Genomic DNA, 121101 nt, shown 5'->3' with positions numbered 1-121101 from the left:
TAACAGTTAAACAGTACATTGCATCTCACGAGATAACAAATATAAAGTCAATGTCTTCTAAAACCTTATCAGTACAGGGACAAAAACCCATAAAAACAGGATGTTGTTACTTGGAAATAAAGCAAGTCATAGAAGAAGCCTGTAAAAAACATGTGTGGTCAAATATGTTGTTGTTGTCCTTTTATTCAACTCAGGACTCAGGTAACCAGGGTGCAGACTTTTTGAATTACCTAATTGTATGTCTTCAATTAGAACAGAGAGACAATGACATTAGGTAAAGAATTTATTATAAAATGTATTACACTATAAAGTGTCAGAAGTACTAACAACATGGCATTCCAATACATGCTAAAAGAACATAACATAAATAGCGACAAAAAGACAATGTGTGCAATGTGGCGATTAGACCGCAGTCTCTGAAGGTGGGAGAATAAGCATCAAACAAAAACATACAGAAAAATACTTTTGAATCCACTCATTTATGTCTGAACCATATGGAAATAGACACCGAGCGGAGACAAAGTTGATAATAATATAGTGATTCCCAGCTTTTACAAAAACATAATATTCACTTCCCTTTCTGAAACATCACTTCTTCGCTTGTATACTGTACAAAGTTATAATAAGAGGAATGAACAAGTGTGTTTTAGGCACACAGCATTGGCAAACTTTTTAAAGAAAAATAAAGTAAGTACAAATAATATGTGTCTGACCACTTTGGGACATTTAATCACATTTGTACATTTTGCACATTTGTAGCATATCTTTGATTCGTTTTTATATTCTTAGGAGCGATGTACAGTACATTCAGTTTGCCTTGTTGAAATTGGAATCAACTAATTGAGGCCAAGAGGGTGAAAAGGGAAGTGAAGAACCAGGCCGGGAGTATTTACATCACAGCTGGAAATATTGCTGTGTGGATTGGCAAGTTCAGGCCCAGACAAATAAAGTTAGAGAAGTACTACATTTGAAAAAGTATTCAAAGCATTATCTCTGCAAAACAGACAGTAACACTGGGAAAGTAAAGCGGACAGGAAATACTGCAATCTGGCACGTCAGCGCAACTGTTTACTACAAACTTGTGACAGTGTCCTGAAAAAGGGCCACACAGTATTGACATCTTTTTAAGAATGAAAGACTCTTTTCCAAAACATCAACACATGAAAATGTTTTCTGATCACAAACATTATAAAACGCCAAGCTTACAACGATACGACATTTCTGTCACCAGCAGCCTTTGATCCTTTCTACAGCTAACAATACCAACTTTATTCCATCTTTTACTTTGCTTTTGCTGACCAAGCCGGACCGCAGATTCATGTTATAAAAAGTGAAAGGAGATGTGAAGCCACGCGCGGCCGAGTGACGCTCAAATGTACCTCGACGGAGTTTACTAATCTGACACTGGAAGGTTACTTCACGTTGACGAGGAAGCATCACAAAGGTGCCGTGTCAGGTTTGTTTACTGGGTTTAATAAATTACTTTTTAGTAGAAAACATGAAATTCTATTTATTTTTTTCCATCATTGTGGTCGCATTCTCTATTTAAAGTAAAGGAAGATGAGCAGTGTCTGCTCCACCCTGTCCGCCATTAGGATATAAAATGTCACTTTAAAGCAAATACATTTAGGTGGTAGAAGGCCCAATTCCCTTCAATAAGACAATGCACTTAGAGGGGAAATCTTCCCTGTTCAAAATGGCTAAAGGTCCCTTTCTGTGCACTGAACATGAGCAGACTTGTAAGTGAAAACTAACTAATTTGGTAATAATTATAGGAAAATGTGTAGTAACGGCGATCCCTCAAAAATAAATACAAACTTATCTAAAGCCTGTTTTGGATGGAAAGTAACAAACATTAAGTTTACCAAACAAAAATCAGTAAGCAGAATAGGACACGTTTCGATAACCTAAACAAAATGTTAAAACTAATTTCCCAAAAGTCACGGGTTCTGGCTACAGAAACATATTTGCTGGTGTTCTTCGTCTTGTACGGTATAAATCTTTGGGTTTTTAATCAATTGAAAAAACAGATTAGTGAAGATTGAAGTCTTACCTGCTGGTGGAGAAACTAAAGATAATAACTGAACATTAGTTCAAAAGGGCAATTTGATTTCTCTTACAGTTTGAACAGAATAGCAAGTATTTCAAGGGAAATTCCAACAACTAAACACAAGTTTGTCACACTATAGTTAATACCACATGAAATTGTTCTTTTAAGGACGTTTCTTAGGGCGATTATGCGACCGTTACAATAAATTGTCAGCACAAAGCTAATCTGTAGGAACCCACCAAAGCATCCATTAAACAGGAATGACCCCACATCGTCTCCTCACTGACTCTTATAAAAGGTTAGATCTCTACAGTGACTCCCAAACACTAAAGAGAAAACAGCAAGATATCTGATTTCAGCTTTTTTAATGCCGGCAAAATCTAATTGTAAAATGAGCCTAGCTTTCTTTTTTCTTTATTAAATAACCATTTTACAAGTCTGAAATGTAGGATGGTTTCATTTAAAAACTTGATTGAAATGTTCCTATTGGTGTCAACAAGGCACAGTTCTTTAAATGTTGGGCTATTTTATAATAACAAGACTATTTGTGCTCTTTAGGGAGGTAGAAGGCCACAAAGGCACACTCTGACAAAATGCTTTTCATTTATTAAACACTAAGCTGAACGGCCCAAATGTCACAAAACAACAGTAGAAAGGAAAGAATAATATTATTTGTTGTAACTATGATGGATGGAGTGAGTACAAACGGCATGTCCTCAGTAGGATATGAATAGGTCCGAACTTGAGGCGGCCATCTTTTAAAATCATCCCTTCACATAGTTGGTAGCTTATAAATGTAGCCGAGTGAGTCTTAAGTTTGCAGTACAGCAGAAGGGATTTTAAAAAGCAGCACGACAAGATTAAGAAACAGAATAAAAGCACAGGGTTCCTCTTTGGAGCTCAGGACAATCAGCTCTTTCACAACATTCATAGTGGAAGGTCAGCTATACAGGTGTGGAGAGCACAAACACGACATCTGGTTCCCACGGCAACTTAATATAGTGATTAAGCAGCGAGCAGCTGAACGATTGCACTTCATGTTCATTCACACACGAGTCCTGTTTCAGGGGGAAAACGTCAAGTTAAACACAATCCGCAGTTTGGGTGAGGACGGAGAGCCGGCCCCGCTCAGTTCAGCGGGAGATGACGGAGCTGATGGAGTTGTACGACGTGCCGCCGTTGCAGATGGGGGGGTAGCCGTTGGCCAGCGCTTCCATGTTGACCCTGAAAACAGGAGAAGCTTTGAGCAGGAAGTCGGCGACATCCCTGCGGCCGAGCTCCCTCAGTTTGGCCATCAGCACGCCCACGGTGCTGTCCGCTCGCCCGCTCCACTCCTGCAGCAGCGCCGCCGTCGGGCTGGGCTGCAGCAAGGCCTGCTGGGAGTCCTGCTCCGAGTCTAGCTCAGAGGCGCCATTAGGAGTCCCGTTGCTGTGTTTGGCCACCAACTCTGTGAGGCCGAGGTTCATGGCCAGCAGGCACCAGTCTTTCCCCAGAGCGTCAGGAGGGTCCAGCATGCGGCAGAGCTTCCTGCGGGCCAGCAGGGGGACATCTGATATGTGAATGTCTGTTCCCAGAGTCCCCTGCTGGTAGACCTCAGCGCAGCCGAAAGACAGGATGCTGCTGAAGCTCTCTCGGTAGCCACCCATAGTGTTGGTGAGCGAGGACTCCCGCTGGACTTGTGCCCGGAGGAAATCTTTGGGTTGGTAGATCATCATGGGGGCGTGGTGCTCCCGCAGCTGCTGAGGACTCAGGTAGTATTTGGCTGTGAGCAGTCCGGGGAGCGTGGAGGCCAGCAGGTTCTCCGTTATACTACAGGCGGTGTCCAACAGGGTGTAGCACTTGGCCCGCTCAGACTCGTGCCCACGCACCTGAATCTCCAACCCCTGGCCGTGGTTGACCAGCAGGATCATGGCCTCCACTCCTCCCTGGCTCACCTTGGCTCCGTTGGTCCACAGGTGGATATCGCCGTCTAAATCCTCCCCCCCCTCCTCCTCTGGCTTCTGCTGGTGGCTCCAGCGACACAGGTTCACTTGCAATTTGTGAAACAGGCCACAGGGGAAGGGGGTGAGGTGCTCCGCAGGGACGAGACGCACGCCGCCGTAAATCAGCGACTCCTCCTCCTCTTCTTCGGTCCAGGAACGGTGGAGGCCGTTGGTCTTGATGAGAGCGGGAACGTCCACCATGGCGGGGTTGGTGGCGTCGCGGGCGCACACGTCCATTGCGTCCAGGATCTGCAGCAGCTCGTCCACGTCGCTCTCAGGAGCCAGAGCCTGCACCTCCTCCAGCCTGTAGCGCCCCCTGTAGTGGTGGATGGCCTTGGGCGTCTCGATGGAGAGAAGCTTGCCGATGACATGGCTGCAGAGCCAACGAGGCTCCAGCAGGACCACATCCTGCACCGTCTCACTCTGCATGATGTTGATCTGTGGGAGGAGGCCATGAAGGGGAGAGGAAATGTATTAGAAAGTCAGGTAATATAAGAAAGGGGTAGGTAATATAAGATTATTTTCTTCTCCCTGCTCCTTTTCGGGTATGGTGTGTTTATAGAGACATGTTTTGTAAATAATTGTTATACATTAAGTTGTGCATACCATGAATGGAATAAATACAAATGAAATGTTAGTGAAACAAATCGATAAAGATACAACAAATTAAAAAACTAATACCTAGTATATGTAGAAACATTGTTTGAGCCTCAGTACATGGCTTCCTGAGCTGAATCATCAGGTAAATAAACATGTGGCCCCTGCAGAGTAATTGTTTACACATGAAAACAAAGCATTGGGACTTATTTATTCATAAAAAATAGCGCACCCTGATGGTGGTCTGGTGAAAGGACAGTCAGCTGCTGGAGATGAGATGTATTGTACAAGAACCTTTGATTTAATCTCACAACTACTATCAAACACAGCATTTTTAAACTACATTAATAAGATGACTGGATAAAACATTTCCTTTATCATGGTCATTGCAAAACATTTTGAAAGTTTCATTTCTGTTTTGAATCAGATGAAATGTGATTTGTCAACTCACAAGTGGATAAATCATTGTTATTTGTAGTTATTTATATCAATAACAACAATAGATATTTGTTTCATCCTTACCAAAAAGAGATTCCAATAAAAAAAGGTTTTTGTTTTCTAATGTCATTTTAACAAGTGTTATTGTTGTTTCATTTGTTAGCTCTGAACATGAAAACGTTGTTGACTTTTTAGAGCCCTAACACTTGACACTGATAAACTCCACGCACCTCCCCCATGCTGTGAAGCTGCATGGCCAGCGTGCGGAGGTGATCCTGGCTGACCAGAGGGTTGATGTGCTCCTGCACGTCGCTGACAAACTGTTGCCATGATGTCAGCTGGTTGGGACCACTCAGCTTCCTCCAGGTCGGTAGGGTGGCGAGCAGCCGCTCCGACAGCAGCGTCATGGGACTACAGCTCTGTAGAGACGGAGAAGGGAGGTGAATAAAGCTTTGATGTATTTAATTTAAGGCTGGACTTGATGCTTTATAAATAATAATTGAATCTCTTTCCAATAAAGATTTGAATGCTGAGTCATATTTAATTGAAAAATAATGATAAGATTGTCTTGTGAATTAATTGAAGTGGGAGAGCACATGTTTTTTTTAGCGCAGTGAAGATTGCGTTCTCAAAAGGCTTAACATGGTTACAAGGTATGGAAATTGAAGATTTGCAAAAACACACTAGGATATGATGAAACTATGAAGTGCATGGTACTTTATCTGGGTCATTTTACAGAAGGAATTGTCAAAAATAAGAAGAGATATTGTTAGTAGCTGGCAGAAACGCGATCACTAAAGAAATGGTACAAGGTGGAACCTCCTACTCAGGAACAATGGAAATGGAAAATCAATATAATGGAAAGACTGAAAGACTGAGACTGCAAGAATCATTTGAAGGAAAATGGAAGGAATTGACAATAATTAGGAATCAAACAAGCGACAAGGATTACTAACTGACTTTCTAAGAGGGACAGTCTAACTAACTGATGAATGAGAATTTGTCTTCCAAATGCATTTGGGTTTTTTGTAAGAATGATTGTATTTGTATAAATGGCTGCAGTGTCTTTCCTTTTGTTGGCATGTACATGTACAATGCTGTTTTGACTTGTTAGTGTTTCTCACAGAGATGATGCTGGCGCGGAGCTCCTGCAGGTGAATCCTCAGCAGCTTCACGTCTTTGGAGTTTGAGGCCCCAGCGTCCATCACAAACAGTTGGTCACTGATCTCCATGTCCACCCCAAATCTAAAAAAAACAAAACACAACCACCATTTCAAATCTTTTTACAGCAGTACTGAGATAAAGGTGGGGAACAGTCAAGTAATACACCTGACATTATTACATAATGTTTTGAACTAGAGAATGCAATTCCTGAAGAAATTGCTAGTGGGAATGCTTTATGCTGAAAAGCTGACGCTGAATTGCTATGATGAAATATAATGTGTAAGAAGAAAGTGAAGAATTTAGATTGAAATGATACATGAACACTGGGGGCTTGAATGTGTGATGAGAAGAAAATAAAGTAAAATGGCCTGGAAAAGCAGCAGAATATTTGAACTGCAAACTATTGAACCAACTTGATGGCGAATGATCTGTCGCCATGGCAACGGTATTTGATGACAACCCATAATACGCTTAGATATGTTGATGGCTGCATCGTTACCAAACCTGTGAAGTTTTGGGCTGTTTGGAGCATTTCCCCTGAGGTTATGAGAAAACCGTGGCGAGCATTGTATTGCCATGGCAACGGCATTTGAAGAAATCTCAAAACTGTCCCATGGACTGTTAACACACATGTGAAGTTTTAGCACTTTTTGACAATTTTCATAGGAGTTATAGCAATATCGTGTTTTATTGCAAGGGATGCGTTTCCATGGCAACAGCTTTTGAGGAAAACTCACTAATGGCACATAGAGATGTTGAGGGCTGGACCATTAAGCGCTTTGAGCACCCAGAAAAGCGCTTTATAAATGTAATGTATTATTATTATTATTATTATTATTATTATTATCATCATCATCATCTGAAGTCTGGTGGTGTTTTGACCATTTTCTTATCAGTTACGACAACATCGTGTTTTTTGGCGAGGGATGCGTTTCATGGAAACAGCCTAGGGTGAGATCTCAGATTTGGCGTAGAACTGTTGAGGCATGGACCGGTGATATACAAGCGAAGTTTGGGGGACGATCGGACGGTGTCCATTGGAGTTACAGCGACATCTTGTTTTATGGCGAGGGATGCGTTTCCATGGAAACGGCATATGATGACACCCCATAATTGACGTAGAGCTGTGTTACCCATTATCTGAAGTCTGCTGCTCTGAGCATGTCAGTTGGAGTTATGACATCATCGTGTTCCATGACACAGGTGTTTATATTTGAGCTAACGACGTGTCCAGAGATCAAAGTTTTCCATGGTGATGTCTCATTCATTGTTCTGAATGAGAGATAAACCTCTTACATGTGAACGTTTTGTTGAAGAACCGTGACAGATATCGGTGAAATTTCAAAGCGTGAAGCATGTCAAGGAACTTGAGCATCTGAAGTGTACTTTTTGTGTACTTTCGGGTTAATAATGTGGCCTTTTTGGCAGATTAACTAAAGGTGTGCGGCTGCTGTGGTGGGGAAAGGTGAGGCTGAACTTACAATGGAGTTTAATGGAGACATGTTGAACGTTTTTTGTATCTTTCAAGCTACAAGATGTTTTCCTACGTTTGTCATTACAAATTATGTCTCAGGAATGTAGGGTTTGGGAATTATGGCAGTTTTAAAAGAAAATATGAAGGCAAAATTAAATCTGTAATCCACTCTAGCTGTGACATCACGCACTCTAAAATCTGAAGAAGGCCTCTTTACCAAGGTCTGAACAATGTTTAATATCTCTAAAAGTAAGAATCAGATGTAAAAGTTGTGTTACACAAATAATGTCTGAAAGATGTTTAACATTTTAAAGTTCGAATGAGGTTTCTGAGTGAAAGTATGAAGGAGCAATTAGCAGTTGAAGAAGGAGCAGTTAGCAGTTGAAATTGCATGAAGGTTGTTGGAGTCTGAAGAGTTCTCCATTGACTTCCATGTTAAAAATGTGATGAATTATGGGATGTATCTCTGGAATTATGAAAGTTATGAATGATAAAAGTAATAGCCATCGATTCCCAAACCGAGCTGAAAGTTTTGATGTTCGAACGGAGTTTCTGTGATGTTCAATGTGGGAGAAGAAGTAGCGCAAAATAACCCGGCGGAATAATAAAGAATTTTGTGCGTAGCATAATAGATAGTTGGAATGCTGTGTCAGCATTCCCACTAAAGATAGCGGCATTCAAGTTATTTATGGAGGTAGATTTGTCTGAATATTAGGGATGCTCCGATTGCCAATTTTGGTGCCGATCGCCGGAATCAGTATCGGCCGATACCGATCGCCGATCCGATCGAGTGGGCGGGGCCTAAATGGAAGATTTAAATATCACTTTAAATCTTCCATTTAAACCGATTGATCGGAGCATCCCTACTGAATATTATTTGTGAACAGATTGAGAATCTGTGTGTAAATGTTAGCTGTAAATGTAAAACACATAGACTGTATATATAAATGGACGTAGTGTCCGTGACGTCACCCAAAGGATTCTGCAGAGTTGCAGAGAAGCCCTTAGTAGGCGGAGTCGGCCACTAACGCTTGACAGCGACGTCAGAGTCTAATCCCGCCTGCTCGAAATAAGGGCAAAGAGGAGGAGCCGAGGCGGGACCTGCTGCCTCCGAACTGGAAGTAAACAGAGCTAGCTCAGGCTAAGAAGCTAAGCTAACATGAAATACATGCATACCAACAGGGGCGGATCTAGACAAATATTCATGGGGTGGCAAGAGGGTGGCAGGAGAATTTCAGGGGTGGCATCCCCTGGCAGAAGTATATGCTGATTTAATCGCAGTCATATCAATCAATGTTAACTTGGAAAGCCACAATATTGATATTTTAACTCAATAACATTAGGTGACATTATTGTGGCACATCAGTAAAGCCTTAAATATAAATATATTAAGGTGGCACACGTAATTTAATGCAGACTGCTGCAATAAGTACATTAATTAACTGTCTCATCGATGTGTGTCTGTATGAATATGATAATATTAACATATCATATTATTCCTATCAGCTGTCAATCACTGTTATGATTCACATATTCAGTGTTATTATTAAATAAACTATATTTTTTGGAGGAGTTAATGATGAACATTCCTCAAGATGCTTGCTCACCCTCCTTCAAATTTGAAAGACCAGTAATTACTATCATAATTCAAAAGAATCAAAGGAACAGTTCAGCGCCCCACAACTTCATTGCAAACAGTTACAACCTTGACTTTACATCAGAAAGAACAAACATTAAAGAAATGACTTACTGCATCAGTTAGGGTTAAAAAACGTGTATTCAGCTAAAACATATACATCGCTGAAGTTATTATCCAGTGGAAAGCCCATACTGGCCTAGTTAAATCAAAGTAGTTACTTTTTTCTGGCTGGGCAGTGAAGTTTTACACACAGTCTTATTTGACTTTCTCAGGACTTGAAATACTAACATCAAATACACATTCTGGTGCTCTGAGAAGAAAAATAAATAAATATATATTACTACACGACGTATTTAAAAAAATGAATGCCATTTTAGTTTTTTGTTACTTTGTTCTGAAAGCTGAACCTGCTGCTCCTCACAGAGAGGAGAGGGAAGAGGCGGTGTGAATGACTTTACATTGTGGATAAGGGTGGATAGCCCCCATTGTTCTGTGTATCAAAATGAAAGACAGCTCACACACCTATCAATCATCAAACCGTGGGGTCTTATAGTTGTACCGACGTATATCGAGATGTACTACAGCAAAAGTATTCTCCGTCGGGACTTCCTGCAACAACACCACGCCGTTATCGTGATTCTGATTGGCCAGAAGACATTATCAAAGATGTTCTATTGTGAAGACGATCACTACGTGACAAAAGTTTTCAAAACCGTTTCTAGTCTTCGCTATTTCCAGACAAGTGGCTACTGAAATCAATCTTACTATGCTGTCTGTGCAATTTACTCCGCGCGAGTTGGCAGACTTTGTTTTGCTTACTTTAACATCATTCTTCATGGTGGGGATAAGCCATTTATTGGTATGGCTGTAGCCTACCCCAGTCATACCCTGACCGCAAATACCTCAATTCCTTCTGTCCAGTGGTGTTGTGGGGATTTCTTTACTGGGTGGACGGGGTGGTGGGTGGACGGGAGACACTCGCGCTCGTGAACTGTCAACGTGGGGGGACTTACATGATGCTGTCAGCGAACCGATCCGGCCTTTCTGAGCGATATCACTCAAATGCGGGACATAGTCTCAATGTGTGGGACGCGGGACAAATAATAAAAATGCTGTGTGTGCAGTCCCGAACAGTGCGGGACACCTGGTCACCCTACACACACGGTTCTGCCCCTCACACACACACGCTTCAAATCAAGTTGCATAAATGCTTGAGCTACGTTTTTATTATAATTACTGTGAAATCTGTCTATTATGTTTTCGTCATTAATACAACAAACACACACTTGCAACTGATAACACTGGCAATGATTTTAGATGTATTAGTCAATAAAAAAAAGAAATCATGCTTCAAATAAGTGGGGGTACGGCGTACCTCCGCGTCCAACGCCCACTACACCACTGCTTCTGTCTACTTGTATCCGAAATGCTTCTCGTTTTGCGCTGTCCTCCCGTTCAAATGAAATCGCCGCCAATCATATTTCCAAGCTCGCGCCAGGGGGGGGGAGGGGTTACAAGGCTCGCGTCTTGTGCTGCATTCACTTGCACTCGGACATTAGAGATTTTCTCTCATAAATGTCCGATGAGCCACAACTTTTCTTTCAAAACAAAGCTGCCAAATGGGGTGGCAGCTGGGGTGGCAAGGCATTTTTCCTGAGGTGGCAGCTGCTACCCCGTGCCACCCCGTAGAACCGCCACTGCGATACCAAGTTACTGCTAACAGTTTAGTCCCCCTATATAAACGTTACATTCATAATCAAATGAGACAATCTGCAATTAGCTATATTTTGTTATTCTTAATGCTTGTCACTCACACGTTAAGAAAAGAAGTACCGATACATAGCAGAACAATTGTGGCGATCTTCAGCTTAATAATCCTTGTTCAACATAATTTATTTAGCTAATACTACAGCAGGCGAACCAAGTCTGCGTTTCGCTGCATTCCTTGATCTCGCCCGTACCTAACGGAGCCGCAGTGGGCTAGCTCCGGGACGCCGGCCACCACTGTGATAATTGGGTCCCCTATTAACATTTGCTCCCGTTTAGCATTATGGGCGTCATAGCCATAGACCAGAGGTGCTCAGCACGTCGACCGCGGGGGCAATGCTGGTAGATCGCGAGTCATTCATACAAAAAAAAAATCCAGCTCCGTTAAAATAGACGAAACTGGTTTTGATCCCTCCTCCCTTGGCCTCCCTGCCACTTAATTCAGGATTTTACTTGATTGACAGAAAAAGCTACCTATCGCTTTCCAGTCTGTTAACCCAGAATGCAAAGCGATACAAAATCAGTCAAGTGCCGGGAAAACTCAAATTAAGTTAAAGAGAGAAACAAGAGACAAACAACAAAATGAGTGCGGGACCGAGCAAAAAGCTAAAGACATACCACTTCCACCCAGAATGGGAGGAAGAATATTTTGTTGTGATGTCACATTCAAAGGTTATTTGCCTTATTTGTAAAGCAAGCGTCGCTCTGCCAAAGAATGGTAACATGGAGAGGCATTTATCGGAGTGTTCACAACAAGGCATATGACAGCGACTTCCCTCCGAGTAGCGAGTTGATAAAGGTCATGTATTATTGCTACAAAAACATTATCTCGCATTCTTAGTGTCGCCAACTAGTTTCTAACATGCAAAAAGACAAACAAATGCGTCTATGGTTGGTGTATTTTCGATCTTTCCGATCCAGACCGATCTCTCTCCCCCGTGTGCGAGGGGTGCGGAGCAGTTTTATACACACTGCTACATGCAGCAACACACGGCGGGGATTGCGGAGAGAAGCGCTCCAAAGTGTGGTTAAATGTTACCCGTCTTGAGGTGGACAATGCTCGTTGCCAAGAGTGTTTAGCATGTAAGGGCGGTAACACGAGCAATTTGTCTAAACATTTAGCAAAAGTGCACCACATTCAGACGAAGGAATGCACCGGGTTCGACTGTCTTTCTAGTAGCTCTGTAGCCCCATCCACGAGCAGAGATGGGGTCGTAACTAAAAAAATGTAATATATTACACGACTTTGTTACTCTCTACATAAAGTAACTCGTTACTTTACTCGCCGAGCACGTACAAACTGCGCATGCGTGAGTGGCAATAACTCTCCTTACCAGTAGGCGGCGGTAGTGTGTATTCGTCATTCAAAACAGGCAACAACCGGAAGACAGAGAAGAAGAACAGACTACGTGATATAAACAAACAACAAATAGCGTGTGCGTTAGCTTCACCTTAGCATGTGTTCTTTGCAGGTGTTTGTTGAGGTTCGACATGGTGTTTACAGTAATGAATACCAGCTTCTGGCCTGGACACAGTTTGCACCTCACCGTCACATTCCTGTCTATTCTTCGGCAGTGTTGGGTGTAACGCGTTACAAAAGTAACGGAGTTACAGTAATATATTACTTTTTGCTGTAACGAAGTAATGTAACGCATTACTAATGAAATTTGGGTAATATATTACCCGTTACAATTATCAGTAACGCAGTTACACAACACATTTTAACCCAAAATTAAATGGTGTTTTGTTTTTTAAGAATTTACAAATATCGCGAGACATTCCGACACCAGAGAAAAAATTTGCGGGTAGATTAATAAACCTGATGCATTGTTTACTATTGGGTTAAGATGGCGGGAGGAACTTTTGAGCGATGGGTGTTCTCACATTATTATCAGTTCATTAGAGAAAAAGAGAAAAACATAATAGTCAAGTGCAATCTATGTTCGTCGGCAGCAAAGGAATTGTCTACATCAAGAAATAGCACTAGCAACTTAAAGAAACACCTGGACCGGTGCCACGCTAACACTAAGTTAGTCGAGAGATCTGCCGGCCCGGAGAAAAGAAAATATACAGAAGACGTGAGTGCAGGCACGCCGAAGCAACACAAGTTAACATTCTCTCGGTCTTCTATGATTCTGGAACCCCGAGAAGTTAAGAGACTCGTGGCAGAGTATGTTGTGGAAGACATGCAATCTCTGTCAACTGTGGAGTCGCCGGCATTTAGAAAACTTGTCAGCAAAATCCCTGTCAACACCACCAATGACAAGGTAAGCTAACGTTGCGATAGAGACTTTTTAATACAGTAGATTACTGGGCCATACCGAGGCTGTACTACCATGTTAGCGACCAGCGACGTAATTGTGATGTTGTTATTTTGTGTGTGTGTGTGTGTGTGTGTGTGTGTGTGTGTGTGTGTGTGTGTGTGTGTGTGTGTGTGTGTGTGTGTGTGTGTGTGTGTGTGTGTGTGTGTGTGTGTGTGTGTGTGTGTGTGTGTGTGTGTGTGTGTGTGTGTGTGTGTGTGTGTGTGTGTGTGTGTGTGTGTGTGTGTGTGTGTGTGTTGGGACTCGCATCTTATTCCACTCGCTTTGTACATGGTTAGCTTAAATGTTATACTGCTGCCTGGTGGTAAAAAGATGCATTGCCTATACATAAGCACCTATCATTACAGTAATATTACCGGTATTTAAATATTATTTAGCCCAGTTATAAAAGGAGCATTAGTTTATTATGTAGCATTACTTTAATATCTCTATCTTCTTAATTTTCAGCAAGTGTTGCCAGATAGAAAGACATTTGCCAAAGAGTTGGATAAAGAATATGCTATCATGGAAAAGGAGCTGCGGAAAACTATCGATGCCCAGGATTATGTGTCAACAACGGCAGACATATGGAGTGCTAACAACAAAAGTTTCTTGGGGGTGACTGTGCATTGGATCGATGCAGATACCTTGAAACGAAAGAAGGCTGCGATCGCTTGTAGAAGATTTAGGGGTCGACACACGTACGACGCAATAGCAACAGAGCTGGAGGACATTTTCTCTCAATATGGACTTACCAACGATAAAGTGACTGCATGTGTGACGGACAACGGGAGTAACTTTGTGAAGGCGTTCAAGGAGCATCAGCAGCGGCAAGTGGAGTCCGATGAGGAGGAAGATGAGGTGGATGGCGATGGTGAGGCAGACTTTACAGACCTTCACAGTGTGCTTGCCGCCGCCAAAGATGATAATGCCCAGGACGGGCTATGTGTACTGCCTCCCCATCATAGATGCGCAGCCCATACACTTAATCTAATTGCGAACAATGAGGTTGATAAATGGCTGTCATCTAACGTAGAATCTAGAGCTGTGTATCGTAGTGCTACAGCCAAATGTTCAGCGTTGTGGACGAAGGCCAGCCGCTCCACAGTCGCATCAGAGTTCCTGGAAGAAGTCAGTGGTAGAAAATTGATTGTTCCCACAGTAACAAGGTGGAACTCATACTTTGACGCCTATTCTCGGATCACAGAAATTCCCCTCACTGACATCAATAATATCTGCACACAATTTCAGATGAAATGTATGAACGACAGGGAATACCAATTTCTCAAGGAATACTGTTCCATTATGAAGCCTTTCACAGTTGCACTGGATATCTTACAGGGTGAGGACACTTGTTTTTATGGAACGCTTCAACCAACACTAGAAGTTCTCATGGGAAAAATCTTAGCAATGAAAACTGGCCTATCAGCAATGACCACTGGGCTGCCTGAAGTTATTGTGGGAGCAATCAAAACTCGATTTGCCGCAATAATTGACTCCAAGGAAGCACTGCTTGCCGCTGTCTCACTGCCTAAGTTTAAGCTGCGTTGGGTAAAAGAAGAAGCCAGAAGAGACCATATCAAGATACTCCTCATGTCAGAGTGTCGTTCCCTAACAACACAAGAGCCTGCAGCCCTCATGCCCGATGTCCCTCAACCTGCTGCTGTTGCCTCCAGCGAGGAGGATTTTTTTGCCTTTGACTTACAGCCCGTTACCACAGCTGATGCGCCCATGTCTGTGGAAACAGAGGTAATGTCTTATTTTAATTCTGCCCCTACGATGGAAAGTCTGCACCAGTTTCCAAGTATTTTTTGTCCACTAAATACATTCAAACTTCTTGTGCTTGGAACTTGAATTAAATAAAAGAAAGTAACAAAAAGAAAAATATATTGCACACCTTGTCATTTCATAATGTTATAGATTTCATTATAGTGAGCTCTAGCTCTATTGTATTTAATATATATATAGGCCTAGACTTATAAATATTTACAGTATCTTTACTATAATTGACCAGACTTTGATCCTTTGTCTGCTTTAAATACGTTTATAAGTTGTTAGTAGCCTTAAGGGCCTACACAGTTGTTATGCTATACCACATTGCCCTTCACTGGATGTATAATGAGCTGCACTAAACTACATTTTAGCATTTAAAATAACTAGCCATTCTTTTGCGGTTATTTTGGTGAAAGTAACTAAAAAAGTAACTAAAGTAGTGTAACTCATTACATTTCAGAGACAGTAATATTGTAATGTAACTTATTACTTTCAAAAGAGAGTAATAAGTAATATGTAATATATTACATTTTGGAAGTAACTTGCCCAACACTGTTCTTCGGACGAACTCAAAATAATGGGCATACCTCCACCCCTCGAAAGTTATCGCTGACTCAGCCATGTTTATGCAGCACTGCACGTGGACATGTAGATGCGCAAGTCGCGCAGATTACGTACATATAAAGCTGCGGCGGAAACCCCTCTTGTCTGTCAGTGTGATTATGACTGATCTTAGTAAGTAACAAAGTAACGCGTTTCGGGGCAATGTTAGTCACTGTAGTGTGATTACTGAATTATAAAAGTAGCGCGTTACACTACTCCGTTACCGACACAAGTAATATTATTAAAGTAACGCGTTACTTTGTAACAACTCTGTCCACGAGTAATGTTTCCATGTCAGGTGTTATGTATGCTAGCAGCAACACACAGTTAACTCAATGATACAAACATGGGTTAATGATTAGAGGTAACTGAGTTACTCTTTATTTTGTTAAAGTTTCAGCTATTCTGTTTACAGTTCTGTCATCAGCTTATTTAATACGATTTTTTAAAATATTGTTTCTTTTGATGTGAAATATTATTTATTTAATTTAAATAAAAAGCAATGTTAATTTTGTAAACAATTTGTTAAGTTAATTTAATAATATATGTATTTTTGAATCAAGTATTCATCTTTATTGTCTTCATTGTTAGTTTCCACATGCCTAAAACAACCTCAAGCTAAATCTAAAAGTTGATGGCTAAATAAGAGCGTTTGAGAAATTGTGCAAGGCATACAGTAATAGTCCGAATAGTCGATTAATCGTTTCATTAATCGATAGATTAAGCCCTATTGTAGTTATCCCATGTATAAATAAAACGTGTTATTCAGCAACCCTTGCGATTTGGGATTTTATTTTTGGTTGGTAGACCTCGGTGAGCTGGTCATTTCAAAAGTAGCTCACCAGCCAAAAAAGTGTGGGCACCCCTGCCATAGACTATAAAAGTCTTACCCAAGGCTGAATCATAAACTAAAATGTATATGTATGTATAAAGGGTTACGTCCTTAGCTGGCTAATAAGTAACAAGCTAAGCTACCAAGCACACAAACACCTGCGAACGGGATTAACATGTATAATATTATCATTTTAGACTTCTTGTTAGTACATTCAAGCGCACAGCACGACATTTGAGATGTCTGGTATTTGTAACAATATTCCCTAAAAGGCACAATCACCATGAACACGGCTAAAGCTAAAGGGTCAAGTACAGTACTATGACTAACTAACGTTGTAGCCTCTATGGTTGTAGCCTCGCAGAGTGGACAAGTTGCTGTTAGCTGACAGTGAGGCACACATGTCCATCAAAGTGACCACGCCCTAATTTACGCAAAAACTTTAAGACCTAATATAAATAAAAGGGTCGTGTTAGAAAACAATTCACTCACAGATTCATAATCATGAAGGTGGAATCTAACTATATCGATAATAATATTTATTGCATCCATGGGTAGAAACATGTTTTTTTGTGCTGTAAAGTTGGGCATTTTAACATGGGGGTCTATGGAAATTGCTCCTTTCTGCAGTCAGTCCCTAGCAGTGTTGGGCAAGTTACTTCCGAAATGTAATATATTACATATTACTTATTACTCTCTTTTGAAAGTAATAAGTTACATTACAATATTACTGTCTCTGAAATGTAATGAGTTACACTACTTTAGTTACTTTTTAGTTACTTTCACCAAAATAACCGCAAAAGAATAGCTAGGTATTTTAAATGCTAAAATGTAGTTTAGTGCAGCTCATTATGCATCCAGTGAAGGGCAATGTGGTATAGCATAACAACTGTGTAGGCCCTTAAGGCTGCTAACAACTTGTATTACACGGCTTAGTTGAATACTCCATTCTGATTGTAAATTCTTAACATGTGAGACGTTGTTAATACAGCAGTACAGACCGCTGTCAAGGACTATAATGAAGGTTAACATATTGTAAATCAAGGCAAATATTATTTAAACCATGCTCATGGTTTGAAATGGCAAACATTGAAAGGCAAAAGTATTATTAAAACCATGTAGCCTACTACATCATCACCTTGGTCCCATCATATACGCTGGGAAAATAATATTTACTGTGCTTGAAAACTGGTATCACATCATCATGTGAGGTTGACTTTGTGACCTGGAGAACATTTCAGCTGCAACATCAGCTCGTTGATCATAAGCTTGGGATATGAGATATTCTTGTAGCCATTCGTTGTTAAGGCATCTGTGCTATTGTATGCATTATTTTTGACCCAACATTTCTCCAGGCATGTCAGAATATGGTACTATTTTCACATGAATATTCTAGCCATTGTCTATTTTTATACCACAAGCTGCAAAAATGACCGCCTTACCCCACTGTACAGGCGGGTAGTTGTTTAGATATACCTGGCACCTGCGGGCCGCAGAGGGGCGGCGTAGTTTCGGGCGACGAAGACTGCTGCTCCGGGCCCGGCGAGTCAGGCGGGAGTAAGCTAGTGTCCACAACGGAGGGTAACGTGATGTCCGCATCTGACCTGTTGCTACTGTCTGCAGTAGATGCAGTGTTGCTGGCGTTTAGTGATGGTTGCTTTAACCATTTTCATATTAATGATTATCCACAGATCAGATGTGTGTCACTGCTGTGGAAGCACTTTGGAAATGATGCACGCGCAGCGGAGCAGGTCACGCGCACCTGACACAATTTGTTGTTAGTATTTTTCGCTACGTTCTCTTTTTTGAATGGTTCCATAACGTTCAACTTCCCCGAAGATCTCGACGCGAAGCCTGAAGGGTAAACACCAGGTTTACTAATCTACCCGCACAATTTGTCCGGTGTCGGAATGTCTCGCTATGTTAGTACATTCTTAAAAAACAAAACACCATTTAATTTCGGGTTAAAATGTGTTGTAACTGCGTTACTGAGCATTGTAACGGGTAATATATTACCCACATTTCATTAGTAATGCGTTACATTACTTCGTTACAGCAAAAAGTAATATATTACTGTAACTCCGTTACTTTTGTAACGCGTTACACCCAACACTGGTCCCTAGCGGCCCATGTATGAACTGCAGTGTGTTGCACTTCCGTATTGGCGTCCCGGCTGTTCCCCAGTGTTTGCCGCTTGGTAAAACACCTTCCACAAATGCATACATTGTTTTTTAACTAAAAATGTTGTGCAAATGTACCCAGATCGAACAAAAATCTGTGAATTAATGAAGTTGATATACGTGTGAATATCTTTCTAACATTTACAACCTTCGATCCGGCCTTTGTGAATCCAGTTTCTGTTTGTAAAAGGGAAATGCATTTGTTGATCTCAATTCTAAGTTTGTAGAAAAACTTTCTGCAGGTCCGAATTAAATCTACATTTGTCTCTTGGCCATTTTCAAATAGCAGATAATGGCTTACAAGGTTACCCCGTTTCAACGTAAAAACGTAAGCATGCAGTGCGGTTACTGCTGTTTTTTGTATATACAGTACATTGGCATTGCGTGCTGTGGTCTGAGCCCCCACCTGTTCCTGACTTCCTTGACCAGGGCTTTCTCCTTGTCGTAGGTGAACTCTCCGGAGAACGCTCTGGGGACGTCTGCGAGGTCGGCGTGCGTCGCCACGAGAACGACCGCAAGAGGCTGCTGGGTCCGACCTCCGAAAGCTGCAGAAAGAACATTTCACATTTTATTCAATAACTGTATGAACCAAACACTAGACAATCTGACAGCTGCCAGCAGGTTCAGCAGCCAAACATTCATTCAAGTACTGCACTGAATCATTTTGTGATTGAACGTAAGCATTACTACATTTTAGAAGCAAACATTGTACTTTAAACCCCACTACATTTATGTGAGAACTTTGCAGATTAATAACACAAAATAGAATCAGCAAATACAATTTATTACGTTTTTTTTGGCTCACTTTGCACTACTTGCGTAACTTTTTTTAGCCTCTGCTTGAATCTGGTTTCAAATATTGCGTTTAAATTGTGGAGAGCAATTTGTGGATCTATGTTAGGATAAATATGATCTATTTTAAAATGTAGTTTTGATCCACAAAAAAGGTAATTCCCCCTGGACGAATAAAGGATTCCTGATATTCACCGATGTTGTCCTGCGGCAGGCTGAGGGCTTTGAGCAGGTTCAGCCAGTAGGTGATGTGTCCCAGCTGGGTCTCGTACGGCTCCTCCAGAGAGAACAGGACCAGGTGGATTGCCGTGGCGTCGTTGGCCGCAAAGTAGTCGTAGGAGCAGTAATAAACCGGGTTCCCCGAAAACTCCCACACACTGAACTCCCCCACACCTACAGAGAGGGAAATAAGAGACGTGAGCAGCATGTTTATAAAGTTCACTGTTCATCACAACTTTAGCAGGCCTCCTGCTTACCTCGGTCAATACAGCAAGCAAAGGTTATTTTATTTTGAAAATGTAAATTTGACACCACCTGTAAAAGTACTGTACACGTGTAAAAATGTTAAGAACTTCAGCCTATTTGCATATTTTTTACTTCACTACATGTCAGAGGTTAATATTGTATACCACTACATATATTTACACATTTTCAATGCAGGACTTCAACTTATTGTGGAATATTTGTAAATGTTTACTCCCTCCACTGCTGGTTCTCACCGTGGATGTTGCTGTACTGGATGTCGATGGCCTTTGTAGCTTGGTCGTCAGCTGTGGACAGAGCGTTGTGGACCGGGGAGAACACCTCCAGGACCCCTTTGGTCAGGCTGGGCTCGAACATCATGCTGCGACTCCGCACGCTCACATTCTCACAGCCCGGGTACAGGTTGGAAATGCTCACCGACACTGAACAGAGGAAGAGGGAAAGAACGTGTTAACGGTGTGCAGCGCGGTCAGATTTAGAGAACTTGGAAATCAAGATGTAATGGCCTTTAAAAAAGGACTTGATGCATTACACATTCAAAGAATACATTTGTTTCTGTTTGTCTGTGCCATTTTGTGAAGATTGGTAAAAAAAAACACATGACATTCAATACAGGTAAATACAAAACGATTTAAATATTTTAAAATGTCTTAAAGGGGCCCTATTATGCTTTTATGGTTTATTATAACCCTGGTCCTTAGCCTATTATGTACAATGTGTTGGAGGCGAGTGTTACATAGTAATGTCACTATGTTATTGAAGTAATCAAAGGGGGACGTTTAAGGCAGGAGAGCAGGGTGTGTGGGAGAAAAACTCTTTTATTTTCAGATATTTCAGATAATTATTATCTGTCGAAAAAATGTCTTCATGAATTTTACTCTCCACTATGATGAAAAGTGATCTGCATCCACTACTGTCAATTTGCAAACACACGGGGGTGCTGTTTACTTGCGAATAAATTCAAGATGCAGGGATTTCGATTTCCTTCACTCTCTGTAGGGCCACACCTACAGTTTGTTGTCTATGGCTTTAAACTACAAATCAAAAACGTATTTTTGGGTATACTCATACAGTTTTATAACCCGACACCATACAAAGTTAATCCTGTAGTCAAAAGATTTCCAGCCATGAGGAACTGGAACAGCTGGATTTCCACATCAGTGTGTGGTCTCTTGCTAAATCAGGTTGAGGGGGCAGTATGTGTTCATGTTAAGGTCTTGTGAAATTCATAGCACTATTGCATTGGTCACATGACAAAAACAAACAAAAGGAACGCCCAAAAATGGGAAAAATAAGAAGGCAACGGAAAAGGGTGACTTTTTTTGCAGTACATGAAAAATGGACAGGATCCTAAATTGGTTTTCTGGTTTAATGTCAGGCCGCAGTAATAAGAACATCTGACATCCAGTCGTAGGTTTGGACTTCAGGGATGCAAAGGTGCACATACTGTATGTCAACACCTCTTTTTATGACAGGACTGAATGTTTTACAAGAAAGGTTGATTAATAAGAACATCAAGCTGCATTCACAGTTCTTCTGTCCAGATAATGAATAAAAGTGCCTCTCAAATACCAAAGGCCAGTGATTGATGCAGAGTGCAGAATAGTTTCAGATGTCAAGTGCAGTTGTCTGTCCAGTGGCATCATAAAGTTACAGATATTGATACTAGATGAAGGTAAATATGCATTCATTGGTCACATCTAGACTTTCGACGGGCTGACAGCGACACAAAATGCAAGTTCTAAAAAGAAGCCTTCAATCAGACGAATGGACACCAATTCAGCCACTGGTTCACTCTCAGCTTCTCTGTGTTTCTCTGTGGACTCTCGTCACAGACCGCTGAAGAGTCAATAAAGACCGTCACGCAGTTCAGCTAGAAGTCAAAGAACGGGATAAAACGCGCTCATTCAACCCCAGATTTCCAGATAGTAAAGACGATGGGATGGGTAACACTACACTGGCTCACGTAGCTGAGCATTACCTCAGTGAGCACCAAGTGTGTGTGTGTGTCTGTCTGTGTCTGTGTCTGTGTCTGTGTCTGTGTGTGTGTGTGTGTGTGTGTGTGTGTGTGTGCGCGTGTGTGTGTGTGTGTGAGGGAGGGCAGATAGAGTGCAGATACAGAGGGATTGAAAAAAAGCAAGTGCAAGTGTGTGTGTGTGTGTGTTTTGTGGACGGCACTAAATATCTCAGGGAGGAAACACATCCATTGAAAAAACTTTTCTAAAGAGAAGGAGCAGTAAAGAAGTTTCTTCTTTAAGATTACAGTCCGTGTTATTCGAGTAAAGGGGATGATGGTGGGTTAGATTCCACTGTGTGCAGATGATTAGTGATTTCATTTTGATGTGTGAACGGTTTAAAGTGTGGAAAAGTTTTCAGCGATGAAAGTTTTTAAATGTGTCTTGTTTTGAAAATAAACTACAACCAGGTGCTTGCTTTGTTTCACTTTCAGACCATCCATCTTCACATTCCTGGGGCAGATCCTTGAAAGGGGGGAGGAGTGTTATTGACTTGTTTCCATTCACTCTTCTTTCTTTTTGATACTGTTACGTCACCAAAGTCAGACATATTAAACACAAATCCTACACATACAGCCAGGGGCGGACTGGCCATTGGGAATACCGGGAGTTTTTCCGGGGGGCCGCTGCTGTGCGTGGGCTGAAGGGCCAAAAAAAAAAAAAAAAAAAATGTTGTAAGTGTTCCGGCCACTCCCTGGAGGGGCCCGTAGCAGCTGTCACTGTGCAGTGAACGATCAGGAGTGATTGACTGAGAGACCTAGCTGGAAGTTGCTTACAGATGGATAAACAAGCTCCAAAGCTTGAGGAGTTTTTGTATAGTTTGTGTATACAGTATACAGTATTGTAGCGAGCCCTGGGTTCAGAGGGAGGGGCATGCATAGGGGAGGGGGGGTTGGCAGGGAAACAGGGTTCAGTGGCTGTACCCGTAGGATAGAAAAGGGGGAAGTGACGTCTGACTCAGAGGTCGCGCGGCTGTGGAGAAGAGCGTCTTGCCCACATTCTGTTACTGAGTTTAGGCTAGTTAGCTAGCAGGTTTATTTATTGTTTTCACTTTTGCTTTCACTTGCTGTTCAAATAAATGTTTGAAAGAAAAAGTAAATCTGTTCATATGGGTGTTGAGAGATGTATCCATAGATTTAGTCCCTAGTTTTGCTCTCAAATTGCACCAGATTGATGCATTTAACTTAGCATGCCCCCCGGACCCCCCTAGAGGAGGTGAGGTCCACCACCTGTCCGCACCCCCAACATAAAATGCATAGGATTTTTTGTTAAGTAACGCCGGCCGGCCGATACATGCCGCGCATTAAGTGGGCCTGTCAATTAATCCCTGGGCCACTTTTTCCCCCCAGTCCGCCCCTGCATACAGCTTATACACAGGCACAGACAGGCAGCAGATACATGATCAAAATACTGTGTAGCAGACAGATATTCTTGTGTTCTGATTTCTGCAAACGCTTTGCGATGCATGCATCATCGCATTCAGAAAATTTGAAGAATAATTGTAAATCACTCAAAATACAAATCTTCATCCGTATTCATCTGGAAAAGGCAAGACTTGATTGACCTGAATGTTGTTGATTGATGTGACAGCTGCAGAAACAGCACTGCAAACCTGGCTCATACCGTTTGGCCTTTTTTTTTTTTTTTTCACAATCAAAAGGAATTCTGGGCTTTTGTTTTTGGTACCCTTTCCTCTGTGACAAAAACAGTTGTCGTTTTTCAAGCTTCAAAATCACTTCAACATTTCGAAAAGGGAGAAAAAACATTAACCTGTTAAGCCCCGAGCCTGTTTTTCAGGTCTCAGGCTCGAAAATGACATTCCCAGAACAAATGACCATATCTTCCCTTCTAAAAGGGTTACATTAATAATCTTTTTTCTCAAAGCAAGGTTACACCTGTGAGTTGGATGTAGAAGTGTCAGAATCAATATAGATGTTTTTATTTTAAAGTAAATTCAGATTGAACACAGTAAAACAAATTAAATGATTGTGTCTGTCCAAAAACTAAAAATTACTTAGTGAAAACCACCCTTGAATGATGGGATGGTAGACTAAAAACTTTAGGAATCCAAACTACAACATATAATAAGTACCCTGTATCAACATTGATGCAAAACAAGTGAAATTTGACCTTTTTAGAGAGATTTAGCAAAAACAACCCACTTCTGGGGTCATTTGGGTGGATTTTACCTATCTCTGGCCCCCCTTGTTCGTTTTTGCTGATTGACATCTCTTTCTAACCGTGAGAGCCAATGGAATCGAGGGGAACTCCCTCATACTCCTTATTTGGTAATGTGTGTGTGTGAGACTGCCGCATAGACAAGACCGGAAGCTGCGATAACTCTGGTGGCTACCATTAGCAGCTAACTTTTACTCTCCGATTTTTACATAAAAATTGAATTATGGATTATAAATAAAGAATAATATTACCCAGAAACATTATCATCCTATGGATTAACCGATTCAGCCGCATTTTTTCTCGTTTTAATGCCATTGAATCAGATTGACAGCTACGGTGAGACGATCTCCTCTAAAAGCTACGTAAAGGTACGTGTTGTGATGTCTGAGTTTGCTTCCCCTGTCAAGAGTTCGGATCACTTAGTGATAATATATATACCTAAATAACCTGTGGAACCTCAGCTTTAATCGGATATCTTGTATGTGCAGCTACGATAAGTAATAAGGGTATCTTTTATCTTGAGTTCTGTGCTAAAGTGCGTTAGCAAAAAAAAGAGTACCCGCCGGCGGGGACCTTGGGGCTTAACAGGTTAAGTAAACACCGATTAGAATGAAGTATTCTGGAGTTTTTTTGTCAGATGCATCATCCCAGTCTCTGACAGGTGGAATCTTAGGTGCTGCTCACACGAGAACGTTTGCGTTTATGCACAGTATTCGTTTTCAAAAAAGTCTTCCGTTCAAATGTATTAGTTTCATTTGACGTGTCTGTTCACACGAGAACGCTGGAAACGCTGTAGTACATATGCCGGGACTCAAGGCCGGATTAGTACCTCCAGGGGCCCCAGGGCACTGAGCACTCATGGGCTCCCCCCCAACCCACGTACCAACAAGTAACACCACGCCTACCCAATCCTACCAACATGACCAATATTTAGAATTTTCAGTCAATCTGGCATGTCAAATCGCACACCTATTTGTCAAAAGCAGGGACGGAGCCACATAGTTCAACCAAAGTAGGTCTAGCCTTTTGCCCTTTCAGTCAAAAATCACAAGACAAAGATACAATGGATAAGATCTCAAGACAGTGTATGGCTCAAGAAGACCTAGGTAATATCGATCAAAACCTCAGAACAGCACCCCACTTAATGCCAAAATATGACTGGCTGGCTGTACAAGTACACGAGGAGTTCTATTTGTCACAAACCCCGAGAGTTACAAAAGTAAAATATGTAGTGAAATTGTGTGGTTGCTCAAGGGTGGGGCTGTGATTTGGCTATACACCTCCGCCGTGTAGTAATAAAGTTGAGCGCATACATAGTGAGACCTACAGTACAGAGACCTACATTAATTTGACCCTATGGAAAAGCTGTGTTATTTATGGCGAAGAGTGACTGTCATTTAAAACAATGTATGATGAGAGGTTTTGCCCGAAAAATAAATAATTAAAAGATCTTTTTTTTTTTTATCTCGTCACTGAGGGCCCTCGTTGCTCAAGGGCCCCTGGGCACTTGCCCAGGTTGCCCATATGGTTAATCCGGCCTTACCGGGACTGTAAGTGGCGCTGTACTTCCACAAGAGACAGCTGGACACGCTGTAGTACATATGCCGGGCCTGTAACTGGCGCTGTAACTTCCGCCACAAAATACACCAAAAGCAGCGAAGAAGACTCCGGAGCATGGTTGCCCTTCTGTTTATGCCCCGCAGTGGATTTAGCAAGATGTACTAGTTCATGTAATTCTCCATGTCCACTTGTTGCTGATGGTTGTGGCAGAGGAGCTGTAGATTTTGCACTAACATCTGTAGCATGCATGGTCGAGTTGTAGATTTTGCACTAACATCTGTAGCATGCATGGTCGAGCTGTAGATGTTGTACTAACATCTGGAGCATGGTCAGTAACAGTAGCACTAGCAGTAGTTACTGACCATGATACAGCAGTGAGCAGCAGAGGTGGGGAGAAGCGGGGCTATGGCTTCATCTATCGGGAAATTATCGTATAGAGGCGATTACACAGAGCCGTTTGACCCCCCAGAGCGTTTCATTTGCAAATCTATCCATCTTGGGACCCATTATCGTTTGTGGGGTCCGTTTCTATCGTTTTGTCACGGCCTCGTGTAAATGAAAGGGCTATACGCAAGAGAAACTATGCGGATCCAACCCGTTTTGTTCTCGTGTAAACGGGGTCTTAATCTTGTGAGGGATTATCCCAGCTTCAGCGGAGCGGGTGGTCACCTACCGGCAGGTTTGGAGTGGACCGGGGAGTTTGGGTGGCGGTTTGTATTGGTCATGCGTGTCCTCTTCCTCCTGAAGAAGCTGCGCAGGATGCCACATTTCAGAGACTCCAACAGAGTGCTCTTCCCGGCTCCGGAGTTTCCGAACAGCTTCAGCTTGATCCTGGGCTGCACGGTCTGAGTGGGCCGCAGCTGCTGGATGTAGCTTAGTTTGTGGTTGTCCTGACCCCCAAATAAGAAGAAAAGAAATCATTTAAAACCCACTGACATTTGAGGTCACATTAAGAAACACATTATCTACTGCAGGGGTTCCCAAAGTGGGGGTCGCGATGATTACAAAATAAAAATAAAAAAAAATTATTTAAAAAAAATTGATTAATCTTTTAAAAAAAAAAAAGTATGACGGGGGTCGCCAGTCTCTGGCACTGTTATTTTGGGGGTCGCGGGCTGAAAAGTTTGGGAACCCCTGATCTACTGTATGACATGGACTCCCACATGTTTTCATATCAAGCAACTCTACACATCTTCAATTTATCCCCTTTTGTTCCACATCGTACTGTGTTTTTGAGAAAAACAGACACACTGTAGCATGATCAAGCTTTTACTTGATACTACAGACTTTTAAAAATGTAATTTGGAGTCAATCCAATATACAACTGTCCACACTCCAATGTGTTCTTAAATCTCAATCTCTACATGTATGGCAGCCATTCCAGTGTCTGTTTGATTCCAACACAGAGAAATGTTGTCAGTAGTTTATAGAAGACACTTTTTTATTTATTTAACTCAAACACATACCTATAAACAGTAAAACCAGAGAAACTAATAATGGGCATAGAGGAACAACAACTGTGTGGAAGAGAAACTCCCTCTGGAGGGAACTTTGGGATTTTAGCCTTTGCAGACCATTTACATGCACAAAAACACATAACACACTACAAGAAAGAGAAACCCAAAAAAAAATAATAGGGCCCCTTTAAAATGTAATTGAGCATAACCCTGTACATGACATTAGAAAAATAAAACAGCACACATAGGGGGATCTGTCCGTTGTTTGTTATGCTTGTCACATAGCTGAAATGCAACAGTAACATAAGGTAAGTGCAAATCATCCACAGCGATTTATCTATTTTTCTACTTTGAATAACACTCCCTTTTGGAGTTGATCCTCTTAAATATCATTCGGATCAGAACACTAATCTAAGTTGATCCGTGTCAAAAAATAAAACACACTGTATATAAACAACGCAAACTATTTTCTGTAACTCTGCCAATTCAACAGATAATATTTGTTAACATCAAAGACACTTATTTTCACCCATGCAATAGATGAGTCATATATCAGAAGTGGCCTCGAACAGTGTGAGTGGTAGCGTGGGATATGAAAAGCACTGCCTACTCCCACCTGGGTCGTGTTAACACATTCAATAAATAAAGTTTGAATTTCATTGTGTGTTCAGTTCGATTCACTAATAGCAGAATACAACTTCGTATACGTTTTTTCTGTAAGTGTCACAGGAAGAGAACAGTCTTTTCTTTTTCATCCCTTGGTTCTTGGGAAGAGAAAATTCGCTCTAAAGCGCCAAAGTGTCTTAATTTAGCCGAGCATATGCACAGGCTGACTTTTTCACAGTTGCTGCTGTCACATTTTCACACAGCAAATCTTCACAGGTTTTCTGGGAAAATGGAAGGGAATTTTTGGCTTTAAGCACGCAAACAAATTGATTGAACTGGTGCAAACAGATAGGGCTTGAGTTCAGTTGCTGACTTTTATATATATGACTTTTTATCTTTAAAAAAATGATATTCCTCTGCGCTTCCCCAAGTGCTCTTCTGAAAGTCTCTAGCAGAATGTCAATCACACCTCGTGTCCAACTAGCCAGAACAGATCAAATATGAATCAACAATCACATATTGCATTGCCTATCTCTTGCCTCAAATGTTTGCTGTATAGCTGTAACATGAATATATAACCATAAATATAGCCATAGGAAATCTCACTTGAGTTTAACACTAGAATATTTCCAAAAACACAATTTCTATTGGGGTCTCAGGACTGACTACATTAGAATCAATCAACATCACTGGTATCTGATTATTTAAAATTAGAAACCAGTTTCATACTGTTTTATTTTATAATCTATTCAACCCGCTTGTGTTGGGAAAAGTGCTGTTACAAAATGTCTACAAATGGGACGATGCTAGAGTCTGGCACCCCTCTGTTGCAGATGTCGCTGCACTGGTACACAAAAAGAGTGACGAGTATTTGTGAAACTGGGTTTTGAATCATACAGAGTTCTCTCTCCCCCCCATATCATTTCAAGAATACATCTTATATTACCTTTTTAAGCTTTCCCAATAGAGAAACGATGAGTTCATGTTGGTCAGCATGAGCCAAATCCTCTGCTGTCTTTCCATCCTGAGAGAAAAAAGAAAACGGGATTAACATAGGCACTAGAAATGTTGTGCAACAGATAATGTGTTTTGATGACATTTCACTTAGGAAGCCTACAAAAGGCAGCACTTATATACAGCCACTAACAAATGATGTAACTAAAAATGATGGATACAAAATGTAATTCCATATATTCTTCAACGTGTCGTCACTTGGCGGCTGACTCCCCACAATGCATCTCAACAGCTTCGGTAATCGTTTCTGATGTGTTATGCTAGTAGCAGCTCATTTAGCCTCAACAGGAGTTTAAAAAAGGTTCCGGTCAATTAAAGTGACAGCCAGCTAAACTAGCCAACCAGCTTTAACAACACGGCTAACTAAACAACGTACTGCGAAGAGTTGCCTGGGATGTTTTCAATGGAAAGTTGATTTCATAATTACTATGACTCGGATTCAAGTTACGGTTTCTGTAGTCTAGAGATACAAAAAACTGATACATAATTTTAGCCATATAAACGGAATTGACTTTGCTCAGTTAAAGTTGAAACAATGTGGAGTTGATCTTTAAGCCTTGACAATTGATTGCAGTAGTGACACACACATACTCACAATCACAATATGTGCATACTTTCATTCTCTCCATCCAGCTCTACAACTGCCCTAACCTGTTACTCTCGCTCCATTTTCCCCTCCTCACACTGACAGAAACAGCACATTCTCTGTGGGTTTTACGTCTCTTTCAGTCACACGGCCATCTGTCACTGTCCAGCTCTGGCTGCGGCTCCACAGGGACAAACAGCACCGACAGCCTGAAACGCCCACAGAGCGCTGCAGACCGCTGACAATGTTCTACTGAGCTTCTTATGAAAATCATTACTGATTGTTTTATATAGAATTTTTTTTATAAAGAATACTTGCTGAAGACATTTTCTAGATTGACTTCTTCCAAGTCTTAGGATTTCTTATACATCAATGGTAACACTATCAAACGCACATAATAAAATGGACATAATATGTTAGTATGCACTATAATTGACCAACCAACTGCTAAATTAATATAAACACAAGCTACTATTTGAAGTTGCCATTTTAAATCACAATTTAAAGTACAGTGCGAGTCAAATATCTAGGGTTATCACATGAGAAAAACAGAGTGGAGTCCAGTTCAAAAATAAAAAGAAGCCTGGAGTTAGCCAGAGGTGAGGTGTTTTACACAATGATGGCTAATAGTATGAGAGCACTGACCTATACTTTGTTTGGGTCAGGTACATGTCAGCAATGGGAATGTAAATTAAGTGCAGCTTTAACCCATAGTTGATCACTTTGTGAGACAAACGTGAGAACATTCAAAAGACCCACTCTTACAGATGGCAGGGTGTTACGACTATAACTAGTGCTGCTTGGCGACGGGCAGATGATGTGACCGGCTGGTGTTATGCTGGCCACAATATGAATATCTAAATATGATATCATCTTTAATATCCCTGCTTTATAATATCTATCCTCTAAAAGTGTTGAGTTGATTTATAATAAGCCAGAGCAACAGAGGAAGAAGAGAGGAATGATGACATAAAAGAAGGCGTGCATAACATTCAACATTCCGAAAATATAAAGTAATATAAATAAATATTATATATTGAATTAGACTTCTTGAGTGGTTATTTCAAGGAAATTGCACTATAAATCAACAAGCACTTATAAACCTGAACAATTGTTTGAAAACGTTTCCGTTGAGCCTATAATTAATATCAATTCGTAATATTTTCAAGTAACATCTGAGGATATCATTGGGAAACCGTGACCATCAAACAGAGCTAGTCTTGTAATTTTTCATTGAACAATGACACACGTTAAAACAGAGGGATTGATACAAATGGAGCCTTGAGTGTACTCTATCCTCCCTCAGCCGCGCAACAACAAACGCTGCTGACCGCAGGGCCACTGGACCGTATGATGTCAGTATGTGCTTTTGCCAGATTTAACATGCATAGCACATCAGCTGTCATACAATATTAAGAACTAGAGAATGCAGAGAGAGAGAGAGAGAAAAAACCCTGAGCGTTACATCTGACAGTGGAGCCAGATACGCATATTTATTTGCCAGATCAGAGTGATATAAGACCGTCACCATAACCATAATAAAGCTGTTAAGAGACAAGGCAATCGTGTGCAGTTTCTGGTTTCGAAATTGTATTTCACAAAGAAATACAAAACGAAGATGTTATGGTGCGGCATTAAAACAGACACATTGGGTCATTTAATTTCTTTGGACCAATGATGAGGAAAGAAGTGTTTTGTCAACTTCTAGGGACATTTAAGGCGAAGCTCAGGATTCAATAGTTTAAAGCAATTCCAGAATCAAAAATACTTTTAAGCTTTAATCCCAAGGAGGTAGATATCTTAGAGAAGAAGAAAGTGCAGCTGAGAATCAGGACAGCGGTGCTAATAATGAATTCCTGCAGATTAAACCCAGTTGAAGTTAAAAAGCAGCTTTTTTACTTTATTAAGGGGGGGGAAGCAAAGTTGTGCTCTGCTGCTCAAGCAGGAAATGATATCTCCCCAACAAATAATCAATTATCTAAACAAATAGAGAGTAACATTCTCTGTTTGTAGACTGTCATGTATGTTGTTTTTTCCATTTTGGTCGACCATGAGAGAAGATCCCAGAGGAAACATTATCAAATTGATCATGGTGGTAAATGCTCTCTACATGCATAGTTATTGACTTGTGAATGGGAAATTCACACCACACACACACACACACACACACACACACACACACACACACACACACACACACACACACACACACACACACACACACACACACACACACACACACACACACACACACACACACACACACACACACACACACACACACACACACACACACACACACACAGCAATACTTTAAAGATTTCACGTGAGGTTTACAGTGTCAATCATTGATTCCAGACTCTGACTTTGAACATTGTCAGGACCTAACGTCACATCGCTACTCTCCTTAGATCACATTATAATAAACGGTTAAGATACTCATACTGTAAAGTGAAGGGAAAAGCCTTAAGATGTGGGGCGACTTACGTTGGTGACGGCGTCAATGTTAGCTCCAGCAAGGCAGAGATGACGGACAACCTCAAGGCTCCCGTTGTTCGCCGCCAGGTGGAGGGGAGTTCTGCCATACTGGATGAAAAGGGAGAAAAATATCACAGGAGAGATTCAAAGGGGTCCTATTCTTAGGGTTCGTACACTTTTTCACCAATGATTTTCAATGAATTTTCCATGACTTCTCCATGACCTTTACCTGATTTTCCATGAACACAAAAATTACTTTCTCAGTACCACTGAAAATTGTTTATTTTAACATGGAACAGGAAAATAAGGTCTGCATATGAAACATGTTGTGCCTATCTAAAAAAAATCTAATAGTAGGCTTACTAGCTTCTACACGCTAACGGCTCCTACACACGGCGGCGTGCGTTGTCGCTTGCCGGCGGGGGGGGCTGAAACTTGACCAACAACCAATCACATGAATCTTCCGCCCCAGACACCAAAGCCCGCGGTTTGATTGGCTAGAGCTTGTACTGGCATATGATTCGATTGGCTGACGCCTCCGTTGAGGCGGCAAAAGTAGAACATTGCTCTACTTTTGCAGCGAGCACCGCGAGAGAAGCTACGCTTTGCTCCCACAATGCAGTTCGGTGAATCGTGACGTCACCCCATTCAAAGTGAATGGGCAGAAGCGTTGAAGCGGCAACGCATGCCGCCGTGTGTAGGAGCCGTAAAGCAACTACAATCTCTCACCAGCAAAATACCCCGTCAGTTAAATGCCATTTTACGTTTCATTACTATACTATACAGTATGTATTATCATGATAGTATTACTATTTCGGCGATTAGATAAAATATAAATCATATTTGATGCAACTTTAGTTACATTTCCATGACTTTTCCAAAACTTTGGGAAAAGTATTGTTTTCCATAACTTTTCCAGGGCCTGGAATTAGGATTTTGAATTTCCATGACTTTTCCAGGTTTTTAATGACCATAAGAACCCTGTATTATGCTTTTTGGGGTTATTCCTTCCCCGTACTGTTTTATATGTTTTGGTGCATGTAAATGGTCTGCATAGGCTAAAATCCCAAAGTAACCTGAGTGAGTTTCCCACACTGCCCCCTAAAAAAACTATCAATTCCCACTAGAAAATAAGCTTGTTTGAACGCAGCGTTTCAATCAATACCCTCCTGTCACAACTTGACATTCAACAAGGCATTCATCCTGTTTTATTGGAAACAGAACAGGAGACATTTCCAATGCCACCCTTCTCATTTTTCTTCCCAGTGTCTGCAGCTGACAGTGAACACAAATCCAGGCACCAAGTCATCAATGTGTGATATGCTGCTTTAGACAAGCTTTAAAAAAAAAGCCTGAAAATGATGAATAAATCAGAACATCTCCTAGCAGTGCCGTCTGCTCTCGATGCACATCACTTCCCTGAACTATTCTGGGAAAGAAATGTTTCAGTATGCGGAAGGAGATGAGTGGGCTACCATTGTTGGAGAACAGCAATCCCATCGCAGAATACATTAAAATGGATGGCGCCAAAATAGAAAGTAAAAAAGGCAGACTTGTGTGGGAAGTCGTGTCTGGCAGAGATGGGAGCTAGATGGGATCTTCAGTCAAATATAGACTAGGTATGTACTGTAAGAGCTCCTTAAAAAACACTAGTTCACCTAAATAATGATAAATATCAGAATAAAAACCCTTTCCAGCTTAACATCCTGCTCACAGATGGTAAACCTGAGCTGAATTGCAACAACTACCACAATAAAAGGCAACCACAACAATAAAAGGCAAATTCAATCTAATTTAAAAGTAATATATTGAATGGCAAATGTATGAGCCAAGTCAAGATTATATTTCATCACAAAGAAATAATCCTTATAGATTATATTATTTATAGATTATAAATAAATAATTTAGGGACAAGGGGGTGAGATTAAATAAATGATACTTCTTCTCACTCCTTTTCGAACACTAGAGAAACTCCCTCTGGAGGAAACTTTGGGATTTTAGCCTTTGCAGACCATTTACATGCAACACCTATACAACACACTAAAGGAAAGGGAAAACCCCCAAAAGAATAAAAAGGCCCCTTTAAAATATTTGCTTGTTTTACATCAAAACTCTAAACCTAAGTTATTCCCACCAAGTACATTTCTTCTGCTAAAATTAATGTTATGTAATGTTGTTACTTTGACAAGTGGAAATCTCAAAACTTTGCTTGAAAACATTCCTCAAATTTAAGTGAAATGACCCTGTTGTAAATGATACGTAGATTATATTGGTGTGGTGGGCACTGGTTTGTCCTCACCTTATTGGGGAGGTCGAGGCCAGCTTTGGCGCTGCATATCGCCGTGACAACGGGCAGGTTCCCGTCCTTACATGCAATGTGCAGCGGCGTGTTGCCATGGCGATCCTGCTGGTCCAGGTGGCAGTGGTGTCTGAGGAGGCAGCGGACCACGTCAACCTGACACCTCCGTACGGCCAGGTGGAGCGCTGTGTGGCCGTCCTGGACACACACACACACACACACACACACACACACACACACACACACACACACACACACACACACACACACACACACACACACACACACACACACACACACACACACACACACACACACACACACACACACACACACACACACACACACACACACACACACACACACACACACACACACACACACACACACACACACACACACACACTATTAAATATGTTTGCATTCAGACTCGTTAAACAAGGTTTAAGGCCCTTCCTTCTCACACAGGAAAGAGATCAACAGTAAACAGGGTTACAGAGAACAAAGATTCCTAGCTAGAGTTGAACTGGGGATGTTGCAATGACATGGTCAGCGTGTCAGATCTGTGTGTCACCCAGATGTTCTGCCTTTTAACTCTAGGTTGGTAATGTTCTTGAGGCCGTATTGACTTAGTATCATGGTCAAAGTACTGTTGGTGTAGGTATCTACATTTAAGGTTTATGTGCTTTTATTTATGATGTGGTATTTGTTATGTATTATCGGTGGTGGGCGTGCAGTTTGTGGTGGAGTAATTGGTTGTTCAACCTGGCTGCACTACATGCTCACTGTGTCTTTTTATAGAAACAGAGGGGGTGAGTCCGGAGGCAAAACCTTCCTTTGACTGCAAATGTATACCCCAGTCCTGCAACCATTTTCCACTGCAATATCCTTAACCATCAATGGCATGCGTCATTACACTCAAAGTAGTTGGTAATCTGATATATTATATCTTTGCTTGTTTTTTGCTACAATAAACGGTCAAACGAAACAGAAGGAGTAAAGCACAGTTGGAGCAAGTCAAATTGTTTATCTTCCTGTACTTAACACCTTGTGACCTTTTTTTATTTTGGACTGCCTATAGCCGCAATAGTTTTTCTTTCATTGGTCCCAACCTGTCTTTTTCTTATTTGTTTTTCCCTTTGGAACACTATTTTTTCTTCTGGAACTTAATATGGTTATCTATTCATCTTTATTCGGTGTATAATTGAAAGAAGCAAATGGGAGGAGTCACTGAGATGGACTAATGCATCGAAAAACCTGGATTCCTGACATGAAAAAGGTTCGCATTGCTATTAAAGCACAATAAGTTGGAGTTCTGATCACCTTGTCTGTCGCCCCTAGATCGGCCTTGTGCTCCACCAGGCACTCCACTATGTCTGCAAAGCCTCGAGCAGAGGCTGTCAGCAGCGGACTCTCCCCCTCGCGGTTCTTTGCGTCCACGTGGCAGCCTGCCTGGCAGAGAGCACGAGCAACTGGGGAGTATCCGTGCCACGAGGCGCAATGCAGTGGGGTCTCCTGCTCCTGGAAACGTAGAATGCAAAAGAATAAATGGTGCTCTGGTTGAAGAAAAGTCATTGTGTCATTTTGCTGTATGTGGAGATGTGCTTACCCGGTCAGAAAGGTCGGGGTTGGCTCGGATGGTGCACAGATAGCTCACCACATCCACGTTGCCATAGCGCGCCGCCACATGAAGAGCAGTCTCCCCTGACTGGAGGACACAACAGAGAATTAACATCAGAAACACATCAGCAGTTATTGTGAATGTATGGCTCAGAGTAAGATGATCATGTTAACTATAACTGAGAATAAAAGAGAATACTTTCATGTGGAAAAATACTTCCGAGAGGTGACTTTCAAGGATATGATGATTTTTCTTGATAGTCAGCCACTTTTCCAAAATCTTCCACTCAAACAATGCATTTAGATTTTCCCTTCCTGAGTGCGCAGACATCAGACTTTGGAAATCGATCCATGAGCTTTAACATTATATGGCTGCCGGTCAGAGGGGAAGCTTGTTAGCAGAGAGGCTGCTTATGTGAAATGAAACCTAAGATGCCGAGTGGTAGATAGGAAAGTGAACAACTTCAAAAAGCATCTAACAGTGCTGCAGTGATGAACTCTTTTTGTAGGATGGATGCATGCTAACAAAAGCAATGGCTTTTTCTGCATTTTGGAATATTGCAGAAAATAAGATCTGTCGCAAAGACATGCTTATGATACTTAAGCGTAATGATACAGCTAATGTTTGACGTGATTACGTTTATTAATCTCATTAAGTTACTTTTTAGCAAACGGCGTTTTTTTTAAGACTCAAAAGCTTTTGACATACACTTGTGGGGTATTTACTGAAGTATCTTATGTTGTAGAACAAAACGTGAAACAACTACAGATCTTATTTTAGGACTCCAGCTAAAAAACACATTAAAAAAAACTGTTGACTTAGAAAAAAGGGAACCGAATGTGGGGAAAATGCTACAGCTAATTGGGGGATTTAATAAAAGTACAGAAGCTCCATTAGACAATTTCTTGGTCACACACATACACCTCAGCTTAAGGGGATAAAGTGTAATATGACACTTTAAAGACCCTCTTTGTCAGTGTTTGCAGAGAAAAGAAGACACCACCGGTGGGAACAAATAATTAAATAATTAGTGGGAAGATGCTTTTAGGATTCCATCTGCCCAAGCCATCTCTGTGATTGTGGCTACACCGGCATCAAAAGCAAACACACACACAAAACCCATCTTTCTCAGCAAGACCTGTTTCTATAGCAACAGCAAATAAGCTGATAAAATACCAGAGTAACTGGTTTTCTCCCCAGGTGCTTCTTGTGGTGAGTGTGTGTGTGTGTGTGTGTGTGTGTGTGTGTGTGTGTGTGTGTGTGTGTGTGTGTGTGTGTGTGTGTGTGTGTGTGTGTGTGTGTGTGTGTGGGCATTTCGGAGAATTAAAGTAATGCTTCTCAGGAGGTTTGATGGGTAGGAGTGTGTAAGCAATTGCTGATGGATAACAAGAGTGTGTTGAGTAGTAGTGAGAATGTGTGTGTGTGTGTGTGTGTGTGTGTGTGTGTGTGTGTGTGTGTGTTTTGAGAGGGAGGAAGAATGGCACTTGATTCACCTTATCTTGGACATCCAGAGGACATTTCTTTTCATGGAGGAATTTCAGGGTCTCCACGTGGCCGTGTCTCGCTGCGTAGTAGATAGCGTTGGCTCCACTCTGAAGGTGAGAAAGAGGGAAGAGAACATTTCAGGATTTATCCCTGACCTTTACAAGAAAATCACGCTCCCCGGGAATCTGTCTGCAGCCCGATGATATGAACACATCCTTCTAAAATACTGCAAAGCATGTTTTTCTGACAAAGAGCCATTTAAAGGATGTGTTAGCATCCTGCTTTCCCAGGAAAACTACCAGCCCTGCACTCTTCAACTTTTCTTATTTATTATTGACTGTTTGAAAAGAAACCTGTTAGAAATGTGGTGATAATGTGTCAGTCATTTGCACATACACACAACTTCTATCACATAAAAGCAGCATCATTTTTCAAAAGAAACATATTCATATACATTTTTGAGTTGTTGAATTTAGCGTTTTTATAAGAGAAAAATCTTTAGTTGCTGCCCCTCTGGTACTGTGACCAAAAACATTTCAATTACTAATGTTGTTCTTTCATAATAACTAATAACAAGTATTAATAGTGTAGATAGCCTCCGTCATAATCAAAATGACAGTCTGTCACATTGTGTCTGCCTTCATTACTGCAGCTCTTTCATGGATGTCTATTAACCGTCTCCCCATGGGGCTGTCATAGCCTCACTGATTGGTCCAAACAGATTTCAGTCTTTACCTTGTCATTGGCCTGGATCTCTGCACCTTTCCTCATCAGCACCTCAATGATCTGCACGTTTCCACAGCCGGCGGCAATGAGAAGGGGAGGCGTCCCATGCTGCAATGCACACCCACACACATGTACTTTTGACTTTTCAGCAACCAAGATATGTTTGTGTTTATTTAATGTGAGCTGCATACTTCAATCTGACAACATAATTACACTCAATAGAATATGGGGAAATAGGCTGATTTTCTTTTTGCAGGGTCCTTAATATTTAGAAAGTATTGATGTGTTTTTAAAAAGTTGGAAACACAAGCTTAGGAAAACAATAAGGAGAAAGAAAATAGCAAGATGTAGATGTTCTGGCCTTTAAGCTAGGACTGTAATGCTTCCATAATCAATAAGGCAAATGTCGATATATATGGAAAAAAGATGCGTGTGATCATTTCCAAATCTAGTTTTCTGCTTTAATCCATATTTGTACAACACTGTCACTGCTGACAGAAGACTTGCCCGAACAAAGGAAGGGAAGCACCTGCAGCTTTAAATAAAGTCTCTCCTTATCTTTGACCGGCTTACATGATCACAAGCTTCAAGAGCTTTCTAGCTTTTATGATCAGAAACATTCACATTCTCTCCTTAAAAAGAGGCCGTTACACTGGACTTCCTGACAAATAGAAAGATGTTCGCCCAATCAGCGACCTTAGTGATTACACTGAACTGAGTGTGTGGGAAAGTGTACTGTGCTGCATACTGTTATAGACATGGCTTTTCTTAAAAGACTAGTTCCAAAAATCCAGATTTTCGGGGAATTGGAGGAATAAAGGAAATATTTTGTCACAAATTATTAAGCATTATTAAAAAACAGGGTTCATAGAACATAATGTATTTTTATTTATAGTCACCTTGTTGGGCTGGTTGACGTCGTAACTGTTCAGGGAGCTGAGCAGATGCTGCAGGCCGGGCACGTTGTCGTCGTTTATGGCGTGGATTATGGCCTTCATCACAAAGGAGTCTTCCTCGTCCTAGAGTGGTGGGAAAGACAGTTACCGTTCTACTGTTCATAGGATGATGACCTAATCCTGCAAACATTAATCCTGTGAATTCTTACTATCACATGCTTCCCCCCTCCCTAAGTCTCTCTTTCATCTCCTTCTCATGCTTGAAGACACACAGAAACAAACTTTCATTTTGCATCTGCAGTTCAGGTTTGAAATATATCATGGTATTTCTTTATTCTGTTTGTGACATGTGACCCGATAACCTTCAGTTTAGTGGACACAGGAATCAGCTGTGACGCTCTGCTGCATAAAGAGACGAGGAGGAGAAAGGCAGCGAGGTGAGGTGGAGGGAGGAGAGGAGGAGGCGAGGCTGATGTGGGGTCTGTTCTACCAAGCATGACAGTCCCGCTACATTCCTCGACATAACCTCCCCGCTGGGGGAGCCATGACTAAACCACCAAGAGGGAAGCAGACATAACGCAGACACGTACGAGCAGCAAACTGCCTGCTGGGGATTAAATAGAACAGACTTGCTTTGTTGTCAATTCACCAGGAAATAAAAATAGCAATCCTGATGTTGCATTTACACGTATCAAACAAGAAAAACAAATGGAAATGATAAACACTGAATAAAATATTTTCAAAAGAGAGATTTTCCATTTCTTTGTTGAATCATTAAATAAATAAAAACAGGATTAACAATGTATAAAATTGTAATGCAGTTGGAGTGTGTCTGTATTTAGTTGCGTAAGGCTCGGGGGTAAAAGGTGTCCGTGATTTAAATTCCCTAAAACAGGGCAGAAGATCAAACCGATGATGTCCAGGATGGGTCTTACATTTTTTTGGGGTACTTTGTTGAGGCAGCTTAGGGTGAACAGTTCCTCCAGAGAGGGCAGTGAGCAGACGATGGTCTTCTGGCCTGTGTTGAGCACCCTCTTAAGAGCTTTCTTATCCATCTCTGAGTAACTGACATACCATGTAGTGACACAATATGCCAGCACACTCTTGATTGAGAAGTTTTAAAACGACATCTCCTGCACTTGGACTTTTCTGATGATCCTCAGGAGGTGGAGTCCCTGCTGTAGCTTCTTCACTACGGTGGTGGTGTTAGTAGACCAGAAGAGATCCTCAGTAATGTGAGAACCCAGGAACCTGAAAGCTGGCTCCATTTCCACACAGTCCCTGTATAGTGTATCAATGCAGTTGTTTGGGGTTTCCACTTTCTGATAATTGCAATTTGTGATGCAAGATGGAGGGTTTTATAAATAAGTGATGCGTTATATTAAGTAGGGAATGACCAAAGAAGCAAGATGTTCTTCTTCTAAGGAGAAGGGAAGGACATCCGGAAAATACAGATGTGGTCTCGGACAAATAAAGGAAAATAGGGCCGGCATTCGGAATGAGTCATGCTCTTATGTCCCTCAAAAAGTTATTTATAAGATGTTTTGTAAAAGGTCATTAAACCGTATAAGCTTGCTACCTTAGCAGGATAACATCACAAAACATTCTCATAGCACCCGGTCATTCAATTCTCTGTCAGTTTCTCTCGCTATTGTTTTGTCTTGCAAAGATAAATCGATTGAAATAAACATATTTTATAATTCAGCCAGAATAAATTGAGCCACAATAAAAAAAAGAGTCACTAATCACCGATTGTGTTTTGAAATCATATCAAATTTTTGCTCACCTACACTTTGACACTAATAGCCTAAACAATGAATAATAAATGGTGTTATTGTCTTATTCTAATTTAGCCTGTTTTCATTTTTTTGTAATTAACATGTCAATTCACAATATGTTTATTTTTCACTATTTCTTGATGGTTTTAAAGTTCTTTGGATTGCCTTGTTGAAATGTTTTTGAGTCGCTAACACAAACAAATTCTTAGTTGAAATCGTGCAGAGTGCTGCACTGCGCTGTTCTAAACCCACCTCTGAGTAGAGGCTTTAAGTAAAGCACTTAACCTGGGATCTGCTTAGCCAATACAGACAAAAGATCTTTTAGCAAGCTTGTACTGCTGCAGTTCTGTTAGAGGTCTACTGGGGCTGCTCACTTATACCTGTGAGTACTTGTGACATGAGGAAGTTGCTGCGTAATGCTTTGAGGAGGAGAGAGGCCTGGGCCTGCTTGTTAATGATTAAGCCTCTCTCAGTGTTTGAATCTCAAAGAGTCGGTATCAATGTAAAGATACACACAGAAAGCTCTCTATCACCAATTGTGTACAAAAACAAAACAAACCGCCTAGTACAGTCACACAAGTTTCCCTCTCACATTCCAATAAGCCCAATCAGGTTACGCACACAGAGAAATTCCAACAATTCTACAAGCACCTGACCTCTGGGAAACGAGGAACAGATCAATTACATGTCGGGGCTCAAGATTCTCAGAGAGATTGTCGAGTTAGAAACACCAGAGCTGTAACTGAGAGCTCCGGGTCCTAATAGTAAAATGCACTTTAATAAAAGCAATACGAAACTCATTTAGCTGGCCTGTTAATGATATAAATGAAATGACAGGACTGCAGAGATGAAAGTGTTTCTGATTTAAGAGTTTTACAACATTTGAAGCATTTATGGTGTTAATTGCTGCAAACCTGATAAACCTAATGATCAAGATCTTTGCTGCATGCCGCCTCCTGTAACGACTTGTTGTACAGTAAACGCACAAATCAGAAGCAGATCTCCAGGTCTTACCAACGTGTCTTCACTGCGCGCCACACTCATGTTGCTTCTGGACAGGAAGGAGCGTGACAGGCGGTTGCATAAGGAGATAAGTCGGACGGATTGCTGGAAAAGAAAAGAAGAAGAATAGAGTTCATGAATGAGCACAACTGGAGGATGTCAATGTCAAGTCACGTTCAGGGACCAGGAACAATGTTCTGCTCTATACAATCACCTTAATTACTTAGCTCTTTGTGATTAACACTCTTAGGTGACTTGACTCTTTATCAGGCCACACATTGTTAAATCGAATGTTGTGTTGTACAGAGTTGGTGCACTTTCTTTCTCAAGGACCAGGTGAGGCAGGCTATTGTACAAACACACCTGAAACATCCATTCGGACGGGTAAAACATGCTGAATATGATAAAGTTATCTGAAACAAACAAGGGCTACTTGCAGAGGTCAGTCTGTTAGTGGCCAACAACATCCAACAATTATGAATGCCCAAATCAAAAACTATTATCATTTAGTCAAAAACGTAAATGTTACTCTATATTGGTGTCTGAAAAATGTCCTTTGATTTTTTTTTATATTTAATGGCACTCTAAAATGCATCTCACTAATCCTGGTTGACTTATTGACTTAGATATTAAACTGAGCTAGGGATAATGTTTTAAATTATTTTAAAGCTACTAGAAATCAGTGTATGTTCTTTTGAGAAATGGATGTCTTGAATTAGAAAATCAATAAACCTTTTTAAATCTCACTCAAACAACAATGTTTATATCCATGCTTTGTCATGTTCTTGTTGTCAGTTTTACTTGTGGAGGGAAATAAACTCAAAGTTGAATAACGGGTTACAGAAAAAGCCAGTAGCTTCCAGTGTGGCGCTCTGGAGCATGAAGACGGAGACATGGCATGACAGCTTCGCCAAAACACCGCAGATAAACAATCCCTTGATTCCTTGCAGGCTAAGAGGCAAAGCTAGGTCAGCCGTGACGGACCGAAGCAGACAAGGAGACGACCGCTGAAGCGAAGCTAGCAGAAAATGTGTTTGCTATGGCGATGCCGCAGCAGATGTAGTGACAACGTCTGAGGAGGGGTTTTATGAGCTTTTAACGTGTAGTGCTTTAGGGATACTGGATCAATGTTCTTGTTTTTCCAGGAGTTTGAGAAATAAATAAAACACTTACTTTCCATTTTCTCCGAGCTGCAAACTTCTTGAACTTCTCCATGTTGACAGCCGACTCCTTCCTGCTCAGTGCTTGTTGGGTGTCTTTTGGCTGATTCCACAAACACAAGGAAATGTATAGAGAGAAACAAGTTTGTGAGAATATTCTTGGCAAGACACATTTGGTAAAGTCAATGGAGGCTTGGCAACATCTGGCTTATAAACCCAGACCATCTTAAATATGCCACCAAATGAAAAAGGATACATTTAACATTGAACAGAAAATAAAAAGGGTCCAACCTTGATCCAGGGGTGCAGGAGGCTGTCCTGAATCGTCATTCTCTTTCTGTGAAGAACAATGATACACATATTAGGAGACAGAGAATATTTGCTGGATCTCTTAAGATATTTTGCACTTTACAGTAATATAATATACAGTACATTTATTTTGCACACCTTTACAATCCCCGGACAACAAGCCCTACTTTCCCCGCTGTATTCATCACTTTTTAGTGTCACCTGGTTTCCGTTGTGTTTTGAGCTTCTTGCAACGTTTTGTGTTTGCAACATTTTTGTCAACTTGTTGAATGTTTTCTAAATGCTGCCCAAGTGTTGTCAAGTTGGTGAACATGTTCTTCATATGCATGTGTTTTGGCACATTTGTGTTTTAAATGTACATTACGTTTCAAAAGTGCAGCAGGTTTCCCAATCTAAGTGTTTTCGGACGTAATTAGTACTATTAGTGGTTTCTTTTGGACGATATGTTTTAGTTTTTTGTGGCAAAGGCGAAATGTTGTTATTGCCAAGCACACATCTGTATTTTGGGCCATTAAAGCATGTTCACACGAGTCGGTCATTTTAAATGAAGCCGCAGATACACAGAGGTCATCTAGTTATTTAGGCAGATAGAAATGCCTTAGTCACAGATGTCATTGTGAAACGACAATTCCAACAAATCAAGTGTTGCATCAGGATTTAAACTTAGTCTTAAAAAGAAATGTACTCGTGGATTAGGAAGTCTCCACACTTGCCTTCCTCAAGGTGTCCTGCCCATTTCTATCCATCAAAAGTAAATGAAACGGATGTTTTTTTTATGCAACATACCACACATGGATGAGAGTATATTTATTTATTTCAAAATAGTTCAAGAAAACCACTGGTTGTCAGGAACACCAGAAGCATTCCTGTTTTTAGTCTTCATCATGTCAATAAGATTGATAAATAACATGTATTTTATGCAACCATCTTCCTGTTCAAAATCAGAGAGATTAAAGGGATTACTAAACACAGACAGCAAACACAGCTGTGATCAGAGGGATTAAAATAAGCGTCACTCCCATGAAAGTAAAAAAAAAAAAAAAAAGTATGCAGTTCTGAGACAGCGATATCAGATCAGGACACTATATCATGGTCATAATCCCACTTACAATTTAGAGAATTAGTTGCAATTTTCAAAGTTATTTCTGTTTTTAGAGTATCTAAATCAAATATGTGTAACAAAAATGCAGCGCCCTAATTCATTGTAATGGGGCCAAATGGATGACGCAACAGAATCTGTCATCCGGGTACTTTAATACTATAAAATAACTTAAAGTGGATATTGTGTATTGTGTAACAACAATCGCTCACCAACACTGCCAACTGCATTAAAAAAAATTATCACAGTGTTATGCGTACATTTAGACAAAAACAGAGTTAAGTTGCCTTGAACTGGCTATTATCTCTAAACAAATAATTTAGCTAATTATGCCAGAAGAAAATACTTTTTTCTGCCTCTTGTATTGGTTTCATTTTTTACTGAATATATTTGAGTTTAAAACATTGAATGGGACAACATCTCTGCTGGGTAACACAAACAAAAAAGACTCCTGAAATTAAAACTTTAAGATGCCATATTATTATATTCAATGATAATTGAATTGGTACTTACTAGAAATTTTCGAAACGAAACGTAATGTGATGACCTCATGTTTTGTTCTATATTGCCCTTAGCTGATCTTAAACCTCTCATTTCCTATGTGAAACTCTTGGTTCTCTTTAACAGCATGCCAAATGAGGTACCGAGACAATCATCAAAAGTCACATGACAAACCGTTTCGGCGCGTTGGGAAAAATCTAAACAGATGCGAAACGTTCGAAAATATCTTTATTTAAGAGCCTAGACTTTGCTATTGGTGGTAATGAACCCTACACGGTAGGTTAATTTTAAACAAGATTTATTCTAAAGTTGTGACAAAATCAAACAAAATATTTAAGATTTTCAAATGAAATTACGAGATATTATATTCACACCACTAGCTTCTTCCCCTAAGTACTTCAATATTATCTTCTTTTAGGTTTCTATTTTTCTGATCGCCTTGCACTCTCGTGATGTGTGTATATAAATAGATAACAGCCAATCTAGTGTACCAGTCCTAGTGCTGCGGTTGAATGTGCATCACTGCAAACTGACTATAAAAAAACCAATGCATTCTTTTGTAAAAGTTTTTGTTTGTTTAATGAAAGCCAACACAACCTTTAAGGAAACTGGTGTGGTTCCAGTTCACACACCACTTCCTCCTGTGGACATCTGTTCAATCCAACATCCCTGTCTCTAACTGAGGCTGTTCTGTGTTTACGCACACACCTGAGCTGAAGTAAAAACCCACCAACCCCCTCCTCTGACTGAGGTAACAGGGCACTTGGTCATAGTGTCTTTCCTTATTTTACATGAGAAAATGTACCATATGTATTGCTCAATCACAGTGATTGTGCTTCTGCAGTCCACTGTCACAGTGAACATTATGAATGTGTGTGTTCTCAAGGGAGCCTTCATTAATCTTCCTGCCAGCCCAGTGGATCCTTGTCTGCTAACGGTGTAGATAAATTAAGAGCCTTTCCGCTTTGATAAACTCCACGTAGGATTTCTCAAAGTCAGTCCCCTCTTGTCGCCCACTGTCTGTTTAATGCAACCCGTGCTTTTTCTCACATTATCTAAATGAAATTATCTCCATAACTATAACGGTTCACCGCTGTTCCAACACCCTCGCTCTCGTTTCATTGTTCTGAAGGAACAGCAGAGAGGGTTGGAGGCACTCACGGTCTTTTAGTGTAGCTGCAGCCATTCAGTTGTTGCCAGAGCAACTCTGGGAGACGTTCACAGTTTTAGGTATCATATCATTGGAACATGTGCAATGGGTCTATATTTAATTTGTTAGCTTTTTAGAAAAAATAAAAATTGAATATTCAGAAATATTGTGGAAATGATAAAGAATAAGGGATTAGAGACAATGTGTCATTTATTGTGCTGCATTATCTTTGAATGCTAACTGGCAAAGAGCTACTGCCTTTCTCATTTCAAGTCCATATTGACACAAGGGGTCGACCGATATTCCGCATTTGACCGATTATCGGTATCGGCCTTTTTTTAAATCAAATTGCCGATAAAACTTTGGCTCTGATGCGGCCATTTCTCTGGCTGCAGTCACCACTCTGTGTACACGAGCAATGTCCCGCCCACAGCGCTATCTGATAGGCTATTACTGAAGTGTCAATCAACAATCAGTGTTTTGTAGCAGCTTATTGGGATTTTATGCTAGATAGACAGACATTATTTTGATATAATAAATTAAGCATTATTGTTAGTTAAGCATGTCAGCCTGCAGCCCCACTTTTAACTCTCTGTCTCTCTCTAACTCATTGCAGATGGCTGCACTAAAAAAACAGGCACAGAGTAAACCAGTTGTAAGATGTTTAAAAGTTCATGAAACATAATGTATGCTTAAATGCATTTCAAAGAAGTTCTGTTGGAGTTTATGTTATTCTACATTTTGACACCAAGATTTTCTGATTTTACTGCAAATGTATATCGGTTCCAAATATCGGGTATCGGTATCGGCCTTGAAAAAGCCATATCGGTCGATCCCTAATTGACACTCTTACAGTTGTATTCAGAAAGATAATTTTCTTTAAATAAAGTAAACATTTTGTAACTGGTAATTTTATTAATGGATCAAGCAAAACTTTCCGAAACGATCACACACTACCACAAACAAATACAACAGAAGCATGAGCAGAGCTCGGAAAAAGGCATTAGCTGTCAAAAAGGTGTTGTTTTTTTAGAGTAGGAAAAAAAATGAGAAAAAGTTGTAATGGTTTTTCTTTAAAGTCATCAAGCAGAAAAGCCAGCCAACCTGGACTGTGGGAAATTGTGAGAGCCTTTTTCACTATTTGTCATTGACTTAAAGGCGCCCTATTATGCTCATGTTCAGGTTCATATTTTTGTATTAGGAGAAAGTCCCTCTGCAGGGAACTTTGTGATTTTAGCCTTTGCAGACCATTTACATGCACATGTATTAGGTTGCCACAAAAACTTAATGTATTTAACACACTACAGGAAAGGGAAAACCCCCCCAAGAAGCATAATAGGGCCTCTAATGATTCATAGAAAAGAATGGAACTCATTAAATGTATAATGAGTTGAATCCCTAGTTCACCCTTTATGTCCCAATGAAATCATATCAATCAAGGTCATGCTGGGCTGTTACTACACCTTAGAGACAAAGTACCCGATAGCATCAAAATCTCAAACATAAGAAAGGGATTTGACATACTTGGGGTCTTTTACAAGGAGCCTTGTGATGAAGTCTTTGGCCAGGATGCTGGTGCTGCTGAAGAACTCCTCGTCGAACGTGTAGTCCACCGCCGACACGTTGGCCAGAGTCTCCTGCTTGTTGTCCCCCAGGAACGGAGACGCACCGCTCAGACTGCAGGGACAGGACAGAGGGTGACAGCAAGGTGAGAGGTGTGTTGTTGAGCAGGGAGAGACGATTAGGGTTGATATGTTTATTATACACTTATTGTGCTAATAATCCAGGGACAGATAAAGATAAAAGGCACAATGAACACGTTTGAAGATGAAAGGTTTTATATGTATTATAATCATATAGTTATTGCGATTGTGTGACAGCCTTATCAATAAAACAGTCAAACAGAGGGAAAAATATAACTGAGACATTATAAAGAAAATCTGAAATTGGTGAATTTATTTTTGTACTGCGTGTTTTAATCAACGCAACAACTTCAGATCCTTTAATTGTATTTACTCTAACAACACGCCGAGCGCTGTCGATTTGACTTCAAGAATAAACTCACACGCCTGTGATCAGCTTCGGCTCTCAAAACTGAAACCGTGAACCTACTACTCTTTGAGGTTGGGAATGTCATTACAGAGCTGTGCAGCAAATAACTCAACAGTCAAGCCTCAATATAAAATGTAAGTTTTTGGGGCGACTGTAGCTCAAGAGGCAGAGCTGTCCACCAATCAGAGGTCAGGGGTTTGAACTGCTCCCGATCGCATGAACAACAGAGTTTGGGTGATCTTTTTAAAAGGGTGCTTTAAAAAGGCAATCTATTTATTTTTCTTACACAATCACAGTCACTGGAAAGCTAGCTTGGAAGGCTCTTGTATACATTGATAACACGAGGAGTATAGTGTAAGGATGTTTATGGGACAATGTTGCCCACTATGACGAGTCCAAAAAGTGTGTTTCTAATGTACAAACACAGACAGTTTAAAACACACAGGGCCCCTGCATGTAGATGAGGTCCCTTGGGGCATTTAAAGCACATATTAGTATGTGACAAACACCGGCCTCAGAAAACCTCTCCAGCTGGTCAGCACCAGGCGCCGATAAACACGCCAGCTGGGACAGACATGTAGGTGGTGCGGGGGTCAAGCTCAAGTCGAGCGAAAATATATAAATGTAGGGCACAGCTGCTCACAACAAACAAGTAATTAAGGCTCTTAACTAAACAAGACAGCCAAAAAGGCAGTGAAACGTGAATACAGGATGCTGTGGCAACATAGCATAACTCTAGTATTTACAGTGGCTGACAGGGACAACTGCACTACAACGGCCAAAAACATTTCCATTAGGAAGCACGTGCTGCAGTTTAAAAAACAACATGCAAATTAAAAGACGCTGCAGGAAGCTCAAAACACAATGGAACGGGGAAAACACAATGCACACAGCTGGGACCGGAGCACTTGTTGACGTTTGGGGATTATAAATTGGCCAAATATTACTGTCACTGGAAACTTAAAAAGTATGTTTTATTGGCTAATTTGAACAATGTGATCGCATGATTCATTCTGATATTATTGCAGATCTGCTGTAAGCTAGCGAGCTAACCTCATCATTTCAAAGAATCACTCAAAGAGTTATGAAACAGACCAACTGACAGAGTGACATTTGGAAAACTTTATAATCCTGGAACGCCAACAAGTGCTCCGATCCCAGCTGTGTGCATCAGTTTTTAGTGACCTTGTTTCTGTTGTATTTTCAGTTCCCTGCAGCGTTATGTGTTTTGCAGCGTTTGGTTTATTCAGCCATTTTAGCAAACCATGCACACGTTTGTCAAGTTGTTGAATGTGTTCTAAATACTGCGTATGTGTTGTCTAGTTGGGGAAGATGATTCTTCATAGTTTTATATTTGGACCGTTTATGAAAATGCATTGCATTTCTCCTAATGGAAGTGTTTTGGGACGTAATTGGTATTATTAGTGTTTAGTTTAGTACGATATGTTTTTGTTTTTTGAACTGCCAAAAACACTGTTTTAATAAATATATATAATATACAGTAACAATTACAAATATATATGCATTATGCACAATTTTACTTATCAAGCTGATTCACAGCAGACTGAGACTGATCCACTACCTTCATTCAAAAGGTTTCAGGCTACATTATCTCAAAAGAAGTCTCTTTATAATCTTTAAAAAACGGAAACCATAACATATTTGGTGATTACTTTAGAGGTCCCTGATGGAGCTTTTGTGTGCAGCTCTGATTACAGCGCGGCAATTGGGTCATCACTCATGCAGACAAGGCCAATTACGAGGTTGTAGGTGCTCATGAAAATCACTGCAAATGGTTTATTGAATTATCCCAGGCCATTTTTTTCTGTTCCTTTTTTATTCTTTACAAAAGGAGAGGAGCAGTAAGTGCAGCTCAGTGTTGCTCGGCTGTGATAATAGGCAGGGAGCGATGTTTTTTCTACCTCTCCAGTCTGTGACAGCTGTGTGGGTGGACAGGGTGAACAAAGATTGTGTGTGTATATGCATTTGCTCATGTACTGTAGAGGCAAAATGATGCATGACTTTAACAGCAACTCCTATTCCTTTTTTGAAATGAAGTGTGTAATGTTTGCAGCTACTCATTATGTAACAATGAGATAACACCTATACTTTCAGCCTCCCTATCTTTACCTCACTGTATTTTGGTGAGGGCTCTCCACATGTTCGTGTGGGCACATTTTGTGTTGGTGCTTCGCGTAGGTGTCTCACTGATGGATAGAAGGCGTGTGGGAAGCTTAGAAAAACCTTGTAACCGGGTGAATAAAAAGGACAGCATGGTCGAGAGCCAACAGCAGTTGATCTGTCGGCCGCCAAGGGGCGTGAACTTTTCTCTCGCTCTTGAATTAAACTGTGCTGACATGTCTGCGAACGGCTGCATCACCAACAATCGCTAGTTCAATGAAAGGCCTTGGCTGTAGGAGATGAAGATGCTCTTTATGTGTTGGATGTTGTAAAGATCAATTGGTAGTACAAGCAAAGTAGCAATAAAGGAGAATCTGTTTAACAAATTATGACACGGCCGATATGTAACCAGTTCTTCTTCTCTGAGGTCACCAACAAGATCAACAAAAGAGTGACCAGACCTGTGGCATCAGTATTTATATATAAAAAAAGAGCCATTTGTAGATCAAATGCTTTATGATTCAACCACGTATGTTTTCAGGTGAGTGTGATGGACATTTACAATTCCCTATTTAAGTTTTCATTTTCAAATACAGGAAGCATTTTCGGATCATTTCATCATGTGCAGCAAGAAAAGTAACACATTTTAGATGCCTGTGTGTGCATAAAGTCCTCGTGATTTTTTTTAAATTAGTTAAAAACGTTTTTTAATTAAGTATAAATACCTTGCTGTATAAATCTTTTATTCCGAGTATTTTTGAAAATATATATGTTTGAACCCTTGGTAGCGGTGGACAAATATTTAAGCAGCACCACATTGAAGAAATATTTGATGTTCAAGTACTTCAAATTGTTCTTGCGCATACAATTCTGAAAACAGAAACCCAACTTCTCATTTCCCCATGAGGCAACAGTCGTGACCACAAATGCAGTTTTCACAGGTAGAAACCTTGAGGAGAACAAGGCTGACCAATCAAGGCACACACAAGACACAAATAATGTAAAGTAGCATAAAGGCATCTGAAAATAACACCTAAACTAGTTCAGTACACAATTAAATATGCTGTGGCACTGCCTGAGTGGAAAACAGCACCAGTGTTACATCACAGAGCATGTGGTAAATAATGACTCACTGTGTTATAAACCAGGGTCAACAAGAGGCAGCTTTTTGTTTGTCCTGAGATCTGCATGATGCTGTAGGCCTTTCCGCATGTTTGTTATTGTAATGAGAATTTAAAAAAATGTTGATTGTTCAAATATTTTGTTATCTTACCCCTGGTGTCACTTTACATTTTGAATACTTAGAAGCAGTTCAGTAAAAGTTCAGTAAAAGTGAGAAGTCCTTTTTGTTTATTGAAAACCGTTTTTTTACTCTTGTTTTGCAGCGTAGAAGATCAGGTTTGAGACTTGTGTTTTATTAGACTTTTGTTTTTTGATTAGGGAAGTTTAAGTTTTTAATCAAACACGTCCAAAAAAGACGCTGACTTTGACACACTTGAAATGGATGTGGTAAGATGATAACTCATTTAAGTATTTTAGGACTCATTCCTGCACCATTTAAAAGTAAATTCAGGAGGGCGCTAATATCAGCAAAATGATATCTCTATTGACAAAGCGGCTGAAACAATATCACGCTCGAGGGCACTGAAAATGTCGTTTGAACATGCTGCGGGCTGCTCCATTATTCACGAAAAACAGCGCATACTTCACAGCGACGGTGGCTGCTGAGCGGCCCGACGACTTCAAGGACAGTGAGGTCAAAGGTCATGTTTACAGAGTGATTACGCCCTGGGGTTTGTATGAAAATATGAACACAAAAAGGTGTTTACAATTGACATTTCACACACTTATCCATCATGGCTGGTAATATTTCAGATACTTACAGGATGTAGGTTATCACACCAACACTCCTGCAAGACAGAGAACAACGTTGTGTATTTAGACAGCCATGCATTGTGCAAAACATACATTTACTTAGCAGCAGATGTTCATCAGAAATATGATGTTACAACAGCATATGTGCATTACGCTCATTGTAGAGCAGATTGACTTTTTGTTTACTCACCACATGTCAGCCTCCAGGCCCAGAGGTTCATAGTTGACTACCTCTGGAGCTGTGGGGAAAAAAGAAGATCATTAATATTCAGCCCAACACACACACACACATTAACTTTATCTCTGATTTAATTTTCTACTTTCCCTTACTGATTCCTTTACTTGTTTTCTTCTAGCAATGCCTCCTTCGTGAGTACTACTTGAGCTTGTTAGCACATTTAGATTGTATTTGTTTCTTTAGGTGTGTGTGGTTTACCACCTACTAGTGCTGAGATTATTTATCCTCTTTTTTTCTCTTGTCACATGTCTTCAGATGTGTGAACACTGTAGTTAAAGTTGGATTATTGCATTTATTTCTAAAACAAAACAAGAATACTGGCAGAGAAAGAGGATGACTCCAGACAACTGCCCCTCCCTTCAAGCATGTTATTCTGGCTTCAGAAGCGAGTAGAACACACTAGGAGAAGCACAATTGGGTCCCTTTAAGAGTTGAAACTGCAGTTCCCTTGATTCAGGGGAAGTAAACAGGAAGTATAAGGTTGCCATGGAGACGTTTAGCTGTGGGCTGAAACTTGAGCCACATTTATTTAGCCTTGAAATGTTTATATTTCCTGTCCATGTTTATAATGGAACGAATGGATTCAAACACTATGACTATTATTAAACTACTTTGACTATGGAAAAGATGATGAAGATGATACCTAGGCAGGGGCCGGAGTTATAAGGAGTATCTTTTTATTTATTTAAATCACCTTAAAACACAACATTCAGGTCTTTTCATCATCCGACACGGCGTCATTTGAGACATGACATGTTAATTACTTTTACAACATTTACATTTTTGTAAAGAGAACTCTCTTCTCTTTTATCACAGCAAAACGAAATACTATGAGCTATGGCAAGTTAAACGATCTATATTTATTTATGTTATTTTTAGACACCTTCTGGGGCTTTATGTTTTTCCTCCCCAAAGTGTACAAAGGTTCAGGGTTTTCAAGGAAGGTATTTGTTTGTGGATTTATGGATAAGGTGTTCAAACCCAAAAGAAATGTACCAAACATTTTTAAGTATCTTAACAAGCTGTCAAATGGCTTTCAGAGAGGTTAGGTAGCTTAATAATTCAAGCTTTCTGACACTTGATCTTTATTTATAGCATTTGACCGCTGCCATCCTGCTACAGGCTCTGGTCTTGGCCTGGATGCTGGTAGTTGGCAGCAGCGCTGAGGAGGAGGAGACTGGGAGTATTGGCAACTGCCCGGAGGCAAAAAGGGGTAGGTGATGGGAGATGGGACGGAGCCACTGATGTGTCCATTAGTGTGTGTGTTCGTGTTGGCAAGAAGGATGAGTTCTGATAATCTCCAGTCTATTATCAGCTCTCTTTCACTTAGTCCCTATGGCACATTTGTCACATTCTCTCACAATACGCAACCCCTGGTATAAAGCCAAGAACACAGGGTGGTGCAGGGTGTGTGAGGTAGAGAAAGGATGGAGATGCACAAACTCACTGGAGCAGAAGCTTTTTATACAAAATACGGAGCAATAAAATAAGAAAGGACCATGATATATATGATATACAAACAAAGTGATACTGACCTACAAATTCTGGAGTCCCAAAGATGTTTTTAAAATCATTGCCAAAATCTATCTTGTGGGCCAGGCCGAAGTCGATGATCTTGATGCGCGGGTGAGGCACTGAGCGGTGCAGCAGCATGATGTTCTCCGGCTATAGAAGGTAGAGAAAGAGAGACAATGAATAAGGGGGGGACAGGGAGGACGGACAGCATTAAGGAGAGGTGTCATTTTGCCTATTTTTTAACTCACAGAGGATGAGTGTTGAAAACTGATCCGTTAACTTTTTCTTTACATTTTCTTTAGCTGACGGTTTTATCCAAAGAGCTTGACAAGTGCATTAAAACACGAAGATACAAATTCAGAACAGCAAAAAAACATGCAGGTGCATTAGCTTCAAATGAACTAAAACCCTTTGGTTAGTACAATAAACCCTCTGTCTGAAACCATAGCAAAGTCTGCTCTGGTTGGTTAGCTGGCCGGCTTTGTTGTGATCCGTCAACCGCTTATAGATGTCCCGCCCCTTAGCCTATCATGTACAATGTGTTGGAGTGCAAGCCAATAGAAGAGCAAGTGTTACATAGTGATGTCACCATGTTATGAGTCCAATGGAGGCGTTACAGGAAGGGGGGAGTGTGTGGGAAAGAAACTTCCTCTGGCGAGAACTGTAGGATTTGAACCTTTGCAGACCCTTTTCATCTACACAAACCTATATAACAGACTACAGGAAAGAGAAGCCCCCAGTAAGCATTTTTAACAATGTCCTGGATTACCAGTGTCCCCTAACTTTTCAGTGTAGGACACACACTAAGTGTAAGCAAGGGTGTGAGCAACAGAGTCAGACACAAAACCAGGAACTGGCTGGCAGGAAAGAGGCACCAGCCATGGAAATAAAATGCAAAACACGAGTAGAATCCTCTCGAGGAAGTGGGAGAAAGGAAAGAACGGCGAAGATCTGCTTTGAGCAAAGACACACAACAGAAGGAAGACATTCCTAAGGATAATGCCCCTTTCAAGACGAATCCATTTTCATTCCAATGCTCATCCTTTCAGCTGCACTATTAGCCAAACTTGAGGAGGACAAGAGGAGGCGCTTAGGATATACAATCAGACTCCAGAGCAGCTCGTTGGTTTTATTCTCTAAAAAATGTTATATAATAATGTTTTTGCTGAATATACAATTGTTTTAGTTTGCTGTTTACATCATTTGAACACCTCGCTTGATGTTCAAATTGTAGGTACTTTCTTTTGACTTTATACTTCTACTATTCAACATCCCTGGGGAAAATATTGTACTTTTTACTTTACATACAACATGTGAAGAGTTTATAAATCATGACGTTTTTTAATAATTCAAACAATTGTTAAAAAACAGTTTGTACAAATGCAACTGAAACAATTAAGCGATTATCAAAACAGTTGCCAATTGTTTTTTTCAAATGTGATCAATCGCCTATGTCAATTTTAATGTAAAAACATGTTATGTTTCCAGCGGCACACATGTTAGGATTTCATGCTTTTACTTTGAACCCTTAAACCAATTTACTTTTTGCTCTGGGTGATTGGCATGGTACAACATTTTGCAAACTAATACAACAACCTATTAATGAAAAAAAGAACAGATTCATCCATAATGAAAATAATTAATTCAAATCAGTTTAAATTAATTCCACCTCAACTAACTTCAACAATTAAATTAAATTATTTATTTCTCTGCATAAAATATTTATATCCAACACTTTAAGTGTATCAACCTGATTATATTTGCATACTTTAGCTAACAGAGTTTATCCTTCACTGCGGTGTTATCCCTTTTGTTTATGTGCTTTCTCCTCCATCATGAGAAAGTAGACATTTCAGTGAAGTAGTATGGTAACTTTCCTGTCAAGATTAGTAACCAAAAACACGTTTCCAAAATCAAAAATACTACAGGATTAATTGTAAATATTATATAGTAAATAGGGATAAAGTAAATCGTTAAAAGGTTTTTTTGCATGTAAATCGTCTGTGAAGGCTGAACTCCGTATTCCTGGAGTTTCTCTCCCGTAAACTCCCAACCTGTCTGAAACGCCTTCATAGGACTACTTTGCTTACTTCCGCAACATATTGACATCACTACATAACACTCGTGCTTCTATTGACTAGTGCTCCAACAAATTGTACGTGATTTGCTAAGAGGCGGGACATCTCTAAGTGGTTGACCAATCACAACAGAGCTCATCAATCAGAGCAGACTGGGCTCTGGTTTCAGACAGAGGGTGAAAAGAGGTGCTGCAGCAGAGGCAGTATGAGAGAAATGTAGAGCTTTTTGAACATTAAAGCATGGAAACGTGTCACAGTAGAGGCACAAAATACACAATTTGAAAATAAGCAGAATATATCCTTTTTTAAAGACATTTTTACAAACTGTTTTCGAATCATTGTAGTCCATCAGTTCAGAGAAGATGAATAAGACATCCTCATTCTGCCCTGCCCAACACATTAAGCTCTTGAGCATAATACATTGATTGGCAGTATCACTGTCTCTTAAAAATGGTTTGACGTTCCCTTTCTAACTGTGTAATGGCAGTTTGAAAGTGGTCGAATAGAAGATTTGTGATTTGTGGTGCTTTCTGACAATGACTACAGCTGTCATGGTATGGTAATGGATGCAAAACAGCCACATAAACCCACATTCAGAGAACTAAAATTGACAAAATGGTTTTTACATACAAGTCAAAATGTCCGAAAATGGTTGAACACTGCAAATCAAGCCAGTTGGAAATTGCGTTACTGCCGAAAGTTATTCAACTAATCAAATGAAGTCCTAAAATGAGCCGCTGCTTTACAGAGAAGAACAGTGGCTGATCTGAGAAGCTGAGGCTGCTGTGGTTTTCAAAAGCTCTAGCATTGATCATAAGTAGATGGCAGGGTACAGAGGTCATTATATTCTGCAAACCTGGAGGCCAAATGTCCTGAACTCTGATGGATGATTTGTGAAGGTTGTTCAGTAAGTGGAGGTCTGGAAAGTTTATTCTGAAGACGCCATGTCCAGCCGAAAGTGGACAACGGATCAATGGTATTGAGCGAGATTTAAGTAAAGTACTACCACAACAGTACACCAAACATCTGAGGGAAAAACCTCAGCTACAATATGATGTCTCTGTACACTATGACCTATTCTCTTCTTCCTTCAGGAGTTCCAGAATACACAGACTCCATATCCAAATATAATAAAAAGCATAGAATTAACGAAAACTGATGTGATGGTCGCCGTACAGTAATTAGCGTCAGATACTTGCAGGCTCAACAAATCAAAACAAAAACGATACAAAGAGAAAAATAAATAAAAAGGTGAGTTCCAAAAGAGGCTAGCTGATCTAACTAAAAATACATAAATAACACATGAGATGATGCTGCAGTTCAGTACTCTAGTGAGCTGGCATTTTGGAAAAATAGCTGTGTATTACTCCAGGGGCGCAGGACCACAGGCTGCTCTTTACTGTGACCTCTGATAAGAGGAAAATATGTTTGTTTTTGTTGTTCAAAAGGAAATATCCAACTGTGTTGTCTAGATGCAACATTACCTTGAACAAGGAAGTGTCAAATGTATCAAAATATGTGCGATTTCATTTGAAATTGACTAAGTAATTTCTCAACTCTTCATTTCAGATTTTGTCATTTGTTTTGATTTAGTTTAATACCAATTTTCCAAATACATCAAAACCTGATTAGCTTTAGTTGGTGGTGTAGAAAGGAGTGGTGCGTGAATGAGTTAGCATTTTACCACTTCCAGTTCCATCTTACAGTAAACTGTCTTTTGAGCATTTTTTGGGTTGGATGCCTGAGATAAGGTCTTAATTCATTAATACAAGCTGAAGAGATTTTCACATTTTGTTCTACGACATAAAAAGCATCAGTAAACCCATTTAAGAAGCTTCTACAGTATGTGTCTTAAAAACAGCGGTTGCTAACAAGTGACTTAATTAGACATTTAAGTGTCATCACGGCAACACAACTTTTCCTTTAGTTTTGCGGTGCTGATGGGCAACCTGCTAATTGACTTATAGCGTTAGCTTTTTACTTCTGTCGATTGCATTCACGCTTTAAAAATCATATAGCTTAGCGGTAGTTGTTTAAAGCCAAGCAAACGCCATTTTTTTGTTTCTATTTGTCCGGATATTTTCTACAATACTTTGAAATCCGATAGAAAATGTGCTTTTTATTGAGGTAGCCCTCAACTGCTCCACTCTATTGGGACACGTTTTAAGGATGGAGGATGGTGTCTGTCTTTAGTGACTGCAGTACCTTAAGGTCAAAGTGAGCGATCTGTTTGGCGTGCAGGTAGAAGACTCCATCCAGGATCTGCTTGAGGAACTGAGTGGCTTCCTCCTCGCTCAGCGACTCCTTCTCTGCCAGGAAGTCGAAGAGCTCACCGCCGGCCACGCTGAATGAGGAAGGAGAGAAAGAAGGAGGGAGAGAATTAAAACGAGGATCTCTCAGATCAGAGCCAGCTACAAATCCCTGCTTATCAGAGCTGAGCTGATGTAATCTCATCATCCTGCTGCTTTAGAGCCTGACCAATTCACACATCCCAAGCACATTTTAACCAGCGTTGTCCTCATCAAACTTCTGTAATGAAAACCCTGCATTGTTTACAGAAAAGGGGAATATGTGGGGAAAGGAACATGCCCCAGTGTTTAAACAAATGCTGTTTTATTGGACTTTTTAAAAGAAAAAGACCTTGCAAGAATGATAAGGGTAGAATATAGCATTAACAACAGGAAAAGTAGAAGTAACTGCAATTCCTGAAGAAATTGCTAGTGGGAATGCTTTATGCTGAAAAGCTGACGCTAAACTGCTATGCTGAAATGTAATGTGTAAGAAGAAAGTGAAGAATTTAGATTGAAATGATACATGAACACTGGGGGCTTGAATGTGTGATGAGAGAAGAAAAGAAAGTAAAAAGGCTTGGAAAAGCAGCAGAATATTTGAACTGCAAACTTCTGAACTAACTTGATGGCGAATGATCTTTCGCCATGGCAACGGCATTTGACGACACCCCATAATACGCTTAGATGCGTTGACGACTGCATAGTTACCAAACCTGTGAAGTTTTGGGCTGTTTGGAGTATTTTCACTGAAGTTTTTGAAAACCGTGTTTCAAGGCGAGCATTGTGTTGCCATGGCAACGGCATTTGAAGAAATCTCAAAACTGTCCTGTAGATGTCTTCACGGCTGGACTGTTAGTACACATGTGAAGTTTGAGCACTTTTTGAACATTTTCAGAGGAGATATAGCGACATCATATTTTATGGCGAGGGATGTGTTTCCATGGACGATTTGGCGTAGAGTTGTTGAGGCATGGACCGGTAATAACAAGTGAAGATTGGGGGACGATTGGACCGTGTCGATTGGACTTACAGCGACATCCTGTTTCATGGCGAGTTGTCTGTCGCCATGGCAACGGCATTTGATGACACCCCATAATACGCTTAGATGCGTTGATGGCTGCATCGTTACCAAACCTGTGAAGTTTTGGGCTGTTTGGAGTATTTTCACTGAAGTTATGAGAAAACCGTGTTTTATTACATTACTCTCTCTCTTCTCTTGATCGCCCTCTCTCTCTTCTCTCCCTCTTCGGCATATGAGGATGACACCCCATAATTGACGTAGAGCTGTTGAGGGCAGGACCATTAACCTTTATCTGAAGTCTGCTGCTCTGAGCATGTCAGTTGGAGTGATGACATCATCGTGTTCCATTACACAGGTGTTTATAATTGAGCTAACGAGCTCTGTAGAGATCAAAGATTTGCATTGTTCTGAATGAGAGATACACCTCTTACATGTGAGCGTTTTGTGGAAGAGCCGTAACAGATATCGGTGAAATTTCAAAACGTGAAGCATGTCAAGGAAGTTGAGTATCTGAAGTGTCATTTTTGTGTAGTTTCGAGTTAATGATGTGGCCTTTTTGGCAGTTTAACTAAAGGTGTGCGGCTGCTGCCGTGAGGAAATATCAGCCTGAAATTACAATGGGTTTTAATGGAGGAATGTTGAACGTTTTTGTCACTTCATGCCCTCAAAAAGCATTTTGTTTAATTATTTGTCGTTTTTCAAGCTACGAGATGTTTTCCTACGTTTGTCATGATAAATTATGTTTCAGGAATGTAGGGTTTGGGAATTATGGCAGTTTTAAAAAAATATATGAAGGCAAATTTCAAGAAGTTGTAGGACCCTCTAGCTGTGACATCACACACTCTAGTTAATGTTAAAATGTGAAGAAAACCTCTTTACCAAGGTCTGAACAATGTTTAATATCTCTAAAAGTAAGAATCAGATTTAAAAGTTGTTTTACACGAATAATGTCAGAAAGATGTGTAACATTTTAAAGTTGGAATGAGGTGTCTGATTGAAAGTATGAATGAACAGTTAGCAGTTGAAGTCGCATGAAGATTTGTTGAAGTCTGAAGATTTCCTCCCTTGACTTCAATGTTAAAAATGGGATGTATTATGGGATGTATGTGTGGAATTATGAAAGTTATGAATGAGAAAAGTAATAGCCATCGATTCTCGACCGAGCTGAACGTTTTGATGTTTGAACTGAGTTTCTGCGATGTTCAATGCGGGAGGAGAAGAGGGCCAAAATAACCCGGCGGAATAATAATAAACTTTTCGTCCGTAGAAGAACAGTTAGTTGGAATGCTGTTAACAGCATTGCTGTTAACAGCATTCCAACTAAATGAAGGAGTTTAAATCTGATCATTCACAAATCATAATAAACATGCAGTCCTTTATCCAATGCAAATCAACACCATTTGCATTAATAACATAACTACAACAGGAACATTGGCATAAAATACCATTCAAATAGCTTTAAAAACTATACTTACCCAGATTTGACCCATTTTGGGCAAGAGATTCAACTTTATTATTAAGATTCAAGAATCTTAATCTTCAATTATTTTCCTTATTACATCTTGTTTTACCCCTTTTAATATTTATATCACCACTTGCTAACCAATACCACATTGCACTACGTTTTATCTATCGCAACCGTGCCCTTTTAATGAAATCGTAGCGTGCTTCAGCACTTAACACTTAAAGGTTGAAAAGAAAAGTAGAGACAGGGGAATGGAGTGAGCGGAGGATTTATCACGGTCACAGCGTGAGAGGAAGCCTGCAGCGAGAAAAGATAACTGTAATTACTGCCATGCTTATGCAGTTGTTTACTTTCACTCAACATATACAAACATATGTTTTTTTCCTACGATATATGTGAGGAATGTAAGTCACAGTTAAATGGAAAATTAATTTAGTTGCCAATTTTCATGTCAGGATTTACATTTTAATAACCAAAACAATCATGTAGGTGCCTGGAATCATATGAAATGTAACTTTATGTGATAAGAAAACTGATTACCACACACTTCACCCTCAAGGGAGGAAACAGCAGCTGCACGTCCACCCTCTCCTCCCACTCTATTTCTTCCATGTTTCTTACATCATCTATTAGTGGTCACCAGGGTGTTCATAAACAGTCAAAGACAGGAAAGAAGGTTCCTGCTTGAACACGTTTTTCATACTGGTCTATTAATGTTTAACGTCAAAGCACAGTTGCTGTCATGGTTGTATTTACCCAGGGTACAGCAGGAGGAGAGGGTGTGGAGGACAAAGGGAAACCACATCTTTTTTAAATCCCATGTCATTTGTTTTGTTACCTGCCCTGAGCTGGAAAAACTAACACCATGTCAACCTATTAGCTTTGTGCTAATATATGTAGCACCAGGCAACACAAACAGTGTATTATTGTTAAATTAACGAGTTATATGACCCTTAGTAACTTGTAGTTTTAGACCCTGTCACAACTCTCAGGCATGTTCAGTGCAAGATTGTCTCTTGAAACTAAGTGGATAAGTGTCTCAACACTGTCTGCTTTAGTGTGAACTGTCAGCAGCCATAGAGTTTTAATGGCACAGACTTAGCATTAAGATTGAGTTATTGGCTGTCTGTTGATTTAACTGAATAGGGTTTTTTAAGTGTATATGTCTTTGTGTCTTTTTTATTCAACTAATTCAATATTAATATATACAATCAAGGTACGATAAAACAGAATCAGCAGAAAGCATAGCTTTAGACCTCCCGTGACATATCTTGTTATAGGGTTTTTAGTCAAAGACCTCAATCTTATGGCCACATAACTACAAACAATATGATACATTAGTTTTAAAATGTATTAAAAAACATATTTCAACTCTCAAGGTAAACATTTATGGAAGTCATGTACAGGGGCTGAAAAGATACAAAACCAGAAACTAAGAAGGAGAAAGTAATAGACCAAGTTTTCTATTCATATTATTAGTTAAGTGAAATCATCATCATCCTCTTTAAACTCTAATGTGATTAAAACAGCTTTTAAAATAAATGTTTTTTCCTTCCACACATGACCCTATGAGGAAGCGCACACACTCCCTCACTAACATTTTGGCTTGACTATTTGTTTGTTAAGAAAGGTAGTTCATGTTTCTTCAGAGTTGTCTTTATTTCAGTTAAAGTTATAAAAACTGTTTACATAGACAAATTAATAAAATGCATCTAAATGAATTTGTCAGTCTTTAAAACACACAATCACAAAGTAATCATCATTTCCTTTGTTCAGACCTGGAAGCCAACTTGTGCCAGTGCTCAACGGGGGAGCACGCCTCCAAAGTACTCTTTATATGTGCCGTATGAGTAGGCGGAGTCTGGGACGTTATGTTGATGCAATTATGAATTTACTTGCTGTAAGCCTTTACAGTTTTATTAAATGTAGACAACAGTGTTTAATATTGTATTTAATCCTTCACTCCGCTTTCAGAACCATGACCTGATTGGCCAGGTTGGATTGAGAAGGCGGGCAGTCTCCTATAAATGTGGTTGGAAAGAGAGGGGAGGGGGGCATGTGTGTTAGTTCCCTGCTGGTGAACGCAGCACCAGGCATGAAGTTTTGTGTTCCTGTAAAATAATATGGAAGGCTAAGAAATAAAACGGCTGTTTATTTTTGAAAGAAAACCCTCTCTCCACGTATTGCTTTTTCACCTGCACCTCACATCGTAACAGACCCCTTGTATCATTGCCAAAACTACAAAGTAGTTTCTCTGCATTTAAGAAGTTTAAAAATGACACTTCCTGATTCATATATTCCCCCTTCTAACTATAATTGCAATGCACCCAGGAACGTAAGCCTGACTAAATAACAATGAAGTGAACTTGTAATGTGTGTCCTTATGGAGCAAATCCTATCACATGGCTGTCAGTGGCTCAGAGCAGCTCTTCCTGGGAGTGCTTGAAATGAATATGTTTGGGATCCATGGTCTAATTCAACATGAAACTATTCCTGGTCAGGGAAATAAACTTCAAAGTACCCAAAGACAGCAGAACAGAAACCATGACGTTGGATGAAAGGGCTGCAATTTACGATAATGTTCAGTCTTGAATAAACTCCAGATTATTTCCTGACTTAATTTGGGCAATACAATTTTTCGTTTTAACGATTAATACATTCTGAAAATACTTGGCCATTATTTTTCTGTCCATCAACTTATCTTCACAACACTATTAAGTCATATAATTATTTCATGTTTTTTTTTGGGTGAAGCTTCCTTTGAACAGTCCTCTGCTTTATGTTTGAAACTTTAGCACAAAGGACACTTTTTTCCCTTAAAAGGTCCCATGTCATGCTTTTCTGGTTATCACCCGTCCCCTTGTGTGTTATGTAGCTTTTTATGCATGTACACGGTCTGCAGAGTCACAAACCCTCACCCTGTAGCGAGTAAAACTCTAACACAGAAAATACCTGTCTATGCTACCCCAAAACGCCCCGTTGGAAATGATTATTTTTCCATTTGTTTCTTCCGGGAACCAAGTGACGTAACGACGACCCAATGGACCAATTGGTCTAAATCAGTGGTCGCCAACCAGTCGAGTGCGGTGCGGGTAGATCGCAGACCGTTAAAAAAAAAGTAACAAAAGAAAGAAAAAGAAAATTAAAATAATAATGTTTGAAAAATACGTTTTTAGATGTAAACCTATCATCCACCACCCCGTTAGCAGGTGCCACTCGATTGACGTATATTTGAGACACCTCAATAATATAATACATTAACCGTGCTTTACGTGAACCTCATCATGACACAAAAGACAACGGCAGGACTGTAATTTCCCGTGTTCAGTGAACGCAACAGAGGCAACACACCAGACCAATCAGAGAGTTGCATGGAAATACACGTGTGCTTGTGTAATTCAAGCTCGGCTCTGTGTGTGTGTGTGGCGATAGCGCATTTAGTGTGAGAGAGAGGGAGTGAGGGAGGGAGAGAGAGAGTGAGGGAGAGAGGGAGTGAGGGAGAGAGAGGGACCGGTGCTAGCGGGGACCGTGATGTTAGCATCTGGTTAGCTAGCTGCACTAACGGACATAAGGAGCTGTTTCCACAACAAGCTGGAGGAGAGTCCTCTCCTGTCAGACTGAGGGGCTCAGGTGAGCTAAAGGACTCTCTCAGTGTTTAGAACGATTTTGTCACAAATTATTCAAAACATTATTTCCGCGGCACACCTGATCATTTTTATACAAACAATAAGAGAATAAATGAAAAACAGGTATGAAATAGCCTACTATATGGCAGTAAAACAAGAATACAGTTTAAAAGGGGAGTGATTTGTAAAATATCCATAAAGAAAAAGAAAATCTGTTTACAGTTCTGTTTCATATGGCTGCTGAGAGAGGTATCCATAGACCTCTTCATGTTGCTCTCAAAGTGCACCAGATTGATGCTTTCAACTTCAATATTTAAAAAAAAATCTTCCCGGGGGAGCATCCCCCCGGTCCCCCCTTGAGGAGGTGAGGTCCGCCCTCCAATAGCACTTTACCCCTGCCTATATGCCGTGAGCTGATTATGGAGCCTTCATTGTAATTCAGATGCAATTAGCCTATAAAAAAGGCCTCAAATTGGAAGCATTGTCTGGGCCGTCTTTTTCACTCAATTCTTCAATAGGTAGATCTCGCCTTTCACCTAGGCCGAGGTCGGTGATCTTGGGCTTAAAAAGGTTGGTGACCACTGGTCTAAATGGACCAATCCGCAGACTTCCTCACACACACACACAATCTTTTCTCAGGCAGCTCCAGCTTCGTGGATTTCTCAGCCTGAGACGGCGGGATGCGGTGAGGCTGTGTGTGTGTGTGTGTGTGTGTGTGTGTGTGTGTGTGTGTGCTTGGGCTGGTTTTGGACTGGGTTTCGCTGTGTTTCGCCGAGCCCACGCAGCAACCAGGAAACCACATCTGTAATCCAGCTCACACTGTCCGCTCCTCGCAGCAGCGGGCCTCGCACCGTCCCGCCAACTCGGCACCCAGACCCCACGCAGCATTCTCATCTGTTTGTCATTACTGGTGTAATATTCTGGTTACTAACGCCATTGTAACACATAATCACTGATGTTCCGCTGTAACGGTGGTGGACTAATCAGAACAGAGTTTTTATCAACATCAACAACTGCACCTCCTCCACTGCTCCTCTTTCCCAAGGCGTCCCCCAGGGTTCGGTGCTTGGCCCCCTCCTCTTCATCCTTTACATGCTCCCCCTTGGCAAAATAATTTGTGGTCACAACCTTCAATTTCACTGCTACGCCGATGACATCCAACTTTATATCTCAACAAAAACCATCACCCCGACAACACACTCCACTCTCACCAACTGTCTCTCAGAAATAAAAGCATGGATGCAAACAAACTATCTCCAACTGAACAGTGCCAAATCAGACATCATCATCATCGGCCCCCCATCCCGTATCAAAGACATCGAGAATTTCAACTTCACCATTGACAGCCACACTATCTCCCCCCACTCACATCCGCAACCTCGGAGTCATTTTCGACAGTCAGCTCAAATTCAACCACCACATAAATCACATCACCAGGACCGCCTTTTTCCACCTCAAAAACATTGCCCGTCTCCGCCCATGACTCTCTAACCTCTGCTGCTGAAACCCTGATTCATGCATTCATCACTTCACGACTCGACTACTGCAATAGCATCCTCTATGGCAGGGGTGGGGAACCTCCGGCCTCCGGGCCGTATACGGCCCGCGAGACCATTTGGTACGGCCCTCGAGGTAATTTATAAACACACGCAAAAAAGAAAAAAATTGAAGAAATATAGACTGCAAAAAAATAAAAAAAGTGAGTGCCTGTTTTTCCTGGCCAAGATTAGGTTCCTTGAACACAACACGAGCCTGACGTGTCTGACAGGGGTGCAGTTTTGACAGAGAGCACCGGAACGCCAGAACGCCGCTCCGGCACTTGAGAAATTGCAGGACCCATAAGGAGCCGTACACAATACATGTCGCAGTTTTTGCGTGGCTGTGTCTTTAGTTGAAAGCCCAGTGGGCGATATGTTCATCTGTCATACTGATCATACAGTCAATAACTTTGTTGTTATTAGCATCTGGTTAGCTAGCTATGCTAACGAATATAAGCTTTTTCTCCAACCAGTGAGGTAAAGGCACATCTTTATCATTATCTTTATTTATTTTATCTTTATTTATCTGTTGTTATTTTGTTTTACTTGCTTGTAAGCGCTTTGAGCACCAGGAAAAGCGCTTTATAAATGTAATGTATTATTATTATTATTATTGATATGATCATTATAGTTATAAAAACAATAAGAGAATAAAGTAAACAGGTATAAAATACTGTATGACAGTAAAAACAAAGTTGTTATTAATAAAGAAGAATACAGTTTGAAAGGGGAGTGATTTGTAAAATATCCATAAAGAAAAATAAAATCTGCTTACAGTTCTGTTTCATATGGATGTTGAGAGATGTATCCATAGATCTCTTCATGTTGCTCTCAAAGTGCACCAGATTGATGCTTTTAACTTAAACATTTAAAAACAAATCTTCCCGGGGGAGCATGCCCCCCGGACCCCCCTAGAGGGTGTGAGGTACCCCCCCACTTAAATCGTGTCCACATGGATATGAAACTAAATACATTTGCACACATCTTGTGTCCATATCTTTCTGTTGTGGTGGTCATGCCACACCGTGCACGTGCATGCATGCGCGAGTCATGGGGAGATATCTGGATTAAGAGGTTGCTTTTTCTTTGCACAGCATGAAAGAAAGGCCCAATGAATGGGCTGTGTTTATTTTATTTTTTTAAGCAGAGGTCAATAATTTGTACGGCCCTCGGAGGATGTTGAAAAAATTGAAATGGCCCTTGAGAGGAAAAAGGTTCCCCACCCCTGCTCTATGGCATACCATCCAACCTCCTCAATAAAGTCCAACATATCCAGAACTCTGCTGTCTGCCTCCTCACCCACACCCGCTCCCGAGACCACATCACTCCCATCCTCCAGAACCTCCACTGGCTCCCCGTCCGTCAAAGAATCCACTTCAAAGTCCTCCTCATTACTTACAAAGCCCTCAACAACGAAGCCCCCCTACCTCACAGACCTGCTGCACCACCACATCCCTTCCCGCTGCCTCCGCTCATCAGAAGCCAACCTCCTATCCATCCCCACCCGCACCAATCACCGGACCTGGGGAGACAGAGCCTTCTCCGTCGCTACCCCCCTCCCTCTGGAACTCACTCCCACAACCCATCAGAGACTGCACCGACCTCACCAAACTCACAAAAACTCACTTCTTCAATCTGGCTTTTAATGTGTGATTGTTTTTGTATTATTTGACTTCAACTTTAACTATATATGTATTTGTTGTTCTTTTCTTCTCTCTTCACTATTATCTGTAAAGCGTCTTTGAGCACCTGTAAAAGCGCTAACAAATTAAATCTATTATTATTAGAGTGGGCGAGCTGACCAATCAGAGCACACTGGGCTCATAGGGAGGGGGGGGGGCAGGAGCTCCAACAAGCCGTTTAGGACAGAGTGAATCCACATACTATACAGAGATGCTGTATGAGAAACCAATGTGAGTTTGGAAAATTGCAAAATATAAATCTATTCTAGTAGACCTCAACAATGGAATCATGATCAGTAGAAATGGCCATGTCATGGGACCTTAAAGGTTTCGACTTCAAAACAAGCTAAAAGACGATTTCCACTCGCCCCACAAAACCCTTTATTTTAAATGAACTTGTCAAGATAAAAACAAGGCAGCGTGGAAGTGAGCAATATCCTCAGTGAGAGCAGAGCGTGAGAGATACAGAATGTGTTGTGGAGGTGTTAGAGGAAGCCAAACAACAGACAGGATGGATGCCAGCAGGAAGAGAGGGAGAGCTTTTTGGCCAGTCTTACACAGGCTTCACGTTGCAGGGACACCAGAGGCTCATCTCAATAGAATATTTCACCTCCTCCTTTCCCTCACTCGCATCCCTTCCTTGTGTCTTAGCTCCGCCTCCGTAAGATGCAAGCGAGAGACGCGAGGAGGAGACGCGAGGGCAGAGGAGTCCTCAGGTATTGATTGGGATTCACTCAAACGTCACTTTTAAACGACGTCTGTTAATGACGACATGTGCACAGCTGTATCCCCTCTCATCGGGCTTAACCGAATAACCCCTTAGAACCGGCCCATTTGTTGTTAAATATTTATTTAAATGAATGAATCTTTCTCTTGTTAGTCAAGGAATTCAATGTATGATGGTTGGTCCTGCATTTGTGTTCTGTTTTGGTGTAAAATGTACATTTAAATAAAAATATAAAGTCATAGTAATGTGAAAGCCTTGACTCTGAAAATGTTTGTCCTGTAGATCCCCACATTCACCACAAACCCACATTCAGGACTGTGCATTTTAAATAATTTAACTACTGAATATTTTAACACAAAACTATAAAATAATTGTTATTTATCAAGATCTAGCCATTTATGAAATAGCTTTATGCTCTATGTTTTAGTGACGTTCAAGATCACTAAACATGACTTAAATTGTTAGTATAACCTTAAGAAATGAATTGCACATAATAATTCCCACGGAGCTGTGAGCACCTATACATACAGTATGTGGCGCTTTTCCACTCATTCTTCCAGTTCTCCGTTTTCCTATGTTGAAATCGACCAGCTGTGAATGTGGGTGCGGGGCTTTTATACATAGTGAAAACACTTCCTCGTGCTCTTGTGTATCCTCCCTTTCGTCTCCTCCGGAAGCCTCCTCCCTCACCCCTCCTCGACGACTCCGTGTGCATTTCAGCGATTGGGACGTCCTTCAACATGGCGTCTCTTGATCGATTTCCGGGGTCAAGTCCCGGAGGAGGGGGAGAGAAGAGTCGAGGAGGGATATTGAGATGAACTTCGGGAGAGACACATCACTGAGGAGCCTCAAAGAGAGATGTCCAGCCTGTCCACCACTCCCCAAACTCCACCGGCCTCCAATAAACAGCAAGAATGGCTGAGAGTATCCCAACAGGAATTCCCAAGCAGTTGCCAGCACCACTACACTGCTACATCTCTTTCTAATGGCACATTTCCACTGCAGCGCGTAGCACGGTTTAAGCGTGCCGTGCCAAACCCAGCCCGATTTTTTTTGGGGTAGTTCCGGCTCAGGGCTACTTTTTCACCTTTTTTCTGGCCCTCCAAAATCGAGGTTCTTACCGGGCCAACAACCGGGCTGAATATGCTAAACTAGTGATGTAAACACGCTCGACTGCTGAATGGTCAGAGAGAATCGCTGGCAAGGGGGCTACAACTACAACAAAATGAACATATTTTACAGTGATTTAATTGCAATACATGTTTCAAAATGATGCCGAAGTAACAACATACTGATGCCGGTTAGTAGAAACTAGGGCTGTCCCGAATACCATTTTTCGGGCTCTGGATATTCGGTAGTAATCAGCAGCAAATATTTGAATATTCGGTGCGGAGATTTGTATTTTTTTTTATAATTTTTTTTTTTCCAAAAGGTTTTATAACACGCTCCGAATCTGAGACACCTGACAACACGCTGTTAAGCAGAAGCGCAGAAAGAGCATACTATTACGATTTATATTTATTTATTTATTGTCTCATTACTCGCATACATTAAAACTAAATGTGTCCTCTGCATTTAACCCAGCCGCAGTGCAGCGCCCGGGGACCAAATCTGGTTCCAAATTCCGTCTAACATTGTACAACCTGAACAGTCAAACAAAGATACAAAAAACACATTTCTGTTATAACAACAATACTTTTAATAACATAGCAGTAACAGTAGGCCTAACAGTGTCATACTTGTTACCTTGTTACCTACTTGTTAAATACAATTAACAACAACAAATTAACAATTTTTTTTTTTTTAAATGTGGTTGCTTGCTTGCAACTATTTTCCAAGCAAAGTAAGTGCACGTTTTTATCATGTGTAACGTTACTGTTTAAACGGCGGATAAAGCAGCTTCATCATGGCAACTTGACAACAGCTAAGCTAGGCTACTACTAACAGCATCCAGGTGACTTTTCAGAGTTGTTGTGCCACCGAGGTAGGCCAGTTTCTTATCGCATATTTGGCACACTGCCTTCTTCTTACCGTCGTCCAATTTAAAATGGTCCCACACACCTGAAGTCTTCGGCATTTTGTGGGTGAAACGAGGTGAAGCGAGGTGAAGCGTGCCGTTAGCGTTCGTGACTGAGTGAATGCGATGTCAGGAGCACAGGCTGAGATTGTATATATTTACGCATTTTAACAGTGCAATTCAAAAGTATAAATATAGTATAAGAATATGGCAATTCGCCTTTATTAATAGTATACATTTAGAAAAAAAAAAAAAAACGAAAAAAAAAAAAAAACGAATATCCGAAAAATGAAATTGAAACCCGAATAGTTGACCAACGAACGAATATTCGAATAGTCGGGTACAGCCCTAGTAGAAACCATGAATTAATGCTTTGACAAGTCTGCAGACAGACGGCAGGCGAAAAACCTTTTAAAATGCGTGTTTTCTGAATGGAGATGGGCTAAGCTAACGTTGTATATGCTCCGACCGTCCACACTCACAACAACGGCCTATACAGACATAAATAAACCAGCGACTGTATTCGCCATGACAGACAGTCTGTTGTTTGTACTTGTTTAACTTTTGTCTAGTTTCTGAACAGATATGAGGAGCTGTGAGCTCTGAGGGCTAACAGCTAACAGCTGATGTTGGTTTTGTGGTTCTCATTGAAGATGACGTCACGGCTCCGCCTACACTGCGTTACTATAGTTACTGCCCCAGCTACTAAAATGTAATGGAAACGCAGCATAAAGTGAGCCTGGCCTACCAAGGCCTAACCGTACTAAGCCGTGCGAGGCCCTGCAGTGGAAATGCGCCATAAGTCTCTTATCTTTTCCCTCATATCTGTTTTGAGAGTATATTGACATCCTGATACCAGCTTACCTTTATAATGTGTCAAAGGGTTAACAAAATACGTTTTTAACTCAGCCATTTAGCGTTTGTCTGTGGACAGAATCCTTTCATTTGTTAACAAAAGGCTTGTATTTTGAAAGATTTGCAGGGCAGTGTTGTGGGAAATACAGTGAATTAATTATGTTCCATCTACAAATGAGCTTTTGCTTATTAACCTTTTCCACCTTAGATCAAATAAATAAATGTAATTGTTGATATAAATCTATTATTGATGTTCATTATGAAAGGCATAGTCAAGCAGCAGAAGAAGAGCTGTCTGAGTGAGGACACCACTCGGATGTGACATTATAAATCATAAGAGGTTTTTAGGGCTTCAATTCAGGACAAATCTGACATTAAACATTGACAAAAGGTCATGAATGAAAAAAAGGAAGACAATAAAATGGAGTGTTGCATTAGTGTTGAATTTAAATTATTCCAATCAGGTTGACATTTATTTTTGGAGAAGCGGCTCAGCATACTTTCTCTTATGGCAGCTATTAGTTGTAATAACTTGCTTTAAAAAAGGAACTGAAGTCCACTCCGAATAGAAAATGTATATAATTTTGTCAAAGGTTTTTCAATTCACAAGCAATCCAATGGCACATTGGAAAAAGTCTTATTTTCTGATGTCACTAATCGGACAATGTCAATAGCATTAAGCCAAAGGGGCATTGATGATACTTGGTATTGTAAACTCAAGCATTAATGTGCAACTAAATTGCATATTTGTATCCACATATTTATTAGGATAGCTGCATTTGCAGGGGACATTAGGAGGAAATCTGAATTATGGAATCATGTGTTTACTGGTTTGAACTGAGATGAGGCCTATAAACCTGTGTGTTAGTCCGTAGCAGGGTTTATAGTGATGTATTAGAGCATTTGTTTGGTGTTTTGGGAATGAGGAAACATTAGATCAGTTCTATAAATATTTAAGAGGAAGAAAAAACAAGGGCAAGATCATAAATGAGCTTGCACTGTTAAGCTGCCGTTCAATTCAGTACTTTGCAGTGCTATAAAGCCATTTAGAAGAAGCTTATTATTTTTACTCAAAATGTCTGTGTTGTTTAAAGGTCCCATGTCATGCTTTTCTGGTTGTTACCCGTCCCCTTGTGTGTTATGTAGCTTTTTATGCATGTAAACGGTCTGCATAGTCACAAACCCTCAAAGTACACCCTGTAGCGAGTACATCTCTAACACAGAAAATACCTGTCTATGCGGCCCCAAAATGCCTCGTTGGAGATTTCTCTTTTTCTTCCTAGGTACAGAGACGTATTTGAGTATAGTGACGTAACTTTAGGACCAATCCGCGGACTTCCTCACACACACGGTGGGGCGTTGTGAGGCTCACTGCTGCGAGGAGCGGGACACTGAGCTGGCTCACTGGTGTGGGGTCGGCGAGACAGCGAGACACCACGGAACTCAGCCTGAGCACACACACAAACTCCCAGCCAGGCTGCAGGTGTGTGTTTCGGGCTGGGTTTCGCTGTGTCTCGCAGTCTAGCAGACGGCCACTGGGCTCACAGGGAGGGGGGGGGGGGGGGGGGGGGGGGGGCAGGAGCTCCAACAAGCCGTTTAGGACAGAGTGAATACACATACTTTACAGAGATGCTGTATGAGAAACCAATGTGAGTTTGGAAAATTGCAAAATATAAATCTATTTTAGTATACCTCAACAATGGAATTATGATCAGTAGAAATGGCCATGACATGGGACCTTTAAAACAGCTGATCGTGACAGTTAGATAATTTGTGTACTTCTGTGCAAAAGTGATGTCATTGTGATTTTAATTCTGATTTAATAAGACTTCACCCTGAAACATTTGATCAGGCCTTATACATTTTGTGATTGTATGTGTAGTAGGACTATTGTCCAGTGAGTGCAAAATTAGACTAATAACCGCTGGCAGTAAGGTTACCTACTAATTGGGATGTTTTGTATTCTGCTTCCATGCGTATTAGTTTTGAATAAGCGTGTCAGCTGCATAATCGTTATGTAAACATGAACAATCCGATAGCGTTTTCAGATCCGGTAAAACTGGTCTAACTGGTGCTTAGTGAGCTTTGTTCCACACGACATCTCAATCAGTTTACAATCCATGCACTCTGAACACTGGTTACCATGAGGACAATTATTATAGCTTTAAAACTATGAGAAAAAATAAGATAGAGATGAAAAGGGTCAGTCTATTTACTCATCAGGGGTACAACCCGTGAGACCTGTTTAATATTCTTTCAAGGCTCTGAAGGTCCCCTATTATACTGTTTTTCATCAATATTTAATAGGTCTCAGATATATACAAACATGTCTCTGAAGTGTTTGGCTCCAAATACCAAACAGATCATTGTAGCATCCCATAAACCCCTCTGTTTCAAAAGTGCTGATTCTGTGTCTGTTACTTTAGATGAAAATAAGCAGCCACTCCCCACGCCCCTCTGAGAGATATTTGGTTATAAAGAACTAGGGGTGTAACGGTTCACAAACATTTCGGTTCGGTACGGTACGTTTTCGGTACAGCAGAAAAAATGATCACAAAACATAAAATATATATATTTTTTAATTATTATTAAACTGTGAATAATGTATTCACTCAAATAAATAAAAAATATAATAAAATAAACATTAAGGTGCAGCATTTCGATGAACTGAAATAATCTGTATTTTAACTTTACTGTACGAATACTCACAAAACAAACTATTAGTTTTTTTTAAAATTATTATTATTATTAAACTGTGAATATTCAGTCAAATAAAATACAAAATATAATAAAATAAACATTAAGGTGCAGCATTTCGATGAACTGAAACAATCTCTATTTGAACTGTACTAGTACCTAAGCAGCCAGTTTGACATTATGACTTGCTTGTCATGGTATTTTTAAAGAAAAATTAACTTGTCCACATTTCTTACCAAAAGGGCAGATCTGCTGGCACTAATGTCTCCAGCTGTGGAGAACACCCTCTCGCTAGGGACAGAGGTAGCAGATACAGCCAGGTAGCGCTTCGCTAACATGGCAACATAAGGATATTTGGCGTTTGTAATAGCTTTGGCTCGGTCTGAACTTTTTGCGAGTGGTGGAGGCTTAAATGCTAGTGGGAGTTGGGTTTGCACTCCAGTCTTTTTTCTTTTGGTACCGGTGATATTCACGTTCGGGTGATGCTTTTCCAAATGAGTGTGCAAGTTTGATGTATTGCCAGCCGCGTAACCAATTTTAGTTGAACAATGCCGACAAACAGCTTTGGTTCGGTCCATCTGTCTTTGTACGTCATCCTTGTACGTAACTGCAAAACCAAAATGTTCCCAAACCGGAGACTTCAATGATGCTGGAGGATTTTCGAGCTCAACTTTATCTGCGTTCGCCATTTCGACAGTTCCTCAAATTACTGACTACATTTGAACGCATCCCTGTGACCAGCTCTCTTAGTATGCCTCTCGTCCAATGAAATGACTTGCGTTGAACCCAATGTGAGCAAATTACTCTGAATGCTGCGACGCAGCACCTGAGATTACTTCCAAAAAGTTGTTCACGTTCTCAATTTTTTACGTTTAACATTATACTCGTTCTGTACACTTCGGTACACACGTGTACCGAACCGAAGGGCCCGTACCGAATAATTTCGGTACGTGTACCGTTACACCCCTATAAAGCAGGGGTTCCCAAACTTTTCAGCCCGCGACCCCCAAAATAACAGTGCCAGAGACTGTCGACCCCCTGTCGACGGGTGGGGGGGAGTTTTAATCAGGGCTGAATACAACATTTTAATTGTTTTATTATTATGTTTATGGTTGTTATTTGTAGGGCTCTGTCCTAATATTTATTTTTGTTTTAAACTATGTTGAAAGATTAGTTTAATATCATTTTTTTATTTTGCTATGAAATTCTGAATGAAATTCTGAATGAAAGGCTGCGCGCGAGACTGGTTTTTCGCTGGGTTGAGTCGTGTGGGTTTTTGAGTGAGATGCGGCACAGCAGCCTGTCAGTTTACTCTTGCTAGGTTAGTTTGGCTATTATCATTTATATTTATCTGCAAAAATGGATATCAGGAAGTGGTTCATGAAAGGAATATGGCAACTCAGCGCCAGATGCAGGCAGGCACATTAGAAGAAATCAGTTACGTTACCAACGTAACTGATTTGCCAGGGACAAGGGAGGCTGGCAATCAATTATATTTTGAAGAGAAATTGACTCAAGCCGGCTCTCTCACAAACTCCGGCTCTGTGCGCAAGCAGACCGCTGCACACGCTATCTGCCTCACTCAATCTCTCTCTCTCCCTTTCTCTCCATCGCTCAACCTCACTCCACCCTGTGTGCGCTCCTCAAGTTTGCCTGCATGCTTGCCCAAGTTGGCACAGCGTTACAAATGTGCCACAAAACCAACCAATGGATGCAGCCTATAATAAGACCGTCAACAGCCTTATGGCAACCTAAAACCCCTCTGTTTCCGTAAAAACAATTCACAATTCATTTTTGTTTTGTAGACAGACCATGCAGGCCTCAGAGAGTTAAACTTGGGCCTGCGACCATAGTTTTATTGTATTTTGTTTTGAAAATCCACAGCGGAGGTTTGTGTCGTACATGTGTGTATTTTGCATATCTCTCAGTAGCCAACAATCTGTGAGTCTCTTGGCTCGGACATAAACTCGTGTTTAAAATAATACTACATAATAAATGTAGTCTACATTTCATAATAAGGTGTAAAACCTGAGAGGATTTTAAATCGCATTTGAACTAAATGCATACAATCTGTATTTGTATTGTTGATTTAATGTGTGAACGAGGCGATATAGAGAAGGTTAAGCTGTCATTATTAGGCTGTAATTTGTTATATACTGTTGGAATGGGTAAGCAGGCCTATTGTTTTTGGATATTTGTGGAGTGAGGTGGTCCATGAGTGTTTTTTACGGTTAAGTGGTCATGTATGAAAAAGTTTAAGAAACACTGCGCTAGTGGATTGTCAAAGGGGGAGCCTCGTTGCGGAGAAATTATAAAGATGGCTAGTCCGCCCCTGAAAATGTCTATGCAAACGTTATTATTATTATTATTATAATAATTTTAAAAAAGAAATTATAAAAAAATTAATTAATTTTTTTTAATTTTTTTAATTTTCCATTTTAATTTTGTAATCATCTCGCGACCCCCACTCGGGGTCTCGAACCCCACTTTGGGAACCCCTGCTATAAAGAACACAATGGTGCTCTAGGAGGAGATTCAGGTGATAAGGTGGGGGGTTACCTTGGTTGGTGATTGGCTAATGGTTACACAAGCCAAACACTCGTTATGACATCATAAAGTGGCCAAAATCTGATCAGCTCATTTTCAGACAGGTTTATATATAAATGGATCAGGACAAAAAGAGAGTGAATCTTTTTCCTGAAACTTTCAGAATCTCTTTTTACAGAGGGGACACATGTTTATGTATAAAAGACATGAAAAAGTGGATTTTGTATAATAGGTGACCTTTAAGTTTAAAAAAAAACAATGATGTCATCATGGTTATTTCTGCTGGGCATGGATGTATAAAGAGAATTTGATTAAGCTTTGGAGGCAGAAATTCTTTTTTCCCCGCAACCATTGGGCCAATAGAACATGCGCACTTGTGTTCGCCTCTACTTTTGTGTCTTGGCTTAGTCAAATGAATGGAGAGGGAAAATAACTCCGTAAACTGTATTTGGTTTTAAGCTCATTACTCAATTTAGACTTTAAGGGGCCCTATTATGCAAATGTTCCAGTTGATATTTGTATTTTGTGCCTCTAACCTAAAAAGTGCCCAGTGGTGATGCGTACAGACGAGATAAAGACGATGCTACTCACAGCTCGAGGATCAGGATGACCTCCGCCTTGTTTTCAAAGACTTCATGGAGCGTGATGACGTTGGGGTGCTGGATGTCCTTCAGGATGTTCACCTCACGCTCGATGTCTTCCCTCGTCACCCCCCGGCGACTCGACTTGCTGCGTCGCTTCTTGATGGATTTGGCAGCGTACTCCACACCCGTATTCCTGTGTCGACATCTTCTGACCACAGCAAACTGTCCACTAGGGGGGGAAAAAAAGGATTGTCAAAAAGTGTCATAAAGCCTTGAGATATTAATAATAAACAAATACACATCTGCATTAAATCATCTCGAAAGCTCACTCACTAACATATTAACTGTTTAAAGATTTTTTAAATCTGTTGACAGGGGTAGGGGTGGATCTAGACAAATATTCATGGGGTGGCAAGAAGGTGGCAGGAGATTTTGAGGGGGGGCATCCCCTGGCGGAAGTATATGCTGATTTAATCGCAGTCATACTATTGACTTGCCAATAGCATTAGGTGACATTATTGTGGCACATCAGTAAAGCCTTACATAGAGATATATAAGGTGGCAGACATAATTTAATGAATTTTAACTGAAAAATAACTGAATGAGTTTGTTTTCAATCTTACTGTACGTCCACACAGCAGCTTTAAACGCTTCTCTGCCCATTGACTTTGAATGGGGGTGACGTCACTTTGCCTCGCTTTTCGCCGAACTGCATTGTGGGGAAGCAAAGCGAAGATTTCCAGGATTTTCAGGATTCAAAAGATGAGCAATGTTCAACTTTTGAAGCTGAGCTGGAAGCGTCAGCCAATCAAATCCCGTTTATGCAAATCTGACAGTACAAGCACTAGCCAATCAAACCGCGTGCAAGCTGGGAGAGCCAGACCGTAGTTCATTTCCTCATATTCCAAACGAGAAATTACGGTAGCAAAAATCACCCGGTTCTTTACAACCAGAACTTTTTACCGGGATACAAACCGGAGGAACCAGGCATGGAGGGAGGTGGCAGAGACAGTGGGTGAAACTGGTAGGTTTATATATATATATATATATATATATATATATATATATATATATATATACACATTGCTCGCATAAAATCCCCGGGGTTTTTTGCTTTGTATGTCGGGGGCGGGAGATTCATGTGATTGGTTGTTGGTCGCAAAAAATCCCCAAGCTCTCAGACACGCCCAGCAAGCAACGATCTGTAATCAAAGAGGTCCGCAAAAACGCTATCGACCAATCAGATAGCTTGATTTTACTTGTCAATTTTATAAATATACTTAAATTTCTTCCGTTACGAAACAAACTTACAAAGCATAAGATGGAAACATTTAACATTAACTTCGACCTCCGGGGGGTCTTACTATGGAGGAGTGGATTGAGCAGTGCCTATCTCCAGAAAAAAAAGCACCTAAACAACGACATGCAGAGCTACGTGAAGGGCAGGTAGACGAACTGGAAAAGTACCACCATTCAAAAGCTTTCTGATGCAGGTCTTGAAACAAAGCAGATCAATTATGAGCGTTAGTGGCCACAGGTGCGAAAGCTCTCTCCAGAGCTACTGGAAGCCCAATCTCGGGGACTGGAGAAAGTGGAGCAATATTCTCACGACGCCAAGCAACAGCCTAGAACAACCTCAACCTATAGCCTACAAGTAACCTCGTAAGCCATGCTACTGATGCTGGACAGTTTTTCAGTGGCTGCACAATAAACGGCAACAATGTAAATAAATAGCCAAATAATGGATCAAAGCTCTCTGTCTAATATGTTCGCAAGCTGTTAGTGTTCTTGCATAGCAACCACCTCGCACTATGTTTCGTGCAGAAGGCAACGGAGGGACTATTTTATTTTGAAAATCGTTATTTACTAATAAAAACTATTTAAATTAGAGTGTGTATTTTTCTTTCATATTGCCACACTTGGTAACCGTTTTATAAAAGCAATAGCTCACTTCAGGCCGCGTCGGGCCGAACCACGCCCCTTAGCTGTGATATAATGAGCATATACCACGGCCTGTCGTGAGCTATTGCTTAAATAAAATATATTTTTTGGAGGAGTTAATGATGAATGTTCCTCAAGATGCTTGCTAACCCTCATATATCAAAATTCAAAAGAATCAAAAGGAACAGTTCAGCGCCCCACAACTTCATTGCAAACAGTTACAACCTTGACTTTACATCAGAAAGAACAAACATTAAAGAAGTGAGTAACTGCATCAGTTAGGGTTAAAAAATGTGTATTCAGCTAAAACATATAGATCGCTGCAGTTGTTATCCAGTGGAAAGTCCTTACCTACTGGCCTAGTTAAATTAATTAAGCTACACGGACCACTATTGCGGTAAGCATGTTGTAACTTCCGGTTGTTGTTGTCATCTCCGGGTATCCCGTGTGCCTGTTCTGTTGCTGATAGCTTATTATCTTAAACTCAACCGATCGTTTTAAAATTCTTGATCACGGCAACTGCCTGACGTTGTAATCACACGTTACTACAGCTTAAGCACTCACAACTCTCCTTCTCTTAGCGACTGTAACTCCAAAGTTGCCTACACTCTTTTTGGGTTTGCTAACGGTAGCTACTTTAGCTTGATAGCTAGCCATGGCTCTTTCCCCACCCTCGGGTGCTATTTCCTGCTCTAACTGTCTCATGTTTGGTTACTTCCCTTCCTCCTTTACTGGTAACGATACATGTGTTAAATGTAGTATAGTTGTTAGGTTGGAGGCGGGAATCATAGCCATAGAAGCCCGGCTCCGCATCTTAGAAAGTAACTCAGCTACAGTAAAGCCCATGTTAGCCGGTGCGGACCGGCAAAAGGTAGCTCCTCTTAGCCGTCCCCCGGCAACTCCTGAGCAGCAGGGAGATTGGGTGACTGTTCAGAAGGGGCATAACGCGAAACCCGCAGGTCCCCACCAACCCGTTCATGTATCTAACAGATATTCCCCACTCAGCGAGACACCCGCTGAGAAGCCAACTCTGGTTATTGGTAGCTCTATTATGAGACACGTGAATTTAGAGACCGAAGCCTCCACAGTCACATGCATTCCGGGGGCCAGAGCGGGCGACGTCGAGGCGCATCTTAAACTGCTGGCTAAAAATAAACGTAAATACAGTAGGATTGTTTTTCACGTCGGTGGTAATGATGTTCGTTTACGCCAATCAGAACTTAATGTTGCGTCGGTGTGTAGTTATGCTAAAACAATGTCGGACACCGTAATCTTCTCTGGTCCCCTCCCCAATCTGATCAATGATGACATGTATAGCCGCATGTCATCATTTCAGCGCTGGTTGTCTTGGTGGTGCCCAGCAAACAATGTGGGCTTCGTAAATAATTGGACAGCCTTCTGGGGAAAACCTGGTCTGATTAAGAGAGATGGCATTCATCCTACTTTGGAAGGTGCAAATCTCATTTCGCCAAACATTTCAGGGCTTTGTGGAATTAATCCATGACAAACTGGACCAGGAGGCGGAGTCGCAGTCTTACACGCTCCTCTGCGCTCTCTCCTAGGCAGTCATCCATAGGAATCCCGAACCCAATAAAATACCCAATATTAATGGTGTGTGTGTCTGCCCAAGGACAATTTAAGGTAAAACCTAATAGAGGTGTCATACATAACATTGCACTACAGTGCAACAAAACAGGAAGATTAAATGTGGTCTCTTAAACATAAGATCTCTAGCATCTAAATCAATATTGGTAAATGATTTAATATCAGATTATAATATTGATGTATGCTGTCTCACTGAAACTTGGTTGAGACATGAAGAATATGTCAGCATAAATGAGGCCACTCCACCCAGCCATATCAATACTCATATTGCCCGAGGCACGGGCCGAGGATGTGGAGTTGCAGCAATCTTTGACTCAAGTTTACTTATCAATACTAAACAAAAATTAAATCATACCTCCTTTGAAAGCTTCGTTTTCAGTCTTACGCATCCAACCTGGAAAACTTTGCAGCCAATCTTATTTGTTACAGTGTACCGTGCACCAGGTCCTTAATCAGAATTCTTATCAGAATTCTCTGAGTTTTTATCAGCTTTGGTACTTAAAACAGATAAAGTAATTATCGTAGGTGACTTTAATATTCATGTTGACGATGATAAAAATAGCCTTACTGTTGCATTTAACTCTATATTAGATTATTTTGGTTTCTGTCAGAGTGTAAATAAACCAACACACTGCTATAATCACACACTCGACCTTGTTCTGACTTATGGTATTGAAATTGAGCAACTATTAGTCGAACCGCATAATCCTGCTTTATCCGACTAGTAACAGTACTTCAAAAGTTACTAAGAAATAGACTACAAAGCATTAGTCAAAAGCTCCTGCAGCAGAAACCTATCTGTTAGTGCTATAGCCAAATTTAAGGAAGAGATTCCACCAATACTTAACTCGATAGCATGTCTGCATTTAAGGGAGGAAACTTATACAAAATGTACACCACCCCAAATTGATCATGTTGTTGATAGTGCTACAGATGCGCTGCGAATAAAATTACTCTGTTGCTCCTTTGAAAAAGAAGAAAATAAAACAACATAGATTAGCTCCATGGCATAATGCCGAAACCCGCAAAATAAAGCAAAAGTCGAGACAACTTGAAAGGATATAGCGTTCCACTAAACTTGAAAAATCTTGTTTAATTTGGCATATTACTCTCATTGAATATAAGAAAGCACTGCGTAAAGCGAGAGCAGCCTACTACTTTTCATTAATAGATGAGAATAAGAATAATGCAAGATTTCTTTTCAGCACTGTAGCCAGGCTGACAGAGAGCCACAGCTCGATTGAGCCTTCTATTCCCATAGCACTCAGTAGTAATGATTTTATGTGCTTTTTTAACGATAAAATTGTTACTCTTAGAAACAAGATTAATGACCTCTTGCCTTTGACCAGTATAGTGTTATCAACAGCTCCCGGAAACGTAAGTTCTAATATTACACTAGATAGTAAACGAGAATGCTTTTCAGCCATAAACCTTGAACAATTAAATTAAATGATTCTCTCTTCTAAACCATCAACGTGTATCTTAGACCCGATTCCAACTAAGCTGTTAAAAGAAGTTTTTCCATTAATTAGCACTTCTTTATTAAATATTATGAATATGTCTTTATTATCCGGCTATGTTCCACAATCATTCAAAGTAGCAGTGATAAAACCGCTTCTTAAAAAGCACAACCTCGATCCAGAGGTTTTAGCCAACAATAGACCTATTTCTAATCTTCCATTCCTCTAAAAAATTCTTGAGAAAGCAGTCGCAAAACAGCTGTGTGATGACTTAAAAAACTATGATTTATTTGAAGATTTTCAGTCTGACTTTAGAACACATCATAGCACAGAGACAGCTCTGGTTAAAGTCACAAATGACATTCTAATAGCCTCAGACAAGGGACTAGTCTCTATTCTTGTTTTGCTTGATCTCAATGCTGCATTTGATACTATCGACCATGATATCCTATTGCAAAGACTAGAGCACTTAGTTGGCATACAGGGAACTGCTTTAGGCTGGTTTAGGTCCTATCTATGTGAACCCTCTCAGTTTGTACGTGTTAACGATGAATCTTCCACGCAAACCAAAGTTAGCCATGGAGTGCCACAGGGCTCAGTGCTCGGACCTATTTTGTTCACATTATATATGTTTCCGTTAGGCAATATTATAAGGAATCATTCTGTAAACTTTCATTGTTATGCGGATGATACACAACTATATTTATCAATCAAGCCTGATGAAATTAATCGTCTAAATAAAATTCAAGACTGCCTCAAGGACTTAAAAACGTGGATGACCTTACATTTTTTTTATTTTAAACACAAAGTTATTGTACTTGGCCCAAAGAATCTACGAAACAAATTATCTAAAGATATACTAACTATGGATGGCATTAATTTGTCCTCCAGTGAGACTGTAAGGAATCTTGGTGTTATATTTGATCCGGATTTATCCTTTAACGCCCACATAAAATCAAATTTCAAGGACCGCCTACTTCCATCTACGTAACATTGCAAAAATCAGGCATATCTTGCCTCAAAACGATGCAGAGAAACTAGTCCATGCATTTGTTACTTCAAGGCTGGATTATTGTAACTCCTTATTATCAGGGTGTACCAAGAAGTCAGTCAAGTCGCTTCAGCTGATTCAAAATGCTGCAGCTCGTGTACTAACCAGAGTTAGGAAAAGGGACCACATTACTCCTGTTCTGGCTGCCTTACACTGGCTCCCTATAGAACACAGGATAGAATTTAAAATTCTTCTTCTCGCCTACAAAGCCCTTAATGGGCAGGCGCCATCTTACCTTAAAGAACTCATTATACCCTACTGTCCTACTAGGGCATTGCGTTCAAAGAATGCAGGGTTGTTGGTTGTTCCTAAAGTTTCTAAAAGTACAATGGGAGCCAGAGCCTTTTCTTATCAAGCTCCACTTTTGTGGAATCAGCTTCCAGTTTGTGTTTGGACGGCAGACACCCTATCCGTTTTTAAGAGTGCGCTTAAGACCTTCCTTTTTGATAAAGCTTATAGTTAGGGCTGATTAGATTCAGCCCCTAGTTTTGCTGATATAGGCTTAGTTTGTCGGGGGACATCTTACTTCTTCCTTCTCTCTGTTTATACCTGTGTACTCTCATGTTCCGATTAACCCAGCTTCCCCAAATGTCTTTCTTTTTGGTGTCTATATACGCCGGGATCCGGAGTCATGGATGATCCTTCGGTCCTGTGTCATGGATCGCGAGTCCTGGATCTTGAGTCGTGGCTGTGGTCCTGGATCATAAGTCCTGGATGGATATCCTTGTGGATTCATCTTCCTATTATACACACATGCATTTCCAAACATTTGGACTACCTATGTTGCAAATGTATTATCTTTTCAATTTACACACGGCATCTATTGCACGTCTGTCCGTCCTGGGAGAGGGATCCCTCCTCTGTTGCTCTCCCTGAGGTTTCTCCCATTTTTCCCTTTAAACTGTGGGTTTTCTCCGGAAGTTTTTCCTTGTACGATGTGAGGGTCTAAGGAGAGAGGGTGTCGTATTGTCATACTGATATTCTTTACAAACTGTGAAGTCCACTGAGACAAATGTAACATTTGTGATATTGGGCTATATAAATAAACATTGATTGATTGATTGAAATCAAAGTGGTTACTTACTGTTGGCTGGGCATTGAAGTTTTACACACCATCTTATTTGACTTTCTCAGGACTAAAAAATGTTTTTGGGGGGCAGACCCCCTCGAAGAAAAACAAATATTTACACACGTAAGGTCATCATCTTTATAGTTTTTTATGCTCATCGATTCATCCGTGAGCAGAGCATCAAGTTGGCATGCCTATAACCATCTTGTTCAGCAAAAACGCCTCACAAACGTATTAAGATCTAAAGCTTTAGTGTGTTTTGATTCAATGCTGAGTACAGCCAAACTTGACAGGCTCTTCTCTGTCATTGTAGACCGCAAATACCTAATTCCTTCCTTCTACTTGGGTCTGAATGCTTTAGAATCCTCGTTTTGCGCCGTCCCACATTTCCACGCTCGGGCCAGGGCCGGGGGAGGGGTTACAAGGCTTTCTCCGCTGACAACTTATAAATATTCACAATATAGATATGAGAGTAAAGCCAATTTTTCTCATCTAACTCTTAAAAGAGTCTTACTAATTTATAATAATAATTTAAAAGCTACAACCCCAAGAATCATGAACAAATACCAAATAATGACTGACAATAAATATATTTCTATAAACTATAACAAAGACTACTGTTAAAAATATGCAAATAACAAGATGCAAATATATATAGAGACTGAGGACAGTAGACATGAGTAATTGAAATAGATTGGCTATATCTGCATCAAAGACACAGAGCTCTGAGCCTAAAGGGGTGGGCGGGATAATAAGGCATTAGAAACTGTTGATTCCAAACAGCTTTGATTAATAACCGATAACATCCTGCCTGGCGCCGTAATATAACTTGTGTAGCAATGAGAGCTCATTAAATACCCACGTAAGTATTCAGATTAAAGTCAAGGCAACACCATGCCAGGTGGTGTTCGGGAAACTTACTCCAATTTTTAAATCTAATTCTTCTGTAAGGACTATATAAATGATCATCTCATGCCTTATATCTCACAACTTTGTTCCTCTATTCATCCCAAAATGTGTCAAAATTCTCCTTCTGCACTGGAAATTGGTATTAGTGCATATCTCGGTAGTTTAATCGAAATACCTGCCCTCATCCTCAGAAACCCCTCAGATCAGTTTGACGATGGTTTGTAAATGATATCCAAGCAGCACAACAGCACACAGATCAGGACAACAAAACAACATCGGAGCAGTAATCCTACATCCCACACACTCAGAGGCAAAGACCTTAACTGCTTATATCAAATGTGCAATTTACCACAATGAAGGAATATCAACATATCAGTTGAAGAAATATTAGAATTTCTTCAACTGAAAGAAAGCCATTAAAATATAGAAACAGACATGCTGATTCCTGCACATACGTTTGAATAAATAAAACCATGATAAAGAAAAAGAGGAGGTCTATTTGAAGAGGAATAAAAACAGCACTATGAATATAGTGCATACACAGGCACTTTTACTGTCTGAGCTAATCCAAAAAAATGTGGCGAGTCTGCGTGACATTTTAGCACAAATGACAAATGACTCAACGAATGAACAACACGGGAGATGTTATGGAAATACCACTGTCAATAACACTGCTGCCATGTTTTGTTATTGAATGCTGCCATCGGACTGGACTCCACTGTCCCTTCCCCGAAACACTGCCAGAAAAACCCCTTGGGGAAGCGAGGACACTCGGCTGAAGGCTGTTGACGCCTCCGCCGATTGTGCCTCCTCACGGCCTTCGCAATCATGAAGCACTTAGTGTACCAAACGCCCACAGAGGGAGGCATAGAACGAGGGAGTAGGGGGTGAGAGAAAGAAGGGAGAGAGAAAACGAGAGAAAGTGTGCCACGTTCTGTCTCTGTTTTTTTTATGTCCACTGCCAGATTTTCACACAGATTTATAGATATGGCAAAAGCTTCCCCTGCATTGGCAAGAAAGAAATGATTGCGATAAAAAGAGATCCCTGTGCTGTCATCCCACTCTCACAGTCTTGCCAAGAGGAGAGCGCAGAGTTGTCAGGAAGCACTCCTGCTATATGTTCCTGCTCTCATCTTCTCGCTATAATGGGTCTCCCAATATCTGAGGAGAAAAATGCAAGATCCACACTACCTCCACTATCGTCAACCACATTGAAAACGCAGTGTGTCAAGACAAGAGTCGGGACATCTCCAAAAGTATTTATTTGGGATGAGAAGAGTATCAAAATGTCAGGAAAATAAGTAAGAGTGAGTAAGTTGGTAGCTTTTCTAAGATGATTCATTATTGATTCATTAGCAGAGGATTTACTGAATTATTTGAGTCTATAAATTGTAGAACAGTATTGCTGGTTTTCAACTGACACACATATTTGCCGAATGTATTTCATTTACAGTGGGGCAAAAAAGTATTTAGTCAGCCACCAATTGTGCAAGTTCTCCCACTTAAAAAGATGAGGCAGGTAATTTTCATCCTAGGTATACTTCAACTATGAGAGACAAAATGAGAAGAAAAAAAATCCCAAAAATCACATTGTCTGATTTTTAAAGAATTTATTTGCAAATTATGGTGGAAAATAAGTATTTGGTCACCTACAAACAAAAAAGATTTCTGGCTCTCACAGACCTGTAACTTCTTCTTTAAGAGCCTCCTCTGTCCTCCACTTGTTAACTGTATTAATGACACTTGTTTCAACTCGTTATCAGTATAAAAGACACCTGTCCACAACCTCAAACCGTCACACTCCAAACTCCACTATGGCCAAGACCAAAGAGCTGTCAAAGGACACCAGAAACAAAATTGTAGACTTGCACCAGGCTGGGAAGACTGAATCTGCAATAGCTAAGCAGCTTGGTGTGAAGAAATCAACTGTGGGAGCAATTATTAGAAAATGGAAGACATACAAGACCACTGATAATCTCCCTCGATCTGGGGCTCCACGCAAGATCTCACCCCGTGGGGTCAAAATGATCTTGTGTTTACCACAGATCTTATTTCAGGCTTTCACTTTTTTTCAACATAACATATGTCAGTAAATACCAATCTCGTGATAGTCCAAAGCTTCAATGAGTCATAAACGGTGATTGCAAAGTGGCTAAATGAGAGTACTAAACGTCATCACGCCAAACATCAGCCACTTACATTTTTTATGAAGTGATATAGCAATTACAGGAATTATTACATTAGCCAATTTTAGCTTAGGTAATGTGCAGGCATGCAACAAGTGTGTTTATAGCCTAACGATAATAACTTTCTTTTTTTGTCAATGGAGACCCTTACAATGCTAACTACTAGTTTCGCCTTAAAACAATACGTCATCAGTGCACCACCCTATACCTCAAAGGGATAATCACTTGAGCTACACACAGCAGCTCAGGTCAAGTTCAGACAGCTAACGAGATGAGAATACTTTTATGGCTACAGGTTATATGTTCAACCTACAAATTCATGTATCTTCGAGTCTGTATAAAAACAGACATTGAGGTAAACTTAAAGATGGATAACTTCATGTGCTAACCACTGAAACTGGAAAAGTTAGGAAGAGAAAACATGTTGGCATCTAATGAACCTGAAATGCCAACAGTAACAACAGAACAAGCCGTTCGCTCAGAGCATCCTTCAACTCATGTGAGCTGTCAAACTCTCCTCTGCAGAAAGTTCATGCAGAGGAAAAGTGTGATCTGCCAAACCGTGGGACTGGGGTGTGAAAATAATGTTGAAGATGAGAAAGGAAACAACTGATTTCCTGTTGTGATTATACACCATCTGTGCAGTTCTGAAGACATCCTGTGACATGTTTTTCCCACATTTAATTCCGCAGTCAGTGAAGCACTCTTGAATCGTTATAATGATGCACTGTATGCACTCTTGAAGAATAGCAAAAGGTATTCGTGAGAGGAATGTAAGACTGTTGGAAAGTGATATGATCATAAGACATATTATATTTAAGCACCTGTTGGGTTTAAGGTGGATGATTGGGAGCAGCATTGAAAACTACATGTTTCAAACTTAAAAGACCTCAATTCCAAACATTATGCTCATTTTCAGGTTAACAATTGTATTGTGTTCTTCTGTGATATGTTTTCATGCTTTAATGTTCAAAAAGGTCTCCTCCACCCTCTGTCTGAAACCAGAGCCCAGTCTGCTTTGATTGGTTAGTTTCCCGGCTCTGTTGTGATTGACATAAGGTAAGAGTTTACCTCGCCTTAACCACGTACAATGCATTGGAGTGATAGCCTATAGTAGACTGAGTGTTACTTAGTGATGTCACTATGTAATGGGAGTGAACAAAGGAATATATATAATCCTTTGTTTACTCCCATAAGGGGTTACAGGAAAGTGAAAACCCCAAAAGCCTAATGGAGCCTCTTAAAGAAATAATGGACTCAAAAGATAGGAACATTTCCAATAACCCATTCAAGCACAGCCACTATGAAAAAGGTACCAATAACACAGAACAAGTGCATCAGGAAAACAAATACATGTCACATGCCATCGGGATGATGGCATAAAGCCTGTTGGAATCAACTCCACACACTTCTGTTATTTCCAACGCTCTCCCACTGTACGCACAGAAATAGAGGGGAGATTGAACCCACCCTTTGTTATCAACACCAGCTGCAATCACATACTAACAAGGGGAAAATGGCAGCAGTTCAACTGAGTCCTTCCCTTGGTGAGGTAGTGCAGGAAAACATAAAACCTTAGAAATGTGAAAATCTTGCACCCCTTCCCGTGTGGAGTTACTCCTTATGAGAGCTGAAACCTAGCTCTTAAATATCCAGCTAGAAGTTAAAAAGGAGTTAATGACGTACAGTAGACACACCCCTAATGTTAACCTACGAGCAGATGCTAGCTGGGAAATCCCTCTCTTCCTCCTGGGATGTTGAGGCAGAGCACTGACTTGCACGAATGCTGCTGAGCAACCGAAAAGATGGGGAGGAAATAATGAGCACGCAGAGAAGAGAAAGTCTTCCTGGGAATCACTGACAGACAGAGGCAGGGGAGTGTTTTTCAAGAGCAGCTCTCCCCCCCCTCAACCCTGCAAAACCCCAGATAGTCTGCAGGATCAAATTGCTTGGTTCCCTTTGTTGTGCTTTAAGCATTGACAAGGCTTCCTACTTCTGGCCTACTTGTTTCTGTAAAGCAGGAGGAGGGGAGGGGATGATAGGAGAGGAGAGGTTGTTTGTGGCTATGAGATAATGCCTCGCAGAACACGGCAGTGTTTATCTGTGGAAAGGTACGGCACCGGTTACAGATTTATAACTGCATGCTTCTCTTAACCCTTAATATAGCAGGTGCTTACCTCAGGTTTACTATATACACAGCTACTATATAGTATACACATGGAAGCACAGTTGCATAAACAAAGTAGAAAGTAACTGCTTCAAAAAGCAAAGCTGCTTTCAGTCAATTTACATGCAGACAGCAACACAGAGGCCAGGCTAACAGCATCAGTGAGGCAACTGAAAACTTGGACGATTAGATTATCAGTCTGTTGCTTCAAAGCTACAGCTGTATACAGCCCTTCAATTAGACTTCATAATGCTACAAACACCTTAAAAGACATCTCCCCACTGCAGATATAGTCAAGTAACGTATCATCATGCGTTTTTGACAATGACAGCAGCCAAATTAACGTTACATAATGAAACAGTATGAATTAAGATTGTCAATAGACAGAAATTAACATCTACTTTGTTCAAGAAGTGTTTAAAATATTCTTCAAGCAAAAATGCCAGAGATTATTTTCTCTTTTCTTATGTAAAGGTTAATTAATCAACAACACTATGTTTGTGTTTCGGAGAGCTGGTCAAACAAAACATTTGTTGGCGTTGCTCTAGGCTTGAGGAAATTGCAGATACTTTTTTATAAAGGATTTGTTTAGGAAATAGCTGCCAGGTTAATAATGAATGGAAATAATATATGAAAATTCTTGAAGAAATTAGATGATTCAGAATTGTTTTTAAAGTCAACTGTCAGTACCAATAGCTGGTTTCAGTAAAATGATTGTGTTCTGATGTCGTGTTAGTAATAAAGTTAACTCTGATTATGGACAGTAGCAGCAACACTAGTGTATGTGAGCAGGGGGCAAAACAATAAAAGTATAGCCAGAACAAACTGTCATTTTCTTTTTTACACTCCTACTTCGGTATTTTTATTTTGTAAATCCCCATAGGAAATACGGACACACACAGAAGCAGAAGCAGAACCTTTACAGTTTGTGATAAGAGATAAGAGTGGCAAGATACAAAAGAAAAGAAAAAAAATTAAGTTTTCTAATTTTTTTGTAAATCAAAGAAAACTATAAATACCACTTTATTAAAAAGGTCCCATGTCATGCTTCTCCGGTTATTACCCGTCCCCTTGTGTGTTATTTAGCTTTTTATGCATGTAAACGGTCTGCAGAGTCACAAACCCTCAAAGTGCACCCTGTAGCGATAACACAGAAAATACCTTTCTATGCTGCCCCAGAACGCCTCGTTGGAGATTTCTCTTTTTCCATTTTTTTCTTCCGGGGCAGGTTGACGTCACTACGTCCAAATGGACCAATTGGCACACAGCTATAGAACAATAGGCACACCCTCTGCCAGGGTGGACTCCGAGCAGCTCAGGAGTCCGCCCCGCGAGGCTCCCGGAGCGGAAAGTTTGAGGTCGTTTTTCCCTGGATGCTGGATATAGACCAAGTGCCGTGCCGGCGTGACACCGCAGAGCTCAGCCTGTCTCGCTGTCTCGCAGACCCCACGCAGCAACCAGGAAACGACAACAGTAATCCAGCTCACACTGTCCGCTCCTCGCAGCAGCGAGCCCCGCAACATCCCTCCAACACGGCACGCAGACCCCACGCAGCATTCTCTTCTGTTTGTCATTACTGGTGTCATTTTCTGGTTGCTAACGCCATTGTAAAACATAAACACTGATGTTCCGCTGTAACGGTGGTTGACTAATCAGAACAGAGTGGGCGAGCTGACCAATCAGAGCACAATGGGCTCACAGGGAGGGGGGGGCAGGAGCTCCAACAAGGCGTGTAGGACAGAAAGTGAATACACATACTATACAGAGATGCTGTATGAGAAACCAATGTGAGTTTGGAACATTGATGTAAATCTATTCTAGTATACCTCAACAATGGAATTATGATCAGTAGAAACGGCCAAGACATGGGACACCTTTAATGCCCAATAGAAAAAGGGTTGAAAACTATGATTTAAGCATTATTCTAATGACAGTTAATCACAAAATAGTCAATAGGACAGCACATCTTATTTCATAAGGTTATTTTCTCTATAAAAGCTGGAAGCACTCAAAGCACTGATGGATAACCACTACAGTGGCTTATCATTTCTGAGCACACAGGTAACACTGATTATGACACCTGAGTAGATAATAGCTAATTATAGCTGCAAGCTTGGAAACACTTGGCACTCTGTGGCACGACCTATAGCCATTATAAATATTTCTGCGGTTCACAAACACAAAATATTGATGCTACTAAATTGAAATATTATCCATGCAAGGGCAGCCAAGAAAAAGTCTAGTGATATTGCTTTATTGCTGCAAGGAAACCAGACCTATGCATTCCTTATTTATTCTTTAAATAGAGTTTTGTTTTAGCTGTACAGGTAGACATGGTGTTGTGCTGAGAAGGGGGCTTCTCGGTGAGAATGAGGTGATAATGAGCTCAGTCTGAAGCTAAAGTTGTCAACTCCGGTTGTCTGGCACAGCTTGGGCTGACAGCAGCTGAAGATGACACACAAGCAGCTACCTTTCTCCCCAAACACACTCTCCAACCACCACCTGCCGAGGAAATCTGTATTTCTTCTGCTGGAGGGTTGATTTAGGACATACTCTCTATGATATGTGCATCTGTATTCCTGCAGGAAATCACTCGTTGCTTTGATATTGAAAGAGCTCTTTCAATTAAAAGCAATGGGATTTTTCCATTGGATTTTGGAATAATGCATAAAATAAGACCTGTGGCAAACACGTTAATATCAATTTAAATCTGGCAATTTCATATATACGCCTACACTATCATAAAAGTGGTGTAAATATGTCTAGATTATCCTGCTAAACAGAACGTGTAAGTTTCAAAAATGTGTGTATCTTATTTTCTGCATCATTCCAAAATTCAATAGAAAAAACGTGTCGCTTTTTGGCGAGGGAGCCGTTGCGATGCTAACTGGGGTCAGTCTACAAAAACACATCATCACTACACCACTCTATTGTTTGACCTTAGTTCTTTACCAGTAGAATGATTGTCTTCCAACCAGACAGAGGATGAACAAGCCGTCACTATAACCATTTTATGCTTGTCTGGACAGCATTGGATGTAAATCATTTACTGCAGAATAATCCAATATACTGAAGCCGGGCTGTTAAGGAAGGTATGATACTATTCCTTCTAATCTTTGCCCTTAATCCTGCCATAATCCATCTATACATCATAGCCCCTTAAATACAGCTTACACTTGTGGGAGTGTAATGTATGTATATGATGACAGTTTAAACACCAACCCCACACACAGCCCCAAAACATATCCCTCAAAATGTATAACGATAAAAGAAAAGCCCAGCTTGCATCAGATCAACTGCACAGTGCAATATGTTAACCACTGTGCCACACTGTTTCTGTGTGATAATGGAAGAAAACACTCAGTTTTCTTGATTTTTAAGTAGCTTCCCCTCTATAGTTATAGCAACTCCCAAACCAAAACACATCAATGATTTCTCAAAGCATTTGGTGACCCTGCCAACAATGACATCACCATGCAGCTGTCACTTTATTGATTAGAGCTGACTCACTGCTAAAGATAGACATTTAGTACCACGGGGATACAAGGGAATGGGCTGCTGAGAGTCCCAAAAGTTCATCATTTTGCAAAGTCAATTGTTTTAATTTCCTTTTTATCACAAAACTCTCGACAACAAACTAATTTCGTCTTGCTGCTCTTAGGTAATACTTCACTGGAACTGGTTTAAATTCAATAAACTGAGGGGGGGAAAGTGTGTATTAAAAGATTATATTTGTGATCAATTGTTATTTTTATAATTCTTCTTTTTTGGATTAAGTAATGATTTAGTAGTCTATATGATGTGTCAAAAACAATTAACATTGAAATATTCCCACTGTTTATTTTCCATGAGAAACAGTCCAAGGTTGTGGATTTACAATGATATTAAACCAAGACGAGCACCAAATGCTCACATTTACTACAACACTAGACATACAATATAGGCTTAAGATTAAAAAAACAATGTCTCCACGTCGCATTACGTAGTTATTTGTTTTTAGATGTTGACATATATTCATCCCATTACAGTCACATCAAATAAAATGACTAAACTGAGTAGCATTTTTATGGTTCACACATTTGATAAGATTATATAAACACTGTGCTTGTGCTATAGTGGCCAATACTACACTGTCTGTCACCTCTTTTCCACTACCGAGGGCCAGCTATTGATTGGCTCTGTGTACTACTGTGAAATTTGAGAGGGTGCTGAAAAGCTGAGAAGTGTTAAGCACAATAGCGCACAGGCCAGCAGCTCTCTTGAAACGAACACATCGTACACACAAAGCTTCTCTGTCACATCTCATACGGATGCACATGGACTGAGGGGGGGGTGGCACACAAGTGGGATGATAAGAAGTGTAATCTCACCAATTATGTTTTAGCGCGAACCACAGAGAAACTTTGCCTTGTTGCATTCATGTTCATTTTGGTTACTGCTGACCAGTGACAAGCACAATCAACTGCAAGTGACATCATGTGAACTAGTGTTGTCACCGTAGTGGAATCTGATAAAATACCATGAAAAATATCAATAACTGACAGCATTTTTTATACCAGTCAAAAATATTCAGGGTATAAGTTTTTCGATTTGTATTAAAAGATCAATCGTGCTGTATTACTCAACTGTCATGTTTTCAGAATGTTGGCATGGGCTTGACACTGAAGCATTACTTATTGTCACATCCCTTTTCTATTTACGCTCTCAACCATTTTGGAGCAACATTGTTATTCATTTGGAGTGGCCACTTGTATGAAAGATTAATATTCACTTTCTTTTAGATCGGTTTTTGGTCTCTACTATCTTCTAAGGGAAATACGCAAGTGCCTGCTGCAAAAAGAAAACAATAGAATGTTGCCATGACATAAAACTACAAAAGTGAAGTTGTGGGTTGTACAGCTAAACAATGAGCATAAACTATACAGCTCTGTAAAGCTGAGGGAAGCTACAGATTCAGCTTCAGTTTTCTGTAGGTGTATCATTTTGAGCTCTTAATATTATCTAATTATTTTTGACATTTTCAATTGATACAGTAAATACTATTGATTAAAATAGCTTCAACCTATCCAAATAGCCAGAATTCAACAACAAATTGAAACAGTCTTTCTATAGATTGTTTTAAAGCGTTTGCTCTGTTGCATCCTAGTCTGGCTATTCCTGTAATAATCTCAGAAAATACCTATTCTACACTTTTGTCTCACATCGGCCTATTCAATCTTTCTATGCTGTCAGTAAATACAGGTCTATGTTTCAGGTTGGGTAATGCAGTCATCTGAAGTGAGGCGCTCTAATTTGGTGCAGGTCTGCATACACGTCAGCTTTGTGAAAAAGCAGTGTGTTCTCGCAGCCCAATGATAGGCTGTTGGGATCAGTCAACACCATGTCAGCATCGTAGAAAGCCATCAAGTGTGGCAGCTGTTACATTTGTATTTAAATCATAACATTACTCAATTACACAATTGATGGTAAAGAGGAGCAAACGCAGTACATTGTAACCTCTCTTTCCACTGCCTGCACTGCATTTATTCAACTTCATTCAAGCTGAAATGCTTGAACGCGCCCACTCACACTAAGTTTGCAGAACTCCAACAACCAGTCTCAGCAGATCAATAAGTGTGTTCCAAGGAAAATCAGCGACCTCACAGCGGCTTACCGGAACGGACCGTTTCATTATTACTGTAGGTGAAGGGCATCAACTGTAAGTGTTTTCAGATCAAATGAAGGTGTTTTAAGGTTTTCACAAACCAACGCCTAACAAACACACAAGTTCATATTAATACATCCATTTTAAAGTAAAATAGTTAACTCATACACACTGAAATGTGTTACCGTACTCCCCTTTAGTTAGCACTTAGAGAAGGAGGCATGCCAGTCCATTAGTAAGTTCCTAACTTTGTTGGCTTTGCCGGGAATGACCTCGATTCATTAAGTGTTTCGATACCAAATAAACAGTGAAACTCATCACTGTGAATGCAATGGAAAAAAAAGCAGCTGCCAGGTTTTATGGATATGGTGATGTGCTAAATGGTTAAAGAGCAGCACTGCCAAGTGTTTTGGATGACAATCCAAAGAAAACAGGCCTTCTGATGAACCTTGGATGGGCTGTGCATTGGAGATTAATATTTCATGGGGATGAAAATCATTTTGCATTGCTGCCAAATTGTCTGGCACTTAAGAGGGTAAACATTCGAGACAAAGTGAGAATGAAAGAAAGAGACTGTTAAACAACTGTTAAAGTGGGTAATGGCTAAGCTTAAGGTGCATCACATTTGACTGGTTATGCACTGTTGGTCTTACTAACCTCCATGAAAACCATTCAACCTTGATAGCTGGTCCCCAACACATTTTGAACTGAATTCCTACACATCAGTCCACCTCAATTTGCCAACCACAGGACAATTTTTCCAAACATATACCCCTGTGAGAATTAAGGTCATACTTATTTTCCATCCAAATCTGTACATGAACAGAAATAGATCAACAATCTTTGTTTGGTGTGGCATGCATAGTCACTAAAATTACAGTTCTGCTTCTCTAGTTAATTAAATTGTCTTTGGCTCATAGGGGAGGAATAAAGCCCGAGGGCACTGCACACCATCCTCTGTCGGTGTCCAAATTCAGCACGGTAGTCTGTTCGTCCTGAAGTGGAGACAGCTCTTAGCACTTCCTCTACATTGCAAATATCTTGGGTGTTTCTGTGCTAAAGGAAATAACTGTAGGTGACAGAGGAGATAACAAACAGAACAGAAATGACATTCTGCTGACAAATGACACATTAGTTATCTGAAATACCCAATCACTGCTTTTACAAAGCAGGCTGCTGAACATATCTTTTTCACTTTTTCTCCAAGCTGAAAACTGCCATGCTGAAAAGACAAGTTATACAGGTAATTGATAACCACAGAGGAAATGCGCTTGACAAGCTATCACATCCGTTGAGGAGTGTTAAGCATATTTTCAGTTCCTTTTGAAAGTATGGTGGGACAAAATAGAATAGGTCGGACCACCACAGCCTAGGTCATTAATGGGAACAACTGCACCATGTTCAAATGTTTTGTTTGTTATCATATTCATTTCAGCCTGCAGTATTGCCAACTGACAGTGTTGCAATGTGTCTTATATAGTCAACATTGTCAATGATATATACTTTATCATCTACTGTAAGTGCATCATAAGATGAATCATTTGTTGATATTGGTCCTTGATCACAAAATGCAATCTTTCCAAATGACAATGTCACAAACCCCTGTCTAGTTCTGGATACAAACTCTATGAGAATCCCACAATACAAAAATAATACACACACTAAAAAACAATGGTGTGTTATTGTGTACTCTGAAGGCCAAGGCACAAATCGATCAGAGGCTTTTAATGTGACTCTGTGGTCAGCTTTGATAGCCAGAGAGTCCCTACATGTTCATAGAAGAATCTCAAACTGACTGCTACTTATATGAAGTTCAACCAATGACTGCGGAGACCAAAGTAAGTTGCCTTTGCAACAGGGAGCACAGGCTCCGAGGCTCTCTGCTGTCCTGTATGATTCAGTGTGAAAACCCCCCAGTGAGGTCAAGCTTTTCATTAGCATGGAGCGAATTGTGGGAGGGCGGCTCCGAGTGCTCACTGCCTACTCAGCTGTGGAGCGGATCACAAACTGCAGAAAAACATTATGCAACCACCATGCCATTGTGTACAATGGAAGGGTAACCACGGCAACAGGATTCAGAGACTGAGCAGAGGAACAAGCGCTGGTTGAAGGAAGGAAGAGTTTGGTAGATAATCCTGGGGGGGGGGGCTGAAGCAAGGAAGGCTTCTCAATTCTCTAATTTCCCTTCCTCGACTCCTCGACTCCTCGGTCCTCCGGTAGTGACCCGGAAATAGATTTCAGCGCGCCATGTTGAAGGACATCTCATTTCCCTAAATGCACATCGAGGACCGAGCATCGAGGAGGCTCTCTGGAGGAGCTCTAACCGAGGAGACACTGATGGGTCCTCCACGGCTCCTCCACGGATGCACTTCCGAGAACGATGGAGTCGTGACGCACGGTCGGACTTATCTCAGCCAATGACAGCTCTGCATGCATCCCCTGGATTTTATTTTAGTAACTGCTTTCATCGCGACGCAATGTTTACAGTGAGAACAGCTGTGAGGTCCGTGCAGAAAGCAGAGCAGTGTGTAAAATATATATCACTCAGTATAACAGGCCTACATTACTTTCTGTATTTATATGCTGTAGTTTAGTAGATATCTACAAACAAAGAGTCTATATTTTTCTAAGGCTATTTAGTGCTTCACATAATAAAATACATAACGGCTGTAGCCTGATTATGCTTTAGGAGCAGCAGGTGTGTGTGTGGTAGGCTACAGTGTGTGTGTGGTACAGTGTGTAAGTGTGTGTGTGGTGTAGGTGTGTGTTGTACAGTGCTTAGATGCGGCGGACAGACGGGTCTCAGTTGGTTTGGTGTCCTCTGCTTACTTTTAATACTTGTAAATACAACTTTTGGCCCGTAATTTCAACTCCCCATTTCAGCGAAAAGAGACGGGGGGTGGGGGGGGGGGGGGGGGGAGTGCTCTCATACTTGTTTGATTCTGAAATTGTATATATTTATATAAATATATGTGTGTGTGTCCGCATCTGTAGCCTGTTATTGTCTCATTATACCGCACTGTCACCGAATTAAATATATAAGTCGTCATGAACACATCAGTCCATCAGACAGAGGGCTGCTGAGCCTCCTGTCATCATTAATGGACGTCCCTTTAAAATGACCGCTCAGAGAGGAATTCTCATTTCTCTAACCGCCTGCTGCTTCCCCTCCTCTCTCCTCGGTTCCCTTCATCGACTCCTCCACTTGCATCTGCTGTGGGCGGGACTAAGTCACGAGGATAGGAGTCGAGGATAGGAGTCGAGGAGGGGAAATTAGAGAATTGAGAAGCCTTTAAGGTGTTTGTGTATGGATATGGATTTTGTCAGGATGGCATGACGGTGTTTTTTCTGACCTTAACTTCTATTCTACAAATGAGAAGAGTTGATACTAGTTTCTCGTTGGTAAAACTGTGTTTGAGCTACACTGGAATGTATCAGTTCCTGTTTAACAACCATACAACTTGAATTCCGCAATATAAAAAAGGAGAAGAGTTGATTCTGTTCAAGGGAGGTGCAGCCCATCCCTGAAGAAAAAGCATGGCAGGGTGAACATGAAACAATCCATCGAACACCCACTCTTAAACTGCTTTTGATAGTCGATGAATTACTGTCCTTTTTCCGTTAAATATTAAATGTCTTTGGGTTTCACAGTAATGATCAGACTAGAGAAGCATGTGTCCACTGAAGCGCTAGATAATTGGTCATTTCACAATATTTTCTACAGTTTTAAAGACCAATTGATAATAACATAAAGTGTGAATATAATAGTAAGTTGCAGCATTAATTGAATGACCAATCTAAATCACATTATTTTTCTTGGGTTGTTAAAAAAGCCAGACAGAGGCCCTAGTCCCTTAAAAAGGTACATAAGGGAGACTTTGCAGGTTAACACAAGTATAAAATGTGGTGGTGTTGCTGTGGCTCTAGCTGGTCACTGACAATAAGAATAATAAACACATTTTAAGGGCTTCAAAATGATTATAGTAGCTGACATATAAACTTACACTTCAGGATATAAATAGATGGTTAATGACAAGATTTGAGATTGTGGTAAAAAAAAAAAGATACATTTATGGGAAGCCCAAGCTTTTTCTTTATTCAATTGTTCATTTCTTTCCAATGTTGTCTGACCCAACCTCACATTTTTTTCAAGATGACTTAATCTGGGCATATTACAGCTGCAGGCAGGGTGATGCAAATCTACTGGACGCTTGCATTTGGCTGGTAAATGGTGATAGCTCTGTCACTTGTCAGCAGTTAACCACAGCAGCATTATTCATAGGTCATGTTCCATTACTTCAATCAATGTTAAAACTTCTAGGCTGGTTGGTACAGTCTATGAGTCCTTCTCACTTCGGTTAAATGGAATCCTTGCGTCCCTCACTTGCGTCGTTTCCCTGTGACGAGTCCCTCCCACCAAGGAAGCATGGAGAGACGCAAGGAAACCACGAGAAGCAGGGAAATTAGTTTTAAGAGCAATGGGACATCCTTTCCTCCGGGGCGTCACGTGAAGCGACGTCCGTTTGTGATGACGCCGCACAGCTGATCGTCTGACAGCAGCCAGCTCTGTCCCCGTTATTTCCACACACACCCCCGCCTCTGTTAGTACACATTTACTGACACAAACATTTGTATCATCTGTTGTAGACCCAAATAAATAAAAATAAAATAAGAACTAATTCTCAAAAAAGATAAACGCCATTCTTAAAATGTATAAACGAACAATAGTTTGATTAATATTGTGAGTGCACAAAATAAATAAAATAATTCAGAGAAGAAAAAGAGATATGTTATCTATCAAAACCCAGTTAGATTAACATTCATTGGATTGCACACTTTGTTTTTAAATGAAAATGTAAAACGAAAAAAGCGATCATGAAAATGTTTCCAAAAAATGAATAAAATGATTTTTGACCACTTTGTGGTTCAGATATATCACATATTTGTAACTAAATGATACATTAATTGACACAAAACACGGTATAAACTGAGGAGTGACTCCCGTGAGGTTCATGTATTTTCTTCACTCCGCTGGGGTACTGCTCTCATGTCAAGAAGCATCAGATCAGTGCATGCTCTGCATCGTCCAATCAGTGAGCGATACACAGTAAGGGGGCGGGGCGAGTGTCTGAGGATTTCATCGAAGGATTGTTTGGTGGTTCCTCAATTATAGCTACTCCATTATCGCTCCTCGCTTCTCCGGCAAAAATAAGGCCATTGGGCCGCTACTCAAGATGGCGCAGACAAATCAACTTCCGGTGAGACCGAGACCGAGGAGCGAGGAAATGAAAAATAAGAGAAGTGAGAAAGGGCCTATGACTTCAGACCAGGGCCAAATGTGAACTCAGGAGGGAGGAGTAACAGTTGCAGCCTAAAAAACGAAAAAGCGACAGCACTGACTTGTGCTTAGAGGTAAAGAGAGGGTCTATTTAACCAACTTCACTGTTGTTATGATCTACAGCCACCATGGTTCCCAAACATTTTCACTGTCAAGAGCTGCTTAACAGATTCCTCAAGACCCAAAACATTACGACTATGATCTCTAGGGAGTCCCTTTAGTACAATTAATCTAAGAAATACAGGTGTGGATTAAAAAAGGTCTCCCAGTATGTGGGTAACAGATAATTATCCTAATCTGATCTGACTGATCTCTGTGCTAGTTTAAAAAAAGAAATATGTATTTTCAATGTCCATAACTGTGCCAACTCCTCTTACAGTGATCCTATAGAGCAGGGGTGTCAAACTCAAGGCCCGGGGGCCAAATCCGGCCCGCAACTTCATTTTATGTGGCCCCGCAAGAGCTTGCAAAGAATATAATACGTTTATTATACGGTTACATGCCACTTTACAGAACAAGGTTGCCCATAAACTACATGACCCACAATTCATCTCGTTTTGTGACATGCGCACTGAAGAGACCTGAGCTTTGCCCTGGACTTCTGCTTTCAGACATAGTTAATTAATAAGTTATTATCCTATCCGATAATAATCCAATTCAGAGGCAATAACGTAATATAATACATTATTTTATATATATATTTATATAGTTACAACCGGCCCTTTGAGTGCAACCTTTATGCAAATGTGGCCCGCGATGAAATTGAGTTTGATACCCCTGCTATAGAGTCAATGAATCTCGCAGAGATAACCAGAAGGGCCTGGTAAAAAGTTTTATGTGAAACGATGCAGTAAGTTATTTAACTGTGAAGCTCTTATTATCCTACATGCAGATTGGAAGGCTTTCCTAAACTAATCATTCATGCAAATGTTGTGTGAATATGATAAAGACCAAAATGATCTTCATAAATGACCAGGATTTGGTCATCTTTTCTCAAAATATATACTTTGCGCGCTGAAAAAGCTGCAGTGAATACTAGATATGGATCAGTTTAAGTCTGTATTTATATTCTTGTAGGATTGATTCAAATCCTTTCAGACAGTGGGGCAGACACTTCAAACACTGCCGACAATGAATCCACCGATTAAAATCATGTAGTCGCTGACCGGCTGATGTCCAGGTCAATGTCATTCTAATTTGGCCTGTGTATTGCAGTGACGTTGATAGTTGATAAGAGTCCCAGGGAAATTGAGTGGGTCCCATAAAAACAATTAGCTGTGTCTCCAGTTTGATGCAATATGATTATGTATCTGAACATTTCTGAAAAAGACATCTGTAAGAAATGAATGGCCAGTATTACAATTGTTGATGTGATACCTTCAAATCTGATCCTTTAAGTTTAAACCTACAAAGAATATTGAAGACACGTTTAAGATACGACTACACTCACCTTAACATAATACCATCATGTTTAGATTGGTTAAGCATTTCTCAGTAGTCATACTGCTCTTTTTGGTTTACCTGTCTTCTGCTAATGTGTTCAGTTAGCTTAACAGGAGGACTACATACAGATGCAAAACCCAGGCTGATATCAGGCTGTGCATACAAATTGAGGGAAGTGCAAGACCGTTGTTCTGACAACCAAGGAGATGGCAGAAGGTTGGGGGGGGGGGGGCAGCTGGTGCTTCAGCTGGTCCATCCATCGTCTCCCGTTTTATTTGGTACTCGCCCCCTTAAACAGGGCCCCTATACGTCTGGTGAAACTGACATTCAGCAGGTTTCGAGGTGGTTAACTGTCATGACTAAGGGAAAGTGAGCGGGCGCACACGCACAGGTTTTGTAGGTTTAGCAAACACTTGATGAAACGTGTGTTGATGTGACCCTGTTGTTATGAGACAATCTATAAAAAGGACAAGTAGGCAGCTGATGACATTCAAATAGTGAATGATGTCTGCATTTTATGATTCATGGTAATGACGGTGAGAGTTGAATTTCCTGGCCTTGTTGACATTAATTAAAACTGAAAGGAGTTTTGAAAGGCCTTGACCTTTATTATCTCAATGCTGAAACACATAACAGACAAGACAAAAGATTGATCTTCAAGAAAAGGACCTTCAAAGAAACCAAACACAACACACTGCTTGAGCATGAATATCACCAAGGCAACTCAGAATGACAACAATGACCAACCTAGAGACAAGCAACAGAAAATGTGTGCATGAAACTGCGTGGCAAGAAACTTTGTGAGGATAAACCCCACCAGAAATGTACGTTGCCCCTATATCCCTAGATTACATTTGTATGTCTATTTACTGTTTATAAGGCCCGATAATATACTTCAATGTTATTGACAATTAGGCAGTATTACTGAAACCGATTTCATTATGACTCTGTACAAAGTGAAACAATGAGAGAGAGCACAGAAAAGTAAAAAAGAGATAATAACTTTGTATCGCCTTTAACATTGGCAGCAGTCACTTGGTGCATTGCACACTTGCTCAGTAAATTCCAGACTAAATGGTAAGCTTGAGGCAACAAACACTTCCTACGTAATAACGCAGTCGCTTTGAGATACACAAGATGAATTTCATCAATCATTGTGTTATGTATTGTGTCAGCTGAAAATGTTAACGTAGCGGGCTACAATCTGAGCATTTCTACTAAAGGCGTTAAAGCTTGAAACAATTAAAGAGAACTGATATGTTACTGTTAGTTACGTTCACTTCTGCTAAGCTTCTGTATAGTGATGTAGGTAGGTGGGTAGGTAGAAATATTGGGTAAGTTCCCTGAACACACAACATGCTATTGTTATCAAAACATTGCTAACATTTGATTAAAAGTCAGGCAGAATCTACTGGCTACTTAAAGGCCTGTTTGTTCATTAACTGGATGAGACAGTCCCAAGCAAAGTCCAAACCAATACAGATAGGTGATATACTTTCAACATAATTGGAAACCTTTGCCAAACAAACCAAGGAATTCCACAAATTAGGTTTATCACCTGAATGAGCATTGCGGCACTCAGGAACAACTCAGCAACTATCCAAAGCATTACAAGACTCAAAATCGCACATAATGGTTCAAATTTGAATACAAATCTGAGGCGTGGCTTAAACCAAATGCTCAGTAAAGATCATGTGGTTTAAATAAACTCAGTATTGGAAACATAGCTTTTGCCCTGCTGTAGTTTCTCTAACAGACAGCAATTACAAGCAGTCATTAATTCTGCGCTTCACCGGAAATGCAAGCTTGAAACAGACTGAGGCTTTATCGATTTTAACAACATACATTAAGCCTGTAATCAATATTTTTATGATTATCTTTCTGGGTGCTGATGATATGCATCTCAAAGTGCTTCATATATCTTGGACGCAAATAAACATTAGCAAAATATATTGTATGCTTGATAGTTGCAAAGAAATTCAGTCTGACATGAAGCACTGCCTGCATCTTACCAAAGAGATGTCTTCAACTTACATGGGTGAGAATTTGTGATAAGAAAAAGATATTCCCAAAACGACACCACGTTTATTTTTTATAATAAAATGCTTACATAACCTTTTTCAAAGAGAATAAGACTTATATCCTACTTTCTATGTTGGGACCAAAAGGCTCCATGTAATAGTTCAGTAGGTACTGTCATCAGATTTGTTATTGTTGATGGATGGTGAAAATGGCCCTTGACTGGGTATTAGAAAGAGTGCAAAAGTAATACAAGAAGGATGAAAGACAGAAAAGGGAAAAGTTGTCTTTTTCCCCAGACGATTATAGCCCCTCAGTTTCCAAGCTTCACTGCTCGCAGATCTCTCCTAATTGACCACTAAGGGTTGTAGCAGCCCCTCCAACCCCCCCAATACACACACACGGAGTATGACACCCCTGCCATTCACCCGCTAACACAGTTGGCAGGGATCCAATTATCCTCAAATGATGGCAGAGATTAATTGAAAATAACTCATGTTGTTCTTTGGGGACATTCCAAGTGAGTCAGATTTCAAATTTTACTCGTGAGTCGACTGCAATTTGAGGGGTGTGAGTGGAACAATCACAAGGCATAAGTCTCCCAGGGCAGAGATGGACAGACTGACTTTCGAGACAAAGATAGAGATCATGAAGAGGAATAAAACCTGAGTAAATCCTGTTGGAATACTGTCGGCCAGTACGTCTTCTTCCGTAATATCTCTACTTCTAGGCACCAAACAAATTGGTATAAGTTATGTATTTATATTTTGTATACCATTTATCTCTTGCATGATGATCCTGAAATCACAGGAATATCAACATAACTCTCAGACACATTCATCCTCCTTACTGCTGCTGCATAATGTTGGCAATACACACTGGGTCTATTGCACTTAGTGTACTCAGTGTTGTAGTTAAGTGTGTCATACTAAATGACTCAAATGTAAATTAATGGAAGGTGTTGGCAACCAGAGATAGATAGGTCTTGTAGTGTTATCCTACTATTACAGTTATCAATGGCATCTCAGTTTGACATCTTGACCCCATATCTGATGCCTACAATAAACATTGGGAGGGTATGTTTTGACATTCAGTACCAAGTGATCACAAATAAACGACAGCAGAAATGTAAAGCTTATTTCCCTCTGTGAGCTGCAGATTTGAGTGTGACGATATATTTTTGTTTGCCGACCCGGATGTTAGCATTGCAAGGGATCCCTCGACTAAAATAAATGGGAATTATTTCTATTGGATTTTCAAAAACGTCACAAAATAATAATGATGTGTTTTGCTACAATAACAACATGTTTATAGTAGTTGAAGCGTAAATGTAATTATGAGTAGTTAAGGAACTGTTAAGGATAGAGGGTGTCTTTTTTTTTTCTCATACTGATATTCTGAACAATCTGTGCTAGCTGTAAAGTGTCTCTACTGTAGGCTATTTTTATTATATGTACAGCACTTTGGCTCGACCAAAATCCTTTATAAATGTGCTATATAAATAAAACTTGATTTGTACCGTAAATAAAACTTGATTTAACTTGATTTAAACGTAAGGCTATATACAAACTACATGTTGGCATAGGCGGCGCCAGGGGGGCGCTAGGGGGTGCTGCAGCTCCCTCTAGGAAAGCCATAGCACCCCCTAAGCACCCCCAAGAAATGTATGTCTTTTTTTTTTCACACCTTCATATGAAGAGAATCCATGAAATATGACAGGAAAACAAGAATAGAGTTTAAAAGGGGAGTGATTTGTAAAATATCCATAAAGAAAAAGTAAATCTGTTTACAGTTCCGTTTTATATGGGTGTTGAGATGTACATGTATCCATAGATCTCTTAATGTTGCTCTCAAAGTGCACCAGATTGATGCTTTTAACTTCAATATTTTAAAAAAATGCCCCGGACCCCCCTAGAGGATGTGAGGTCCGCCCCCCACTTATAAAAATAGCACTTACCCCTGCTTACACCTACTGTATATGCCGTGAGCTGATTATCGAGCCTTCATTGTAACAGTCGCGTGTGTACTGTAGGGATGGGTATCGTTAAGGTTTTAACGGTACTACTACTTTTATCGATACCGCTTATTGGTCCGGTCTTTTAACGGTACTCTTATCGGTTCTTTTGGTGAAAAATAAGGTAAACTAACTAAACAAATTGTGAACAAAACTAACATTGCTTTTTATTTAAATTAAATACATAATATTTCCCATCAAAAGAATCAACAATGTTTTAAAGGTCACATGTCATGGCCATTTCCACTGATCATAATTCCATTGTTGAGTTATACTAAAATAGAAAAATACTGTGCAATTTTCCAAACTCACATTGGTTTCGCATACAGCATCTCTGTAAAGTATGTGTATTCAGCAGTATTCACTTTCTCCACTAAACGGCTCGCTGCAGCTCCTCCCCCCCCCCCCCCTCCCCCGTGATTTCCTTGTTTAGCGATACACAGCCAAACACAAGTCACAGCCGAAATAAAAACAATAAGTGTGGCTTGATATTGAGTAATAAAAAGGTTTATAGGTTGATAAACGCTGTGAGAATGGGTCTGCAGAGAGAATTTCGCGCGATCCCAACTATCTGTTATCAGCCTGCAGCCAAGGAAAAAGATATCAGCAGGGCTGCATGCACTGTGAGTGAGTGTGTGGATTGGTCAATTTGGACCAATCAGCGGGGGCTTAACGAAACGGCTCCGCGTACTGAAGGATTATTTGAATTATTTGAAGGATTAAAGTAACGTGGTATGACAGGAAAGTTCAATCTGGTATATTCCTTTTAATGTCACCTTATATATGTTCATGTGTGTTAAATTTGAAGGGACAAAGTATCCTTTCCTCCCCCAATATATTGAGGTGAGAAGGAGACACCATATTTGGGAATAGTGCCAGACTCTGGAATGTTTCCCTCGTAAAAAAAGGGTGTGTTTACACAGGCTTGAAGCAGATGTGTGTGTGTGTTTTCATTGCAGTAAATAGATCTGCTACATGATTACTGGTCAACTATACCTCTGTTCTTATTCTTTCATGTGTGGGTACTAAATGGCTACAAACATTGTGGAGAAATTAGCTTAAACATCTTTTATTACTCTATATGAAATGGAAGCAGTTTTATGACAGGGACGAGAGAGCTGGAGGAGGGTAGCACATTCAGAAGAGGTTCAGCATGTCAATTGTCAGGGGAATCGACTTGTTTTCAATAGAGGTGTGTGGTTAGTTACTTTGTGTTAATAATAGCAGTATGTGTAAAGGAAGCTGGAAATATACAATGTGAAACCTTTTATTTGAAGTAAAGATGTGAACAATAGCTCAAACAAATGGAAGGGCTATAGGACTAATAAGGGTGTTCTCTGTATTAGGCCTGTGTGAAATTTGACTATTTGAAAAGCATCTCTACTACTGCTTAAGAGCATAGGTAATGTGTTCCTCGTTGTTATTGATATGAAAGTAATTAACATGTATTACGTATATTTAGCCAACTATAACAACTATATCTTAAAACATACTTTTAACTTGTGTGTGGCAGTCAGGAGGCGGGAAGATGGACAAAGGGCCATAAAGGAGATGTGTGTGTGCTGGCTACAAGCTGCTGTGTCGCACTGATTGGGTGCGACAGGCCATGTGTTGGTCTCTGCCAATAAGATGACCTCTGGGGGAAAGCACGTACACCTCCTCCTGTGTTTTAGTATGAAAGACTGTGTTTTCCTTTGGTTCGCGCTCTTGTTTTTCACCAGCCGTTCCTGAGACCTGTCTCACACGGGTGGTAGAACCTGAGCCCGGAGTACTCTGCAGAGTGCTTCGTGATTTCTTTGTATTTGTATTTTGTATCGTTACCTTGTATCATTAAAGCCGGATTATTGTTTAATTTGTATTCTGGTGTTTCTTAATCCCTTTATTTTCCCGAATTCAGCCAGCTTAGCAAACGACACGCGGAGACGAGGTTGGTTTGCAACATCCTCCAAATCTCCAACAGTACGTAACGTAACGGCTCCACGGATTGGCCCATTTAGTTCCGGGTACGTGCTTTCGTAAGCATGTACCCGGAAGAATCAAATGGATGATGACGACATGATGACGTTTCACCAACGAGGCGTTTTGGGGAGGTATTTTCTGTTTTAGAGTTTTACTCGTTACAGGGTGTACTTTGAGGGTTTTGACTCTGCAGACCGTTTACATGCAGAAAAACCTTCATAACACACAAGGGGACGGGTAATAACCGGAAAAGCATGACATGTGACCTTTAACAAATCGTATTAAATAATCTGATGACAGAACTGTAAACAGAATAGCTGAAACTTTAACAAAATAAATAACTTGGTTACCTCTAATCATTAACCCATGTTTGTATAATTGAGTTAACTCTGTGTTGCTGCTGACGTGGAAAATTTGCTCATGGACGGGGCTACAGATCTACTAGAAAGACAGGCGAACCCGGTGCATTCCTCCGTCTGGATGTGGTGCACTTTTGCTAAATGTTTAGACAAATTGCTCGTGTTACCGCCCTTACATGCTAAACTCTTATTGCACTTTTGGTAACGAGCATTGTCCACATCGAGACGGGTAAAGTTTAACCACAGCTCGGAGCGCGTTCTCTCGGCCATCTCTTCCGTGTGTGTGTTTGTTGCTGCATGTAGCAGCTGCATGTGTGTAAACTGCCCCTCGCAAGCAGGCGGGGGAGAGAGATCAAAAATACTCAAAATAATCATGGCCGCATTTTGCAGTCTTTTTGCGTATTAGAAAGAGAGTTGGCAACACTAAAACTGCAATATAATGTTTATGTAGCAATAATACATAGGACATATTTTTTACATGTCTCCAGTATCGATAAAAAGACCGATAACGTCGGCGCTTAACGGTACCACGGTCTTTAATAATTCAGCCCCGGGGCCCGTTTAATACCGGGGCTCGGTACCCATCCCTAGTGTACTGTGTATGTGTGTGTGCGGGGAGTGTTGCAGTCGAAAATTCCACTGTAGCGCCCGGTACATTAATGGGAAACTCTGCATGTTTGAGCAGCCTCTATGAAAAGTCAAGCTACCCTACAGCACCCCCAAAAGAAAATCTCTGGCGCCGCCACTGCATTACATTACATTACTGGATGTGCCGTAATTTCTTACAGCACAACAGATCAGCCTACTACCATCTAAAAAATATCTTGCGTATTAAAGACCTTATGTCCAAGCAAGACCTTGAAAAACTTGTCCATGCATTTGTCTTTAGCAACAGCATCTTCACAGGCCTCACAAAAAAATCACTCCGTAAACTCCAACTTATTCAAAATGCTGCTGCCAGAGTCTTAACCCAGACAAAGAAAACAGGTCACATCACTCCAGTACTGAGACCGCTGCATTGGCTTCCAGTAAGTGAGAGAATTGATTTTAAGATTTTATTGCACACATATAATAAAAGACTAAACGGGCTAGGACCCAAATATATCAAGGACCTCTTTCAGCGGTACGAACCCAGCAGACCCCTTAGTTCTTCAGGCGCAGGCCAGCTCACTGTTCCATTTGTGAGATCAAAGCGTGGGGAAGCCGCCTTCTGCATCTATGCTCCTAATGCATGGAACAAACTCCTAGAACATCTGAGAATGGCTAGCACTTGAGAATCATTTAAATCAGGTCTAAAAACATTTATTTTTAACATGGCTTTTTAAATTTAAATTTTCGAACTGTTAAACATTTCTTTCTTTTAATTGTTTTGTGTGTTTTTGTATTTCTTCTCACTTTGACCATCGTACAAATGTATTGTGTTTTATCTGTTTGATCCTGTAAAGCACTTTGAATTGCATCACTGTATGAATTGTGCTATACAAATAAATTGCCTTGCCTTGCATCACCACCGCTAAGCTAAAGTCGGCTAATGTTTTGCCTGATGGCGCTAAGTAGTCCCATTTAGCCACTTGTTAGCAAGCGCTGTTTTTACATCCAACGAGCTTCAGAAATACACTAGTGGGGTGTTAACTGACGTATTATATGTCCATGTTGAAAATCAAAGAAAGGTAGAATAAATACTGACTATATTTTGCTCTATGGACAAGCATTTCTAGGAAGGGTACACATTAAATCAGTATTATATAATCTCCAAAAGCAATAGGGAAATAAAGGTATCAACTTAAAAAGTAAAGTGACAATACTGACAACCGTTTAACACAACTGGGGTCAAAAGAGGAACTGATACATATGAAATAATTCAGTCCCATTGTGTAAACATTGCGTTTCTTCTTTTTAGCTTTCTTCATAAAAACAACCTCAAATTAAAGCTGTAAGTCAGTAACATGTTATTAGTGATAGAAAAACCTGCATATGTAATGGACTGGAAACCTTCTCCTTAGTCTCAGACGGAAAAGAGGTACCACTGCATTTATGCAACAGTGCTAATGCTCCCTGGGTTAAAGGAGGAGGGGGGTGGGGTGAGTGAGTGGCAGGCATCATTAAGGACACTCTTGCTACCCAGACTGCCCCGGCCTCCACCCAATAATGCAAGCCAGGGTTGGGGGTAAATCTAGGTCAGTAGCTGGGGCACAGTCTGCATGGAGTGCTGCATGGCATTAGCCGGTGCGTGTGTGATAGCAAAAAGGATGTCACTGTTTGTTGTAGTGAATATTCTGTAGATTTATTTCTAATGGACTGCATAGAAAGTGGCAGTTTATTGCTGGTAAAATAAAGTCTATATTGTATCACCATTTAATTCATGAATATAACATTTGAATATAATCCTATTTTGTATTCATAGAAATGAGTCTTTGGGGTGGTTTTTACTGAGGAATCACCCAAATACAGTCCTGGCATCTTATGTTCATTTGCATTGCAGAATCCCTGCTGAAATACACCGACCCCTTCTCCTCTACAGATAGACACAAGAGGGCCAATTGGTACGGCGGTTAGATTAATGCAGACTAATGATAGGGGCAGAGCACTGCAAAAAATATGCAAAGTACAAAACCTGCCCTGAGGATGAGATGAAAGGCACAAAGCCAAATTAATTCCACAGTCAGCAAATGTCTTAGTTCATGTTTCTCTCTCCAAGTCCAGAAAACAGCAGCGTCAGTGTGTCTCCAAACAAATGACAACATGGAAACTGAAAAAGAACACATGACCCGACTGCCTGTTCCTCCTGAAGACGTTGATATTTTTGACCCATTGCAAGCTGTGGTCAGACCAGAAAAATGGCTCGTTGATATTTTAGACTGTTGTGATATTCAATGCCTTGAAAGAAAGATCAGATATCAACCAGTCGGTGTTGTCTACTGCCGACATGATGGGGGTTTCTCTCTCAGTTGACAGCAATGGAAAAACAATCTTGTACGGTGTCCCAGTTTCCCCCCATCCCCAGACAACAGAAAAACGTCACCTGAGAGTAGCTTGGCAACATTAGAATTTAATTAGTATGGGTTTAAGTTCAGTTTCTCTCAAATTAGGGTGTAAAATATGTTTTAAAAAGCACTTATGGCAGTACAATTAAAAGGAAAACACTCAATACTCATCTTCTTTGCCATGCAATTGGTTATATATACACACACACATAAATGGTGAAACTAATGATTGTTTCCACTTTATCATTTATTTCCTGAGTATTCTCTCAATTAAAAGAATAATCATTTGGTAGGCCAACCCCAAAAACCTAAACATTTCACATTAACCAAGCAGAACGAACAGCAATGGCATTTTTGTTTAAAATATTATTTAAAATCATAATTAGACAAAAAAATTCCCAATTATATTTTGCTCATCAAATACCCGGTGGACTTAGTCAACATAATCATTTAACTCCCTGATAGTCCAATAGCGACGCTTGGTCAGGGTCCTTTGGCGTGCACCGAGGCTCCTTCAGCTTCATAAACGGACGCAAAGAGCTTTCAACTGATTGCAATGTATTCCCATCGGCTGCGGAATTTGACGCTCAGGGAAGCACCGCATCGGTCTACGTCGGCAGCAGTTAAAGGCAATGTGAGCGTCCATTCCCATTGGATAACGGAGAATTCTTGAAATCTTGAAAGGGATGTGCAAAATAGCCATTATATACAGTTTTTAACCAACTACATTACATTACATGTTACTTGTTAGATGCTTTTATCCAAAGCGACTTACATACTCAATACTGTGGACAATCCCCACAGGAGCAATTTGTATTGAAGTGTCTTGCCCAGGGACACAACTACATGCTGACTGCAATGGGGTTTGAACCTGTGACCCCCTGATCCGAACACCTACGGACAACCCACTAAGCCACACACAGCTAACTATTATTAGAGAATAACGAGTAATGAATATGCTGTATAGGGATCTGCAGATACATTTGTATTCTTCTCAAGCACCAACTATCAAATATCTCGCCTGATTGTTGGCACTTGACAATCACCTTCCCTGAATTTTACTCAGGTGTAACTAAAGTCTCATTTAAGGGTTGTTCATATTTCACATCATTAATCCAAATCTGTAAAGTAACTAAAATAAATGTAGTGGAATAAAAATACCAGATTAACCTTAAAGAAAGCCCTCAGGATTATAAAAGACCCCCATCACCCCAGCCACAAACTGTTCTGTCTGCTGCCGTCTGGCAGGCGGTACCGCAGCATCCGGACTAAAACCACCAGACTCAGGGACAGATTCATCCCACAGGCCAGAAGAAAAACACCTGAACTTTTGAAACAACATCCACAACATTAATCTGGCTGCAATTTACAAATTATGTATCTAATATATCATATTCCAATCACTTGAATATAGACACCAATGTGTTTCCCATCCCCTAAACCTCCAGGGATGAACACAGTTTAATACTGGCAACTTCTAATTATGGGAAATACGAAAACGTCTTTTAAGGTGCGTTCACACCTGCCTTGTATAGTCCGGTTGAATCGAACCCTGGTGCGTATAGCCGCTTGGTTCGGTTCATTTGGGTCGGTGTGAACACAATCCGAGACCTTTTAAGTGAACTAAACAAAAAAAACAAAAAAAAATAGATGGTCTCGGAGCGCTTGCTTGCGAACCCTGGAGCGGTTCATTGCTGGTGTGAACGCTGTCCTCACCAAAACATAGGAAGCGTAGTATTTACGTGTCACAAGAACACGGATATCTTCAAAATATTTATCGAAAGAGTCTTTCAAGACATCCACGGTTGTTTAGTTAAAGAGTGTTGAACAGTGTCGTGTAAAGTAAAAATTCTCCGTCAACTACATAACAGTAAGAACACCTGTCCTCGGTGAAACGCCCCTCCTTACTGCAGAACGTCTCATATGTGTTATAATGTTTTTTAACGGACGTTATTACGTCCGTTAAAATCTAGATCCCTCCGCTTCGCGTCGGGCTCCTGATCAGCCTGTCGGTGTTCTTTTCCCCATAATGACCGCGTCGCTGCACATCATCCCTTACTTCTCTGATTATATAATCATATGCGCGAGCCGCTAGAGTCTGTTGATCTCCAGATTAACAGCAGCATGAGAATAACCTGCCGAAAGTGCCGATGCTCCATGGCGGAGGCTCCGGTAGAAGTTGCCGGGATTTGCGTTTTTACCCCCTTAATGTCTGACCAATGGTTGAACAGCATTGCCGAGCACATGACTTGTGTTTAAAGTGTATAGTCCGTTTGAGTTTTGCCTGTGTGAACGCAAACCGAACCTTCTGAAAAATGAAACAATGTAACAAACTGTCGTCTGGTGCGCACCAGAAAACTGACTATTAGGTGAATGCACCCTAAAACTACAATTCCCAGTAGAGACGAGCCATAGAACATGTTACGAAACACACATATAGCCAGCATGTGTAGTTCTGGATCCAGTTTTGGATAGTGTGATTCGAACGGGAAAAACCCAAAAGCATTGTACACAATTTAAACCAATCAATGCTGTGTAATTAACAAGGATAATCTGGTGTGTTTGAGTTGATGAGTAGTGCAGATATCACTGTAAAATCAATCGACAGGTTGGAGAATACTTACTTCCGGGTGTAAAATTCTCCGTTATCCAATGGGAATGGACGCTCACATTGCCTTTAACTGCCGCCGACATGGACGGATGCTGTGCTTCCCTGAACTTGAAATACCGCCGCCGATGGGAATACATTGCAATCAGTTGAAAGCTCTTTGCGTCCATTTATGAAGTTGAAGGAGACTCGGTGCGTCACAGCTGGACACCAAAGGACCCTGACCAAGCATCGCTCTTTGACGATCAGGGAGTGGCACTGTGTTGAAATATCAAGTATTGCTGCAGGGATATTTAATCCTACTACTGATATTATACAGATTTAAAAACAAAAAATAGTTTGGTAGAGGTCCACTTAAAAAAATCATTACATCATTATATTAATATATATTTCATGAATAATGACAAGAACGATTCGAAAATGATCAATCCCTCCTAATATCGTAAACCGTATCGCAATTGCAATATCAGACAAAGAAGAGAAACACTGATCCAGTTCAAAAAGAGGTTGAATCAAGGTCTGATGAATCCATCCCTCTGGAGAGTAAAGACTTAGAAGGTGATTCCAGTGGCCGGGGAAACACTTTGAGACAGGATCAGACTGCACACCCTAACTGATGCGTTACACATCTCCCTCGGCTACAGATGTGTGTGTGTGTGTGTGTGTGTGTGTGTGTGTGTGTGTGTGTGTGTGTGTGTGTGTGTGTGTGTGTGTGTGTGTGTGTGTGTGTGTGTGTGTGTGTGTGTGTGTGTGTGTGTGTGTGTGTGTGTGTGTGTGTGTTGCATGTAGCAGCCGCGTGTGTATAAACTGCCCCGCCCCCTCGCAAACAGACGGGGGAGAGAGAGATCTCTCGTCTGGATTGGAAAGATCGAAAATACAAAAAATAATCAGAGATGCATTGTGCAGTCTTTTTGCATATTAGATAACGGAGTTGACGACACTAAAACTGCAATATAATGTTTGTGTAGCATAATATATATGGCATATATTTTAGATGTCTCCAGTACCGATAAAAAGACCGATAATGTTGGAGCTTAACGGTACCACGGTCTTTAATAATTCAGGCCCGGGGCCCGTTTAATACCGGGGCTCGGTACCCATCCCTACCAGCGACTAATGAAGCTTAGATGCTTGGCTTCACCAGACTTCAGTTCCACCATGCATGCAAAGTAAAGCAGGCAGTATCAGTGTCAGTGAAAGGATAAAGTCCCTGCTTGGGTGATTTCCCATTTTCTTGTTTTGCCAAACCAAATTGGGCCTCATTCCAATTCAAGCCAGAGTCAGGCCGGGAGTACAGTCAGATCAAAAGCCTATCTGTCTTTAAGTGTGCAAGGCATTAAAGTGCAGGTCATGTCGCTGTAATCTAGCTAATGAATAGACAGACTCACCAGTTTTTGATAATAAATTAACTGGTCCATCTAGGTTAAAGCATGTAAGAAAATATTTTAAAATGTGTTAATACAGCACGAGATTCACACATGTGCTTATTCTTATCCTATGGTTTGCATGCCATTCAAGGTTAGATTCAGTAAAAGGTTTTAAGTACACATCATTTACTTTTTTTAATGGCTGCCCTTTTCACCCAAAGCAAAATATGCCTCCCACTGATAAATTATCAACTGAACCAACTGTACTTAATGTATTTTTCTTACCTTGCGGTTCCCTTAAATTCCCCTAATTCATACATAATACTCTTGTCTCATTACAGGTAAATCCTTTCAAAATCAGCCTTGCACAATACCCAGTCGGTTGCTCTATATTAGAGCTGACTCAAAACAGCAGCTTGCATGTATACCTTTATTACAAGAGCAGCCAATGTTTACCATATTTCAACACAATGTCAACAACCCAATTTAACATCTTAAAGCTACACTCAGCTCACAATAGAGACTGGATCCTGATGTTGGAATTACGACCAAATGTGACTATCACACTGACATAGCCGTCTCTTTACCTCCAGCCAGAAATTCAATCCCATTACACAAAGCTCCTCAACCGTCTCTATTACCAAAGTAGCATAGTAAAGCAACTAGAGCAGCCTCAGCTGTCCCCCACAGTGCTGGAAGGTGAGTGCTAATAGGAGAAGCAGTGTTGCCAGACAGGCCCTGGAGATCAAAAAACAATTGGTTGATTATTACCAAAACCAAGTACATGTGTCACTTTGACCAGAAACTCACGGAGATCCATTTCCATGTTTCTGACAGTCATGGGTGGTATTTAGGGTATCGTTTTCATCCATGCAGCAGACAAATTAAGCTAAGAACTAGACAGCCATCAGTTTTAACACTGCACTTTCATATTAAATGGAACACAAGGCCATCACTCAGTCTTTTGCTTGAATGTGGCCCCCTTGTTTGTGATTGAAAGAAACTCAACAGACAAAAAAAGACAACCCAAAGCACCAAAACACCTGTCTTGGCACATTCTATCATCTACATTGTTGTTTCTCTGTGTAGAGCTTTCACCTTTGACCAAACACTGTGTGAATGAAATAAAAGCAGGCCGTGCCATGATGTAAATCCTCTCCCTGTAAAGATGTATACAGTGATACCATCCGGCTGCCTCCTGCAATAAATCTCCAGGCAGAGGCAGCAACAGTACCAGACACTAACCGCTTCATCACTGACATTGATGCATTATGGACTGCATTAATCACAGTGGGGGGATGCATGTGGGGACACAGGATCAGTATGAGAGCATGCTTGAATGACAGTGTGCATCACTGTATGTGCTTTAAATTTGTATGCATTGTTGTAGCATGACAACATACATCAAGGTGTTGCTATATGAATAGACAGATAGGTGAAAATGCTTAATATAATCCTGTATAAACTGAGATAAGGTCGTTTTTTCACCCTCGCTCTCAAACTTCTACCTTAAAAAGGGGAAGTCTATACGGAATAAGAATATACCTCAATAAATGAAACTTACCTCCCCAACTCGTCTCCAATAACGTAAAATTCCTCGACATTTTCTTGGTTGAAAACAGTCATGTTGTCCAGGCACTTCCTCCCTTTTCCACCGACCGCAGGCATGTCCTCGGAAAAACGGCACCCCGGCTCTTCACAGCGGCACCATCCCTACCAGCAGCCTCCGGTCTGGGCAGGGTTACAGCCAAACAACCCTCCTCATGTTAGAGCTTCCGAAGCAAGTGAGAAACACATCAACAGAGGGGGGGGCAAACCATTAAACGTCGACTATGAACTGGAAGAAGGTGTGCAAACAAAAGGAGACCTAACTGACGGACTAATGAACCTGCACCTTCGGGGCGACGTCACGACTGCTGGAGCTGCTCTCCCCGTCCCTACTATCTCTATTATTTCACCCGTTTCAATTAATGAACTAAATAACAGCTGCTTAAGATAATAGTAACAATAATTAAGTCACCACTAATAAGGAAGGCGAATAAACTAACCCCCCCATGTGGAAGCTTGGTGTAGCCATGGGAAACACGCTAGCCTCCTCCTTTCTGCCCAGCAAGGGAAAAAAATGACTGCTGAGTAAAGTCATATCTTCTTTAAATAAGGACCTGAGACAGGTGTTTAACCCAGTTTAAGTTCGTATTAAAAAAGCCACACCCCCCCAGAAACCCAAACTAAAAGCCGAACACATGAGCTTTTCTTATTTACAACAATGACTCGCCGCCCCTGTGAATATAACATATTTTGAATCGTGAACATTATCGTTAGCTTGTTTATACCGAGCGCTACTGACTCTTTCTTGATGCCGACTACTGACTCTAATTGTAGCAATGCACTGCGGAGTATCTTACAGTTTAACGGTGCTCGTCTCTCCTGCCACACGTAGCCGAGATTTCATGCGTTTTGTGGGAGCCTCTGACCCCGGTTTGGCTCACGGGAGACAAAAATGTTGGCTTGAACGGGAGAAATCAACGTTAACAATGTGAGGCAGTCAGTCTGGTCCCAGTGCTGCATTCAAAGTCTATGGGAAATGGTGGTGATGTACGTTAGAGCGACTCAATTATATCGATTCTATTCTATCCCATGCTAAATGGATATGCTAGATGACGCTAACTCAAACAATCACACATTTAAACATATGTTATACATACTGTAAGAAATAAAGGTTGTCATGCCTCTCAACATATTGAAGCAAAATGTGTTTTTCAACGAGACTCTTGCAATTACTTTTTTTTTTACATGCCCTGAATGCAGCATTCAGTTAGTAGTGGTTCTTCTGTCGCAGGAGGGCAGTAGAGCTTTCACTTTTATTTGAATCCCAGTTTAGCAGATCATTTGTTTGCAGTGTATTTATTTAAAACTTATTATAGTTTGACAAAGGGCATTGGCAGAAATGATTCAAGTGTATTGAACCCACATGGTTGACCAAATTTGAACACAGCTAATTAAATAACAGTTTCAACCCCATCACCTACAGTCTAAGAATGAAACATTTGCTAAACATGTAAAAAGAATACTAAAAAAGGATGCAGGAACACATTTCAATGTCTGCCTCTGACACAACTATAATCATAAAGAAGAAAGGTTTAAGGTTTTCTGTTATAAATATTTTTCTAAGTATTTATTTGTCTATGAAATACCCATCCGACACAAGCCATTTGCCAGGAGAATACCTTGACATTTGTTGCTTTGTTGAACTTTTGTCTTCCCCATAGAAGACCAGCTTTAAATGAGCCAGGTTTGTTTTACTTCTTAAAATAAACTGTATGATAGTTACAGGTGAAAAATATCCTCTTCATCCCAGATAATCTCAGGGTGTGAGTATCTATCCGTGTTATCTATCAGGCCATTGTCTGAGCTGCTAAACCCCCATCAGGGCTGCGGGGGTGGAGCCTATCCCATTATGCCCTGGGAAAGAGACAGGTTACACCCTGGTGAACCTACTGAGAAACAAACCTTATAAATTAGAGCAGGGGACCCTCGCCGACCTTTCCTTCTCCAAGACTCATTATGACTAAGATTTGTATTGTACATGTTCAGTCAAGGTGAAGCGTAAAACGGTGTAACCATCATATGTGATTTGTTCACTCCCCTTCAGATGGCACACTGTAAAGTCATGAGATTCAGAGCGGCAGCTGTTGTTATTATTACCATAACTGATTAATCTGTCAATTGATCATTTGGAGTTTTAGCAGTTGGGTGAGGCACAATTGTACTTTTGTATAATTTTGCATAGCACAATAATCTGATTCTGATTGATATTTTATAAATTCATACTGTGTTTTCTTTGTAAACTCTCAATCTCAAAAGTAACAGTGTAGTAAAAAAAATGAAACATTTCCTTCTAAAATGCAATAAAGTAAAAGTCTAAAGCTGAAGTCAAGCACTTTAATTCGTTCTTAATTTATTAGTTTTCCATTTAACTTTTGGAGGCTGATGATTATGGTTTTTACAAATTAATACTCTAGGTTTCCTGATGCCCTTGATGTATTCACATTGTGTTTCTTTGTACCTGGGTCCATGTACCTAAATAAATTGAGTTAATCCTCACATATGAGAAGCCGGAAACATCACATGTTTAGCTTTCATTCTTTTTTGTATTAAGTCACTTTGACCGTTAATAAGCTATATAATTTGTTAAGACATATAGATAAGATACTTTCAGATATACAATCGTAAATGAGAGCGTTTTGCCTTGAAAGTACAGGTGAAGTGTTTAAATGTGTGTGTAGTGTGGAGGCTGAACACACTCAGCTCTGAAGGGGCTGTGCTGTTGAGATTCACACAGAGCTTTTAGAGTGGGAATCATTTTCCTTCCCCTTAGGTGGAGCAGCTGATCCACATTATTGTGCACTTGGTAAAAAAAAAACACAAAACTGACACTGGATGATTCCTCCCATCACAGATTTGCTTGCACCATAACGCAGGTGTTAGCAGCATGAGGATGGATGTCATCCTGTTCCAAAATTCATGGTCCCCAGAGGATCATTTCTACTGACATTGTCATCCCCTGGCATTCCCACTAGCGCCATGAGCAAGTTAAAGTGTCCCCTCATTCTGTTACATTTCTTCACTGTTAGTAGATGGGTTTTGTGCACAACACATTCATGTTCTTCTTAGGATGAATTGCAATTGCTTTGGGGAGCCTCCGATGTTTCATGAAGCGCTATCATTAGATCAATTTCAAAGATTTAAAAGATAAAGACGACCCATTGCTATGCTTTGTATATTTGATATACCAGCAGGTATCGCAGAGGGTCAAAATAAAGAAAATAATATATATATATATATATATATATATATATACATATACATATATATACACATATATATATATATACACATATATATATATATATACATATACATATATATACACATATATATATACATATATATATATATATACATATACATATACATATATATATATATACATATATATATATAAAGTATAATAATTCAACTTTATATAGAAAATATTGTTTTAATATATATATATATTGTTACAACCCGGCTCCTGGGTTTCAACAAAAAGCAGGGAGGCGAGACGAAGGGTAATAAAATAAAAAATGTTTATTCTCAACAACCAAAGTAGTGAAGAGAACCAGCAACAAGTCCCTGAAGCTGGCCCGGAGTGAGTGCCCAAAGGAGTGAGAGCGACGTAACGGCTGGGCTCCTCCTATATCCTTTTCCTTTCCAGGTGTAGCTCATCAGGCAGGTATCCTCCCACAGGTGCGTGCGGCTCATCAGCACATGAACCTGTGAACACCCACAAAGCACACCCACAACCAGACGGCACCCCACGTGGTGTGGAGGGGTCGTCACATCTAACAACATGAAGCTTTACACCTTTGAGACAACTTTATTTTTATTGTTTTTTCATCTCATACACGATGCCCATTTTCAACATCATAAATACTGTTACGGCTTTATGTGTTCCCTGTTCCGTTTTCCCTATTCCTCTTTCCTTGTGTGCTGCGTTGGTGCTACGAGGTTCAGATGAGAGAGACCTGGAGAAAGAGGAGGTCAAGAGGACTGCTGTGATTCTGCCTCTGTCCAGGATGGATATTTGTACACTATGTTTGATTGTAATAAATGCTATGGATTTTATTTATTTGAAGGTGTCTTCTGTGTTCTATTTGGGTCAGTTGTGTTATTTTGTAAGCCCCATAGAGCCATTTTAAGGGTAGGGCATTAGAAATGCGGACTCGTCTGAGATTGAATGTCCATGAGGTGAGGTAAATGTGTAGGTATTTGTCTGTATCTAGTGGCCGTTGTTTGCTTTGTAGAGATTTGGATTGAGTTAATGTGTGGTTATTGCTCTTTGTTTAGCATTTGATTGTTTCACTAGCTAGCAATTTCAGTTTGAGCACCCTGACTAGTCACCATGCAGGTTGGAAGATCTTGCCACTTCTTTGTTTTGCCTTTCTTATTTTTGGTGGTAATTTTGCGTGGGGGTACGCTTTAGTGTATTGAGGTTATATCTAGGTCCTTGAGT

The 121101-nt window shown here is 40.5% G+C and overlaps 2 protein-coding genes across 3 annotated transcripts; one reads left to right on the top strand and one right to left on the bottom strand.

Annotated features, from left to right (window-relative positions):
- Window positions 1–270: 270 nt before the first annotated feature.
- Window positions 271–117619, bottom strand: dapk1 (death-associated protein kinase 1). 2 transcript variants are annotated; one of them, XM_079687176.1, is made up of 26 exons: window positions 117452–117619; window positions 116611–116818; window positions 76931–77152; window positions 58079–58217; window positions 53816–53945; window positions 52233–52281; window positions 52051–52077; window positions 47519–47671; window positions 43227–43272; window positions 42949–43038; window positions 41788–41880; window positions 38999–39118; window positions 38109–38207; window positions 37382–37480; window positions 35877–35975; window positions 35591–35788; window positions 34268–34465; window positions 31978–32076; window positions 28837–28914; window positions 26501–26717; window positions 20311–20496; window positions 19787–19984; window positions 19206–19344; window positions 6192–6312; window positions 5298–5486; window positions 271–4470 (listed from the first exon to the last, which is right to left on the bottom strand). In XM_079687176.1, exons 2-26 carry the CDS (start codon window positions 116712–116714, stop codon window positions 3184–3186), a joined length of 4380 nt encoding a protein of 1459 aa, XP_079543302.1. In that variant the 5' UTR covers window positions 116715–116818; window positions 117452–117619; the 3' UTR covers window positions 271–3183. The 2 variants fall into 2 exon arrangements, with proteins under 2 accessions (XP_079543302.1, XP_079543303.1); XM_079687177.1 differs by having other exon boundaries at window positions 116611–116777.
- LOC307043003 (uncharacterized protein) lies at window positions 12721–15739 on the top strand. Its single transcript, XM_079687178.1, has 2 exons — window positions 12721–13378; window positions 13880–15739. Exons 1-2 carry the CDS (start codon window positions 12959–12961, stop codon window positions 15263–15265), a joined length of 1806 nt encoding a protein of 601 aa, XP_079543304.1. The 5' UTR covers window positions 12721–12958; the 3' UTR covers window positions 15266–15739.
- Window positions 117620–121101: the final 3482 nt, after the last annotated feature.

Source organism: Notothenia rossii (assembly GCF_949606895.1).
Source record: "Notothenia rossii genome assembly, chromosome: 6".
Classification (NCBI taxonomy): Eukaryota; Metazoa; Chordata; class Actinopteri; order Perciformes; family Nototheniidae; genus Notothenia; species Notothenia rossii.
Note: the sequence above shows the minus strand (reverse complement) of the source record. Positions and strands in the feature narration are given on the sequence as shown.

Bases quoted from the DNA above. Each gene is read 5' to 3' on its own strand.
- LOC307043003 (XM_079687178.1), top strand. From the start codon at position 12,959: ATGGCGGGAGGAACTTTTGAGCGATGGGTGTTCTCACATTATTATCAG. The intron at 13,379-13,879 runs GTAAGCTAACGT...CTTAATTTTCAG, and splicing joins TCAACACCACCAATGACAAG to CAAGTGTTGCCAGATAGAAA.
- dapk1 (XM_079687176.1), bottom strand. From the start codon at position 116,714: ATGCCTGCGGTCGGTGGAAAAGGGAGGAAGTGCCTGGACAACATGACT. The intron at 58,218-76,930 runs GTGAGTAGCATC...TTCCTCATTCAG, and splicing joins GTCATCCTGATCCTCGAGCT to CGTGGCCGGCGGTGAGCTCT. The intron at 34,466-35,590 runs GTGATCAGAACT...GTGTGTGTCCAG, and splicing joins ATCTAGGGGCGACAGACAAG to GACGGCCACACAGCGCTCCA.